This window comes from Chionomys nivalis, chromosome 7 (genome assembly GCF_950005125.1).
Source record: "Chionomys nivalis chromosome 7, mChiNiv1.1, whole genome shotgun sequence".
In the NCBI taxonomy this organism is placed as follows: domain Eukaryota; kingdom Metazoa; phylum Chordata; class Mammalia; order Rodentia; family Cricetidae; genus Chionomys; species Chionomys nivalis.
In genome coordinates this window covers 27142507-27264402 of record NC_080092.1, presented here as the reverse complement: position 1 = coordinate 27264402, position 121896 = coordinate 27142507, and the positions used below count along the sequence as shown (strand labels likewise).

Below are 121896 nucleotides of genomic sequence, written 5' to 3'. Positions count from 1 at the left end.
GTGCCCCTCCCACCTGCTCCTTCCTTTTGTCTTCTCTAAGCCCTAGTGCTGTCCAGGAGTTGTTTCTGCATCACGGATGTGCTCTTATCTGTGACATCCAATGCGGTCACTACTGGGTGCTTTGAAAAAGGGCTAAAGTGCATGAGGAAATGAAGTTTTCATTTCTGAAATGGTATTTAAGTGTTCATATTATTTAGTGGCTGGTATATTGAATGAACAAACATATAGATCCTCCTCAGGGTACTGTTATGCCCTGCCTCAGGCCTCAGGATGTTTCACCCGCTATTCCTGGGTATAAGTGTACTTTTTATTCTTTCCCTAAGGTCCAGACTGAATGTCACTTGCTGTGCCCTTCTATGGGCTGCTAAGACAGAATAGGACAGCATAGAACAGAGTGTTTATAAGTTCTGCTGCGACAAACTTTCAACCAATTATCTCTCATTGGTGCAAATAAAGTTATATATACTTCAAGGCAACAGAACATTAAGTGTACCCTCTAGTTCACACCAACACCGGTGCTTTCACGAGACAGATGAATTAGGTTGGCCAGGCTAGCCTTCAGATGCCCTTGCATCCACAGTAGAAGGCAGCCATAGAGAAGCTTGCAAGTCACAATTTGTTCCACCAACACGTCTGTCTGACTTTTACAGCATTTAAGAATAGCCAACATTTTAAATGGACAAAAAGTATTTCACTAGGCACAAGTATTTCTAACTCCTTAAAAAAGTCCAAACATCAAACCACACTGACCCACATTCATTTCTGCTCAGTAATAACCAGGACAGCCATTCTTATTCTGATGTGATAACCAGCAGCCACACACACCTATTGCCACTAAATGAAAACTCAAGAACAGTAGGCTTTGGGAGCAGCAGTGGGGAGAAGAGACAGGTTCTTGATGAGTAATTTAGGATCCTTCTTTCCTGTTCTCATTTAACTGTGAATTGTTGGGACTGTGAACACTCTGTAAGGGCAGGGAGGAGCTTAATGTTGAACCTCTATCTAGTTCTAATATATGCTGAAGAGATGTCATAGAGACAGGGAGCAAGAAAGCTGACTAGCATTTGTGGAATATTATTTTAAGATGTGTTACATTCTTGGAACATACATCCTGTGGAACGTACATTTTAATGATGCAAAGATGTGTTGCATTCTTTTATGCTGCATTTGTTTAACTCTGTGAAGCTGTGTTACTTTTCCTGCCTGACTGCTTTAATAAAGTTCTGAATGGTCAATAGCAAGGAAGGAGAAAGGACAGGTGGAGCTGGCAGGCAGAGAGAATAAATAGGAGGAATCTGGGAAAAAGGGATTGTGGAGCAAGAAAAGAGGACAGCCAGTCACCCAGATACACAGCAAGCCACGAAATAAGAAGTAAAGAAAGGCATACAGAAATAGGAAAAATTAAAGTCCAGAGGCAAAAGGTGGATGGGGTAATTTAAGTTAAAGGATATCTAGCAACGGCCAAGCTAAGGCTAGGCATTTATAATAATAAAACTCTGTGTGTATTTACTTGGGAACTGGATGGTGGGCCCCCAAAAGAGCAAAGAGCCAAAGAGTCAAGAACAACTACAGGCTCTGGATGAGGTGAGTGCGGGATGGGGGCCACTGGAAGCTATTCTTCTCCAGCACTTTACTGATGAAGGATGCAAATGAGGCACTCTGCTCCAAGGACATGCTATCCTTTGCCTACTATCTCTACTAGATCCAAGAATGAACAAGTCTGAGAAATACATGTAATAACAGGCACGAAAATATAATGGTTAAGAGGTCTCTGAATTCAGACTGTTGAGGTCCAAACACTGACCACTTCATATTTTCATCAAGCCATTGCATTCTTCCATGCCTCCATTTCCACAATGGCAATGCCTACCTCCATGGGTAGTTTTCAGGAGTTTATGAGTAAAGTACAAAGATACTAGTTTGAACTCTCATGCTCTTAGGGAATATCAGGAAAAAAAAATGCATGATTTAGACATACCTGCCAAAGGTTCGGAAAGCACGGACCATTAGCTTGGTTGACCAGAGGATGGGTTAATAAGGAAAGCCTGCAGAAGAGGGGGAGGAGAAAACCAGGGGACTCAGCTCTCTTTAAACACACAATAGTAGTAGCTAGAAAGACAAGGTGATACCGTGAAAACAACTAGGTGCTTGGTGACCCTGAAGTAGTTACTTTTCTTTTGCCATGATAAATACCATGAGGAAAATCAACTTAAAGAAAGAAGGGTTTGTAGTGGTTTATAGTTCCAGAGGAGACGTCCATAATGACCAGGAAGGCATGGCAGAGGAGAGTCCTGAGCAAGTAACTAGCTGACCACGTCTTGATGCACTCAGGAAACAGAGGAGTCTAATTAAAAATGGGATTAAACTATAAACTCTCAAAGCCCACCTCCAGTAACTTACTTCCTCCAACAAGGCTTCCAACCTAAAAGTTCCGTAACCTCCACAGACAGTGCCACCAACTGGGCACCGAGTGTTTAAACACATGAGCCTATGGGGGACATTTCTCATTCAAACAACCACAGATCCACATCTCATATGCTATGCAGAGAAGCTGGGAACCCTTAAAGTCCATGTCCTATAGGAGTGTATTTCTAACAGTACTTTCACATGTAAAATGCTGAGTGATTCTTGGGTTTACTGAACCCAACTGACCGCTCTCCTTAAAGCAGGCTTTATATGCACAGTTGTGACAAAATAGGATATTCGGTTTATTTTAAGAAGGACATGTCTATGCCAACCAGCGGTGACACACACCTTTAATCCCAGCACTTAGGAGGCAGAGGCAAGTGATCTCTGTGAGTTCAAGATCAGTTTGGTATACAGAGGGAGTTCCAGGACAGTAAGGGCAACACAAAGAACCCCTGTCTCAAAAAAGAAAAAAGAAAGAAAGAAAGAAAGAAAGAAAGAAAGAAAGAAAGAAAGAAAGAAAGAAAGAAAGAAAGAAAGAAAGAAAAGGACATCTCTGTGCCATTAAAAATAGTCAAGTCCTTATTCTTACCAGTTAAGACTGCTTCCCATCTTTTTTTTATTTATATAAAAATGTTTTATTGTTGCTGTTTTGTTCAACATTTTCTCTTCTACCCACAGAACCAACTGTACATTGATTAAATATTAGTTATAATTTTTTCCAGCTTCATATTTCCTTGTTTTCTTCACACATGTAAACAAGACTACCAAAAAAAAAAAAAAACCAAACCAAAGCAACAATAACAACAAAACAGTGTCCTAGAAGGCAAGCTCAAAAAATACACACTGAATTTTAAATAACCAAGTAGAAGTTTGGAAGTTTGGCCAGCTGGTCGACCTCCTTCCTTGTCAACACACTTCTTAGCACACGTGGGCTTTTAGATGTCAGGCTCCCACCTGCACCAGCACCAACGGCAACTTCACTGCCATTTGAACTGCACAATATAGATCATCATAACAAACCAAAACTGTAAGCCCCCTTATCTTTCAACTGTGTTTTGTTTTTTTTTTTTTTTGCCGCTGTTGTTAGAGAAGATTTCCAGGGTAACTTAGGAAAGATTTGCAGCTTAAGAAAAATGTTATTTAACAATAGGAGAGGAAAGAGGAATTCATGTTTGTTGGTAGCTTCATACATGCATCTTAGATTGATTGATTGATTAATTTATCCTGAGAAGGAAGCAGTCTTCTATTTTTAAGATTCTTCAACACAGCCTGGACTCCTGGGCTCAAATACTTCCCCTGTTCCTATATTCACACAGTGTGATCTCCTGGTCTCCACTGCACTACGACTCCCACAGATATACAGGAAACTGTTTACATTCTTAACTTCCTATTTGCTAGGCTATGGCTTGCTGTGTATTAAAGTTGATTCTCTACCCAAGCTTTTCTTTACTTCCTGCTTCTTTTCCTTTGATACACAATTCACCAAAAACATGGTCTTAAATTGATAATTCTGAATATTATGATATCCCAGAAATTCCACTTGATCTTTTCACTAAAGTTCACATATAACACCTATAGATTTAATAAAAATTTTCATATTTTTTGAAACAGGTCTCATGTGGCCCAGGCTGGCCTTGAACTTGCTATGTACCTGAGAATGACCTTGACCTCCTGATCTTCTTACCTCCACTTCCTAAACTCTGTAATTACAGGCATGCACTCACACATCTGGTGTCATGGCATGGCTTTGTGAACACGAGGCACGCACTATGCCCAATAGATGCTCTGAACAGGAGGTAATGTTCATGAGCTGGTTTGCTTCTGGAGTGATAGCCATAGCAGAAGAAACACTGGTTTTGAACTCAGGAAGGCTGAGATCCACTTTCTCTCCACTGTACAGCCTTGCACGAGTCCATACTTGGCTCTCTTATGAAACAAGACTATGGCCCTCCATCTCTAAAAGCTGCTCAGCGTTCTTTAGTTCAGTATGATTAGGAGTAAAGGAGCTGCCTTAGTTAGAGCTTCTTTCAACTGCTTCGATGAAACACTATGACCAAAAACCAAACTGGGAAGGAAAGGGTTTATTTGTCTTCCACTTCCATATTAGTTCATCACTTAAGGAAGTCCTGAGAGGAACCCAAACAGGGCAAGAACCTGGAGGTCAGAGCTGATGTAGACACCATGGAGAGGTGCTGCTTACTAGCTTGCTCTGCTTGCTTTCTTATAGAACTCAGGACCGCAAGCCTAGGGTGGCACCAACCATAATGGGCTGGACCCTCCTTCATCAATCCTTAATTAAGAAAATGCCTTACAGGGGCTGAAGAGATGGCTCAGAGGTTGAGTGTATTGACTGCTCTTCCTGAGTTCTATTCCCAACAACCACATGGTGGCTCACAACCATCCATAATGAGATCTGGTACCCTCTTTTGTTCTGTAGGGACACAGGCAGGCAGAACACTGTATACATAATAAATAAATCTTTTAAAAGGTAGCCATGTGGTGGTGGCACATGCCTTTATTTAAAAGAAAGGAAGGAAGGAAGGAAGGGAGGGAGGGAGGGAGGGAGGGAGGGAGGGAGGGAGGGAGGGAGGGAGGAAGGAAGGAAGGAAGGAAGGAAGGAAGAAAGAATTAAGCTAGAGTTTATGGCGGCATTTTCTCACTTGAGCTCCCCTCCTTTCAGATAACTCTAGTTTGTGTGTCAAGCTGACATAAGATCAGCCAGCACAAGGGCTAACAGCAATTTGTCTTCAAATATAGTTTCAGATTTTTCTTGGCATTCAAGCGACCTGAATGGCTGGTAGACTGAGCTGGACCTCACTGTGCTCACAGGCTGGTCAGGGTTTGCTCCTCCATTAGTGAACCCTATCCACCATACTATGCACCAAAATCCTTACCCAGAAATGCTCCTCAGAAACAAATGCCCTCAGGTGTGTCTCTTCTCTAAGAACCATCTTTCGTAAAAGCTGTAGAGATATGGAGAGAGCATCTACTCAGTACCCACTGGTGGGAAACCAACCTTCACCTAAACTTAACCCCTGGAGATGCAAAAAGAACTGGTGGGGCCCAATGGGAAACCTGAGCATTGCTATAAACCAACATTCTCACATTTCCAGAGGGCAGGACCTGGTTATATCCCAAACCTACCAAGTGAGAATGATGGGACCAGGCCCAGATCTGAAAGCCTCATGAGATTGTCAGCTTCCTTCCAACACTCACCAACCACTGAGAAACACTGGTCTGGAACCATGGAATAACTTGGTTTTAACACTGTCATGGTTAATTTTGCTTTTCAATAAACTTCTGAGTGTGTCTGTGACCATATTTCCAGTGAGGTTTCAGAGAGAGAATACCCACCTGGAAGGTGGATGGATCCATTCTGAAGCCTGACTAGAGAGAGAGAAGGAAGCTGAACAGCAGCATCCGCAGTCCTCTGCCTCCGGACTGTGGGTGCAGGGGCCAGATCCTTCACGCCCCTACCACCCTGCTTCTCCACCATGATGGACGCATCTTTTGATGGTAACTCAAAACAGATCCTTCCTTCCTTTAAGAAAAATAACTAAGATACAGAGTGAAACATCAATCCTTTGGCCCTGTGTGGCCATTCCTAACAGCCTCCATATTCCTTGACTTGACATCTGTGGATTTGAGAATCAAAAACAGGAAAAAAAAATTATGTCTATACCGAACATGGACAGACTTTCCCCTCCTCCCTAACCAGCAAGCATAACAACCCTCCCCATAGGATGCCTACAGTATCAAGTGTGTATCAGTAATCTAGTAAGGGCTATGCCCCTCTTCCTGGAGGCTGTGAGTACACAGGTTCCAGATCACTTCATATGAGAGACTTGTTATGATTTTAGTGTTTAAGCATGTCCTGGAACCAATCTCTCAGATACCCAGGGAAGACTGTATTTTAGTCGACACACCTAGCCACTGGCCTGTGGTTTTGTTTTCTGAAGTACCATGAATGAAGGCAAAAAGGACACACATAGATCTCACACTTTTGTAAATGAATACCACATTTCTCCACATTGCTTCTAGGTTTTTAAATCCCACCCATATTTTGATGAATAAGACTCTCCTGGGTCTGGAGAGACAGTTCAATAACTTGCCATACAAGCTTGAGGTTCTGAGTTGAATAACCAGGTAGAAATGTCAGGTGCTCCTAGAAACCCAGACTGGGAGGGGCAGTGGAAAACAATCATATCTCTGGGACTTTCTGACCAGCCATCATAGCCTCATCATCAAGTCCAATGCCAGCAAGAGACTCTGCCAAAGCAAGCAAACACGATGGGGCTAAAGAGATAGCCCCATGAGTAAAGGCACCTGTCTCCAAGCCTGAGTTTAGTCCCCGAGACCCACATAATAGAGAGAACCAAAAGTGTGAAATCTGTATATATTCATCTTTCTTCCATTACAGTAGTTCAGAAAGAAACTCCCACCACCTCTTATGGTATGTGCCTACACACACACAAATAAGTCGATAAAATTCTCTAGATAATATAAGAGCGATGAATATCCCAAGACTAAAAGCATCCACATCCATGTACACACACACACACACACTCGCCACTCACAAACATTTGGAGCATACCTATTCTAAATTTTAACATGGGTACCAGGGACCTTTAGAACTCAGACTTACACAACAATCACATTGCCTACTGAGCCATTTCCCAGACCCACTGCTGTAAGATCTGTGACTGACTGAGATGCTGACCTGGCCCAGTGTGGTGGTTTGAAAGAAAATGGCCCCCATAAGGAGTGGCACTATTAGGAAGTGAGGCTTTGTTGGAAGAAGTGTATGTTGTTGTTTATTTAAAAACAGGAAAGGAGTCACACCATACACAGGGCTCACATGGGAGATTTATTGGACGAGGATAGAGAAGAGGGCAGGGAAGGGGGCAGAGAAGGGGGCAGAGAGGGAGAGCAGAGAGGAGTTCCTGGGGATACGAGTAATAGAAGAGAAAGAGAGAGGTGACAAAGAAAAAAGAGTGAGGGAGAGGAAGTGGGAGAGAAAGGGAGGGATAGGAGGGGAGGGAGGAGAAGGAGAGAGAGAGAGAGAGAGAGAGAGAGAGAGAGAGAGAGAGAGAGAGAGAGAGAGAAGGAAAAAGGGAGAGGAAGGAAGAGAGAAGGAAAGAAAGAGGGAGAGGAAGGGAGAGAGGAAGAGGAGGGGGAGGGAGAGAAGGAAAGAGAGAAGGGGAAGGAGGGAGAGAGGGAGAGAAGGGAAGAGAAAGGGAGAGAGAGGGAGAGAAAGAGGAGAGGAAGGGAGAGAGAGAGGGGAAGTGGGCAAAGCACACCTTTTAAAGGAGCATACTGAATGTGCACAGGAGGTGCCCTTAGTGGCTGCAGCTGAGGTCGTATCCTGTTTTAACCCCAAGGGCAGACCAGTACAGATGCCTGCATACTAAGTGTGTCACCGTGGGCATGGGCTTTAAAGTCTCCTTTGCTCAAGCTACACCCAGTGTGACCCAGTTGCTTCTGCTGCCTGTGGACCAAGACGGAGAACTTTCAACTCTGTCTCCAGCACCATGCCTGCCTGCATGCCTCCACGCCCCTCCATGATGATAATGGACTAAACCTCTGACATTGTAAGCCAGCCCCAATTACATATTTTTCCTTTATAAGAGTTGCTGTGGTCATGGTGTCTCTTCACAGGACTGAAACCCTAACTAAGACACCCGGTGTCCCCCATTCTTCTCTTCCATGTGGACCAATTTGGAAACTCCATCCACTTCACCATTTTCCAATTGCTGCCAGCAAGAATAAGCAAGCTATGCATGCGGCTCTGTGTTAGCCAGGGTGCTCAAGAGGAACAGAACTGATAGCAATACATACATATGAGGTCTACTAGAGTAGCTTACAGGCTGAGGTCCAGCTAGTTCAACCATGGCTGTCTACCAACAGAAGGTCTAGGAGTCCAATTGTTGTTCAGTCCACAAGGCTGGCTGTCTCAGCTGTCTTCGGTAGCTGCTGGAATCCCAAAGAAGTAGGCTCCATGTGGTGAAGGAATGAGCTTGCCAGAGAGAGTGAAGGCAAGTGAAGGGTAAAAGCCTCCGTCTTCCATGTCCTTTCTGTAAACTGCCAGGAGGAGGCATGGCCCAGATTGAAGGTGGGTCTTCCCTGTCTCGAAAGATCCAGATTGAAGGAAAATCACTTACAGGTGTACCCAGCTGCTTGGGTTTTGGTTAATTCCAGGTGTAGTTAAACTAACAACCAAGAATAATACCCACCACAAGTTCCTGCCATTTTTTCATACAGAGATCAAAATCAAGTTTATGTGATGTAGAATCTTGCAATATTTTAAATGGTTGGCAACTAATGACTTTTTTTCAATGTTTGGGATCAGGTCCACGGCCTTGTCCATTCAAGCATTCTATCACTGAAGTACATTCAAAGCCCTCAAATGTCTGTTTGTTTGGCTGGTTTAATATCTTAAAATGGGAGCTGGCGAGATGGCTCAATGGTTAAGAGCACATACTGCTCTTGCAGAGGGCCAGAATTTGCTCCCCAATACTCAGGATGCTCACTTCTGCTTGTAACTCCAGCTCTATACCTCTAGTCTACACACACACACACACACACACACGAGATAAAGAAACACACAATTCAAAAGAAACACACAATTAAAAAATAACTTAAAATGCCCTATTGAAACCAACAAAGGAGAGTAGAATTCACCAGCTGATGCTGACCTTAAGTCCGACACGGAGTTTAGAAGCTGAAATCAGTTAAGACATCAAACATCACCCACAGGAACAAGCCCCTCTAGTTGACATGCAATGATATACTCTGCTTGCAGAACACAGCGTTTTGTGCCACGTGTAAGTTCATTTGCTCCCTCAGGTGATGGTGCAGAGCGTAGACCCTTAGCTAATGTTTGACACAGTGCATTAAAAATTCATGAAGCTCCTTAGTCACCAGTGAAGAGTTAAAATGCAAATGGACAAAAGCCAAATGCTGCCTCAGTGACTTTTTTCCTAGCAAGCCGAAGTCCAGGAAAACAAGTTCCAAGGACCACGCAGAGGAGACACAGGGAAAGGCAGGCTCTTGCCTCTCTACAGGTGCTTCAACTTGCCCAGGTAGCCTCCCACAGTCTGAGAGCAGTAGGGAGCAGCAAAGGGAACCATCGGGGCCCATGCCACTCAGAGCCCTCAGAACCGACTCCAGCTTGGCATGTTTTCATCTGGAAAATAACAGGGTCTCGAAGAACCTTAATAGGTTCCCCAACTTTTTCTTTCCTTACCTAAGAATATACAAAATAGAAGAGAGAAGCGGGCATTACTTATACTAATTAACAATAGAAACACAATGGGCCAGCCAAGGTTCACCAGAACTAGATGAGAACACCTGTGACCTGAATGTAGGACGATGGGGCTGGAGAGGGGAGTCATACCTGTGTTGTTGAGTCTACAAGTCTGATGGATTCAAATGTCATGATGGCGGAGAGCCGGAATGTTGCAGATGCGTAGGCAAAATTATCTCAGGCTATGTGGTCCGCTCAGTGGGCTTATTGCCCACTTGTGTCTGATCTCACAGCCTCCTAGCAGGTGAAATCTCTAGAAGGTAATCTCGGCAGACCACCATCTTCTACCACCCTCAAAGTTACAAATATCATCAATGCCTAAACCTGCAACAGGGATCACCCTGCTTCACTGCAAACCACCCACCCGAATGATGTTCCTACCATTGTAGTTGGGAAACGGCTTGGTTATGCCTTTCCTTTGTTCTGGGGCTATAAAGAGCTCATATGGCCACTTCCATGGTGGACATGTGGCCTGAACCCACATTCCAAGGCTACCCTCACCCCTGTTTGGCTCCATATAAACTCTGAATTTTTAAGTTCACTAATTTCAAATTTCTATGCATTTGGTCACATTCATATCCTCTTGCCCAGATCCACCTCCACCCCTTACCATTCCCCCAATTTCATGTCTTTAAAAATTAATAGCCCGTTGAGTCTACACCCTAGGGTATGAGGTCCATCTGCTGGAGCAGAGCATGACGTACTGGGGCCACACTCTTTTAAAAGCAAACTGACTTCCCCACTAGTCCTCAGAAACTCACAGCTTCCTATAACAAATCAGCTATGGGTCAGGGTTTGGGAATTCTTCCCTTTCTGTGCTGGAATGGTGACTGGCTCGATCTTGTGCATGTCATGACCAGAAGGAAGTGTTTCACTCCAATTCAGAATGAACTCATTTTCTTAGCATAAGAGCTGCATTTTGCACCCACACCCCGGGAGGAAAATAAATAGGACTGTGATACGCCATGCCCGCCAAGATTTACTATCCCCACCAAAAGGCCAACTTTCTAAAACGGTGCCTTGTACACATTGTGCAGCCAAACACAGAACGCACTGTAGGAGAGAGAAAAAACGATGCTGAGTGACCAAGGGACTAAAAGAAGTTCCATAATTTGCATTGCGTATTTATAGCTGCGCTCTAACCAAGTCTTACCCATAAACACGTAAACCCGGTTCTGATGTGCCAAGCTCCGTCTCTAAGGACAAAGCAGGGAAGAAACAGCTCAGCCCTAACTGACGCATCACAAAAGTGTGTGGCGTGTATGTCAATTCCGGAAGCCCAGGAAGGGTAGTAGACTTCTTAAAACAGAGGATCACCCTTGGGTGGGGAGGCATGCTTATTGGTAGGGGTGAGTTGTTAACATCAGACATGAAACGAATCCGGAGAATTCCTAAACGAGGCCATGTGTGAGTTTTATTCTATTAATGCGCTACTTTCCAAACAAGCAGTATGTAAAAGCAGGAAAATGTTTATACATGCAACACAGAAGGTGTCTTTAAAAACATGCCCCGCTCCAGCGGAAGACTGCACATTCAAGAATATATGGAATATATGGGTGGCACAGATTGATTTTGAAGGATTTCCTTTTTTTTTTTTTTTTTGGCAAAAAGTTGGGTAGATAGAGGAGGGTTGGATCTGGGAAGAGTTGGGGGAAGGGTGCATATGATCAAAATACATTGTATGAAACTGAGACTCCTGAAGAGCACATACATACACATATAATCTCCAAACCACGTGGTGGGGGTGAGGAGGAGAACCCCAAACTCAAACCAGGGGCTAGAAGCCGGACCCTGCAGTTCCTGCCCTGACTTTGTGACTTTAAAACAAGTTTTAGAAAACGAAAAACAACACAAAGTGGAAATTCATGCTGCGAACTAGCATAAGAATTTATAACAGTGAGCAATGAATTTAAGGTCCACCTTCATAATTGATGAAAAAACTTAAGTTTGTGAGCATACTGATCACAAGTGACATTAAGTACTATCTGTAACACAGAACACCGCATGGCCAGGGACAATAGAATTGATTACTTTAAGTACAACTTTAGATAAATTTTATTTTCTCATTTTTCCCCCTTAACTAGATGGTTAAATTTTAGTAGGTCTTCATCCTGAGTCAAGTGTGCTATGATATGGTATTATAAAAAATGACTAGGAGGCTGGCAAGATGGCTGCTGAGGTGGGGGTGGGAAGACACACTTGCCACTAAGTCTGCCAACTTGAGTTCAATTCCTGAGTCCCACCTTGTAAGAGAGAACTGACTCCTACAGGCTGTCCTCTGAATCCCCACATTTGGGCTGGGTGCATGCATGTGAGTGTGCATACACATGCGTGCGTGCACGCGCGAGCACACACACACACACAAATGTAAGTAACTTTAAAAACAAGGGAGGGTAAGAGGGTTCAATAGGTGATATCATTTGCAGCCATGCCTAACAACCTGAGCTCAGTTCCCATAACCTACAAGGTGGAGAGGGCTGGCAGTGTTGAGTTCTCTGACATACTACCCCAGTGTTTCAGAACAGGGAGCACTAAGTCGAGGTTCCCAATGGTCTGAAGGAGTCAGAAGGAAACACCAAACTTTTAAAAATCATGTACTAATAAAATTAGTTGTCCCACTGAGTGCTGGCAAGTGAGAGCATCTCTGCCCAGGCCTCGGAAGACATCTTTAGGATGTCAGTCACTGCTATGAGCTTTCGGTAAGAGGTTTCAGCAAGTTGTCCAAAAAAAAAACAAAACAAAAACAAAAACAAAAAATACACCCCAAAACACCAAAACACCTACCTACTTCTTCAACAGTAACTTCACTGCCACTAGGGGGAGCCATTTGCTTCGCTTTCTAACAGGCTCTCTAAAGATGGGAGAAACTAAATGTATCTGCCTAGAAAGACCTGGGAAATCTCGAGTTCATTTCCTGGCTCCACAGCTGACTCGGTAGTTCTGGCGCCATGAAGAGAAAGGGTGTCTTTTGTCGGGGTTGTCAGGTTGTTTTCTTGTTTTTGCAAAAGCTCCCAGGCATTTCTGGGATGCTACCACCAGGGTTCAAGAGTCCCATCACTGAAGAGGGGGCAGGAAGCATGCGTGCACCCAAGGGTGAGGAGGAGTCTTGGGAAATGTAGTCTGCTGGACGTGATGTGGTCGCTGTACTCATGAACCTCACTATGGTTCTGGTCACCTGCACAAGATGAAGCCAGCAAAATTAGCCGCCATCAACAGGCAGGGCTAATTAGACTCAGTGGGTTACAGGGACCAAGAGAAAGAGAACATGAAGCTGGGGCATGCTGGGAGTGCCGGGGACGTGGGAGGTGGGGTGCGTACACTGATCAAGGTACACTGTTTGAATGTATGGAATTCAAAGAATAATTAAAGATGTGATATTAAAACTATGTCACTGGTCACTGCTTTAACCCCGGCACTCGGGAGGCAGAGGCAGGAGGATCTTTCTGCGCCCAAGGGCAGACAATTCTATATATCAAGGCCTAGGCCGCCAAGGATACACACGAGGAGCTGTCTGAAGTCAACCAACCAACTGTGCCTCCTCAAGGCCAATGCACTGTGGTGAGGGAGTTCAGAGGAGAAACCCATGGAAGGGATAGCACAGCACAGCACAGGAACACAACACGATTATCTTCAAATTTAAATTTATTAAGACATTCAGCTATGTCTGTCAGTTTACATCCAAATTTGCTACTAAAAAAAAAGAAAAAGAAAACCACATCCCACATTAGGAATACCAAGTCTGAAATACACTTTTTTTTGAGCCAAGCTTATTGTATAAATAAATGACTAGTTTTCTTTTCATATCAAAATCCCATAAAAAAATGACATCCCCCCTCCCCAGTTCTACCTGTAGCCATGATGAATGTAAAAATTTAAATATGACACATCCTTGTCAAAGAAAGGGTGCAAAGTCTATTCACAGCTTCAAAAGTGGCATTTGCAGGGTGGGATCATACAGTTAGGTACTCATTCCCCAAGTGCAAACATTGCCAGAATTTAACACTGCTTTTGATTCAGTTGCGAGAATGAAACATTACACAGGATTGAACAGTACACCAGGGCCTTCATCAGTGCCCTAAAGCTCCTCCCACTTTGGCCTCCCTTTTTAAAGTGGACTCCAAAGTGTTCATTAGAGTTTTAGTTTACCTCACACAGCCAACAAAGTATACGATATATTAACAAAAGGTCCATATACATCAAAATATGAAGACTCCAGCATCAAGTCCAAGGGTCTCAGGTGACATGAATGTCCCCCAAACGGCCCAGTGCCCACCCACCCCTTCTCTGAAGCACATGGTGACAGGTGCATGCCTCCATCTTAGATTGCAGTCAATGCTTCTACATCTTTGATTCCATTTGTGGTGCTGTAGAAAACGACAAAATCACCTGGTGGTTCCAATCAACTGAGGGGAAGGGGAGCAGAGAAAAGGGCTGGTTGCTACCCATACTTTATAATCAGAGTGATCCTGTCCCATGGGAAAGGAAAAGCCAGTTCCACCTCTGCCTGTATCTTCCCATGCTGACCTCCAGATCTTTGTCCTCATGGCCTCTTCCAAAAACTCAAACCTGATTTCATTATCCCTCGCAAATCAGGGGCCACTCCTGAAGTTGCTGAGATTGAATTTTCTTGGCAAACCTCCACAAAACATCAGCATAGAACATATAAATACATTTTGATTAGTGTACATTGCAAAATTTCTCCTACAACATGAAGTGGGCTGGAAAGCAGGTGTTGTCCACCGAGTACCCCTGGAACAGATCCTTGGAATGTCAGGGCCCTGCCTCATCCTCTCCTAATCCACTCCTCAGATCTGAGCGTGAGCTCCACCTTGGGCGGCCCTTCTCCACGGTGCAGAGCTCCAAGCCTGCTGCTTCTCCTCTAGGCGGACTCAACAGGACACGCTCCACCTTTTATACTTGGAGGATCCTCTCTGGGGTCAACAGCCTCTTCCTGACTAGCCGAGCTTCTGCTGTGTTCACTACTGTCCCCAGAACCTTCCTGTGTTCCAGTCCCTGGCGGGCGCTCATGATCAGGGGGTTCAGGACCTTCCTGAAGTACAATGTTCTGCTCAGCCCCTGCAGGAGGGTGTGGAACCGGTTCCGTTCCCAGTCCTGGGAGCTGGGAGGAGTTTTTGAGGTGGCAGTGACACAGAGGGCAAGTATCCTGGACATACAGCCATTTCTTAAGACATCCTGCATGGAAGAAATGGCTGCAAGGCGTGATCACGGCTGATTTCATGTCCTAAAAGAGAGGTTGAAAGAGGCACCTCAGAAAAGTCAACCACTTAACCTTTAGGATGCTACTCCAAGCGCCCTGACTCCAGCATCTCTTTGAAGTGCAAACAGAAACCCTGCAGCCCAGGCCTTGGAGCCACTGACATCACTAATAAAGCTGCTGCCCTTGTCCAGTATGTAAGAGCCACTGTGGACACTACATCAAAAGGGAGCAAAACCCAAAGTGAAGAAGGAACTGTCTTCTAAACGAGAGACACAAGGTTACACTACACAGTACAAAGATGCGAGCCACTGGGGTAAGACAAAAATAATTACAGCCTTGGAAAAAATCTAACACAGGCAGGACTTTTTCCACGATTATGCACCAATGCAGCTAGAGACTATTCCATGAGGAGACTATGCAAGGAGACAAAATTCAGCCATGGAACACCAGAGAGTTGGCAAGGAAGTGGCAACTGTGTTAGGGCCAATGCACAGACATTTAAAAATCACTCTGTGTAAACCAGCACTTCTCAAGAATTCCATTCTATTCTTGGGCTATACCAGACCTACTAAGTTAGAAAATCTGAACCAGGATCCATAAATCTATACTTTGAACAAGGCCCTCATATGACTTACAGGTACTCAAGATTAACAATCATAGAAACGAATGAATGGTGACACCCTCTTTTAATATTAATATTCTTTAGGGACGGAGGGCCTGACAGGAATTTAAAATCTGAGGATTTCTTTTTCAGGTACTGTTTAATATCCTTAAACAAGGAAGTGTGAACACCCCAGAATTCCTTGCCAAGAGTTGGTAACACCCAGGAGTCAACTTTGAAGCAGGGAGCCGGGAAGCTAAGCAACTTAACTCTCGTGTTCCATGTGTGAGCGGCAGGTAGTTCCAGCACCTCAAAAAAAGTGGTGACAATAAGGGACACAAAAAGAGGACTCTTGGACCCCAACACAGGAGATTTAGACACTGGCTGCCGAAGCCGACTGTGCCAACTTATTTTTTCTGTGCTTTGCTCTGAGGATAATGAGGCTAAAAAAGACATGGAGTCCACTTCAGAAACAAAGAGAATATTGGGCCATGACCAGACTCAGGACCACACCCCTCAGTGCATCAGATGCTGGCAAGGAAACAAAAAGATGTTCTCGGTACACTTTTAAAAAGTGGAAGCTTTATGTTACTATGAGAAAAATTTCTACCATTGGTAGTTTTATACACACACACACACAAACACACACACACACACACACCTACAGCACAGCATCTGAACTACAAGGAGCTCTGGAGGAAAATCATTACTTCACACACAGCGACACTATCTATAGCTGTCTGCCACCAGCCTACACGCCCAGTGATGTTACATGGAGCCTGGTTGCAGCTGTTGCCAGGTAATTTTGTCCACACCTCCAGCTTAATTCTAAATGATGCTACTCAGTCCTCCCACAGGAGGACCAAACTCTAGGCTTTATAAATTTCTAAGATGACTTAAAATTATCTTTCATTTGTACTAGAGGGCAACCACCATCTTGACATGAGGCCGTCTGTCTATCCATCCTCAACAGTACTCTTATATTCTGCCTCTACCAATGCTCCAAACCCCACAGGACTGGAATGCTCTGAGAGAACAGCATTCACCCTTCAGCAGCTTTAAGTCCAGACACTGCCCCCCAACCCCACAGAAGATACAAGGAAAAGTCAAAATTTTGGCACACCACTTTTCAGAAGTTGCTGACTCCTGGTTGCTAGGATATATTTAACCATACATATATGTGAACACTGTGTCTCTGTATTCAGTAGTAAATATAAAATACACTTAACCTGTTTCTCCTTTATTTATGGGTGAGCAATAATATTGAAAACAGTAATAATTAGAACTTGGAAGACTATATTAAAACTGAATTTAGAAGTAAAATGGATATATTTTATCAGGTCTTTAATAATCTAATCTATGAACCCCATTATTTTTTCCAAATCCAGAAGTTAATTGTGTCTGGACATTTTCGTTGAAACCGGTTCATGCTGTAGTTAGTCCCCAAGGGCCACCCCACCTGATCCACCCAAACAGACTGCCCCTGAGCTGGTCACCTGGTAACAGATGGCACAGATATCATTGTGCTTCTCCAGCTGCTCTTTCGTAGCGATGGGGAGAGACTTAATCTTGTTCACAGCATCCCTGCGGAGTAGGAAGCTCTTCCACCCCAGCTGGGCACGCAGCCACACGTTGTAATAGGAATGGATGAAGATGATCATGGAGCCCATCACGGTCCACTCTCCAAAGATGGTCTCTGAGACGCCGTAGGCCACTACACAAAGGGCCACAAGAAACTCTAGCAGGCGGTAAGTGCCGTTCACATAGTAGATGACGTCGTCCATGTTTTCCACCGGCTCTTTGCGGAATTCCTCAACCATAAATAAGACATAAATAAAAAGTGTTCCCAGAACCTGGAAAAAATGTATGTATATTATTAGAATTCATCATAAGAAAACATTTCCCCGTAAGTCTAAAGAAATAACACACTCTTGGTTCTTTTAGGGTACCATATTTAAAATCTCAAGCATACCCAGGGAAGACTGAAATATAAAAATATGCTCTAAAGAGCCAAAGGTGATGCACGTGGGTGACGGTGGCCAGCTACTGAGAAGGCAGACACCACAGTCAGAGCGGCATTCAAGAAGTAACCAGTGTCCTCAGGGTCACCCACGCCCATCAGTTCTCCGCTGACCTTTCTCAGCCCTCTGCTCCTCTGCTCTCCACAACAGGTCTGAGAGCATCACTTCCTGGACCACGTTTCCTTTAGCTGCTTACTGAAAAGGCAGCAGTGTCCTCCAAAGTCACAATAAGCTTGCCGTGTCTGGACAATGCTGTTCACATGTATGAACATATGTATTCATGTGTGTGATACATATGTTAGCTGTGAATGTTTATAGTATATATCATACGTGTACAAACATGAGTTGTATAGATATATATTATAAGGGTATTTTTGAGTAGACATATACTTTGAAAATCCCACCCTAAACAAGCTCCAAGGTATTTTAGTGTTACAGTTTCTTATCAATTTAAGGATTATAAGACAACTCTGAATTGTATCATTTTGCAAAGATAAACTGAAAGGCTTAAATTGTTTGTTGTTTTTTTTTAAATATACTTTTGTCAAGATGGCACCAAAAACAAAGGAGGCTGCCAATCCCTCCCAAAGCCAAAAGGAGGGCCCTGAAGGCCAAGAAAGTAGACAGTGATGGAAGGCAACCCCAACGCCCTCACAAAGAACTCGCCCAGGAGAAATTAGCTTGAACACTATGCCACCATCAAGTTCTCCTGACCACCTAGTCAGTCATGAAGAAGACGGGAGGCAAACATGGTGGGTGCACTTGTATTCCTGTAGATGACAAGGACAACAGGCACCAGAGCAAACCGGCTGTGGAAAAACTCCATGACACCGATGTGGCCAAAGTCACAGTCAGCCTGTTTGGACTGGACTGAGAGAAGGCCTGTGTTTGACTGGCTCATGATTATGATGATTTGGATACTGCCAACAAAATTGGGATCACCTAAATTCGGTCCAGATGGCTAATGCTAAATATAATCTTATTTTCACCATGAAAAAAAAAGCAAATTACCACAAATGGAAAACCACATGGTCTAGGTAACATGCACGAAAGCAGTGTCTTCATGACATGTAAGCATCATGCTTCTCATCATAAAGGAATTTCTGCCCCCTCCCAAAAAGACCCCTGAGATATTGAGATGCTCCTATCTAGCATTTTCATAACCAGCTGTGCTCACGTAAATGCGAAACGCTCTAGTAAAGAGTGCAAAGGGACAGCCAGCTGAACCCACGCATCGTGAAGGAGTCTGACTCCTCTGCTGGGAAGGACTGTGAGCAACCAGGCAGTGCGGAGTCAATCTGAGGCTCACCTGGAGAGAGGTCAGAATGCTGCTGGAGATGATGATGAGAAGCCAAAAGTCCATGTGGAAGAACTGGCAAATCATGTAGGCCATGTACGCTGGGAATACGAGGAGGAACAAGCAGAGGCTCACAGCACGGAAGTGTTTCCACAAGCTCCTGGACAGACACAAGAGTCTCTTAGCATCAAGGCGGTCACTATTCGCTTCCTCCCCAGAGCAGTGAGGCAAGGTGGCCGCTCCTTAGCTCTGCAGGCACCTCGGCGAGTGACGGTTTTCTCACAACTTTTCCCATTCACTGTAGCTACTGGGGTTCCCTTACTACCGTGGACCCTGGGGATATGTGGGTGGGAGGCCCAGACCCTTAGGCAAGGCTCCCCCGCTAAGTTTCCTTTGGATTTGGTTCTGATAGAGGAAGAAACAAGCGGGAGACTGGATCCGCATCTTGAAGGGATGAAGAACCACACCTGCTAATTAGCTCTTATTGAAGTGCAATTTGGGGTTTTTCTGTCTTTTACAAACTTTCTATAGTATTCTAGCATTTCCACTAATATGCAAAGTTAATAAATGTAATCTTAAAAAGACACTCAAAAAAACAACAAAATAGTGACTGTAGCTAGGTCAGAGCACCCCAATTTTTAGTCCCATGCAATATCCTTTCAACTGAGCCTACCCTTAAATATCCGACATGCTTTATGGAGAAACCTTGAACTCCAAGATCAAATCTCCAGTAGCTGTAACTGACAACTATCACTAGGATTAACTGAGACACAGCTGAGAACGCGAGCACCAGCAAAATGACTTTTGCAGCCACAGTGCCTTTTAAAAGAATTTTACAAAATGTTTGCCCATGGAGATGATGGAGCACTTGAGCGAAGCTGACAAACTGTAATTAAAATGCTAATTTCAATTATTTTATAAATCTGCTCTCACAATTCTACTTCCCAAGAGACTGCTCTCTCCAAGCAATAATTCAAACGTAGTTCCAGAATCAAGCATCAAAACGTGGATGGAAAGAATAGTGACTCTGAGTTTAACCAGTCTTTTATGGAATTCCTTTGCAAGAACTACAAACCATAATAGTATCATTAGTTTTGTACGTTTGTTTTAATTAAAGTTCCAAACATTCTAAGCAAGCCCTCTGCCACTAAGCTAATATTCCCAGTATGCAAGATAGTATCTTTAAAGAAAGAATGATTTGGGTTTTAGGTCTTTAATGCGTTCTATGGCTGCAGCCATGGCTTTAACAGCTCAGTTGTTAAGAGTGTTCGGCTAACATCTATGGAAAAGTGTGCTGGACCACATGTCTATAATCTCAGCAGCAGAAGTGGAGGCAAGAGGGCCCTGGGGACTAGACAGCCAGGCAGTCTAGCCAATCAGTGAGCTCCAGGATTAGTAAGAGAGCCTGACCCAACATTGACCTCTGTCATTCGCTCTCTGTCTTCTCTATGCGAGAAGAGACTCTGATTCGACATCAACCTCTGGTCTCTACACAAGTGAATGCATACCTGCATATACTCCACATAAGAACAAACAATAATTTTAAAAAATAAAAATAAACATAATTTAAAATTGTTCTTAATACTAGATGTACACAGATCCAACTACTAATTTCATTTAGTCCCATATGGCATCAAAAACCTCCATTAGGCCATCCCTCCATGTGTTGCAACTTCTTTTTTGTTGTTTTTTTTTTTTTTTTTTTGGATTTTCGAGACAGGGTTTCTCCGTAGCTTTTGGTTCCTGTCCTGGAACTAGCTATTGTAGACCAGGCTGGACTCGAACTCACAGAGATCCGCCTGCCTCTGCCTCCCGAGTGCTGGGATTAAAGGCGTGCGCCACAACTGCCCGGCGTGTTGCAACTTCTTAAAAGACCATCAAAGAAGGTTGCAATTCTGTAGGTACCTATGTTTATAAACCTTATCCTTTCTTCTTCACTTGCATTTCCCCCTAATACTTCGTCTCTTTTAACTATCATTACACAGGATAAAATGGTACCTTATCTCATACACTTACAGGGCACTCTTACACACAGGCTGGGGATAGAACACTGACCGTGTAAGTTTGAGAACTAGAGTTCTGTTTCCCAGGGAGGCAGCTGCCTAATCACAGCGCTCATGAGATGGAAACCAGATTCCCCACGGCAAGCTGGCTGACTAGACAAACTCAGTCATCAAATCTCATGTATAAATCAGGGGTACAAGAATCTACAAAAACACCCAGAACCCATCTCTGGCCTCGACATGTACATATACACACACATGAATGACATACAAAGACACAGAGTCAAAAACTTCCCATCAGGGAGTAAACAGCCAAGGGAACAGCACATTTCCAGCCACCTCCCTCTCTAAAACTCCCTTCAACCTACAGGCAGTATGTGGGAAAAGATACAGCAACAGGATCAAAGAGGATGAGGGTGCTCCTTACTTGTCTCTGGAAGCTCCCAGCGCCAAAACAATGGGATCCGCAATCTCTAGCATGGACTGCAGGATGGAGGCAACGACGATGAAGAGGATGATGCTGAGCAGGAACGCACGGTGGACCACCTGAAGTTCTATGAGGCCGGTCTGCACTGCCAGGATCAGCAGAGTGACTCCTTCTGTCATCCCCCTGACAGGCAGACAGTGCACAAGTCAGTTCATGTTCCAAAGGCCATGGAGTTCCAAGAAGGCACTCCAAAGGCTTTGACTGCTGACTCCAGTTTTACAGCTACGCTGACATTTCAGGCTAAAACCTATCTGTATGCAAAGTGACTGCGTCCCATGACATACTCATATACACAGATCCTTACATGTTCAAAAGCATGCAGTGAGTTTACCATACACCAAAAGAAAGAAAAAAGAAGCTTCTCAAATGAACAATTCCTACGCAGACTGCCACTGAGAAAGAGCCTTCTGCTACCAAGACAGCCAATGGAGCATGCAGACTCACAGCGTCATCTATACACAGATCATCTCTCCTCTCTCTCTCTCTCTCTCTCTCTCTCTCTCTCTCTCTCTCTCTCTCTCTCTCTCTCTCTCTCTCTCACACACACACACACACACACACGTGCGCGCAAGCTAAATATAAAAGTATTTATTTAAAAAACATACTTGCTTCTTGGAAAAGAAAATATCCTTTTTAAAAAGATAAGAAGTAGGTGGGCAGTAGTGGCGCACGCCTTTAACCTCAGCACTCAGGAAGCAGAGGCAGGCGGATCTCTGTGAGTTCGAGGCCAGTCTGGTCTATAAGAGCTAGTTCCAGGACAGGCTCCAAAGCTACACAGAGAAACCCTGTCTTGAAAAACAAAAAACAAAGATAAGAAGCACTAAACAGCATAAACAAAGACAAATCTTTTTGTAATTAATTTCCATATGGAAATATATATTTGGGGATATATATATCCCCAAAAAGTCTCATGACTTTATAATATTCTATTGGTTTGGTTCATGAAAACAAAACAAAAAAGCCTCAGATGAGAAATAATAGGCATCATTTAAAACTATGTTAGAAAATATTTCAAAGTGTGAGGATACTGCATAGTACACTGGAATGTGTGGGACGGGGAACACGCCAATTCTGACAATATCCACAGATAAAATATTAATGGAGAAAACTTGCTAATAAATCAATCAATTGAGTACTGGAGTATATTGAACAAACCTGCCAACTCAACAATCCTCCTGGTAATAACTGACTTTGCAGATGGGCTACCTGTGCTAGGAGAGAATAGCGAAGTGGGGCACGCTCTCTAACACCACAGAAGCCCCAGCGGGGCAATGACCTGCTGTCTTCAACAAGAAAACACAGCAGGCGCCTTTAATCCCAGCACTCGGGAGGCAGAGGCAGGCGGATCTCTGTGAGTTCGAGACCAGCCTGGTCTACAAGAGCTAGTTCCAGGACAGGCTCCAAAGCCACAGAGAAACCCTGTCTCAAAAAACCAAAAAAAAAAAAAAAAAAAGAAAGAAAAGAAAACACAGCAGGGAAATAAGAACATCAGGAATCTAAATATCATATCAAGCAAGCTTAAAAAATGGATCAGTCCTTTAATCCCAGCACTTGGGAGGCAGAGGCAGGCGGATCTCTGAGTTCGAGACCAGCCTGGTCTACAAGAGCTAGTTCCAGGACAGGCTCCAAAACCACAGAGAAACCCTGTCTCGAAAAACCAAAAAAAAAGGATCAGTCAAAAAAAAAAAAAAGGATCAGTCAAGTGCAACAAAGGTCTTATTCAGATATTAACTGAGCAAAGTATTAAAAAAAATCAGTAGAGGAATCTGAGTAACTGGTGATATCAAAGGTTCTTATAGTAGGAATGGTGATTTGATCCTAGTTATACCTCTGTGAAGACATTTACAGATGGGGCTAAAAAGATGGCTCAATGGTTAGGAACACTGTCTGTTCTTCTAGAGGATCTGGGCTCAGTTCCCAGGACCTACAGGGCAGCTCACAGCTGTCTATTATTCCAGTTCTAGAGAATCAGATACCCTCTTCTGCTCTTTCAGACATTACACGGTACATGCATGCATGCAGGCAAAACATACACACACACAATAGAAATATGATTTTAACAGGGCACACGCTTCAAATGGGAAAAAGCAAGCTTTCTGATATCTCAAAATCTAGAAAATCCAATGAAATATCCAATATTCATCAGAATATACATGTAATTAAAGTACATTCTTCATATTGAAATTTAGTTGTTTTTCACAGTTCTTCAATCTCAATATTGCAACCAGCTAGTCAAGACAAAGAATCCTAAAAACTCCATTTTCTCTAAAACTCATCAAAGACATCCATAAAGACCACATCAGTACTCAGACTGTACATGACCAGTTTACCTATTCATGGCAGGATCGTTCATGAAGGCGCGATATCCCTGAAGGTAGAACTTGCAGAGTGTCAGAACACCCAAGGCGACAAAGGACACCGTGAAGACCAAGCCCAGAAGGGAGTAGGGTGTGCTGCAGCACTCCGCGATGCTGGAAAACGAAAGGTGGGCAGCTGAGTTCTCAATCTGCAGTAAGAACATCTTAAGCCTTTGAGTCGCCAGCAATCACCCAGGACCCAATCTGAGGCGGCGCCACCCATCATTCCATAGAGAAGCTAGGTTTTCATTTTGCTCTTTTATTTATTGGGACAGGGTCTCGCTCTGTAGACCAGGCTGGCCTCAAACTCACAGAGATCCGCCTGCTTTGCCTACGAGTCTGAGATTAAAGGAGTGTACCATCACCCCGGGCCACCATAAGCAATTTAAGCCACTTTACCACCTGCTGTTCTAAACAGCAACGAATACCCAGCATACAGTAACACATCTCAGCAAGGTCCTTAATTTTTTTTTAACTTTATTTAATTTTCCATACAAGTGTTCTGCGTGTACACCTGTGTGCCGGAAGAGGGCATCAGATCCCACTGTAGATGGTCATGAGCCACCATGTGGGTGCTGAGAATTGAACTCAGGACCTCTGGAAGGGTAGCCAGTGCTCTTAACCACTGAGCTATCTCTCCAGCCCAGGTCCTTACTTTTTATTATCTATCACCATCAAATGCAGAAATTCCAAAGAGTTTAAACCTTGCTCGTGCCTCCAGAACCATGTAATTCAGATGATGGTAATTATTCCACAGTAACCTGTGCTACATGCATGTTGTTATGGCAACTGTTAGCTGTTCAAAAGCTAAGAATGTACCTACTGATCACATGGGTACTTGTCAGCACTCCCCCCACGTGACCAGTCATTAGCAAGGACCTCCTCACTACCCAGGAGGTCCCCAAGTTCAGCAGTATTAACCACACTGCCATTGCCTCAAATTTTAATTTTGTTTGGTTATATAAAATAATTTAATTTTAAACAACTACTTTACAAGCATACCCAGATATGGACAGAGAGAACTGAGCATTTCCAATACAGTCTCAGTGGAAATGACAAATGTGGACCCAACATAGGCTCACAATAGACACTACAGTGGCTAAGGGCGCAAAATGACACACAGGACCTAAAACAAAAGAGAAACCCTAATGTAGGGCCAGAGAGACAGTTCAGTGAATGAGCTTTTGCTGTACACACACAAGGACCCAAGTTCGGATCCCAGCACCCACCTAAAACGCTGTGTGGCTTTGTGCACTGAGGGGAGGGGGCAGGAGGATGATTACTAGGTCTTGCTAGCAACTAGCCTGGCTCTAAGTTCAGCAAGAGACCCTGTCTCGAGGTAATAAGGCAGGGACTAATGGGTCCGGACACCCAGCACCCTCCTCTGCACCTACACACCGACACACATGTGTACACCCCCCCATTCCCCCACAAACAACCTTAAATCCTGAGAACCAAGTGTTTGAATCCTTTGGGGCTGAACAGAGAAGTGCTAGGATACATCCATTTACCAATTATTTTACTATCTCAGCACAGAAGCAAAACATGGATATGAGGATATGGTCCAACCACAGAACAGCCCAGAGATAGGGCTTGAGCAGCAGCTGTGCCTCTTGTCACCAGGAAGACTTCCGGAATCTCCCCGCTGTAAATAGGAAATGGTGTTAAAGGTCCCTGTCTCTCAAGGTTGCTGGAAAGGTAAAGGGGAAGGGAGGAGCTTAGCAGTGGCAGGTCTGAGAGGCTCAACATGACCACCATTTTAGTAACATGTTCACAAATCCCTCACTGAACCCTGGTCCCCACGGCAGCCAAACACACCACCACAAGTCAGTCCACATAGTCCTTCACTGCCAGACAGGGCCCCCACAGCTGAAGAGCTATCATGATTAAATACAATCCTGTGATACTGCAAAGCGGGACGTCCCAGATCCAAGTTCTCTCTTCCGAGAGTGAATTACCTCGTCAGGAAAAGGAAGAGAAGCCTCTCTCGGGATGCGGGCTGATCTCGGGTGCTGAAGTAGGAGTAGATCTGAAGAGCGAATAAAACAAGCCAGAAGACCATGAAAAGCACGGGGACGACCAGCTGGTTCCACAGGGACATTCCCAAGGCCAGGAGGCCGTACACCTCCACTACCTGAAGAGAGAGACAAAGCTGCCTTAGAGCTCAAGTACTTCAAGATTAGCCAGCTCCTCTCTCTGCAGGATTGCTCCCACTAAACTTTGTCAAAGGCAGATGGATACATAGTAAGCAGGACGGTTTCGCATGTCTGAATTTCCCACTCCTATTCACACGGGCTGGCAATGGTATACTGCCCCAGTAGTTCAGAGAGAAGGTCGGATTCACAGCACAATGACCTCCATGGTGGTTTTGAAGACACCTGTTTGACATTCATGTCTAATCAAGACAATCAGAATAAACATGAAAACCATACTGATTAAGGAAATGGGGGGTGGGATGGGGCTGGAGAGATGGCTCCAAGGTTAAAAGCACTGGCTGCTCTTCCAGAGGAGCCGGGTTCAATTCCTCGAACTCTGTGTAACTCCAGTTCTGAGGATCTGACACCCTCTTCTGGTCTCCAAGGGCACGGCACAAACAGGTGGTGCACAACACACACACACACACACACAGGCAAACACTCATCAAATAAAATTATTGGGATTTCAAGACAGGGTTTCTTTGTGTAGCCTTGGTTGTCCTGGAACCAGTTCTGTAGGTCAAACTGGCCTCAAACTCATAGAGACCCACCGGCCTCTGCCTCCTGGGTGCTAGGTTTAATAAAGGCCTGTGCCACCACCACCCAGAAATAAAAAACTTATAAAAAAGAAATTGCTTAGTGATTCCTCATGACTGCCACATTTGCAACAGAGTACGTCATCTCCATTGTCCTCCTCACGAGGAGCGAAGAGAACTGGTCAGCATGCCTTCCCCACAGACAAACGATTCCTCCTGCTCCTCCCACGTGTTCATCAAGCAACATTCTCAATTTATTTGGTGTGCCAAATGCATTACCTCCAGGAAAAGGGTACACCTTCAAAAGCTACTAACCTCAGAACCCACAGTTCCTCAGTTTGTAAACATCTCTCATAAACCTCGCTAACATGAATTATTAATATTGAATAAATTATTGATTATTAAATCTGAGATGATACACATAACCCAGCTTCTAGAACTCCTAAATCAGGCACCAGACCCAGGTAAGTAAGTAGAATTCTGATAGGTGGCCTACAAATCCTTAACCCAGCAGCCAAAGGAATCTCTCCATGTCTCAATAAAATAAAGAGCTTGAGGTATAATATTAAAATACACTCATTTGTGCTTTTTTTTTTCAGATTTTTTTTCTCAAAAATTTATGTGGATGTGTGTGAGCTTGCATAAAGTATTTGTGTACAATGTACATGCATGTCCCCTCGGAGACCACAGGAGGGCATCAGATTCCCTGAGCCACCATGAGGGTGCTGGATCAGGACCCAGGTCTTTCGCTCTGCTAACCACAGAGTTAGTGCTCCAGTTTCACATTGTGAGTTTTCTAAATTTAAATTTCTCATCAGTAAAACAAATGCTTTTCCTACAACCTAGGTCAAAATTAATTTCTATTTTTCCCATTTAGAAAATATATGGTGGTGTATACCTTTAATCCTTTAAACTGGGGAGGCAGAGGCAGGTGGATATCTGTGAGTTCAAGGCTAGTCTTACCTACAGAGCAAGTTCCAGTATAGCCAAGGCTACACACACACACACACACACACACACACACACAAAATCTATCTTAAAAAACCAATACAAACCAACCAAACAACAAACAAAAAACAGAAAAGAAAGATAGGATTTAAGCAAACTCTTTAACTAGCTGTCATGGTCAAAAGTAGACAGTAGGCTGCCTCTTTTCCATTCAAGAACAGAACACCTGGACATTTTCCATTTCTTGCTTATGTAATTCTCAAGTCATAACCTGTAATTTATGTTCACCCCTCTTACCCTAGTGACTTGAGAACCACACAGCAACCAGTGGGGTGAACCATGACATTGAGAAAGAGACCCTGTCTTATGGCCATTAAATATTTGATGTACATAAATGTTTATAAAATGGCCACCATCTATTATATGTTAAACTTGCTCCATGCCACAGTGATCTAAAGATAAAAATGCAGGTCTTGAGCTGAACTCGCCCTTCTCATGCTGAATACAAACACAACCTCCCACATGAGAGAGTTTTACACTGTGTGCAAATCTCTCTTTGAAAGTTCTACTTCTGGGAGGCCATCCAGGTTAATCATGGTGCATGAGGAAAGAGAGTAGAATGAAGCTAAGGTCCAGGGCGTAGGGACGAGTACTCAAAGACCTGCTGGCAGAGCACAGAAGAACACCTCTCCAGAGGGGTAGATACCGGGCCCATCTGACGGTTTCTGCATGAGACAGTCCTGCACACAGCAAGAGGTGGAAGAGAAAGCACACCAACACTGCTCATTCCTAACGCTGCTCGTCAGTTACATCAAACAGAAGCCCTCCTCTTCTAATGTCAAATCTGGGACTCACCAGTCCCAGAGCACAGCTAAGGAAGAGGAGAAAGACAACTACAAGCAGTTCGTTCCGTGTGTCGGCCTCCAGCACTACTTCTAAATGAGACCCAGCACACTGCAATCCCAACCCACTTAGCTTCCCAGTTTGAAAAGGTCAGGTAAACAAAAGGAAGAAACTGTATACAAAGAAGGAAAATCAAGGACTGCCTGCCAAGTATTTGATTTTTCTTATTTTCGTCATCTTTGGTATAACAGTTACAACTTAATATATATCACTCAGAGCCCATCTGAATCTCACAGCTACCCTATGAAGTGAACATAGTGTTACAATGCCAAGGTCATTTAGGTATCCAAGAGCAGCCTTGGGGTGTGAACTCAAACACTCTGCACCCAGAGTTGCTCCTTTCCTGCCCTCTCCACAGAAGAACTTCTAGGGCAAACTGGATGCTCCTAACAGGGCTGAGAAGAGGGGCTTCTTCTAAGCTGTGAGGAAGTGTGACCATGACCAGAGCTTACATGAAAATGAACTATTCTTCATACAGAAACATACCAACCTGCAGGTGCCCAGCACTCTTACCTGAACTAACTCCCTGTACGCAGACTTAGCGAGGTTATATGGTACTAAAAGATTAGATCCTAGAAAATACAGGACTTCCAATCCTGTAAAAATCATAGCGAATTTGTTGATGATGACGATGGTCTCCAGAGGGACGAGGCAGAGGCGTGCCAGCAGAGGGAGCATGTGCGCCGAAAAGAGCCAGATCTGCTTCGTTTTCATGACACAGGAGCATAGGGTACACACCACTAGCTGACCTGAAAAGGGGACAGATGGCATTAACCCTGGGCATTCGGATCCACAGAGAGAGACAGATGATGATGAAGGCGCTGTAAGGCCAGCCTTGCTGTCTAGCTTGATGACCAAGTTGGAGGGACCATCATGGTAGAACGAGAACACCCAGAGAGAACCGCCCTATGACATCAATGTGTCCATGGACCCCCCCTCCAATCTCTCTCTCTCCCTGCCCCACAGACCTCTCTCTCTCTCTCCCTCCCTCCCCAGCCACAGAGAGAGAGAGAGAGAGAGAGAGAGAGAGAGAGAGAGAGAGAGAATAAAAAAAAATTAAGAGTAGTTTTTGAAGAAGTCTAAAGACCCTTGAAAAATACTTTTGTGGTTGTTTTTGTTTTTCAAACACGTTTCTCTGTGTGTAGCCTTGGCTGTCCTGGAACTCAGAACTGCAGAACAGGCCTTCAGACTAGCCTTGAACTCAGAGATCCACCCACCTCAGCCTCCTGAATGTTGGGATTGAGGGTATGGGCCACCATAGCCCAGTTCTTGAACAGTATTTTAAATCAGATTCTAATTTCATCTGGATATAATCACATATTTGAACATCCTGTGAGTTTTGAGTACTTATTTCCTAAGGCAAATTTTGGGGGAAAAAAAAAAAAGAAAGAAACCAACTTTCTATAGTTCTTGGTAACATCTGTGATGGCTTGAGCAACAGAGGAAAACTTTTTTTCTTTTGGTTATTTGAAACAGGGTTCTTCTGCATAGCCCCAGCTGGCCTTGAACTCAGAGATCACCTACCTCTGCCTCTTGAGTGCTGAGATTAAAGGGGTGTGCCACCACCACAAAGAAAAAGGATTCTTAAACGTCTATTTCAAAGTCACAATAATTCAGTCACTGCTTTTCATGCTGCTTCTTTTTCAAAGAAGTATTCTGCACTATACACAAAGCCGGAGATGAAGGCTGCTTGCCCATCACCGGACTGTGCCAAGACACCATCTGTTCTGAGGCTCCTAATCTCTAACTGAACCACATAAGCCTCCCAGTGACTCAATCCTGAGAATGAAGGCTGAAAAGTCTGCACCGATTGTCCTCAGAGAGGGCTGAAGTTTACCTCAATCGGGACAGAGAGAAGTGCAGAGACACAGGGTGAGGATTTGGGGTCTCTTCTGCTCCCAGCCACACACATAAAGTCAATGTGAAGCCCACTGTGTGACAGCTGTTCGCGTCACTCCTTCATTGCCCATGCACATTTATTTTGTACATGAATAGATACCAATATTTGGGAGGTTCTGTTTTAAAAATATTATTATAGTTTATTATTTATGTGTAATGCATGTGTCTGAATGTGAACATACATGTGTGTGCCTGAGAAGGCCAGAAAAGGGAGTCAGAACCCCTACAACTGGAGCTGCACCTAAAAGACAATAGTAAACAGCAAGATGTGGGTGCTGGGAATCGAACCTGGGTCCTCTGCAAGAGCAGCAGGTGCTCTTAACCACTGAACCATCACCTCTCCCGACCCTGATTATACAACACTATTTTATATAATGATCAGTGTACAAATTATTTTGCAATCAACCTTCTCCATCTCGTACACTATTAGCACTAGTCTACACTGCTGCAGTTTTTGTTATTATCTGTGAGGTACATTATGCTGAATTTAACAAGACATTAGCAGTTAGCCTTTTCTCAAAATCATATAATCATACAGTACTTGCATGAACAAGCATACACACATTTGTGATAACCTTGCACTTTTATGATATAATGAGCAACTTAAAATTGGCCATGTTTCCTAATATTTGCTTAGGTCATATCCTCAAGGTGAATCAGACAATCTCACTGTCACCCAGGCTGGCCTCCATTTCCCCAGCTGCTCTAGGACTGTGGGTGTACGCTAGAAGCCTGGTAGAGGTAAAACATCAGGGACTTTGACAGACACCTTCAGATAAACCTTTAGAACCAAGCCTTCCTCCAAAAAGATGGATGATGCATCTGAGCAACACGCGAAGAGAGATAATAAGGGAAACAGCCAACAAAACATCTCATATAGGAAGAACACAGAACAAAAATTAAAATACAAAACATGTTATAGAGACAGAGCTGATAAATCAGTGAGTAAAAAAAAAAACAAAAGCAAGGATGAGGAGATACAGGCAGGAAAGGAGAACATCAGCAGAGAAGCTGGAAGTCAGCAGGCAGAGCCCACAGCAGGGAAGGGAAGGAGGGGCAGCAGGAACTGAGAGAGGATACAGGAGGAAGTTCCTCCTCATCATAAAATTAGCTTATCTGATGGTGGAGATACAGGGTTTCCTTTACTAAAACATGAAGTCACAAAGTGAAAGCAGAAAAACAAAGACTGGGGGGAAGTGCTTTGGTGGCAGCGAAGAGACAGCTTCACCATTTGTCTTCAGGGTGCTCAGCTTTGTGAAGCCTCCATCTCCCTGGTCAGCATGATGCACACTCCCCCTGACCCCCAGCTCTGAAGTTCCCCTATGTCCAGGCCAGCATGGGCAGAGCCCTGGAGATACTTCTCCTATCTTCTCTGAGAGATCCTGACTCAAAATGCATTTTCTCTTTGAGACTATATACCCTGCTTCTGTGAGGAAGTCACAGTGGGAACCCCCTGCAGCTCCAGGGATGAACTGTTTGCTCTGTGAGATGCCTACTCAGATGGGTAAGGTTGAGTAGAGCAAAATCACCTTGTACTGAACTCTATAGATTCTGGGCTCCACAATTAGAAATAACTCCAGGAAGGTTGCAGCCTCCATGAAATGTCACATTTAAAAGGACATTTTCTTTTTTCTTTTTTTTTTTTTGAGACAGGGTTTCTCCATAGCATTTTGGTTCCTGTCCTGGAACTACCTCTTGTAGACCAGGCTGGCCTCGAACTCACAGAGATCCGCCTGCACTCACAGAGATCTGCCTGTGATTTGTTTTTCTTTAACAGCACACCACTACTGCTTTTGTGTTTATCTGTTAGTTCTTTTTATCCGTGCTGGGAATGGAGTTCTGCCACAGAGCTAAATCTCCAACCCAAAAGCTTATTATTACTGAAACAGGAGTGGGAATTTACTTTAAAACCAATGTGAGAAGAAAAATACTCTTTAATATCATGATATCATTTTATTCCCTTATCAACCAGATCTTAGTTAAGCTACCAATACTAAGACTATAAGGCAGCCAAGGCAGCCTGGATCAGACTACAGTCTGCTTCAAATAACCAAACAAACGAAACAGAAAAAGGAAGAAGAGGAGAAGAGTAAAAGATGGGGTAAGAAGATGAGAAAGTCGGGTAAGGAGGGGGTGATAAGGAAGGGGGCAGCACTTCTGAGGCCTCCCCTCCTTTGCTAAGACAGATAACCTAGGATTGGCAGAGCAAGAAGAATGATGGTGACTTCTCCTTCCCCATTGCCGCAGCAGGCTGGTGGGGGAAGTGGGTCAATTCCTGCTTGGCTGAACTCATGATGTTGTGTTTTGGTGCCCTTTGGACTGGACAAGCCAAACTGGTCTTTCTCCTAGGGGCAAATATGTGTGCCTCAAAGATGGCCCCCATCTCTTGGAGCCCCCTCAAGTACCCCTGCTGCCTGATAAAGACGAGCCACCGGTCACTTTCAACATTGAGAATCTCAAGTTCAAGAAAAAATCGTGTACAGGTTTTCGACACCCTTTCCTAGGCTTCATTCTTCCTTCACATTTCAGAAGACGCAGGGAAGTCCTGCAAGGAATTTGCACTCCAGGCTCAAAAGCTAACAGGCCCACCCATATCCCTGGACGTCACATCAGAAGGAGGAGAAAAGTTACCTACAGAGCTCCTCTCCAGAACTTTTCCAAAAGGAGTCTTTTTTCCTAGGAGTCTCATTTCAAAAAGCAAAGGAGGTAAAACCAAGCAACAGTGCACTTTATAAAACCAAATATACCAAGTCTTCTCAGCATGTAAGGGAGATTAAAAGGCATTTTATACCCTTTTGCACAAAGTAAAACTTGAGTGTGTGTTCTGCACATGCTACACATTATAATGTGGAAGAGTGGCATTTCAAGTGTGACAGCCACATGTGGCTGAGTTCTGGACAACACAGCTCTCATCTGTACGGTCTCGACCAGTCCCCAGACACAGGATTCCTCCTGATCCACCAGAGTCTTCTTTGTATAAAGGTCTGGGCGATCATCTCAGAAGTCCTCGCAGTTGATTCCTAAGTCTTCTCTGTAGGAAGGTCTGGGCGAGCATTTCAGATGTGAGCTGCTTTCAAAGGACATTTTCCTTCTCTTTAAGGCTGTCTCTGGAGGCGGACCTAGGGAAGGTCCCTTCCTGTCTGGGGTCTCCAGCCTGGCGGGGCAGGTGGCTCACTTTGTATTGTATCTATTTGCTTTTAAGCCAGTACTTTCTATTTTTAACATTGTGCTTCAATCAAGTACAGGACTTATTTCTGACCATAGGATGCTCACTTTCAATAGCCTTAAGTAAATCTGAGACATTACCTAACTCATTTAGCCTTTCAAAGTAATGACTAACTGTTTAAAAATTAATCTTCCTAGATATTTAAAAACCCTTTAAGAACCACAAGTCTCTGAACTATTTTTGATATGATTATAAACACAAAAAGAAAGGCTACGGGATTCTCAGGACCCACATCACAGAAGGAGAAACCAACCCTGCAAGCTGTCCCCTAATGTTCACACACACACCGAGGCATGAAAGCACAACACACATGTGTGCACGGGCGTGCAACAGATGTAGAAAGGAAGGGGGTGAAGGGAGGAAGGAAAGGGAAGGGAGGGAGGGTTCGAGGAAGGCAGGGGGAGGAAGGAAGAAAGTGAAAGAAAGGGAGGGGAAAGACAGGAAGGGTCGGGAAGATAAGAAGGGAGGAGGTGGGAGGAAGGAGGTGGGAAGAAGAAGGGAAGTGTGTGTGTAGGCTGAGAGAGGAAAGGTGGGCAGAGAGGAGCTTGGTTGGTAGAGCCCCAGACTGCTAGCGTGAGAGGTGAAGGGTTTTGTTTCTATAAAAGTAGTTTGCCCAATAAGGCCCTAAATTCCAGGAATCTTCTATCTATTATCCTAACCTTTTGATCTCTCCACATGATAAAATTTTTATTTACTGAAAGAGCCTGATGGCATTCCCATAACTTAAAACACTGACTCGTGACTCTCACCCTTGTTACACTTCCCTTGCACTGATCCTTTTAAAACTAGTCAATTTCCAAGGCCGATGATGGGTCAGCAGCTCCCAGCCAATGGGAGAATACAGTCACCACCTGAGTTAGAACAAAATCCAAGTGGACTTCTGCCCCAGCGTGCTCATGCTTGCTAGCCAGGTTTGGCTCCTGTCCCACCCTTTTTGCAAAAAGAACTGCTTGTCCAGCTTCTTTTATTTTGTTCCTATGTTCCTTTGTACAACACAATTATTCTTTGTTTCTAACTAAGCACTGGGTTCAATTCCCAGCACTGCAGAAAACCCTAGCCCTCAGGAGGGAAAGCAGCAAAGTCATTCTTGGCTACGTGGTGAGTTCAAAGTCAGTCTGGTTCATATGAGGTATCCTCAGAAATAAGTTGGGGTTGGGGAAAGGAAGGAGTGAAGAAAGGAGGGGAAGAAAGAAGGTAGGAAGCCGGGCGGTGGTGGCACACACCTTTAATCCCAGCACTCAGGGAGGCAGAGGCAAGTGGATCTCGGTGAGTTCGAGCCTGGTCTACAGAGTGAGTTCCAGGACAGCCTGAGATACACAGAGAAACCCAGTCTCAAAGAAACAAAAAGAGGAAGGGGGTAGAAAAGGAAGGGAGGGGGAAGAGAAAGTCAAAGTACAAAGATCCAGTCAAAGCGGGATGTGGCCCCACTTTCCCTAGGGAAAGAGCATCAGGGAAGCTACAGGTCAGAGTCTGGGGGGGAGGAGAGAGAAGTCTGACTGAGGGCAGTGGAGGGGGAAGTTTAAAGCCCCCTGGGTTACGCAGCAAAACACAGCAAAAATCCCCTAAATACAAACAAACAAAAACCCCAAACAAAACAGTAAGCTTTATCGGGAGAGCGATAAACAAACTTGAATTTTTAAATTATGTTTTAATGACTGTGAATCAATATTTTCTCATGGTGAAACCAATCAATCCCTACCTATACCTTTAACTCTTTTTTTTTTTTTTTTTTTTTTTTTTTTGGTTTTTCGAGACAGGGTTTCTCTGTGGTTTTGGAGCCTGGAACTAGCTCTTGTAGACCAGGCTGGTCTCGAACTCACAGAGATCCGCCTGCCTCTGCCTCCCGCCTGCCTCTGTCTGTGCTGGGATTAAAGGCGTGTGCCTCCACCACCCGGCTATACCTTTAACTCTTATCAATACTTACCTATTAAGGCTGTGGTAAAGCGATTCAGGGAGAGAGGTTCTAAGTACATTGGTCCTTCATAGGCTGACTCCAGTTCACTCCTAACATAGTCCCTAAAAAGAAACAGTAAGAAGAACACACTGCATGAGGAAGGGCAACTCAGTCACCTGAACTTAGAAGAAATCATATTACCATTTCTCTCTCTTTCAACATGTAAGAAAAACTTAAATCTGCAGATTTACACCCAGGGATAGCCTTTATCTCATCTTTCATACAATAGGCACAGGTACAGTTTCCCAGCACTGTATCTGACTCTGCAGAGATGGCTCCGCAAGATGTATTTTGTGGAGTTTCCTTTTTCCCATCACCTTACTCAATATTTGACACCCACTAAAAAACCAGTGGAGGCATCATTTCTCAAAAGTAAGGAGGAGAAAATGTCTAATGATGGACAGTACAGTAAATTCCTCATTTGGTTTGCTTCCTCCAAGGTCTGTTCCCAACTGTTCCATTAGCTATCCAGAAAACAACACACTAGCTAGAGGGCTACTCCCCAGCAGAGAAATCCTTCTTCACAGCCATCCTTTCAAATCTACAAGGGACCTACGATAAGAACTGTAATGCCGAGAACAGCATCTAAGAAGAGCAAGGTGTAATACTTATGCTTTAAAGGGCTTTGTTTTGTGTTTTCAGTCTATGTGTACATCTGTGTGCAGGTTTGTGCACACGAGTGCAATGCCTACGGAGGCCAGAAGATGGCATTAGATCCCCTGGAGCTGGAGTTACAGGTGGGGTAAGACACCCAACGTGGCTGTAAGGAACCAAAGGTGGGTCCTCAGCAAGAGGCCCAATCTTAACCACTGAGCCATCTCTCCAGCCCCAGCACCCACATTTCTAAGGAAGTACCACATCACATCAAATGGCCCTGTCCAAATGAAATTCTTTCGGTCCGGGACAAACAAGTTTTCCACACTCATGGAAGAACTGTTTACATCTGGAAAACCAAGCTGGAAGCACGGAAGGGGAGGATCTTAACTATCCGGTAAGTAAGGCGGGAATGTGACAAGCTAGACACCCAGAATTTTTATACTGAAGAATGCTTGTGGAAAATAATTCTTCCCTGTTTCCCTCAACTGATGAACGCTTTATTCACTTTACTTTAAAATACTTTCAATGCTTCTAATATTTTTGAACAAACTCAAATTCTGTATTTACTTTTCCCATGAAATTACTTCCTGTTAGGCAATCGGGTTGAATTCCTTCAGCACAGCAGAGTCAGCTCTGAATGAGCTTTACAAAGCCAAGTAGTAAAGAGCTGCCAAAAATTCAAAATTTAAAACTATTTTTTCAAGGATAGGAACAATTTAGAGATTGTTTAAGAAAACAGCAACTCAGTCTGTGGGGCCATGAAGCAATTGTCCATTATCACCTTCTGATGACTATCTCTCTCAGTGATCACTCACATTTACACTCAAAGAAAAGAGTCAGAGCCTCAAGAGGGAAGAATTTAGTCAGTGTTTGTCACCTGGGGAGGAGAGCGCATGACTGGCGCCTGGTTAAGTAGGTTAAAGGTTAAGTAGCATTCTACAATGTGAACTAGCACTAGTCCCCAAAAACATCAGTTTTGATGTAAAAAGGCACAAATGTGATCTCAGGTAATAACACACAAAGTTCTGATTGCTAGGGCTAACCATCAAGTATATAGTTCTGGGGTAGTCGAGAAACAACAGGCATACAGCATCAAGACACCATTAATAACCACAGCCCCACTGAAATGAGACTAAAGCAACAAATTCTTTTGTGTTGTTGTTTGTTTGTTTCAAGATAAGAGTTTTTCTGTGTAGTTTTGGAGGCTGTCCTGGAACTCACTCTGTAGACCAGGCTGGCCTCAAACTCACGGAGATCAGCTTGCCTCTGCCTCCTGAGTGCTAGGATCAAAGGTGTACGCCACCACCACCCAGCTAAAGCAACAAATTCTATATAAAATGACTGAGCCTTGGTACTGCCAGGTCCTCCCAAACCCAACTCTTTCCTTGTGGCCACAGCATATTCTGTACACAGGTCTGGTTTAAATTTAAACAGGGGACAAGGAACGCCCACAGACAGAAAGCAGACTACAAGTTGCCAGGGTTCAGAAGGGGGGGGAGGGGCTGAGGATATAAACATAACTGCCCATTGTTTTAAATGTCAATTTGCCACCACCTAGTATCGCCTTAAAAGGCAGTCTCAATCAAGGACTTGTCTAGAACAGACTGTCCTGACTGATGACTGGCAAGACCCACTGTGAATGAGGCAGCACCTTTTCAGAGGCAGGACCCTGAGCTGTCAACTGTTGTGAGCAGAGAAAGCTGGCTGGGACTAAGGAAGCGAGCAAGGATCATATGTTTATCCTCCCTGCTCTTGAGGGGGATGCAATGCTCTGCACCGCTGCCCCGACTTCCCCACGACAGGACTTCAGGCCAGCAAAACAACTCCTTCCCTCCCGGTTGCTTTTTATCAGGATACAGTTAACACAGCAAGGAAAATGGAAGTGGGGCGCTGCTCGAGGAGCCCCAGGCTTTTCTCAGGTAATGAAAATGTCTGGGGATTATGTAAAGGCAATGAGTACACGGATGCATTCTGCCACGTGAATGCATCAAGAGAAAAGCAACGTCAGCACACATGGCTGCCAGGGCCTGGGTCCAAGAGCTCAAGTCGGGTAGGCTATGGAGACTACAGAGCAGAGAGCCTGCTGGATCTGTCGCTGTTAGCATCCACAACACTGCTTCTAGAGCATTTGATGCACTGTCCTGGAATGTCAGGGGCTCAGCACTACTTGAAAGCTTTCTTCAGTTCGCCTTCTTAAAAGCTCCGCTTTGTCTCTGACTTTTATCTTAAATTCTAATACAACAAACTTCTAAGGGGATGCTGGGGACATAACTCAGTAGTAGAACGCTTGTCTGGTGCTTGTCTGGCCAGGACCAAACAAACTGCAACCCAAACAGAAACCATTATACACGTACGTAGCCAGCACCCAGCTGGGCTATAAGCAACACTATTCTCAGAATGAGTTACAACTGTACGAAATGCTGTGATAACAATACAAATGCGGTGACCGCTTCAAACTTTTGAAGAACTTAAGCCTTAAGTTGCACAGCTCTAACAGATGACCTCTTTCACTCTCAGCACCACCAGGTTCCTTCTCATCTGACCAGTTCTGTTTGCCTGAACATTAGCATAAGTAGCCCAGTTTTTCTCCACTCCTTACGTTACTAAAGAATCCAAGTCTATACTACACTCCTTTGATCAGAATGTCTTTTCTTCTAGTCCTTTTCACCAGGTCCATTTTTTTTTATGTTGTGTATATGCATTATTCAGCACAGCTAAGGCCACCGAGGAAGGGCTATCTCCCAGTAGATTATCAGCCTTACAGTCATAACAACACCCTGAGTCCCTCCTGCTGGTGCCCGCACTGCCACCTTCTAAGACCCTGGACATGGCTCTCTCCAAATGCTGTCATCTTCGCTGCTCCAGGCCACCCTAAACCCTCCCTATCAGCTACCTGACTCCAAACACCCAGCATCTTCCCTAGGCCCTTTCTCTCCTTTCACCCTCATCACTCTACCCTCAGGATAGACCTTCAGACTCCAGTTGGCTGCCCAGCAAATCCACCTCAGGGCAACAGCCAGGCCCAGAAGCGGGCAGACACCCTCGTTGAACCGGCTGAGCTAAGCCTAGCCTATTAGAAGTGAGACTGATTGTGGTGAGAGAACTCAGCTCGGAGGAAACCACCATTCAGACGCTCTTCGGGAGAGATTAGCCCTGCACCCAGCGCGCAAAACTGAAAGGAGCATTCGGCCTAACAAACATCTCCAAGTCCAACTTACATGTGCCTTCAGTGCATTCCAGACTGATAACAAGAACACTCTGGGCAGGCAGTGGAGGTGCATGCCTTTAATCCCAGCACTTGGGAGGCAGAGGCAGGCGGATCTCTATGAGTTCGAGGCCATCCTGGTCTACAAGAGCTAGTTCCAGGACAGGCTCCAAAGCTACAGAGAAACACTGTCTCAAAAAACCATAAAAAAAAAAAAAAAAAAAAAAAAAAAAAAAGATCACTCAGGCTTCCGGCTTCCAATAACTTCTAATTTACAGCATAAAGAGAGAAATAGGGGAGGGGGAAAGAGGGAGAAGGGGGATGGCGGAGAGGGAGGATGAAGGGGAATGAGGGATGAGGGAGAAGGGGGATAAGGGAGGAAGGGCATGAGGGAAGAGGGGGGAGGAGGGGGAAGGGGGAGGAGAGGGAAAGAAGATGGAAGATGGACAGGGGCTAAGGAAGGGGAAATTGGGCAAGAGAGTTGGGGAGATGGTGAGGAACGGGGCTGACATAAAAGCGGGACAGTTAGGGGATCAACTGTAACTCCAAGCAGAGAGGGTTGGGGAAAACTTGCTAACTAGAATGGCCACAAAAGGAGACTTGATTCTTACTTGGTGAATGAAGACAAAGAACAACGGTGGAAGATACCTGGTGTCAACACACTTGCCTGGAATGTACATCCCAACCGCACACGTGTGAACCGGCAACATACACACCACACACGTAACACGGCACACGTACACAAACCCAAACCGCAAGTCACTTTAGGACAGAAGCAAATTCACGGCACAAACCAAGGAGCTCTAATTTACACTTTGCGCCCAGTGGAAGACGATCAGATGAGCTGGTTAGGGGGGACATCACCACTCTTCAATCCGGAAGGTGTAAGCCAGCCAGGTGCAAGCACCCCTGCTGTCCTCCCCGGAACTGAAGCCTTTTCCTCCATGAACATTTTATATTTCTGTAATGTGTGAAATGCTGACAGTGAACCTCTAAGCACTACAAAACCAAACACTGGGAAAATGTTCTCTAATCCTCTGTGGGAGTCTCTTCACTTTCAACGGGAACGTGTGTGTGTGTGTGTGTGTCTCTGTATGTGTTGGGGGAGGGGAATAAAAAATGTGTGAGACACACAAAGAAGCCCTCAAAGACACCTTGTAATTAGAAAAAAAACCTGCTATAAAGTAGTATGTAAGCCATTAAAAATAAATGAGGAGCAGCAACCAAAAACAACAAACCCAGGGAGCTACCATTCTGGCTAGTGACTGAATCTTTATGCAACAGCCTCTTAAGCAGTCTGACGTGGTCCTTGAACATCATGGGAACAATCTGTACATTCTGGCCACTTACAGGAAGCTTTCAAAAGATGCTAATTTCATAGAAACCTAATCTACTTTCAGACAGAACAAAAAAGGAAGCTCCAAGTCCTTGCAATATGATCAAATAAAAAGTTCCATATAAGAGCCGCCACTCAGGCATTCAAGCACCTAATGTGCATACACACACACACACATACACACACGCACACGCCTACTGCAGCCTCAGCACTGGGCTAGTGACTGAGCTGTTCGTGTACACAGTGAATTTTAATTGTTTTAATCCCTGCTTTTCTCCCCGCTCCTTTCTGGCCTCCTAGGTAGATATTTAGTGCTTGGGCTCAGTAATGAGGGAGGAAACATCAAAACTGGTCAAGTTTATTCTTGTCAAAACTTCTTTGGTGCATATACTTAGCAATCCCTTGACAGAACAACTCTCAGGTAAGGGAGTTCGGGACCCAGGGGGCTCATGGTGACGTCCAGAGACACATTTTGGCTGTGAGAGTGCTTGGGAGGAGGTGCTGCTTGTATCCAGTGGATAGAGACCCAGGACAGTCTCCACAACAGAGACTAAACACATCTAAAACGCTGTTATTCCCAGGACAGACACACCCTGACTACCCTTCCAATCGGAGAGCTTTTCATAAAATGTTTGTATTTTACATATATTTGCTTGTATGATGGAGGAGGGTCATCTTTCTATCTGTTGTTTTATTGGTTAATTAATAAAGAAAACTGTTTGGCCTTGTATCTTACATATACATTCTTGGGGATGTTTTATATTGGAAAGCAAACCTCTCATTCTATCCAGCAGGATGCATATCAAATGCTTTCCATCTTCTGAAAAGCCTTTCCTGTGGGGACTTAATTAACATCATATGTGAAATCAGTATGTTAATTCAAAACCTAACAAAAAACCTGGAATTAAGAATACTAAAGTTTAACATTTTTTTAGAAAAACACATAATGGTAGCTGTGAGTCATGACCACGAGCTTACAGGAACACAGTTCTGGACTGTCTCTACTGTAAAGTAGTAACCATTCTGGCATATATATTAACCACATTGTTGCATGTGAAAGACAGAGTTCAGCAATTTTTAAAGTCAAGGAAGACAGTGTTTAAATTTTTAAATCAAGTTCAATTATAACACTACTAATATTTTCATTACACTCGGGACTGCTGAGATGGCTCGGGGGATAGAGGTACTTGCCACCAAGCTTAGCAATTTGAGTTCAATCCAGAAGGTAAAAGGAGAGACCCAACTCCCAAAGTTATCTCTGACCTCTACATGTACATCATCGTGCATCTCTCTCTCTCTCTCTCTCAAACACACACAGCAAATAATTAAATGTTTAATTATTTGTATTGCACTGAGTGACATCATGGAGCTTTGAATATTTAATTCTTCTGTACTACATACTGTAAACACAGTCAAATTCCAATACTTCTTTTTTGTTTGTTTGTTTGTTTGTTTGAGACAGGGTTTCTCTGTAACTTTTGGAGCCTGTCCTGGAACTAGCTCTTGTAGTCCAGGCTGGCCTTGAACTCACAGAGATCTACCTACCTCTGCCACCCAGTGCTGGGATTAAGGGCGTGCACTACCACCGCCCAGCTCAAATCCCAAACAAATTTTTATGCAGATACTCATCAGCATGATATAAATAATTAAGAAAAAACAGAAACCCAGCCTTCCAAGTGTCTATAAAATTTTCAATTTAGAAAATTAATATCGGTAAATACCTTCTACAGCTGGTTTCTGAAGTAGCAATTTAATTATTGAGAGTGCCTGAATACTGAATCTCCCAGGAGCAAACAACACTGTGTTGTCCTTCTGGTTGGGAGCCTGAGCCTTGAATGGCTGAGCCATCTTTCCAGCCCAGGCACTGTGTCTTACACAGCAGTGAAGAAGATAAGTTATCTACAAAAATGTCTAATAAGGAACCTGTACCCAGAATATATACAGACTTCCCACAACTCAGTAACAACAAAGACAATCAAATCAAACAATTGGCAAAGAATCTGAGTAAACATTTTTCCAGACAAGATTTACAGTGTTTAATGAGAAGGTGCTCAACATCACTAGCCAAGAGAGAAATGGAAACTCCAAATAATGAACTGTCACCTCACATGCGTGGAGGAGGACCCACAATGAAGCTTGTTGGCAAGGGTGTGAAGAAACTGAGACTCACGCACTGCTGACAGAAATGCAGAGTAGCGCAGCCCTTTTGAACCAGACAGCCCTGCGGCCCTCAAAAAGGCTCAATCGGGGAACTGTACAGTATAGCGATCCTACTCCAAGACTCCAAGGTATCTGCCTAAGAGAAATAAAAATGTGTATCTACGTAACAACCAGCACACAGATGTTCACAGTGGAAACGACCTAATGTCTGTCTATGCATGGTGGTGACAGGTAGTAAAGAAGCTGCACAGCGGAATACTACTGGACAGAACTGGGGCTACAGTTCAATGTAGAGGGTGCATCCAAAGTCTTGGGCTAGATGCACATCACAACCCCTCCACTCGCCCCCCCCCACAAAGATGGAGGGGAAGGAGGAAGAGACAGGCAAGGAGGAGGAAAGGAAGGTGGTTAAGGAAGCAGTATGAATCAACCTGCTAAATCAAAGAAAACTTGGCACCAAAGACCATGCTTCTACAGTTCAGGATAAATGAATTAAGAGACAAAACAAGGGCTAGGAAGACAAGATCACTTGCAGTGAAAGCCTGGGGATCAGAACTGGAATCTCCAGGAGCCACATAAAAATGAAGACGCAGCCATGAATGTATGAATGCAGGGATAAAGATAGGCTGATCCCAGCTCACGACAGCCAACCCAGCTGAGCCTGTGTCAAGGCAGAGTGCTAGACCAGAATACATAGTGCCATAGTCTCTGCTCACAGACATGCATGAGAGAGAGAGAGAGAGAGAGAGAGAGAGAGAGAGAGAGAGAGAGAGAGAGCGAGAACAATAAGGCTGATGGTAGCCTAGGTATGAAGATGCAGGGGTTTGTGGGAAATGAGGAGTACCGAGATCTCTTGGGGGACATCAAAAGTCTGACATCCATTGTGACCACAGTTTGCATAACTCTGCAAAAGCATCAAGAACTGAGCTGCAGACTTTAAAGGGATGTGTGAATCCTGTATGAAGCCACAGATGAACCAAAATGCAAAAACATTTTTTAATTTGGTTATTAAATTGACATTATAATATTGGAAAGTAGTGAATTAATTGACTTGTAATTCTAATGTCACTATTTTTAAAGTAGAGACATGAACATTGTATCTTAAACTATAGTAGACTCAAACATCAGTATTTGTTAAGTGTGACATGACACAGATAATTCGAGGGCAGAGCATCTTTGCTAACCTTTTATGAGAAAAGAACAGACAGTGAATTACACTGATGAAAACACTAGAATATGTCCTAGCTTCAAAGTCATTCAACATCAAAAACAAAAAACAAAAATACCCTCTAAGACAGGCATTGTCTGTTGCTTCAAAGCATCAGCTTGCCACAGTAGCACACTCACTGAGCCAATGAACTTGACTCTACTATAATTCTCTTTCCAAGACAAGTCTGGACCACCCCTCCCTGAGGTCTGCCTGCCCCAGATTCCATCTGCAGGTCTCCAAGTGACCCAGGAAGATGAACTGTTCTTGCCCACTATAAAATATTCAAAATTCGCCGGGCGGTGGTGGCGCACGCCTTTAATCCCAGCACTCGGAAGGCAGAGGCAGGCGGATCTCTGTGAGTTCGAGACCAGCCTGGTCTACAAGAGCTAGTTCCAGGACAGGCTCCAAAATCACAGAGAAACCCTGTCTCGAAAAACCAAAAAAAAAAAAAAAAAAAAAATATTCAAAATTCTTTTTAGTATCTGATATGTTTTAACTTTCTAATGATGAAAACAAACATTAAATATTTAGAATAAAAAATCCTTATGTTAAAATTAAATAGTTACAATTATGCACCCTAAAAGGGCTTTTATCTTTGTACCCTTGAATCTGTTCTGGTCCCCCTACCCCACCCCTATTTTTGTTACATAAGAGGATTTTGCCCCATTTAGAAAGGGGTGGATTGGTAATACTGAAGATAAAAACAGAATCACATGTTTTGGGCCATTACTGCACCAGTAAACCATGTGTAAATGCTCATGAGATTCACCCAGGAATACAAATTGAACAAAAACAACAGTTTTGAAAACTCTGCCTTGAATTTTGAGATCTTCTTAACTGTCCCTTCCAAAAGGCTAGAATGTGCCACAGAATGCTTTACCATTCAACAAGTAACTTTAAAAGACCAATAGCACAAGGAAACACTCACAAAACACAACGTAAAAGAATGTTAGCTGAACTTCAGTGAACCTTCACTGTCTGCCAGAGTTGTTCTAAGAAATGCAGATGCCTTATTTGACCCTTATCACTGTCCCTTAAGATTGTCATCACCATTCCTCAGGTGTGGAAACTAAGGTTTATCTTTCTGGTGACACACCAGTTGCAAAATAGTGAATTAAGTAACCTGCAATTTAAATATATCTATGCATCTAGCCACCCAGCCTTCCATCGAATTAAGAACTACATGGCTCCTAAGTATCTGGGCACTCATTTGTACACCGAGATGGTGGCTCCAGAGCCATGGTCCTAAACATACAGTGTATTCCATGGATGGGATTTTGTTTCTTAAAATTCTTTGCTTAGTATTGTACTGTTTAGAATGAGTAATGAAGTATCTCCACACTGTGCATCAAGCAGCCAACGCAATGGAACAGGGTGTAGCTTGAGGTTGACAGCGCTCTGTGAGATCATCATGCTCTCTGCTACACAAAATCACTGGCAGCTGTTCCCACAGAATGACTGGGGACATGATGCAGGACACAGTGACCAAGGGGACTGTCTCCACTTGATTATGAAGTTAAGTTTCCTCAAAATTTGCTTTAGGTTCGACTATATTTTAACGTTTCTCCCAAAGGCAGATGTCAGCTTTAACTTTAGCTCTGACCAAGCTTGATTTGAACACTGAGGACTCTAAGAAAGTTGGGACCAGAGTTTAAGTTCAGACTGAAGGGTCTGACATCACAGAGCAGGCAGGGTGGCAGAAGTTAGCTGTGTGCAGTCCCTCCAGGTACCACTCTTTCTAACCAGGGAGGGACAGGGAAGACAAATGGAAGAGGAGCGTGAGAACACGACCAGGGGCGTTCTGACCAGGGCGGCACCAGCAAGAGGGCAGAAGCGGGGCAGCCCAGGTGTCTACTGCTCTCACTCTGGCCTCCAGAGAGCCACAGAAAAAGCTGGGCAAGACTGGCAGGGCTGTGTCATTTCCAGTAACTGTCACTGCCTTAAACTTTCTGCATTTCCATAAAACTTGTCCACAGTGAGCACTCCAATTTCATAACCAGAAATGTCATTATTTTTATTATTTATTAGGGGGTTCGAGACAGAGTTCTGTGTCCTGTCCTATAACTCACTCTGTAGACCTGGCTTGTCTTGAACTCACAGAGATCTGCTTGCCTCTGCCTCAAAAGTGCTGGAATTAAAGTTGTGTGCCACCGCAGCCCAGCTTATAATTTTTATTATTTATAAAAATCAATTTAATTTTAGTAGTATACCATGAGATTTCTAGATTCAAATTCAAGTCTGCATGAAAATGTGTGGGGCCTGTATTGCACTCAAGGTCACTGCCAAATCTCCTTAGAATTCAGAGTATATTTCATCACAGTAAGTATATGTCAATCAAAAATTATGAAATTTAAGTTTAAAAAATAATACCTCAAAATATGCTTTAGGTTCAAAATATGCTTTATCCCAAAGGCAGGAAGCTCATATACTATAGCAGACTTCAGACTTAACATTTTAGTCTCAAAGACATAATTAGTCCCACCAAAAAACTGATGGAGTCACCATCTACACTTCTGCAACTTAGTGCTGACTCTCATGAAGACAGGGCTGGGGAGAGTTCAGCTGTTTCTCAGTCTCCTGTTCTCCGGTAATACAGAGAAGCTCATCTTTTTTTTTTCTTTTCTTTTTTTTTTTTTTGGTTTTTTGAGACAGGGTTTCAGGGTTTCTCTGTGGTTTTGGAGCCTGTCCTGGAACTAGCTCTTGTAGACCAGGCTGGCCTCGAACTCACAGAGATCCGCCTGCCTCTGCCTCCCGAGTGCTGGGATTAAAGGCGTGCGCCACCACCGTCTGGCCAGAGAAGCTCATCTTTAAATTTAACTGTAAGGCTTGTTTCTGTTGTTTTCTCAAAACCAGAATCCCAATATAATTCCAGCTATTAATCTTGAATAATAATAAACATCAATTTGTCTTTGAAACCAACCGTGATGGTTATCTTGACTGTCTACTGCTTTCTTGATCAGATTATTGCAGGTGGAAAGAGCCACCCTAAAAGTGGGCCATACCTTCTGTGAGCCCAGACCCAAGTCAGGGAGGAAGAAATGTTGCCCATTTCCCCATCTCACAAGTCCATCTATCCTGCTGCCCCAGCACCCTCCACAGACATTAGAGCCAACTTCTTTGGGCTTTCGATGTAGATGCAAATCAGCAGCCACATTGGACCACTCTACTGCCCCCTGTGCAAGCAAAACTCTTAAACCCCTCTGGTACAAACATCCATTCTCTCAGCTCTGTTCTTTAGCAGGTCTTGACTAGTGACCTAATTAGGCCACAGCTTTGTAACAATAGTCATGAGAGACACTGTACTGACATTTAGAAACAGAAAATGCAATTTTAACTCAATCTCATGTTCCAAAACTGGGGTTGCAGCCTTACCTGGATATCTGATGTCCAGCATAGAGGAGCAGGGCAGTCAAAAAATATAAATAAAGCTGAACCAGATGCTGCCTGGGCAAAGTGAGGAGCACGACACTTAAGACGTATCCTGCAGCAGAGACAAGAATACAAATGATTGCACTTTCCCAGTTAGTTATACACCAAAGACAAGCGGAAATAAACTACTTTCCAGGCAGCTATCAACAAATCGAGGTTTTCTTTTTAATTTCACTATCAAGGTTCATTCAATTCAAAAATATCTCTATATATTTTAAAAACTGGAAAATAGCAATTGTCACTTTTCATGTCTCCTTTCTACCTTGTAATTAAATGCAGCACACGAAGGTACAAGGTAACCTCATCATCCCTTTCCTCAATGCCTTCCCTAGTTCACCTCAATTCTCATCATCTCTCTGGACTCCCAGGAGCTGCCCCTTCAGACTTTTCTATCTCCAAATAGTGCCCTGGTCTCTCCAACATCTTCCCATCCATCATTCCACCTATGTGACAAAGGTCCTCAAAGCTCATTCAAAGACTCCTTCCCACTGGGAGGGGAAAACCCATGTTTCTCCTCACAGCAATTTCTGTTGCAGGATATTCCTTTACACTACGTGAAGCTTTGTCACTGTGACTGATTTAATAAAGAGCTGAATGATCGACAGCTCAGCAGAAAGAGGTTGGGCGGGACTTCTGGAAACAGAGAGGTCTTGGGGAAGAAGAAAAGCGGAGTCACCAGCAGGATACAGAGGAAGCAGGATGTGCAGGAGGAGAGGTAAAAGCCAGGAGCCACGTGACAGCACGTAGATTAATATAAATGGGCTAATTTAAGTTATAAGGGCTAGCTAGTTAGAAACAAGCCTAAGCTAAAGCTGAGCTTTCATAATTAATAAGTCTCTGTGTCATGATCTCGGGGCTGGCGGTTCAAAAAAGCCTGCTACAAATTTCCTCTTGTCGATTAACTTTCCACTCCATTTGTACGCAATGCTTTTATTTGCTAGTCATCTATTTAACCCCTTCTCTACTGTAAAAACATTTTTACCTTTCTACTCTATAACCCAGAAGCCAAGCACATCCTGCTGAAGCCAGTATCTGAGACAGCACCCTTGCTATGCTGTCACACTTTCATCTGAGACACTCATCTCTTGACCTCTCATTTCCCCCTTCTGTTTCTTCTTTCACCTTCTTAAGTGAGTGTTGGAAATGTGGTCCCTAAACAACTGCTCCCCTCCCCATGGAGCTATGAAGGATCTGGCATAAAGCACTCACTCTTGCTTTGAGAACCCCTTTCCAGATACAATACCCACAAATAATTGCCAAAGTCCTCCTGCATACGGAAACAAACAAGCAAAACCACTTCTTACTCCAAGTGGACCCATCCATGTGTTCACATAATCAAGAGGTACCAACAGTTCTTCGCCTACCCCTGACCAGGTAGCACAGCCTCTTCCAACCTGAACTCCCCCAGCCACTCATGCGTGAACATACATCACCACTACTTGCTCTGTAAAATTAACCAAACAGTCTCAACTATGGGTATCAACGATGAAGCTAAAGCCCACAAGAATTTATAATTAAGTAAACTGGCAGCATTGAAAAATGATGACCTGCTTAAAACCTAAGTGATTGGGGTTGGAGAGATGGCTCGGCAGCTGAGAGCACTTGTTCTTGCAGGGGACCCAGGTTTGATTCCCAGCACACAACTGTCTGTAATTTCAATTCCAGGGGAACAGATGCCCTCTCTCTTCTGGCCTCCATGGGCACCAGGCATGCGCAGGGTGCACACACATACATGCAGACAAAATACTCATATACATAAAATAGGATTAAACACAAAATATTAAAAACCACATTATTGATGAACCTGTTGATTTATTATTAGAGAGATGGTAGGACTGGGAAAGAACTGGGGGCCTGATCAAAGCAGCAGCTTGGGGTACACGACTTGGCAGTCAAGCGTGAGATACATATTTAAACAGATCTAAGTGTTGCTCTCTGCCTGAGTGGTTGAAAACAAGGAAGTGGAAGTGGCTGTGAACTTTCCAGCTTGGGTAATCAGGAAGATGGTTCTGCTATTGAAACAGTAAACAGAGGAGAAGCAGAAGTCTGCCAAGGTCAAGGTGCTGAGTGCAATGACTGATGGCAAGGGAAGTGTCCAGGCAGTTCAAGGGAAGACATCTAGCAGGTGGCTAGGGACGCTGTCCCTGAAGATTAAGTACCAGTTACAATACAGGGGTAACAGCCAGCCTGCTGACCAGAAAGGCAAGGCTCTCTGGAACAGAGACTGACCTTCACAAGGCAGCAAAGCACCGTGGCAGAGTCTGAACAGAACATCACTAATGCCACACGAAGGAGACAAAGGTAGAGGACAACGCACACACGTTTGCTGCTAAAACTCTGGGTGACACCCAGACAACCAAAGATAGAAATGGATAGATTCTGAGCAACACCAAAGAATCTGATTTCTGAGCATGGTGGTGCAAGCCTATAGAGCTGAGGACTCAGGGGTCAAGGCCAAGCTGGGCTACCCACCCAGTAGCTACCTGTGCGTATCAAAATCCTGCCTGATTCAAAGAGAGGGAACAAGGATTGAGGGAGAGAGGGAGAAGAGAGAGAACGAGGGAAGAAGGGAGGAGGGAGGGGAAGGAAGGAAAAAAGTAGCAGAGGATGAAGGAGGGAGAGTCATAAGTTGATGGAGGTGGGTCTTGTATTAATCTGTTGCTTTCATTGGTTAATTAATAAAGAAACTGCCTAGGCCCACTTGATAGACCAACCCTTAGGTGGGTGGAGTAAACAGAACTGAATGCTGGGAGAAAGAAGCCGAGTCAGGGAGTCGCCATGATTCTCCCACTCCAGACAGACGCAGGTTAAGATCTTTCCTGGTAAGCCAGCTCATGGTGCTACACAGAATATTAGAAATGGGTTAGATCAATATGTAAGAGCTAGCCAATAAGAGGCTGGAACTAATGGGCTAGGCAGTGTTCAAAAGAATACAGTTTCCGTGTAATTATTTCGGGGCATAAGCTAGCCATGCGGGCGGCTGGGTGCTGGGGACGCAGCCCTGCTGCTCCTATTACAACAATAAGTGATAAAGGAATAAGTTAGACAAAGAACTGGAGTGGGGCACTTGTCGGCTTTTATTGTCAACTTGACATAACCTAGAGTCATCTGGGAAGATGGAACCTCATCTGAGGAAGAACCTGGATCCACTTAGCCCAAGGCCATATCTGTGAGACAGTCTTGACTGAAGGTTGATGTGCAGGGTCCAGTGCACTAGCAGAGACACTGTCCCTAGGCAGGCGAGCCTGGGCTGTCTAAGAAAGCTAGCTGAGCAGATGCCAGTGGGCAAGGCAGCAAGCAGAATCCCTCCATGGTCTGAACGCCAGATCCACTCTGGGCTACAGCCCTGACTTGCTTCAGTGATGGGCTGTGACCTGAGGTATCCGCTGAAATAAACACTTTCGTCCTCCAAGCTGCTTTTGGTCAGTGTTCCATCACAACAACAGAAAGCAGCCTAGAGCAAAAAGGAGACAGCTGCCCTTCAGGCAGGGTGACCTGAGTTCTCAGATCCTTGGGCCCAATGCAGAACTAACAACTGGGCATGGTGGTGTCAGGGAGACAGAAACAAGGAGACCCCTGGGGTTCAGTGACCAGCCAGTCTATCTTATTACCAGCTGGAGGCTACAGAGAGACCCTGTTTTTCTAAACCAAAACAAACTTGAATAGACAAGCTGCCTAGGGTTTCACAGAAAAGAACATCCTATGCTACCATTCATACAAACAATACAAGTGCAGTAAAATTTCAACAGGGTGTTTTGTCTGAGGAATGAAGCTGGGTAGTTAAACTCACATAGCAAACTAATGCAATCTATGTAATTTTTAATCTTGATGAGAACAGGATTGATGATTACTTCAAACTGGGTCCTGTTTTTTGGGAAAAAATGATTTTATAAAATTAATTTTTAAAAGGGTTTCCTATCCTCAGGAAGAAAGGAAGGAAGGGAGGGAGGAACGGAGGGACAGAAGGGAAACTAATAATAAAAGTCCTAAAAAAAGGAACTAACTATATCAAGCAATAAAATATCATCTAAGCTCCCAGCAAATAAAAACAGGACACAAGTACACAAGACTAAAAGAACTGGGGATGCTGGAATGGACCAAAGCATACACACTTAGGAAAAGATGAACTAAATTAAAACACGGGCATTAGAGTTGTCTAGGAGAAATTATTCAACATACCGTGACCTGCATATGCAGATAAATTCCAATCAGAGAAAAGAGTTCAATGTAATAGCAAAACCACAAAATTAATAAAAACAAAACACAACTCTTATTTTTATCTCTCTCTCAGTTTGTCTGAGATGGGGGTCTTATTAAGTAGCTTGGGCTGGTATCAAACTCAGGCTCCTCCCTCCTCAGCCCACCAAGGACTGGGATTGTGGACAAGCACCGTCACTCAGCTCCAAACTCCTAAGAGTGAAACTAACCAAAAAGAATCCTAACACTGGGGGTGCGGGAGGGGGGCTGGGGATCATTTATGTAGAATCTTACAATTTGGCAGTCTAGAGAATATGTCAACATTAAAAAAAAAAGCACAAAACTTTATATTCCTGGGTGGGGTAGACACCTATACACCTGTAAGGAGATCATTTGGGAGGTTGAGACAGGGGGATAGCAGCTTTGATAGTGTAGCTTGGGGTAAACTGAACTACACCGTATAACCATGTCTCAACAGTAGTGATGTTTCCACATAAACAAGTAAAAGCCAAGGCTTCAGAGCCAGGCCCGCCATGCCACATCCATCAGAGAACAGGGGACCACATGATTGCCACTGACTTCAGCCACAGACCAGGGGGAAAGCAGAGCTACTCGGACTCGGAAGACTTCCGAGAATTGTGATAAAGAACAGGCAGGGGAAACACTTTAACATACACTTTAATGTTCTGATTTCTCTGCATAAAGGTGATACTTTGACACTTGAGAATTTTCACAAAGTATCTAGGAGTAAATTCTGTAAATGAAAGCATTAGATTACATAATACTCTGACAGAACCCCTCCCCCAACCAGACTCCAGTTCACATGATGGCTGTGCTCACCTTTCCATGGACCTACCTAGTCACTGTGTTTGAGAAGCTCAACTGAACCGGGTCGTGGTGGTGCTTGTCTGTAATCCCAGCATTTGGGAGGCAGAGGCAGGTAGATCTCTGTGAGTTTGAGGTCAACCTGGTCTACAAGACAAGTTCCAGAACATTCAGGGCTACACATAGAGTAACCCTGTCTCAAAAAGCTCCCCCGAGCACACCACCCAAAAAAAAAAAGAAAAAAAGAAGGCTAAACTGAGTTGCCAAAGTTATAAGTCAGAGCTGGTTTCAATTGTATCAGAACCTATTCAATTTCTAAAACTAATGCTTCTATTTATTAGGCAACTGTTTTATAATAACTTCCAAACTGTTTAGAAATATTATAATTAAAAAGCACTTTTTCAAAACCACAGTGTGAAATACTTATTAGATTAAGCTAGAAAATCTATGCCTAGTCACTGTCAACAGCTGACTGGAACCGTTTTCCATAAACCAGTTAGCACAGAAAGGCTAAAGCTGAGTATTCCAGTGTCTGCAGCATAAAGGAAGCCCCTCATGTCACACATTTTCCCAGGGCAGAGTCATACGGGAAAGATGAGTTCACTGAACCCACCTGCCTCACTTCTCACAAGGACAGATCTGGGACACTCTTATAGGCTTCTAAGGGCTAAGTCCTGGAGAAAACACTTCTACAGACATGCCATGAAGATAGGTCAATTGTCTGTAAGTTTATAAAGATACACATTGTTGTTTTACAAATCTAATAACGGAATTGTTTTTAAGTGTAAGAAGGCACCATGTAATCTGCATATGGAGCAGACAATAGAGATAGTAGTGAAAAGCATGTCATTTGTTGCCAAGCTAAAAGTTAATTTGAATAAATTTTGTTTCATGCCTGAGTATCTTAACTTTCTTTAACCTCAAAGCATACTGTCTGTTCTAGAATTATCTTTTTCCAAGGAAGAAATTATTACACTACAAAATTTTGCTTTGTTGAAAGAAATATCATATTTGTGTTATTAATGCTTTATTTTGACTCAAAAGTAGTAAAAAAGGCTAGAGAGATGGCCCAGCAGTTAAGAACATTGTCTCCTCTTCCAGAAGATCCTGGTTTGGTTCCAAGACCAGCATGGCTGCTGCAGGCACTTGATGAATGTGCTACACAAACATACCAGCAAACAAACCTTCATACACATATAAAAGAAAAATATTTCTCTAATAAGAAGAAATATTGCATTTTCTAAAGCTTACTTCGGCAATTACTACTTAACCCCAAATTAAAAGAGGCCAAATTCCAGGAAAAATATCTCTTATTATTTACACTTCTTCATACTAAAAGCAAAAATGTTTACCCGTGTCTTTCAATTTTATTCTAGAAAAATAAATCCTGCTCTCCTCTGGCTCTAGTAATTCCTATACCAGGGTAAAACAAAACTCACAAACACATCCACTGTCAACTCCATGTCCTGGATGCTCATTTTATCCAAATTAAAAAAAAGGGTGTAAGGGCAATTAATGAAAAAAATGCTGTGAATATGAAAGAGAATAAGGAGGACATGGGAGGGTTGGAGGGAGGACGGAGAAAGGGGGAAATGATGGAAGTATAGCATAATTAAAACAAATAATTTTTAAGTAGAAATGGAAACAAATTCATCACAAAGCCAGGAATCGCACGCAGACACTTACCTACATAATGCATATTAAGAGCCAAATACTTATACTGGAAAAGAGGGTTGTTGTTGAGGCTACTTCTTTGGATCTGCTGGAAAAAGGAGCTGACGTCCCATCTGTACAGGACATCCAGCAGCATGATGCTCGGCACCCTCAAGGCCACGTTCAACACTGCCTCCAGTTTCTCCTTTGCAGCCATGTTTTTATTTTTGATTGGTTTCTTGGAGCCGACCTAAAAGTCAGAAGACACCATATGCAAAGAAAAGTCAACACAGATCACCTTTCGAGAATCTCCCAAGAATCTAATGGGTTGTTGTTCAGGAAACATCTCTGTTTCCATATTATATTACATCAAAATGCTCTCGCTTTCAGATATGCCCCAACATGACTCAGAATAAACATTTACACTTCAAAACTTAAAGAAGTCACTACCTCCAAATCTCCTAACTTAGTCACAAAAACTCCCCATGAGAATGCTCTAATTTGAAGAAAATACTCTCCCCCTATGTTGGTATTTGAGACTGACTAACCACTTTAAGAGGGAAGATGTTAAAAATATTTACTAAATGAAAAAGCCTAAAATACTAATGAAAGCCGCAGGTTCAGTTCTCTGCATTTTGCACACGTCTTTATCCTTAATGTTTATAACCAAAACTGAAGAACTAAGTATTATTTTTGTTTCTTTTTATAGTACTGGAGACCAAACCCATGGCCTTGTACCTGTGAAGCAAGCCTGTATCAACTAACAGTCCCAGCTATGTAGGGAACAAACAACGCAGAGAATTTTCAGGGAAGACACAAAGAAACATAACGTGATATTGTTTCCTTTACCCACACTATCTGGAATCTCATAGTCTTTCTAAAGAGAAGGAAGATGAGACTCATGGAATGAGTAGTAACAGTGGCCGTGGGAGATGCCAAGCATTGAGTCTGTAAGGTCTTTGCTTACACAATGACAAGCACAGAGAGAATGGGAAGAAAAAGCAGGAAAGGAAGGAACTGGATGGCAGTTAGCGGGATCTCAAAAGAACAATTTGATGAAACAGCTACAAATTAACGTAAGGAATGTGCAGAGGGCAAACCCAAGTGGGTAAAGGACAGCTTCAAGAGTAAGGAGAATTCTGGACTCTTGGCTCTGACAATATCCTTTTAAGAATTTTGCTGAGAAAGCAAAACACATTTCTAGCGTTGGCAGTCATTTCAGACATTAGCAGAGAGACGAAAACATTTATTTTTGACGGGGATTACAGTGACAGATGCTGTGCTATAGTCAAGTGTTTGTCAGTGTTCCCGCTGTCCTCGGGGACCGCTGCAAACTCCTTAGCTCTGGCACTCTCAACTCAAAGGAACTAAGCGTAGCACACCATCCAGAAACTTCTCACAATCCTACGTCAATCATTCCCATAGCGGGAATGTTCTCACACATGTGGACATGCTGCCAATCATGTTATCCCTGTTTTATAGATAAACTACAATTCTGGTGACTTTAAATGAGTAAGAGCTGTTAATCATTTTCCTATATGCAAAATTAAACCGTGGGACTCAAACAAAGTAACTCTGTCCTAGGAAGAAAACTATCACAAAAAATAAAAACTCTACAATCAGTCCTAACTGTGAACCACACTGTTGAGAAACTCAACTCAAGGCAGTGGTTCTCAACCCCCCTAATACGGCAACCCTTCAATACAGTTCTCACGTTGTGGTGACCTCCAAGCATACAATTGCTTTGTTACCTCATAACTGTAATTTTGTTATGAATACTGTTATGAATCGTAATATAAATACCAGATATGCAGGGTATCATATCCAAAGGGGTCGCAACCCACACGTTGAGAACCACTTACTTTAACGGAAGCTCTTGCTCCTATCTATCTATAGTCAACCCCACATATCCACACATTCTGTATCTGTGCAGTCAATGATCTCAGCTTCAAAATATTGAATGTTTGTTCTGAATATGGTCAGACCCTTTCTCATCACTGTCCCTCAAGGAGTAGGATATGAAAGCCACCTACCTAGTTCATACACTGTATTAGACATTGTTTAAGTAATCTAGAGATGGTTTGAACGCGGCATGGGTGCAGCTGAGTCGTTGGCTCAGCAAGTAGAGCGCTCGCTGCCAAGGCTGACAACCTGAGTTCGATCCCTGGACACTACATGATGAGAGGAAAGCACCAAGCCCAACAAGTGGTCCTAGGACCCGTTCCAACACCCCTCCCTGGATAAAGATGAGTACAACTTAAAAGCATCCAGGAGGATGTTCGTAAGCTGTATTTATGAAAGGGACCTCAGCTCATGCAGGTTTGGGTATCTAAGGGGTATCCTACAACCTAAAGGTAAATATAGAAGCACTATCTGACGGCAACCTTAATATTATACTGGAAAAGTGACTGTTTCTGTACATTCTAGAATCCAGTGTAAATCACTGCTGCTGTCTGTGTAACAAACAGAAGTAGGCATTACTGAGTTGATATTTATGGTCAGTATTCATCTAATCTAGTGCCTTCCTCTGTGTTTAATGTTACTTTTAAATTGATCATATTTCCCATAACTCTAAAAGAGAAAATTAAGCACATACTCCCCTGTTGTAAAAATCTAGATCTGAATGTGGAAAGAAAAAAAAAAGTGCTGCCTAATCCATACATATATCACAAAAGAAATCCATTAGCCAAAAGGTGCATGTCCCTGGAAATGCCCTGTCTTCCAAATACAACAAACAAAAACAAACCTTGGGTCCCGAAGGCTACCAATTCAGAAAATTATCTAAGAAACAAAACTCAGCACAATTAACTCAAAAGCCAAACAATGGAAGAAAGTGGAGTAGCTAAAGCCAGCCCACCTGAGAACAAACATATTCAGTGTTTCCTTCATTTCTGGACCCGCTTGAATATTAATAAGATGCCCCATAGACGGACATGGGAGAAACACATAAAACACAAAAGACCAAGCACATCTCTCAGAACTTTGCAGTTGTGAATCTTCCTGAGGTAGGCATACATAGGGACAGGTAGGAACCATCACAAATAAATAATGGTCTACAGTCTAGCCCCACGCTCTAACTCGGTGGTTCTCAACCTTCCCCATGCTGTGACCCTCTAATTAAGCTCCTCATGTTGAGGTGACCCCCAACCATAAAATTATTTTGTTGCTACTTCATAACTGTAATTTTGTCACTGTTATGAATCATAATATAAATATTTTTGGAGGTAGAGGTTTGCCAAAGGGGTCACATCCCACAGGTTGAGAAACACTGGACTAAACCAACATCTAGACAAAATTCAGAGATATCTGCCATGTTTGTAGACGCTTACACTTCCAAGCAAAACTCCAGCTCAGTGCCTCCGACTTTTTTTTTTTTTCAATCAAGCCTGAGGGCCTGAGTTCAGTCCCTGGAACTCACGGGGCTGAAGGAGAGCCCTCACGGCTGAACGTGGGAACTGACTCTCAAGGTGTCCTCTGACCTCCACACCGACACAGAGATACTGCACACCTGACCACACTGAAACACAAAGTAAACAAGAGAAATTGAATATCCTTAATGATTGGTTCGAAGAATGCATTTTCCTGGGTCTAGTGTCAAATAGGGCTGGCTAGTTAGTGTTTATAAAACTGGAGCTCACGCTTCTCTTAAAAGAGGAACACCAAAACCAGAAAGTTTGACATACCCAAGTCCAAATATATAAACTTCCTGCACTATCTTCTGACCTTTCCTGCAAGATCCTAAAACTTCCTTGAGTTATGGAAAGAACTGGAAATAAAATCTGCATCATGTTTCTGCAAACGTCGCAAACTAAAGATGACTCAAACCTACTTTATACAGCACAGCAGCTAAAAACTAATTTTTTTTTCTTCCCAGAAACCAAACCTTTCTTCCCAGAAACAGAAAGGACGGTTCAACAAATGCTCACCCAAAAACAAATCCCAGTGGTTTCAGGGAATGCCTTTCCATTCCTGGAAACAGCAATGTCTTGTATAATGTACACAAGCTATCATTGGATTTGTGGGTTAGGAAACACAGGGTCCTCATAATGCATTTTCCTAAATCTACCACATTTACTTTTAAATAGGAAGAAATCAAATAAAACATCCTTAACTAAAAAAAAATGTAAATGCTAAGAGCTGCTGAAAAATTACCTTGCATTTTTAAAAAGTGTGGTATTACGATAAAATAAGGGAATCCCACAACTCCTTAACTCCCTTTTTAAAAAGACAAAGCAAAAATAAGAATGCATGACTCAATGTAAAATTACTGATGATTTAAATTGATAATATAGATAATTTAGGGCTGATAGTTACACCTCTTTTCTCACCAGAAGGAGAGTAAACAAAACCATCACTATTAACCTTCTTTCTTTGCCCTCGGCAATTAAAGAAAAATTCTGTATCAACTAAACCTAATGGTAAGCAGATGGGGGACGGGAGGCTGTCCATCTGTTGGGATGCTAAGACCTTAAAAAAAAAAAAAAAAAAAAAAAGGGAAAGGGCAAAGCTGGACCCTAATAGCCGAAAGGAGAAACCAGGAGATAGAACTTCCTTACATAAGTGTTGGCACACGTTTTAAATATAGCTAGTCCTCCCCACTTCCACTGCGTTTGCTACCTAACTTTGTATGTACTTGGTTTCCACAGAAACTACTAGCAATCCTGTGATTCCCCATCATCCCCGAAACCACATCGATAAGAGTTCACTCAAGTGCAAAATACATCGTCCAAAGTAAGGGACGGACAGAGGGAAGGGAAACAATGCTACCTCTGCCATTGGCCGCTCAGCCTGGGTCACGACTGCAGCACCGACAGACAGCTCATCCTTTTGGGCCTCATTCAAGATTCACAGAGCTGCACACTCGGTATTTTATAAAATAAAGACGCACACAGTCCCCCTCCTTTCCTTTCAGACTAGTTTCCTGTTTACTGCAGACAGCGATGCAAAGCCGTCCATTAATCTTCGATGCCTTCCCACTGCAAAGGTCCCTTCCCCCGCCCCATCTCGCTCGCTCTCTCCCCGCACCCCCGCCCCACGCCTGCTTTTCTCAGATACATTTGAACTGTAGTAACCCCAAGCCAATTCGCGGCAAGCAGGCAGCACAGCACAGCAGCAGCGCGGCGGGGACGCAGCAGCCCCAAGGCTAGGGGATTACGTGGAGCAGAAACTCTGCCAGGAAGAGGTCCGGGTGCTCCCGTCTCGCCAAGGGTGCTGGTTCTGCCACGCCACACACCGAAAGGTGTGCTTAGCAGAGTCCAGCCAAGTTCCTAACCCCCAGATAGAATGGGGAGCCCTTTCCACAAGGGAGAGCATGACTCGTAGGGTGGGAAAGCAGAGCTGGAAAGAGCGAACCCAGGGATGGCAAGCGGGAAAAGGAACCAGGACACACACAGAGACAGAGAGACAGAGAGATAAGCAGCTCGTGACTGTGAAGTGTGTGACGAGACACACTGCACACTGAGCCCAGGGGTCCCCCTACTCAATGGGCTTAGCAGGTCTTTTTGAACCCCGCAACCTCGCACCTCCTGCACAGGGTTAGGCTGAGTTTAGGAGCTGCGAGGAGGGGACGTGAGGAAAGAGGCAGGGAACCTTGGAAGCAAAGTGGACTTTAAAATGGCAAAAGAGGGAAAGTTGGAAATGCAAACCTGAGCAAAGGAGCCCGAACCGGGCACCTCTGCGAGACAGACCGGGAAAGGCCTTGCAACCGGGGTACTGGAAAGAAGAGAGGGGTGAGCCCGAGTGAGGGCATCTCAGGAATGTGAGGGTTCTCTCCCTCTCCAGGCGCGGGAGAGGAGGGATGGTGGGTAGGAAGGAAGAAGCCGAGGCCCCGGGAGCTAGTACGGGGCTCGGCGAGGAGGTAACAGGAGACCGAGCGCAGCTCGAGGGGTGGGCGGGAGGGCGCGGTGCGGAGGGGGACGAGGCCCCAGCCAAGATCCGGAGGAGGAGGGGGGCGCGACTGGGAGGAGCGAGGATGGGGGAGGGGAGGCGCAGTGGGCAGCAGGCCTGCGGGATGCTCTGAGCTGACCGCAGTCACCTGGGGCCGCAGCCTCCCTGCCTGCGGGGCGGCACTGAGGATGGCGGTGTCCGCTGCTGCCCGGTTCCGTCGCCCGCCCCTCCGGTGAGATCTTCGGCTGAGACGGCGGGAGGCCCGGTATGCGCGGCTCACAGCGGCGGCTCTTCAGCGTCCGGCCTCGGCTGCGGCGTCTCGGGAGGCGGAGGCAGCGGCAGCGGCCCGAGTCGCGAGGTCACCATCGTCCGTGGCGACAAAGGCACTCCCGGGCCGAGCGCCAGCACCAGAGCCCGGCGGCCGCCATGGCCTGGTCCCCGCGCTCCGGCTCCGCCCCCCGCGCTCTGCGGCGACCGCCGGTTCGCGCGCTCTGCGCCTGCGCGAGAGCTTGCCATCGCCCGGCCCCAGTGCGCCCACGCTCACTCACAATCGCTCACGGCGGGATCTTCTCGCACCGCCTCCGGTGAGTGGGTCTCAGATGCCGGCTTCTCTCTTGTGCTGGCCCGGGAGACTCTGCCTAGGCAGGGCGAGGCTACACCTGGACAAGCACTGTGACCCCAGCCATTCTGACACGTGTTCGCGCTCACTCCGCCGACACCACGAGCGGCACGCGCCCACACCCACACTCACCTGCTGGGACCACGTGGGACAATGTGAAAGGCTGGTCCCTGCCGCGTGCAAACGCCAGAGCAATTTTTAACTCTCTCCTCGACTGGACCAAGACGGTCGCCTCCAGGCTATCAGGGACTACGTGCAGGAAAAAGGTTGGATGCTGGATGAGTGAATGGTTTGGAATTGCTCCCAAGGACTATTCTGACTCCTTGGTTTGGTGCAAATAATTAACTACCTATGAAAATAAATGCTCTTAATGGGTTTGTCCTTCCTTTTGGTTCAAGGTTCAAAACGTGTTACTGTGCACACACCCTCTTCCCGACGCCCAGGAAGCTCTTTTGTTCTGCTGTAGTCTCCTAGTACTGTGACTTATTCCTACCTTATTTTAAATGTCAAAGCTTTTAGAGCAGGAACTGTTCCCATAGTACAAGGTCCCAGGACTTTGCAGGGATCTATTACTGTGTTTGTCTATATTACCTTGCCTCGCCATTACCTTCTGCAATTTGCCCTGCTGTTTCTTGGTTTGGTTCAGTCTCTAGAGATCCAGTTGCCACTAGAAACTAGTGTGGCCTTTCATTAGACAGTGCCTAGGTAACAGACGATGAACAGCAAGTAATCTGTAAGGTGTTGCACCATGCTGGCGCATTCTGAACTTGCCAAGAGCCTCCACAAGGCAAAATAAGTGTTCTTGAAGTTTGTGTCCACTCTGTCCACTGCTTAAGACACACACACACAAGATTCGGAACCTCTGGGTCTTCCTTACCATTCTGCATTTAAGCAATGCCATCAGAGCTGGAGATATGGCTCAGCTGTTAAGAGTACTTTCTCTTCTCCGGAGAACACCCCTACCTCACCCCCCAACTCCCTGGTTCAATTCCCAGCACCCAGGTGGCTCTAACTCCAGTCTCAGGGGATCTGACGCCCTCTTCTGGTCTCCATGGGCACTACAAACATGTTTTGCGCAGACACACATGCAGATGAAACATCCATACACATAAAATGTATATGGAAACAATGCCATCTTGGAGACATCAGGAAAATTCACAGTAGCTTATTTTCCCTTTCGTGTATCTTAGCTTATTTTCCTGTGGCTGCAACAAAACCCAAACGGAATTTTTGGGAGAATGGATTTACTTCTGCTCACTATTTGATGCACGGTCCCTTATGGGGGAAGTTAAGGCAACAGGAACTTGAAGCAGCTGGTCACTCTGTATCCCTAGTCGAGAAGCAAGCAAAGAGGGATGTCAAAGCATGCATGCTAGTGCTTAGTGCCTCCCTTTCTCACTCTTACGCAGTCCAGGATGTCCTACCCAAGGCATGGTAGCACAATAATCAAGATAACACCTTCTGGGCCTGGAGAGATGGCTCAGTGATTAAGAGCACTGACTGCTCTACCAGAGGACCCAGGTTCAAGTCCCAGCACCCACATAGCAGCTCACAACTATCTGTAACTCCTAGATCTGGCACCCTCACATGAACATACGTGTAGGCAAAACACTAATGTACATAAAATAAGGATAAATAAATTATTTTTTAAAAAAGATAGCACACTTCACAGACATGTTCCCATGTGACTGATTTTGTCAAATCGATGATGAGCCGCAATTGTCACATATACTGACTTCATGGCACGGTTTAAACGTGTCTGGGAATTCTGTTCATAGTTCCTATAACCACTTCTGTTCAGGTTCCTTAGGCCACTCTGGAATAAACACGAACCCTGTCACATCGCAGAGCAGTGAGTTCATGCGTCTCTGCCTGTGGCCTACTAAGCTAAGCGTGAAACTGCTCTGGTTAATGGTTGCAGTAGGGAGCTGTGCTAGCAAGACATTCTTTTGGCTTTCACTCTCAGAGTTTCACTCCTGGCTGAGTCAAGAAAGCACGAGGCCAAAAACATATAACAAAGAAGTGAAAATAGATATTAATCTGAATGGTTGCCTTGATTCTCAGATAAACAGCAGAATCTTGACAATACTTTTGTTTCGTGAGATTTTTGCTTTGCCTAGGTGGAAGGGAGGCCTGCCCCAGCCTTTGCCTTTCTTTGTCTTTCTAAAGAATAAAGAGAATGACTTCAAAGCTTAAGAATTTCACCATGAGTTCACTGGACGTGTAAAAGCAAGGGCAAGTCACATGACCTTTTACCTTTGAGTTTTACAGGAGTGGCCTATAAATGCTGAAGTTCAAAACAACATGTGAAGAAAATTACTCTGGTAATGAAAGGGTTACTGCCAGAACCTAGCTGCTAATCCAGTTTGGGGAAGGCTCCAAAAGCTGGTAAGTAAATCAAACTGAAAAGAAAAACCCAAGGGAAAAAAAAGAACCCAACTGGGAATGGAGAGAGGGTCACTCCAATTAAAGAGAAGGGTCACAGTGTAAGTACTTCCTGGAAAGAGACATTCAGCCGCCCAAAGCAAGAAAAACCAGCAACTATATTTATTGGAACAGACTTAAGGAAATGCCCAGATGCCACAGCTTGATCATAAAAGGAACCAACCTGGGAGCTAAAAGGGCAAAGGTGATGATGGAATATGACTGGGGGCTGACAGACAGAGCATTCAGGGTTCTGGAGTTAACTCCCTTTCTTCACAGCTGCCTCCAGTGGCCGGGAGAAAGTCAGTGCAGCGTTGCGGAACTGGGCCTGCTTGTTGCGGTTCTAGTTGTTCTAAACGACCAGCTCCCAGGTTCCTTATAAAGCCAACTGTTGCTGATAACCAAACAGAAACAGGCTCCCGTGGGAAATCTGCATGGGACTGATGGCCAGTTCCGTAGGCACCGCCTTCTCAGTATCATAGCCTCGATTTCACAGGCTCAACCTCCAAAGACCTGGAGTAGCCAACATTAAGAACTTAAGGGGAGGGGAGGATTTTCATGTGTTCATTTATTCTTATGCTATTATTCTGAGTATTCAGAAATATTTTTTTCTATTCAGTTAAAATATTGGGCAGTCAACGTTGAGAATTTGGGGGGCCTGAGGAGATAGCTCAGTGAGTAAGAGGCCTGTTCTGCAAGCATGAGGATCTGCATTTGAATTCTCTAGCACCCACATAAAAAGCCAGGTCTAGCTGAACATGCATGCCTGTATCCTAGTATTGAGGGGTAGTGATGTGGGATTCCCCTCTATACTATGAATATGCTTTATTACCATTGGTTAATAAAGAAGCTGCTTTGGCCTACGGCAAGGCAAAATATAGGTAAACTACAAGGAGAAAGAAGGCATAGTGAGACAGATGCCTTGTAACTGCCAAAGGAGTAACATACCAGCACCGGGAAGTCATAGCCTAGCAGGAATACACAGATTAATAGAAATTGGTTAATTTAAGATGTAAGAACTAACTGGAAATAACGCCTGAGTCATCGGTCAAATAGTGCCATTAATATAGTTTCTGTGTGATTATATGGGTCTGGGTGGCCCGAGGAGAATAGTCTCTATTTACAGGATGGAGAGATGTGAATGCCAAGAGCTTGCTGCTCTCCCCGCCTAGACAAATGGCTAGCTTCTGATTAAGTGAGACACCCTGTCTCAACAATAAGACAGAGGGATAGAAGAGGACTCCTCACAACCTGCTTTGATGTCTGCATGCTCACTCCCATGAGCTCAGACAAGCATACTCACAAGTATACAGCACACATATTACACATGCACGTGCACACACACACGTGCACATATGTGCATATACATACCCACTCACTAATCATCTGCCTAAATGAGAAGAGTCTACAGGAATCTTGTTTCAGCTAACTGTCCTCATGGTTTCATTCTGAAAGTTAATTCTATAAAGACAATGGTAGTGCCATTAGGCCACATGGTCCAGTAAGGAGAGTGTGCAGGTTTGAATGAGAGTTCCCTCCCACCCCCCACAGGCTTGGTCATCAGGGAGTGGCACTATTTGAAAGGACTAGGAGGTGTGGCTTTGTAGGAGGAAGTGTGTCAGTGAGGTTGGACTTTGAAGTTTCGAAAGCCCATGTGGGGCTCAGTGTCTTCTTTCCTCCTAAGAATCAAAGTATAAAACTCTCAGCTACTGCTCCAGCATTTGCCTGTGTGCTGCCGTACTCCCTGCCATGATGAATATGGACTAAACCTCTAAAATTGTAAGCAAACCCCCAGTTAAATGTTTTATTTTGTAAGAGCTGCGTTGGTCATGCTGTCTCTTCCCAGCAATAGAACGCTAGAACAGGGAGATTATTTCCTTTATTCTTAAGCATGTAACAGCTGGATTCACACACCATTGAATCTACCTGAATACTCCCATTCAGTGCTTTTAAAATTACCCTGAGCTATACAACCATCACCATGATCAGTTTTAGAACATTTAATCATAACCTCAGGGGAGGCGTGTCATTAACAATCACTCGAAAGCCTTCCCAACTCTGAGCAGCCAGGAATCCCCAGTCTTCACCTGTTCTCTGCACTGCACAGCGCTGGTGTCATATGCTATATAATGGGGAAAGTATTTGCAGAGGCACGGGTCTTGCTTCTTTCATTGAGCACAGTATTTTCAAAGGAGTATGCGTACACTAAGTGGAATCAGCAGGTCGCATCTGTGTGTTTATGCACTTGTATCTATGTAACAATACTGATGAAAGAAAAAGAGGCCGTGAACTCGAGGGAGACGGAATATGAGAGGGGTTGGAAGGAAGAAAGGGAAGGGCACAAACAATGTAACTATGCTTTAATTTTTAAATAATAAAGAAATAAACAAGAAAGAACAGCTGGACGTGGTGGCATATGCTCATAACCACAGCACTGTGGAGGCAGAGAGTCAAATCCCAGGAACCCACTGGTCGGTGATCCTAGCCTACTTGGAGACTTCTATGTCAAATGAATAAATAGGAATGGCATATTAGGAATAGCACCTGGGATTGTTCTCTGGTCTAGACACGTGTGTGCTCTTAGATTACCTCAATTACCATCAAAATGTCAGCATTTTTTCCAGTGTGGGTCCCATCAATTTGAATTCATTACTTTGATTCTTAGAAAAGACAAGCCAGATTTACTTTTTCCTTGGTTAACAAAGCTTCTGACTTACTTACTTACTGTGCTGGAGATCAAAATATAGCCTTGTACATGCTAAACAAGTCATCTACCACCAAGCAGAATCCACTCCTCCCAACCTCGCTTTTAATCAACCTGAACTTAAGTTGCTAATGGCAGCAGAAAAATAATTTTTTGTTGTTGCTTTCAAACCTCAGCTTAGCTGGTGTACCCCCTCTACCCAGCTATTTTCTCTCTGTTCTGATTCCATCTGCAGTAGGGGGTGGTATGAACGTGTGGGCCATTTCCAAGCATGGTAAGATTAGCCAGATAGGATGGATACCAGTGGTCCTTCCTGGTCTTGTGTTAGCTGCTTCCCCACTAACATCCTCCTTTCTCTTATTCCAGTACCACCTTTAACTAGACTAGTCATGTGATCTGTCGGCCATTTGCCATGGATGGAAGAATATTTATCTTCGGTCTTAATGAATAATTCAAGGAAAGATCCATGGCCCACGAGGTTAATCAGGATGGAGGTGATAAACACTAAGGCTTTGACTGGATTGTTGGAAGGGAAAACTTCCTATTGAACTTGAGGAAGGAAGTCTGTTGCAAATGTCCCTCATCTTACAATGGGGTTGTGTACTGATAAAACCCTGAATTGAAAAGTTGCCGTTGAAAGTTCATTCAATGCATTTGACCTGCCAATCATCTCAGCTTAACAACACAGTGCACTGGAGTGTTGGTTGTTCACTCGAGAGAGGATCGGGCTGAGTGGCTGCCCAGATACTTGAAAGCATCGTGTGACATACCACTATTTCAAGAAAAAATAAAAGTTAAAAACTAGCCAAGCATGGTGATGCACTTTAATTTTGGCAGTCAGGAGGCAGAGGCAGCAGGATCTCTGTGAGTTTGAGGCCAGCCTGATCGACATGGCGAGTTTCAGGACAGCCAGGGCTACATAGCGAGACCATGTCTCAGACAAAGTTAAAAACTAGAGGCATGGTTTCTACTCATAATTGCTACCACACCCTGTAAAATAAAACTTAAAACATCTAGCCATGGTGATGCATGCCAGAACCTAGAAGGGGGAGGCAGGAGGATTAAGAGGTCAAAATCATACTCAGCTATAAAGCAAATTCTAATTCAGGCATGTACTACTTGCAACCCTGCCTCAAATAAGAGTACCCCAACAGGGAGCTGGAGAGATGGATTGGTGGTAAAAAGCGCATATGGCTTGCTCTTGTAGATGACTCTAGTTCCGTTCCTTTCCCAGAACCCACTTTGGACAGCTCTCACCACCTACAACTGCAGCTTCATGGAGATTCAGCACCCCTGGCCTCAGAGACCACCTGCACTCATGTGCGCATGCACACACAGATGCATAGGCATGCACACGCACGTGCACACACATATTAAAATAAAGAGTAAAGCCGGGCGGTGATGGCGCACGCCTTTAATCCCAGCACTCGGGGGCAAAGGCAGGCAGATCTCTGGGAGTTCAAGGCCAGCCTGGTCTACAAGGGAGTTCCAGGACAGGCTCCAAAGCTACAGAGAAACCCTGTCTCGAAAAACAAAACAAAACAAAACAAAATAGTAATAATAAAATAAAATAAAGAGTAAAAATGTTAAAAAGTACTGCAGCAACAAAGCAACTACATACATGAAACCATTGTAACTCCGAGATTGCCACTAACAATTTTATGCTGAGACATAAAAATTAACCAAGACCAATCTCAGGGTATGAGACCTAGCTAAGCTTGTCTAACGACATGCCTGTCCCGACTCTCCTCCTGAATTTGCCGATAAAGCACCTTCTTTGCTTTTGGCAGTCTAGGTGGTACTCTCTGTTATATACAGCTAAGAGTCCTGAGCCATTTGACCTTTCAATTTGACACTCCCTCTTGAATATGATCTGTGTTAAGACAAAGGAGTAATACCACACAGGAAAGAGCCATAGCTTCAGGTGCCTGCACAATAGAGGTAAACAGGCAGGCAGAGGGACCCAGCAGTAAGAAACTGGAGGTAAAAGTGGGTGACATGTGGCAATTTGGGACAGATGAATCCTCCCACATCGCAGCTACTAGCGCTAAGAATCATCAGACAATCCACAGAGAGCCACCCACTTCTTGCCATGGTTGATTAGTTATTATTTAAAAAAAAAAAAAAAAACCCATTGAGCTGTCAAGAACAGTTCCAGTTCTGTGAAATATCTGTTATGTATTACATGTTCTACAGTGTGGAGGCAAGCAGAGGGACTGGCCCCTCTCGATGCGTGGAAACTCTTCCACAAAACAATGAGAGATCCTGTGACCTTATGGGCTTTCTTTTCCCAGTGAGGTGACTTTAAGCTGTGTATCTACATATTCTTTTCAATCAATTGCTACTAAAAAAAGTAATGATGTTAAAGAAAGAGGCAAGGTTGGCTACCTGCTGGAACTGGAGAACTCAAAGGCATTGATTCCACTAACGCCAACAACCCATGGAGTCTGAGACATAAACTGAGAGGCATAAGGAAGATACCCAGATGGAGAGAGAGCAAAAATCAGCCAGGAGCCTTCAGAGACAGAAATAATGTGTGTTTTTTTTTTTTTTTTTTTATTTTCCCTTTTGAGACAGGGTCCTACTGTTTAGCCCTGGTTGGCCTGAAAACTCCTGTTTTTGGAATAAAGACCAAGGCATGTAATTAACATTTTGACTATGTAGTATATTCTAATCACTAAATCAAGATGGGGGTTTACATCTTAAAGTCTATCCATGACATTTCCATTGCCCTGTCCCAATAATTGAATAACCTCAAATGAGTGTCTAGTAGTTATTCATGGGAATCTAGGGTCCCATCGCTAAGTTTTGCAATATTCATCTGCCATTAGAGGTTGACTGCTGGGTAATTTTTTTTTTTTTTTTTTTTTGGTTTTTCGAGACAGGGTTTCTCTGTGGCTTTGGAGCCTGTCCTGGAACTAGCTCTGTAGACCAGGCTGGTCTCGAACTCACAGAGATCCACCTGCCTCTGCCTCCGGAGTGCTGGGATTAAAGGCTTTGACTGCTGGGTAATAACTACCCAGGACAATCCATCCATCAAGAGGACTTAGAGTGGATGCTAGGATCCTCTCTGTTAGCTTTCTCTATTAATTTCACATTTATGGGACCAAGGACGGCTTAAAGGGAGGTATTACTTATTTTGGTTCATCTTCTCAAAGGTGTCTATGCATCATGGTGGCGGGGAGATAAGTAGAACACAGTGGTTTGTGTCACTGTGAGCCAGAAAACACAGTGGGGACATACAGAAAGATGCCAAAGACATGTCCCTTCCCAATGCCCACCTCCTACCTCCTACTATCTTAAAATAATGCTTTCATGATGATGAATCTATCAAGGATCTACCAGCTCATCCCAACAGTGCCCTCATGAATTAAATGTTTGTAAGACGCCCTCACAGACACACCCGAGGCCTGCTTTATTAATCTCCTAGACACACCCGAGGTGTGCTTTATTAATCTCCTAGACAATTCATAAATGAGCCCTCACACCATCTCTGAAATAATGCTAAACTTTCCTCAGACCCTGCTGGAACTTTCTAGATGTGTCATAGTTTATATGCAGTCCAACACACCTTTTTATGCCTTCTAAGAAGCAGCTTATCATGTGGTCTCCCAGGTTCATGTCTCTGCTAAAGACAGGCAAGCTGCTGGGTGGGGCCCGGCAGCTGAGGATATTGATTAGGCTGCCAGGCTGCCTAACCGTTGGCAAAGGCTCCTGCCTCAGCCCCGATAACGGTGCTCTTCTTCTTGGGTATAGTAAGTGAATAGAATCACGTGACACCCTCCTGAGCCTACTAGAAGGAAGAGCAGAGCCTGACATAAAGCCAGCCTGGGTGACAACTCATGAGAGCTGCATTTCTGGGACTCCAACCTTCAGGCAGCTCCACCAGGGAGGGTCTTCTCCCCCAAGGAGCAGCTGCTGCTGACGTAACCCTGCGGGTGGAGCTTGTGACTCTTGCAACTGTCTGACTTCCATGGCCCTTGTAAGTTTCATGAGCGTCTTCAGGGTCACTAGCCTCTTCCTTCCCTCAAGAGTTGCCCAGTGTGATAAATTTACTCACATCTCAGAAACTGAAAAGGAGAAGGGAAATAAATAAAGCAGTTATCACTAAGGAAGAGACTTGTCTTACGACCACATTCCAGGGACCCAGGGTCTTCCATCCACATTCCAGGGACCCAGGGGCTCTATCAAGGGGGTCAGTTTCTGCAACCAGGTGTCCCCGATGCCAAAGAACAGCAGCAATATGCCTGATAAGGCCTTCAGAACAGGAGGCCATTTTCTTTTTTTGAGGGGGGATGAGCATTGAGCTTTGGACAATGGCCAGCTATGAAGTATTCTGTAGTGAGGTAATGGAGACCTCTAGGGAAGACATGAGGAAAGTAGTAGAAGCAAAATGGCTCCTGTTTTGCCTCTTGACATAGACTGAAGAAACGAGAGAATTGACTGAGCAAGGAGGAACTTGAAGACATTTTGCTCAGAGACAAATAGAATGAGCAGCTGAATCCATTGCAGAGGATGTCAGAGTATAGAATGTCAAGGTAGGCAGATGAGTCAATAGTTAAGAGCACTTGTTGGACAATCAGGAGGGCCAGATTTCAGATCCCAGCACCCACATAACAAGCCAGGTGTTTCGTAAATGCCTGTAACAGCTCAGAGGATTCATTGCCGTCTTTTGGGCTCCAAGTGCACACAGTCACATGCATCTGCACACGTGTGCATGTATTCACTCAGACATGAATACATGGAATACATATTTTTTAAATAATTTCATGAATGAGTCCTCTGAATCCTGAAATGATTGAGAAGTTGTTGCAAGAAGCAAGTTGCAGTAGACACTACAGATTGCTAATGGGTGAGGATGTGGGCAGCATCTACAAAGGTGAAAGAAGAGTTGGGTGCATGAGGTCCTGCCTTCCTTTCCCAGTGACTGGGAATGAACCTAAGCATCCCAGGATCCCTGCTGCTTGTGGGATCCATGGCTGCTAGAGCCTGGGAACTCCTGCAGTGCTTAGCATTCTTAGGACCCTGTTTCTGAGCCTCGGCCAAAGAGTACTCGGTCCCTGACCCATCAGGGACAGAGTACAGCTGCTCATAGTCTTCCTTCCTCCACGACTATCCTATCAGCCTCAGTGGTCCCTAGGAGGTATCTGAGATGGTATAGAGCATCAAGTCAACATCTTTCTCCCTGGGCTCATGGAGGGCTCCAACCAGACACATGGGGTAAGGGTTTCATTAGAGGCGCTCTGGGCCTCTCAGGCTGTTTGCTCTCTGTGAACATCATGCCCGATGCTGTCTGAGAGCACAGCCCACACATTGGCAGGATCCACAATCCAGGCAGGGTGGGGTCAGATGGTAGAGGATAGAGTCAGAGAATGGCTCCATACATTGAGAAAGAAACATAGGGGCCTGGAGAGATGGCCTAGCGGTTAAGAACACTAACTGCTGCTCTTCCAGAGGACCTGGGTTCTGTTCCCAGCACCCATATGTCAGCTAACAGCTATCTCTGACTCCACACACAGATAGACATGCAGGGAAAATACCAATGCAAATAGAATAAAAATAAATTATTAAAAAAGAGAAAGAAACATAAGAGAACTCTGATGTTTTTAAAAATCTGCTAATGGGTAAAAGGGAAATTTGGAACTGGAACCATAAATTCAAGCACGTTGGGAGGAGCCACACGGATGGAGTATGGTGGGTTTGCTCTGTGCCTATGTTGTTGGATGGAATATTTCTTGTAGTCAGCAGAAAGACCTAATGCCACTCTTTCCTGCTCTGTGAATCACATGCTCTTTCGGGGGAATCTTCAGGGGTGATCGAGCACCATAATCTCATTTTACTGCTCTACCCCATGCCCACAGAACTACAGGACATTGGCTCCAGCCTGAGAAAGGACAGACAATTGATCAATTCCTTGTAACTTCCTGGCTAGGCTGCCAATGATGTTGCCTGTAGCATGAATAATAAAAATCCAAAGACAGAAATTGGGGTTCAACCTGAAGGTCAGAAAAGCAAAACAGTGACTCTTACACCTACCTCAGTCCAAAATGATGATCCTGCCTCCAAAAATCTCAGAATGAGACTGTATCTGTAAGGTGTCTCCTCCCATTTTATAATCCTCCCTAGGGCTGGGATTAAAGGCATGCATGGCCCAGTTTCTATGGCAAACTAGTGTAGTTACTGTAATTAAAGGTGTATGTAACAAGCTGGATGGTAGTGGCACACTCTTTAATCCCAGCACTCGGGAGGCATAGGCAGGCGGATCTCTGTGAGTTCGAGGCCAGCCTGGTCTACAAGAGCCAGTTCCAGGATAGGCTCCAAACCTACAGAGAAACCCTGTGTTAGGGGAAAAAAAAATGTGTGTATTACCACCGGTCTATAATGCTGACCAGTGGGACTGTTTTACTCTCTGATCTTCCGGCAAGCTTTATTCATTAAAATACAAATGAAACATCTCTACAGTTACCAAGCAGTGAGGAGCTGCAGAGGACTCAGGGACCGAGAGAGACTTCACATCCAATGCTCCCAGCTTTGTGTCAGCACCAGAGAAGGAATTTGGAAACAAGATAAAGAAAGGAATTAGGAGAAAACTTTTCTTGCAAAGCCAAAGCAGGCACTCAGGGGTACATGTGGGTGACCTAGAGGTGAGTCCCATGTGCACAGAGTAGACGACACTCATGGGGAAATCTAATAGATGAGGGGAATAACTCATGCACTCACTAAGGCAGGGAAAGGTGGGGGAATTCCCAGGATGGGTGGGGATTTTTCCCAAACACAGAGCTTACTGCCCCTTTCTGTCATATGGGATTTCCGACGTGGTATGATATCACATGCATAATGGACACAAAGTTGTGATGCTAGATATATGGAAATGCAGTTGCAGAGCAGAGGAAGGCCATTGGCATCCTCTTGGTGGGTCATATGGTCTGCAGCGTGTTCTGATGATGTCATATGACATCTTGCTACCTAAGACTGCTTTGCTGTTGCATCTCTTAGCCACCATGCAAACAGCCTCGTTTAGACCCCAAGGCTGGTGCTGTTCTTAGTCTTCATCAGAGAAACTTCTCCTTTTTTTTCCTGTAGGTGGCTGTTAATAGTGCAGAGGGGGCATGACTGTGGAGTGCGCAGGCCCTAAGCTGGACATTCTGTCACCAGCTCAGGGGACACAATGGAAGAGGGAGGGGAAAGAATGTAAGAGAAGTTCTGTGGCACATTGTCTTCTGAACACAATGAAGCCATTGCCGTCTGCACGCGTGAATTCATACAGCTATCATTACCTGTAAAAACAAAACAAAGCACCTCTTCATATGATTGGCCCACTACCAATTCAATCTACATGGGGGCGGGGGTGGGGTTCACGAGGCTCCGCCTCTCAGTGAGGGTTTACCAGTAAAACAAAGAGGAGGACTGTTGGGAGGAGAAAGGGTTTCAGTGGGGCCAGGGGGTGCAAATCTCCCAAACTCAGTATATACACATAGGAAAAGTAAGCCAAAGACCGACATAAAAAATAGATAAATAAATCTTTCTCCAGACAGGAGGTTTTGGAACATTTACCAGTACATCAGTACTCCCAGCTCTTTTGGAAATTTCAACATATGAATACTATTTAAAGAAACCCTGCATGGAGCTTGGTATGACGGCGCGGAACGCTCACTGTTAAAATTAACACTAGCGGAGAGGAACAGTTGTGAGAAGCCCCGGAAGACCGGGCGGGGCCTCAGAAACGGGAGCGACAGGCATGGAGGAACAGACTGTATTTTCTCCCGGGGAACAGGAGTCAGTTTTCAGCACACCTCTAACGATCCCAGAGAACGTTTTAATTTGATTCCCTGTCGCGTCTGTTTCAGATGTCTCCGCTTCAGCTGTCAAGGACTTCGAGTGCCTTCATAAATCTTTCCCATTTTACTGTAGCTCGGGTTTCTGAATCCTGCCACTATTTACTGGTGAAGCTACAAGAATGGAATGGTAATTGAATCCTGAACTCTGTCACTATCTTGGTGAAACAAGGGCTCAGGGGAGATTTGTAGAAAAAGCATTATTGAGACCTCAGACTTGCCTTCCGTCCTATGAATGTGGCAGGATGTGGGTCTCGATGTGGAGACTGATGCAACATTAAAAGACATGTGGAAAGTTTGCAGGAGGGCACCAGGACAGACATGGAAAGAGATGCTGAGGGCATGCTCCAAAAACTTCTTCATACAACTAAATGTTTTGTGAAATTTAAAGTTTATGCCCCACACAACACAATTCTGTCATCAAATCATAGTGTTGGGACAAATACAGATGTTCTCTGATTTAAAAGACCTGGTCTTCATAGTGGTGAGACATGATACACATTCAAAAGAAATAAAATTTTAATTTTTGAACTTCAGTTCTTTTCTGGGCTTATGCTATATATTGAGGTCCTCATCTGTGATGTTGGGCAGTGACAATGAGCTGCGATTTCTAACCAGGGCTAACATCCTATGAGATTCTGTGGCTAACACAGGATGTTCAGTAGGTTAAATGGGTTAAACACATTTTGGAGATACTGTTTTTAACTTCAATAGGGTTTACAGGATGTAATTCTACCATAAGTCTAGGGCAAATTATGTTTTCCGGAGATCACGGGATATGAATGTGAGAAAGACCACTGTGAACACAGTAATCGGGAGTGAAAGCCACACAGAGAACAGACAGTGCGATGTGGTCAACGCAGTACTTCTAGACTCAGCTTTGGGTAGGGAGAGACAGTTTCCTGCGGAGAGGCTGTATTTCAGTGGAGTCTTAAAGAGGTCAACCAAATGAAGTGGGTGAATGGGGTAAGAAGAATGCAAGTTACAAGGGAAGCAGTCAGAAATCACAGTTGCTTGGCTTTGGACTCTTGCTTGAATGAGCCAAAGGGATGAGTCTGGAGGATGTCTATTTTTTTCTGATGTCATATGAAAGAAGTAGGCAGCAGAAGAGGACTGCCTTGGTACAAGCAAAAGAAGGATACATTATCTGTAGAGTATAAGGACACAGTAAAAATGACTAGGTTGTTAGCAAGTCTACAGGCTGACAGACACCCCACCATATGCCTTTCTCGGAGGTTGTGGATAAGAAAGTAGCAGCGATGAGAAAGTCTCATAGGCCCTGCTAGGGTCACTATTGCTGTGATGAAACAGCATGAGGAAGAAAGAGCTTATTTTTCCCACACTTCTATATCACTGTTCATTATTGAAGAAAGAATGACAGGACAGGCACCTGGAGGCAGGAGGCTGATGCAGTGGCCATGGAGACCTGCTGCTTACTGGCTTGCTCCCATGGCTTGCTTAGCCTGCTTTCTTATAGAACTCAGGACCACTGGCTCCGGGGATGCCTCCCCTACAACGGGCTGGACCCTCCCACATCAATCACAAACTAAGAAAATGCCTACAGGCTTGCCTGCAGATATTGTGGAGGCATTTTCTCAATTAAGGTTCCCATTTCTCAAATGTCAAATTGACTTAGCTAGCACAGGTCACAAATGGGCTCATGCATTTAAATACTTGGTCTTCAGTTGGTGACTCTGTTTGGGGATGTTATGAGACTTTTAGCGGGTGCAGATTTGCTGGAGGAAGGAAGTACATCACTGGGGCAAAGTTTGAGGGGTTATTATCTTTGCTTCCTGATTGGAAACAAAAATATGATCTCTCAGCTTCCTACCCCTGCTGTCCTGCTGTGCCATCCCCACCACAGACTCAGTTAACTCTGGAACAATGTGCTGGCTAGTTTTCTGCCAACATGACACAAGCTAAAGTCATCTGAGAGGAAGGAACCTCAATTGAGAAGATACCTCCATAAGTTCAGGTTGCAGGCAGGCCTGTAGGGCACTTTCTTAGTGACCCACTGGGCATGGCCGAGATTATTGCGGATGGGGCTACCCCTGGGCTGGTGGGCCTGAGTGCTGTATGGAAACAAGTTAAATAAGCTATGAGGAGCAAGCTTATAAGCAGCACTAACTACTTCATGAACTCTGCATCAACCTCCTGCCTTCCAGTTCCTGCCAATTTGAGTTCCTGCCTTGGCTTTCCTCAATGGACTATGACCCTGGATATGTAAGACAAACAAACTCTGTCCTCCCCAGGTTGTTTTCGGTCATTGTGCTTCATCACCGCAATAGTATCCCTGACCAGTACAAACTGTAAGCTAAAATAAGTCCTTTCTTTCTTAAGTTGATTTTAGTCGGAATGTTTTGTCAGAGCAACAGAAAAGTAACTAATGTAGACATCAACTCCAGCAATATGTAAACAAGAGAGGTCTCCCCTGTGCCTCTAACCCCTGTCCTAAATAGGTGGAGAGCAAATCCACTCAACCATGCCAGCATTGAGCATTTCCTCAATCACATGAGCAGCTCCAAGAGACAGAGATAACACAGGAGAAAGGACGATTTCAAAGCTTATAGATTTGGAGGCAAGGTAGGTTTTTATTGTGTTTACAGGAGATTTACAGCAACTGGGAAACGTTTTTTATTGGAATTATAAATTTCTTAGCATAGAAAAGAGGGTTCATTCTTTGGAAGCAGAAGAGATAACCTGGGAAAGTAGACAGTGGGCCAAAGATGGGATGCTGAATTTCTATGGGAGATGTTCACAAATCTTTGTTTTAATGGACATGTGTGTGGTATGCATACATGTATCTATGCTTGTTAAGGTGTTGGTTATTATGTGTGCAAATGTGCATGCACATACATGCATGTGAACATGGAGACCAGAGACTGACGTCCGGTGGCTTCGTTGATCACTCTCCACTTTATATTCTGAGGCAGGGTCTCCCACTTGAATCCACAGCTTCCTGACTCCAGCTACTCTAGCTAGCCAGCTTATCCAGGGGTCCCTGTATCTGGGTTTTCAGTGTGCAGGCTGGATGCTGAAGATCTGCACTCCAGTCTTCAGGGTTGCACAGCAAGAGCTGGGCTATCTTCCCAGCCCAGCCACCGCCAAGTCTCTTTAAAAGAACTCTGCTCATGTGGTTCAGAAATACTCCTCTGGTGCCCTCTGCTCTCAGCCACAGTCCTCTCAAAACCCAGACTGTTCTGGAGCCTGTTCTTCACAACTGCGCCTCCTCAGAAGTTTTTCCTTTACAACATCCACTGATATTTTGTTTTCCAGATTCTTTCATCCTTTTATTCCAATTCTTTATTTAAAAAAGTAGATTTTCCTTTTCTCCTCCTCTCTCTCTCTCTCTCTCTCTCTCTCTCTCTCTCTCTCTCTCTTTCTCTCTCTCTCTCTCTCTCTCTCTCTCTCTCTGTGTGTGTGTGTGTCTTTTTCTCTGTCTTATTGCTCTCCTTCCTTGGTATTGTGAAACCAAGTACACAGCCTTTCTGAGGGGATCAAGAAAAGTGGAAAATAAGAACAGGTTCATTTTAAATCACATTTCTTGAGTAAATATGGAGGATTAAAGAGATGGCTCAGAGCTTAAAAGTTACTTCATTCCCAGCACCTGTGTTGGCTGATCATAGGCACCTATAACTCTAGCTCTAAGAGATCTGATGTCCTAGTCTGGCCCTCACAAGCACACATGTGGCATATACTCACACATGTATACACTTAAAAATAAGTTTAAGATAAGATAGATCTTCAAGGAAACATCAATGAACAAAAAAGAAGAAAATAGAAATTGCCAGAAATTCTATCATTGTAAATTAATTTACTTTCAGATATTTCCTATGCTTTTATAACACACATAAATACGAATTACAAAATACTCTCAGGGGCTGAAGAGATGGTTCAGCACTTAAGAGCATGCGTCTTGCAATGGTCTTGAGTTCTCATGTCCACACCCACCCACATGGACACATACACATTGTTAGGAATATTTCTTAGAATGAGCTTCTTCACCGATGCAAATAATTCAAATCAGGCCAAATTAGACCAAATAAAAGATGTCCATGTTTAATGCAGTTCTCCCAGGTAGCACCAGGAAAGCATGGCGAGGGGAGGAGAGAGACAAGGAGATCACAAAAAACCCGGAGACCACATGTTCATTTTCTGGGGGGCAGTTAAGTAGCCTGTGGGAGTGGTCTTGACCTTCCCTGATGACGGCCTACCATTTGGCAGGTCTTCTTGACCCTCCCTGGAGAGGGGTCACTGTTTGATGGGCTTTCTTGGAGGTAGAGTTTGAACTAAGGCAACTCCCAGGGGAGAGGGCTTGAAATGGAGTTCCAGCCCAGTATTCCAAAGATGGGTGCCAGGGCCTAGGATGAAGCCCTGACGATAATATTCCAGACTCTTTGTATAAAGGGGTGTTAGGGAGCTGGGGTGATACTTTTGACCAAACACACATACATACACATGTTATTTTATAAAAATAACAAAACACGTATTGTTGATACGTATTCTTTCATGGTTTCTTTCTTTTCTTTTTTTGTTTTGTTTTGGTTTTGGTTTCTAGAGACAGGGTTTCTCTATATAGCCCTGTCTGTCCTGGGACTTGCTCTACAAACCAAGCTGGCCTCAAACTCAGAGCTCAGCCTGCCTCTGCCTCCCAAGTGCTAAGACTAAATAAAGGCAGACACCACCACTGCCCTGCTCATTGTTTCTTTTAACTAATTTTATATTATTGTCAAAAGATATCTTTTAGAAATGGAAGCAAGTAGCTGGGTGGTGGTGGCACATGCCTTTAATCTTAGCACTCAGGAGTCAAAGGCCAGTGGATCTCTGTGAGTTCAAAGTTAGCCTGGTCTACAGACTGAGTTCCAGAACAGCCTGATCTACAGAGAGAAACCCTGTCTTGAAAAATAAAAACAAAACAAACAAACAAGTCATGGAAGCAAGCAGTATTGATGAATGAGTCACAGTAATGACTGATTATAATTGTGAACAGATCAGAGGAAAACAGTATCAGTGAGTGGTTTCGAAGTATTGGCCACAGGCAACTAAGGAGCATCCAGGAACTGTTGGGTGTCGAGTGGGGAGGTGACGGGTAAAGTGTGAGACTTGCTGACGCTGATCAGTAGCTATGTGTGTGGGCCTGGAGTTTAGAAAAGGCACAAAACCGTGAGTCATCATCACTTAAGTGGAAGCTGAGACTCATGGGATGGATGAAATCACCCAGTCACATGAGCTATAAAGGACACCTTGTATAAATTCCTAGGAACCCCAATACTTAGAGGGAGCCAGAGGGCATGAGCTCACGGGAGTGACATAATTAGGCCTGGGCCTTAGGAAGATGGCTCTGGCAGCAATGTTATGAAATACCTGGAACTGGAAAGAAAGAGGAAATGTGTCTCATGTGCCCCAGGGAAAGAGAGAGAGAGAGAGAGAGAGAGAGAGAGAGAGAGAGAGAGAGAGAGAGAGAGATCCTCAGGAGCTCTGAACAAGCCTGTGTGTCCATTTTTTTCCTCATGCCCCCCCACACACTCTCTTGCTCCCTGTGTAGTCACGGTAAGTAGACATGTTTGGGCCCCATCCTTTCTCAGCCTTGGGAGTGCTATGTGTCCTCCTTGTGATGTGTCCCAGCCCAAAGACCCTCACATTAGACTTTCCAGCCTCCAGAGCTGTGAGGCAGATAGGCCTGTGTTGTTTGTCAAGCACCCGGTCTGTGCTATTATCAAACAGCGGTAAGAAACAACTACCCCGCTCAGTAGGTCAAGGGGGCACACAGCAATTTCATTCCAAAAGAAAAAAAAAACTTGTTTTTGCTCATGTTCAGCCCTAGATACTTGTAAGAAGCCCATTATGCCATGGCCTGTGACAGTCCCAAAGAGAACCAGAAAGCGGCACAAATGAAAGTTCTGTTATTATTACAGAAGTAGTTTCTAAACCCGTGACCTCTCCGTACCTCAGATCTTTATAGCTTGGTGAAACACTCACACACACACACACACAACTTCACAGACAAGTGGATGCCCCAGACCGTGAAGGAAAGCCACAGAAAGCCACACCTGACATGATGTAACTGTAGTCTTTTTCTTTTTTAAGACAAAAACCAAACTACATACAGTTTGGAACTATGACCCATGCGGTGGGAGCCCGAGGAAACAAGGGCTGACTTGACCCCAAGGGAGGGATAATGGCTACCTCTGGAGAAAGACAGGCATGTAATTACAGACCATAAGGAGGCTTTGAAGGAAAGAGCTGGGCTTCCCTGGAGCGCACAATTAAGGGCTTGCCTTGAGGTATCCTGAGCTGAGGGCACTCCGCTTGATGTGTGCAGCATGAGAGAATGGACTATAACCAGGTTTCTTGAACTCTAGATACTATTGAGTGTTTTGGACACATGGGGTGTTCCGTCATCCTGAGGTATCTCTCAAACACAAGACTTACAAGACTGGACGTTGAAGTTGCTGCCTTCCTAGAAGAAAAGAAAAAAAGAAAAAAAACCATTGTTTTTACAAAGTTCATTCAGACATCATCACCCAGAAGATTTCAGGGTGTGGTGTGTGTGTGTTTGTGTGTTTTCATGTGCACACAGGTGTGCACCCTTTCATGTCCTTGGAAGATGCTAGGTGCCCTTGATCTGTTATCCCCTGCTTTATTCTCTTGAGACAGGCTTTCTCACTGAACCGGGGGCTAGTCAGTTTTCAGTTAGGCTTAATCAGTTAGTCCTGGTTCCCAGTGCTGTTCCAGACATCAGAGTCCACACACAGCTTTTACTTGGGTGTTGGGGATCTGAACTCAGGTCCTCGTGCTTGCTTATCAAGCACTTGTAACCACTGAGCCATCTCCCCACCCCCAATGTCAATCTTCTTTTAGAAAGACAGTCTGAGATCAAATGATCTTAAATACAAAAATAGGTGACTATTAACAGTAATCTGAAAATATCCCACTCTATACCATGGGGTTAAATGACATAATTTTTTGAATTTATTTTTTTGGCGAATTTCATACACGCATACTTATTTACAGCATCTCCACCATTCCCTCTTGCCCCTCCAACTCCTCCCATACCCCCTTCTCTCCCTCTCAAATGAATGTCTTCTTCTTTAATTATTACTGTTCCGTGTACACACACAAACATACATGTAACCCGCTGTGTCCGTTTAGCATTGCTTATATGAATATGTGTTAAGAACTGAGCACTTGGGATTGGATAATTTATTAGAAAGCTTGTTCCTGGAGAAGACGGACCTTTCCCTCCTCAGGAGCCCCTTGTTTTCCTGTGGTTTACCAGACAAACCTTTAGGAGAAATCTGAGTGTTCAGGACCAAAGGGGCTAAGAGTGAGAGAAAAGGCCTCCTTTTGGGTTGTTGGAAAATGCAGGGGAAATAGAAATGCAAGAAGCTGCAGCTGAAATAGCCCTAAAATCGACAAACGGGGCAACAGCACAGTGGCAGTAAAGGGAACTCGGGTAAGAGCCTGTCTTCAGGAAAGCACAACTCTGCACTCACAGGAACAGGAAGGAAAGGGAGAGAAAGGATGGATGGACGGAAGAGGTTAAAGCTTCCAGGGAGCTGGAGATTAGGCTGCTGCTCTTGGCAACAGATCTGCAAACAGGATCTCACTTGCTTAGCAGATAGGGACAGTTGCCCAGGAGGCTAATAAAGTGGAGGCTTTTACTGAGGTCAAATTCATGAAACACAAATTCATCATTTTCTTTTAAAAAGTATCTAAGCTGGTGCCTTGATGTATGTCCACCCTGTTGTACAGCCACTGCGATTCTGATTTCAGACCATTTTTGCCAATTCAAAAGCAACTTTTTCTTGGAGACCCCAGGTTACTGACATTCTGTTCAGGGCACTGGGCAGCCCTGCCACTTCTTTCTCTAAGTGCCTTCAAAAAATGATAAAGGTATCAGGCTTCCTAAGTCAAGAAAGGACAGCCTGGTTTTCTGTTCCCTTAGTTCTGGTCACTGGGGTCCCTCTCCCCAGGGTCCTTCTTTATTTCTCAAGCATTGGAGAGCATTGAAAGGCATGCCCGTGAGTGTTAAGACATAAGTAAACTGGGACCTCAAGGGGTTTGGTATTCACAGGTAATTCTCAAACAACTGACCCCTGCTGGGATGCCTTGGTGAGGTCTATGTAATTGAGAGACAAACTGGTTTTGACTTTTTTCATGAACAATGCTGACTTCTAGAAGAGCCTGGGAGTTGACTCCTGCCAAGGCTATTCCCTCAAGAGGTATGTGTAGATCACTGGGAGCCAAGCTGCCAATTTGTTCTTCGGGAAAGTTCTGGAGTTTGAGGATCAGTAGCATGGCACTGGAGACCAACCAGGCCTTTTAGGTAAGGATCCTAGAAGAGGTTTTGTCCAGGCCTTGGGGAAGGAACAGCCTCCCCAGCTCAACACCCGGAGATGGTTTTCCTGAGAATCCACCATCACTACTATCACTATTAGTTCAAGCATCACAACCAGCGCCAGCACCGCCAACACCATCACTGCCATTAGCCCCAGCACCACCAGCACCAGCCCCACCAGCACCACCAGCAACAAGACCATCACCACCAGCACTACTAAATCACCACTTTCAGAAAATGGAGTTGCCTTCTTCATCCTTCATGGTAGATTAACTGAGGAAGGCGCATGTGTCATGTTGACAAAAGAATTTAACATGAAGCTAAAAGCAGGAAGCCATGTACTCTGGCTTTCGCCCATTTCTTGCCTGTCCTACCATCTGTTCCCCCTTTTCCACCACTCGAATTCTGTCTCCAGTGGATGAGGTTTAGCTGCAGCTCTACCCACAACTGTGGGAAGAGAGGTACTTGTCCTAATTTGCATATCAATATGCACAAGTATGTTTGAACTGTAAACACTCTATATTCTTTAGGTCTTCAGGGGTGCTGGTTGAACTTCCTGCATTACCTTTCAGGAAACCTCAGTTTGGCCAAATTCTTAAGCAGACTTGAAATTCTTTTAACATCAGCCCTTGGGAAGGAAAAAAACAAACAATAACAAAGAATCTCTCCACACTGTAAATAGTTGCTTCACGTTCCTGCCTCACATACCTTAAACAAGACATGTAAACTGACTCACACACTATGGTGAGGCCCGAACCCACGCACCGCGGGCACTAAGGGGAAGGACCCACAGTGAGAGCTGCTCTCTTACTCACGTACCTCACAGGTCAAACACGGTTGAGGTAAGATGCAGATTGAGGTTTAAAATGGCAGAGTCAGAAGCACTAAGGAAAAGGCATACGAGGCTGTAGCTGGCATGAGGTGGCCACTCCAGGCAGGTAGGAGGAGGGATATTGCTCGGGATCAATGATAACAGGCTGATGCTCCCACTACTGGAAATCCTAGACTCTAGGACCTGGAGGATCATATGCACACCAACTGTAACAGAGTTAATGGGAAGGAAGGAAGGCTCCTAAAACCAAGCTTCCGCTTAGGAGCCCAGCCCAGCCCACTCTATAGGCAAGAAACTAAAGATGAGGGAACCAGCATATCAACAGCTATTTCTTGGAGGCCGTGGCAGATACTCTGCCATGGTAAAGCTACAGCTGATTGTGTAAATGTGAGAACACACAGAACTTAGTATAACTGACAGTATTCGATATATACATTAACTAATGGCACCTAATAGTCCAGGTCAAGACTACCATAGCCAGAGTCAGAGCTGGGGGGAGGCTTCCACCCCTCCTAACTTGGGGGCAGCACATGAACAGTGTATGGGCCATCTCTCTGATTGAGCCAGGGGGACAGCACAAAGTGTGTGGGCTCCTCATTGGCTCCAACCACCACAGCCCAAAGAATTAGCCAATCTCTGTAGTGGCTATGTCAGCCTTTGTGCTCCTTCTGCCGCTGAGTTATAAAGCCCTTAGATAAAGAGAACGCAAGAGCTTCTTCCTCCCCTGGGGACCCCCTTCCTCCTTCGAGAATTTTCCCTCTCTCTTTCTCTCAATTTTTCACATTCTGAAATCATTAAGAAACCCTGGTTCTGCTTTGCACAACTCCCACGAGAGTCCACATCATTAATCTTTGGTGTGAGTCAAGAAACTTCAAGTCCCTGTCCCCAGTCAATCATCCGTGACCATAGGTGTCTGAACTTGGCATCTTAGGTCCCTGGGCCACGTCCAGCAGGCTATGAAAGATGCTGTTGTGCTGAAGAATTCTCATTGTGCGGCTTTTCTTTTCCAAGTTCAGGCGTTGTGTGCAGTAAGTCTAATTCTCCCTTCCACTCATGGCCACGTGACATTGCATTGTACATATCTACCGTGTATTTTTCCTCCATGGTCCTCCATGCATGGGCATCGGGCTTGTTTCAACTTATTGCCTATTGAAATAACACTTTTTGAGCTGGGTGGTGGTATGTACGCCTTTAATCCCAGCACTTGGGAGGCAGAGGCAGGCCGATCTCTGCGAGTTCGAGGCCATGCTGGTCTAAAAGAGCTAGTTCCAGGATAGGTTCCAAGGCTATAGAGAAACCCTGTCCCGAAAAAATAAATAACACTTTTTGAACCATCAAGTGTAGTTTTGCTTGAAGATGCTTCCAGTCCTCTTGGGTACAGCCTTAGGAGTGGAATTACTGAGTCCCATGGCAGCTCTGTCCTCAACGTTCTGAGAATACAACATTGAGGACACAACTCCTTTCCACAATTGTAATAGGAGTCTGCTTGTTCATTCTCGGTTACCCAGACCATGAAATAATCACTCAGCAACTATATTATTTGCAATACTGTTTGCCCAGTAGCTTAAGTGTATTTCTGGCTAACTCTTATATCCTAAACTAACCCATCTCCATTAATCTGTGTGTAGCCATGAGGCTGTGGCTTACCTGGTAAAGTTCCGTCCGGCGTCTGTCTCTAGTGGGGCTACATGGCTTTTTGGGGGGTGGGAGGATTTGAGACAGGGCTCTTCTAGAACTCACTTTATAGGCCAGGCTGGCCTTGAACTCAGAAACCCACCTGCCTCTGCCTCCTAAGTGTTGAGATTAAAGTTGCGCACCACCAAAAAAAAAAAAAAAAAACCCAAAAAACCAAACAACAACAACAACAAAATCCCAAGCTGATCCAGCCTTTGGTGTGTCCATTTCTGAAGATCAGAACATGTTTCTTTCCTTCTAATGCACTTCTGACATTCTGTCTTAGTTTCATCGTCATGAAGTGAGCAGTCCATGCTTGCAATGAAATGTAGATGTAATAGAAATTCTTAAGACACTGCTTTGTAAATGATCAATTACTTCAGTGTAAAATGTCCAGAGTAAACTGTTACCATTTGATTCCACTGACTATTACAACACTTTTTTTTTTACTGCTGTTAAAAACAACAAAACAGCTTAATGTGTTCACTAAAATAATCTAGAAGTCAGAATTTTTTGCCTTCCTAAATAAATGTCAATATTTTCTCCTGGCTTCACTGCGTCTCCTAAGTGATCAGGCAAGGGCCCTGATGGAAACACAACAGAGTGAATTGTAGTTATAGACCTCAGGGGAGAGTTTCACAAACACACGCTTTATAAGTGAGGCTTTTAATCAGTAGATTGATTCCATTTTATCTCATCTCTACACAAAATGTAGTATTTTGATGCTGCTGCTTAACAAGACTCTTCTATTGTATCGATTCAGAAAATGGCAATAATTTTTCCCTCTTGGAGTGTTTTGCGATTTCTCATGTTCAACTTCCCTGGAATGGTTATTTGGTTACACAGCTGCTCACATGGGAGATCAATAGAGCTAAAAGTTTTAAGAGCGTGTTCAGAGATGAACTTAAAAGTAAATTTAATTTTCTTTGGTCTCTAGATCACATAAGGACGAGACTTCAATTACTGGCATTTCACAAGGCCACAGTGACAGGAAAAGCAGCTGAATTCCGAATTTTATACAAGCGGTTGTAGCACGGGCAGGGGTTTAAAGTTAAAAGTTCACTTCTGCATACTGGGAACTGTTATTACTTGCATTAAGGAACATTGGGGCTGAAGGGACAACTTGGTGTTCAGGGTGTGAGCTGTTCTTGCAGAGGACCTGAAATTGGTTCCCAGCACCTATGCAGACAGCTCACAGCTGCCTGTGACTCCAGCTGGCCTCTAAGGACACCTGCACACACATCGCATACACTTACACAGACGTATATACATATAAAAAAATAAAACAAATATTTTTAAAGAAATATATGTGTGTGTTTATAACACACACTCACACAAACAGATTTTATTTTAAAATTTGTCTTAAGGCAACTTTTTATCCTGCATGACTTAAAAGAGGCAATCAAAGTGGGCGGTGGTGGCGCACGCCTTTAATCCCAGCACTCAGGAGGCAAAGGCAGGCAGATCTCTGTGAGTTCGAGGCCCAGCCTGGTCTACAAGAGCTAGTTCCAGACAGGAACCAAAACCTACAGAGAAACCCTGTCTTGAAAAAACAAAAAGAGGCAATCAAGGGAAACCTACATTTTAAAATTTCTTCTACCTAACATGTTACATAGATCCTTAGGGATGTGAGTTTTCTTTTAGACATCACAATCTTACACTTATTAAAGGCAAAATATACCTTGAAAGTAAGGAGAAAGGAAGCATGTAATCTCTTGGTGTCTTCTTGGGGTGGTACATGATGCTTGCATGTGAGATTGGGCATCACTCCAGAAGGCAGCAGGGGAAAGAGGTGACAAACTTCTTGATTCCCTCTCAGGGATACACAGATGGTTCTTGGTTCACAATGGCTTTCCTTATCAGTGAATGCCCTGTAAGAAAAATAAAAATGCATTTACTACACACTGGGCATCATAGCTGAGCCACCAGTCAGCTGCAGAGGATATGTTTCCTCTCCTGACGGCGTGGATGGCCAGCAGCTTTGGCTGGCTCTCCTGACCTGCATCACAAGACCGCTAGACCTGGGGGAAAAATAAAAATTCTTCCACTAGACCTGGGGGAAAAATAAAAATTCAAAAAATTAGCCAAGTTAAAAGACCACGAGCTGTCTCAGTGGATAAAAGCACTTTGCAGTGCAAGCCTGGCAATCTGAGTTTGATCCCTAGAAGGCATGTAAAGTTGAGAGGCAATACATGCTTCCCAAGACGGCCCCTTCACATTCAACCTTCCCAACTCACATCTACACATTGTATGCCCGCCACAATAATGGCTTATTTAAGTTGTTCTCGTAAAATTGGAAAATTATAAGTCAAACTATTATCAATTTGGAGATCTCACTTCCTCTTTAAGAGAAGAGGCCTTTGTCTAGCTTCTGGCACCTAGCACAATTTGTGCCTCTTAGCCTGACAACGAGTGTTGAGTGAACAGTTTCGCTTTGAACACACAGACACTAACTGTAACCATAACAGTAACTAACTGTGCTGGTTCCTTTTCTGTTACTGTAACAAAGTACGCGACAAAGAAGCGGTGAAGAAAGCAAGGATTTATTTCATCTCATGTGAGAGGAAATAGAAGGGAAGACATTCGAGGCCGGAGTGTGAGGCAGTGACTCGCACCGATCTGCAGCCAGGAAGGGACTTTAGCTGAGGAGAAAAAACAAGCCTTAATGTGAGTGGCACCAATCTGTGGGCTGTAGTCCCAGACTGAATAAAAATGGAAAACAGAAGAGGTGAACTGAGTAGCAGCGTTCTTCTCTTCCTGACTGCGGCTGCAATGTGACCAGCTGCCTCACACCGCACTCCCCTCAGCTGGGAGGATGGAACGATCCTCCTGGTCAGGGCCGGTCCTCCCTCCTCAGTTAAAACTATCAGGAAAGGTCCACTCCGACTCTCTCAGGGGTGTGTCCTCCAGGAGATTCCAAATCCAGTCTGGCTGACAATGAACTTTAAACCGCAGCTAAACTCCTCCTTAAGGATTTTATTTTTAAAGACAGAAAACATCCTGATGACAAAATATACTCATTCTTTCACATATTAAGTAGGATTTTGATGTCAGTTTTCTGAGAGTTTGGAGTGCTTGAACCTCTCTTTTTGTGTAGTATAATTTAAATCTTTTCCAGGGTTATGATACGAATTATTTCTTTTTTTTTATTAATTAATTAATTTAATTATTAAAGATTTCTGCCTCTTCCCCGCCACCACCTCCCATTCCCCCCCTTCCCCAATCAAGTCTTCCTCCCTCCTCAGCCCAAAGAGCAAGCAGGTTTCTCTGCCCTGTGGGAGGTCCAAGGACCACCCACCTCCATCCAGGTCTATTAAGGTGAGCATCCAAATTACCTGGGCTCCCACAGAGCCATTACGTGCAATAGGATCAAGAACCCATTGCCATTGTTCTTCAGTTCTCAGTAGTCCTCATTGTCCGTTATGTTCAGCGAGACCGGTTTTGTCCCATGCTTTTTCAGACCCCGGCCAGCTGGCCTTGGTGAGTTCCCGCTTTAAAGATTTAGTTTTATTAGTTTTAAGTGTGTGTGTGTGTGTGTGTGTGTGTGTGTGAGTGTAGGTACCCCTGGAGGCTAGAGGGGTCTGATCCTCCTGGAGGTGAGGTTACAGTCATGAACCACCAGATGTGGGTGCTGGGAATCAAACTTGGATCCTCTACAAGAACACTACTCAGGGGCTGGAGAGATGGCTCAGAGGTTAAGAGCATTGCCTGCTCTTCCAAAGGTCCTGAGTTCAATTCCCAGCAACCACATGGTGGCTCACAACCATCTGTAATGTGGTCTGGTGCCCTCTTCTGGCATGCAGGCATACACACAGACAGAGTATTGTGTACATAATAAATAAATATTTAAAAAAAAAAAAAAAGAACACTACTCAGCCTTAACTGTTGGGCCATCTTTCTAGCTCCCAATGACTTATTTCAATCCCATTGTTGCCGGGCGGTGGTGGCGCACGCCTTTAATCCCAGCACTCGGGAGGCAGAGGCAGGCGGATCTCTGTGAGTTTGAGACCAGCCTGGTCTACAAGAGCTAGTTCCAGGACAGGCTCCAAAACCACAGAGAAACCCTGTCTCGAAAAAACAAAAACAAAAACAAAAACAAATCAATCCCATTATTGCATTATATAATTTGGAGAAATTAAGGAAATATAAAATAATCATAATGGAGGAATATATAAGCTAGAACAAGTAACAGAAGGAAGATTAAATATTTAAAGAGCATTGTAGAGCTCTGCTGTTTAGTGTAACAGTAGCTACCAGCCACGTGCTATGGAGAACTTGAAATGTGGCCAATATGAGCTAAAAAGGCTTTGAGTGTCATGTGCACATCAGAGTCAGGATAACTTAGTACGAAGAAAACTATCTGGAGCCTCTCTCTTCTTGTTAGAAGTTGTCTCTGTCTTCTTTATTTCCAGATGCTGGGCTGCCCTGTGCTTTGAGCACATTGGGAACAGGCTCTTGGCAAGACTTGACTGAGTGTGACACAGCCAGAAAGGTCATTCAGAAAGGTCTAAGGGAGGTGATGAGCGATCGTATAAATCTTTTGTCTTCAAGAAGAACTAAAGAGCAGGTGCCAGGCAGGGCAGGCTTCACTCTAAGTGACTCCCCATTCCCCAACTTCTTTCCTGTGGCTGAAGTCTTCCTGGACTCATGCAATGTCGTATGATCACTGGAAATTATTCCACTTGAAATACTTTTTTTTTTCAAAAATGGAAGTCATTACATTTGAACATGCTTCGTTCTCCCTTCATGTATTTATCTGAAAGATAATCTATAGCACTTTATTCCATTAGTGGAAGGTGTAGAAGGCTGTTTTATAAACGGACACAACGAAAAGACAGCTACCGAGCAGTTACCATGTGCCACGCAATTGGGCTTGTGAGAGAAATACCATTATGCCGATTTTACTTATTTACTAGATTTACTTATTTACTTTATTTACTAGAACTAAAGCAAAAAGCACTTAAGTAACATGTCCAAAGGAATATCTTTAGGAAGTCGGGAAGCTGTGGCGTGGTACACAAACGATCCTTCAGTATTTCTCTATTCTTTGGTCTTTGATAATTTCAGATATGAGAATGTCGTAATTTTATTTTTATGCCCACCATGTAGAAACTCAGGGCAAGTTGGCGATTCATCTTGTTGGCTACCCACCCTCTGCCCAGAGAAATGCAGTCCATTCAGGGACTGGGAGAAAGCATCAAGGTTCGGTTTGTTGGTCTTTGAAAAGGATCACAGCTGCAGGAGACTCCAAAATGGAATCAAGTCGCATGTGACTGTGACAGTGATGACCCCACCTGCTCTGTGTCCATGTGCTCCCAAGGAAAAAGAACCTTCATGAGGGTGTGCTCTGTAGCGAACTGCTTACAGTCCAAGCATGGGGACCTGATTGATACCCCCAGAACCCTTGTAAAGAAGCTGTTCGTGTGGGCACATGCTTGCAATCTCACTGCTAGGAGGGTAGATTTTGGGGGCTCACTTGCCAACTACCCTAGTCTAAATAGTTAGCTCCAGGCCAGTGAGAGATTCTGTCTCCAAAAAAAGATGACGTGGACAGTACCTGAGGAAGGATGACACCCAAGGTTTAACTTCTGGCCTGTGACATGCACAGATATGGATGTTTAAATATATCTGTATATACATGTGCACCTCTGTGTGTGTGCATGGATGCATGTGTTTGCATACACACGTGTGTGTGTTTGTGTAATTGCCATAATGACCCAGAATCAAGAAAAGAAAGACTTCCCATAATTCATACAATACTGAGGTTTTCATAGCAGAATTAGGATGTGTAGACCCCCCCCCATGTCTGAGATAGCATTACCGGTTTTATTATTTTATGTGTATGAGTGTCTTGTCTGTATGTATGTTGTATATGTACCACATACACCTCCACATGCCTGGTACACACAGAGACCAGCAGAGGGTATTGTACCTGCTGGAACTGAAGCCATAAATGATTGGGAGCCACCATGTGGGTGCTGGGAATTGAACCCTGGTCCTACCGAAGACCAGCCAGTGTGTTTAATGGCAGAGACATCTCTCCAGTCTCTTATTTCTGGGTTGGTTTTGGTTTTTCAAGACAGGGTTTCTCTGTAGCTTTGGAACCTGTCCTGGAACTCACTCTGTAGACCAGGCTGGCCTTAAACTCACAGAGATCCACCTGCCTCTGCCTCCTGAGTGCCACCCCCACCACCCGGTCTATAGAAACGTACCCAGGCAACTTGAGTGCAAAAGTGTGGCTGGAGGCTTCAGAGAGGTCTTAGAAGACACAGCACTCGCCTCGGGGTGCCGGTCAACCATTGTCTAGAAGCACCAATGTTTTTTGTCTATTGCCTACTGAAGGACATTTCAGTTCCTTTCAAATTGTGTAATAAAGCTACTATAGTTTTGTGATGAGATCTGGGCATGTGGACTTCTTTGGTTAGTTTGGTGTCTGATGTGGACAGATCAGGTTGGGGCTGAACAGAGGATATACAGGTCAGGCTGGGCCTAAAGGCTGAAAATGGCTTAGGTGGAATGAAGTCTGGGGGACATGGAGGACTGGGACGTACTTCCTGGTCCAAGTCTGGAGTATCGGGGTAGATGTGCGTGTTGGGAAGGGCTTGTGGAGGGGGGACCGGGCAGACTCGTGCAGCTAGACTCTGGAGGAAGATGTGCAAGGATCTGGCTAGGTGAGGAGGTTCGATGCAGCAAGGGAGGGGCCTGTGGGTCCCAAAGTTCCTATAAATATCCATGGTGCAGATTCTTGTGTAGTCATAACTTTTTAACTCCACTGGGTAAATACTAATGAGATTGTTACATCATACAGCAAGAATAGATTTAGCTTCACATGAATCACATTCATTTCTATATTAATCAGATACTGAAAGATTTTAGATACATTAGATTGAATAAAATATTCTACTAATCTCTTCTGTTATTGTTTACTCAGGGCAGGCTACTGAGAACTTGAAGTTATCCATTTATTCTTCTGTTGAAAGAATGCTGTTTAAAAATTAAACTACTGGAGTTTATATATAATCCTCCACTGATTTATGCTGTAACCTTAAGCACTTAACATACAATATCTTGGTGTCCTTATCTGCTCAGACAATATTCAACCTCAATGAAAAGCATTTACTATCGTATATATTGATCTTGGCAAGTGTCAGGTAATAACCAACTTAATAGTGTGATAACCAGTAGTATGATCAAACAGTAAGTTTAGTCTCAGCCCAGATTTGGAAGTGGGACTTGTACTGGTTAGATTTTATTATCACCGTGAAGCTCACTAGAACCTCCTGGGGAAAGGGACTCACTCTCCATTGAGGAACCGCCTACATCACATTGGCCTCTAGAGATGAGGTGATTTCTTGATTACTAATTGATGGCTGAGGGACCAGCCCACTATGGGTGGTACTGTCCCTATGCCAGTGCATATGAGCTATATAAGGAAGGTAGCTGAGAATAAACCAGTGAGCTAGAGGGTAAAACAGTAAGAACATTCCTCCACGGCTCCTGCCTTGACTTTCCCCAGAGATGGATTGTGATCTAGAAGTGTAAGCCAAAATTAGTGTTTTCTTCTCTCAAGTTGCTTTTGGCCACAATGTATTATCTTAGCAACAGGAAGCAAGCCAGAACAGGATGGAACTTAAAAAACAGAAGGGCCACTAGAGCAGTGTATTGCCCCCTTTCTTTCTCTTCCTTTCTCCACCCTCTGCAGTGAAAAGCAAGCAGGTTGCTGGTTAATGTTTATAGATTCCTTCCTCTTGTCCATGCCAAGAGGGAATAGTAACAGCTATGACATATGGTAAACTTTGCTTGGCAACAAAAGTAAACAGATGTATGACTTGGGGTTGACATGTGTAATGTGGTGTTGTTGAGGTGTGGATCCCCAGGAAGCAGAGACTAGCGAGAATGCTCTTGAGAGGAACACGGGAATGAGGTCTCCCCAGTTTCTGTTAGTCTCACGCTGTGGGCACTTGCTCACGAACACGCTCTCGCCATTGCCATGGAGTGCTGCAGCTCAGGGCTTACCAGGGCTGAGCCACTGCAGGCCCACACCAGCCAATCTCACAAGTGAGCGGTTTTCAGCCTGTGGCTCGCAACCCCTTTGGTATCAGACAACCCTTTCACAGGCATCGCCTGAGACCATCTGCATAGCAGATTTTACATTACGATTCGTTAACAGTAGTGGAATTGCAATTATGAAGTAGCAATGACAATAATTCTTTGGTTGGGCATCACCACAACACAAGGAAGTATATTAAAGGGCCACAGCATTAGGAAGGTTGAGAACCACTGTCATAAAGCCCCTTTCTTCATTATTTTCCATGTCTTGGGTGTTCTGCTGTAGTCGTAAAAGTTAACATAACGTTTACAAAGGAAGGAAGGTGACCCATCTGTTGCTATTAACTGACTTTAAGGCTTCTCAGCATTATTGAGGATGCAGAAACTAAATGAAATTGAACTTTGAGGCAACAAATTCTTATTTTAAAGAGACTGCTATTAGTTTTGGGGCGGTCTCAAACCCCAAGCAAAACCCTGAATATACAGTTTGCCCATCACTTTTCTTTGGGGACAATTAAAATAATTATTACCCATAAAATTGTTCTAGGAGTTGAGTGACGGAACTGGAGAGGTGGCTCAGAGGTTAAGAGCGCTTGCTGCTCTTTCAGAGGACATGGGTTCCCAGCACTCACATGGAGTGATTCAAAACCTCCCTAACTCTGCTTCCAGGGAATCTGACATACTCTTCTGACCTCCACAGGTACCTGCACACATGTGGTGCACATACAGATAACCAGGCATGTACACATATACATAAATGTTTTTAAATAATTGAATGAAATATTGTATCTGTGGTATTAGTGCTTATGAATATTAATGTGTAATATTATGAGGGAATAAAAAAGGAGTTTTAGATTTGATTCGCCATGTCAAAAAGAGAGTAACTGTGAGCAATGTCAAAGTTGGAATTATTAAAATGTAATCAAATTTGGAAGAAGCAATTCTAAGGAGAAATTAATATGGGTAGCTGTGCTAATTTAAAATGTGAAACACTTCAGGATTTGAGAAGCATGAATAATTTGAAACTCTTTGATACTTCTTATGTATCCATGAAATGGCAGTGCCTGAAAATACATTTTTCAAGAGGCAGAATTTAAATTTATGCAAATTCTAAGACCTGAGATATGGAGAAAGAAAATTAATTATTTACTTATGGATAAAATATGACAATCATTATAGAATGGGTGAATGAGTAGTGAATTAATTAGAAGGCAAAGGAAATAAAAATAAATACTGAACTCTATTAGGAAAAGAATTAACACTATAGTTGTGCCTAGCTGTGTGGTCAGAGTGACTGTTCCAACTTCAAGAAGCACCCATCCATAACAGATATTGGTTCCCTCAGACAACTGATTGGTTTAGAAATAGACAGGAGATGAGTTAAGTCACCAAATTTAAGGCTTTGGAGCAGTCCTACAGAGACATGCAGCCCATGTCATACTGACAGCAGGATCCTAGGCATGAGACCTGTGGATTTATTGTTGAGGACCTTGAACTCGCCTTGGTTCTTACTTCAACAATATTCAGCTAATGCCCTGTGGTCAGTACTACGCCAGGCTGCTGTCTCTCTACTCCTCCACACACACCTTGTGGGCTCAAGCTAGCCTAATTTAGTTTCTGATTTCAAAACCAGGAATAATATTTACAACTCCTAATTCTAGTTCAAAGAACTCGGCATTGTGGGAAGTCCTTTTTTTGCACCCTGGGCCATCATGGTAGTTGCTACTGGTTGAGGGTCATCTCATCTTATACCTAAGTGTACTGGGTGGTTTTGTGTGTCAACTTGAGAAAGGAGCCTCAGCTGAGGAAATGCCTCCTTGAGATCCAGCTGTGAGCATTTTCTCATTTAGTGATCAGTTGGCGAGGGCCCAGCCCATGGTGGGTGGTGCCATCCCTGGGCTGTTAGTACTGGGTTCTCTAAGATGGTAGGCTGAACAAGCCAGAGGAAGCAAGCCAGTAAGCAACTCCCCCTCTGTGGCCTCAGCATTGGCATCCGCTCCTACCTCCTGGATCCTGCCCTGTTTGAGTTCCTGTCCTGACTTCCTTTAGTGATGAACAGCAAAGAGGAAGTGTGAGCCAAATAAATCCTTTCCTCCTCAACATGGTGTTTTGTTGCAGCAATAGAAACCCTCACTAAGTCACTAAGACAGAAAGATAGCAACAGAAAAGATCAAAATGGTCATTGGATCAATCAGCTCTAGGAGGCTCCAAGTCGTTATGAAAAGTGGAGAGAAAAAAACAAGGCATGCTAGCATACCCCTGTAATTCTAACACAGAAGGGGCTGAGGCAGGGAGATTGCAAACTGGAAGCAGAACCTTGTCTCAACAACAAAAAACATGGGAAGTGCACACAGGCTCAGCACATACTCTGAAGAATCAGAGAAAGGAGGTCAATTAATCTTCCTTCTTGGCAGCAGTGTGACTCTAAGGAAATGAGAAATACTGTATAGTAATGCCACGTTTGTCAAAGTGTGTCTGTCACACAGTGCCATTCACAGTGATTTGGGTAAAGCTTGCAAAGCACCAGAGTATTCTGATACCACTGGAAGCATACCAGGACGAAATGGTAAAAAGCGAATAAATCAAAAGGTTTTGTTGTTGTTGTTGTTGCTATTTGTTTTACTGTTGCTGTTGTTTTCATTTTCTGTTTTCTTTCTTTTTCTTTTTTTTTTCGGGGGGAAGTCACCAGAGCGTGGGCTCCCCTATGCCTTGATGAGGGACGTTCTGTTCTGTTTGACAAGGGTCTCACACAACCAAGGATAGTCTTAAACTTACTAAGTAGCTGAAGCTGATGTTGACCCCTTGGTCCTCCTGTCTCACTGCCCAAGTGCCAGGATTATAGGCACGTGTCACCACACCGAGCTCAGAGCTTGTTTTATTTAAAATAAAAATACACTTCGGGCTGAAGTGATAGCTCAGATGTTAAAGGCTGGGTTCAAAAACCCAAAGGTCAAAAAAAAAAAAAAAAAAAAAACCCTACTGTACATAAAACCCCTACTATACTATTTACAAAATATCAAGATAAATGTTCCCACATTGATGTTATCAAAAAATTCTAAGTGCTGAATCCAAATCCTCTGTGGTGTCTGGCATTCTGTAGTGTATTTCAGTTTTCATCCATATTACACAATTCTTATATACGTTTTCCATCTAGCAAGTGAAAGTTTGCTGGAAGGATTATCAGAAGCTAGCCCATGATCATAGGCTGCTACCTAAGAACTACTTCAAATCCTCATGGTTCTGAAAGATAGGACTTAAAAAAAACCTTTTTGTTACATAGTAAGTTCATTTTAAAAAACAGAGTATTTACAGTCAGGGGAAATTGATTTTTTTTTCAAGGTCAGGTGGATACTTTTAGACAAAACTGCTTCTAGACACTTCATGATCCTGGAAAACAAATGCATTGTTTTAAAAAATGTCTCCCGTAGATCCTAATGAATAGAGCAATTGATAACTTATCCATTACTCCCGTAGATGCTAATGAATAGACCAACTGATAACTTATCCATTACCCAGACTGACTGGTGATCAAACTTGCTTGTCATGTTGTGAAGGCTTAGACTTGAAGTGTCTAGACATTTCATCAATATTTACTGAAGCATGGGAGACATTAATTTATCCACTTATGAGTCACTACAGATAGGAAAAGCAAAGAAATTAAATCACTCTCATAATGGGAAAAACCGCTGCATCATAACCGTTTGATGTTTGCGATCTCCAATTGGTTGTTGATTAGGCACCAATATATTATGCTAAAATTCATCACGGCTTCATTAGTCTAGAATTTATGGGCAGGGATATCTGAAATAATTACTCCCATGATTAGGAAGACACGGGTCTCCTGGGCACATGGTTTCAGATGTAAACAAGACCACTATTTTACTGTTCTTACCAGCTCTGTGTGTGGGAAACAGCCTAGCAGCTCCTGAAAAAACGGGGCCATGCTGCCTCTAGACTTCAACCACAGGGAAATTTCTATTCTTCCCCACGGCTTTATGACAAGTTTTTATTTGTGTCAAATTACAGGATCCTGTAAGCAAATGCCAGGTTATGATTCTACTATTGTAATATAGTAAAAAACTGCTTGATTATCCAAAGTCCTCCATTTCTGAATGCACATTGAAAAGCACATTTGAAGTAACTTGGCATGACAAACACTTCTGTATCATATTTGACCAATCATCAGGTGTGTGAATATATATATATATAAATATATATCTTATCAATATATGTGTACACACACCTCTAAATTAAATATATTTATATAAAAAGCTAACGATTGATGTTGGTATGCTTAATCCCTTTAAAAAGTCTTACATTAAATTGCTCCTGCATTTAGAGCAGCAATATAAAAAATTGACCAGCTTACTAAATACAGAATAATTTGCAAAGCAATAGAAGTAAAATTTTCTATTAAAATGTTATATGCCCGATTGACACTTAAAAGGCACTAACAAACTAGAAATAAATCTATCTTTATGGGTTTTGGAGAGACCAAAGGTTCTGGGAGCGGTTCTGCGCACTGAACTAAGATGGAATCACAGCAAGAAACAATGGCCGATCATGCCCTTCTTCCCGACTATGGGAGCTGTCAGGAAGCAGTCACAGCGGTGTCTGTGTTTCCCAGCCTGGGGGTTCTGTTCATTCAGCAGCAGCAGCCTGGCTTCTCAGGAAACACATAGTCAGTCATCAATAATGTTTGTTGCATATACTCAGCACACATGCATTGTTCGGTTGGGGTTTGTCAAAGAACAGCTGGGAGAGAAAACCCCCCACAGAGGCATTGCCAGCTCCATGTCAACAATTTCTGGTTTTAAGTCAAGACAGCAACAGCAGTGAGTTGTGTGTAGCGTTCTAGTGCCATCTCGGCCATGGATGATGGTCAGGATTCACTGCCTCTGTTCACCTTTGAAAGAGCTCATGCCTCTTATCTTTTTAAAGGCTGCAGCTTCAAACGCTTTACTCAAAACCTACCAAAGCTGGCAGCTTTCATTTCATTTCCAAAAAGGTTAAGCACATGAAGTCTAACTTTCATCAAGGATTCCACGTGGGCCTGGCCTCTACCTGGTGCAGACAGATTTAGAGTGAAGAACCTGTTGTTCTTGAGAGCATAGTAAGCCACCTTCAATACTGGCTTTGGGAAAATTACAAGAAAAAAGGCCGCTGTCTAATAAGCTTGCTTTTCCTACCAAAATCCAGATTTTCTCCAAACATACATGCGTTTCATTTTGATAACAATTGGGAGCAGTAAGATTAATGATAAAGGGCCTGTTGCCACCAGCGACTTGTGCAGCACCAGGTCCTGATGGCTGCTCCTCCTCACAGTACCGAGCATCCACAGGAGCCCTGGCATCATTCCTCTTGAGATTTCCACGAATCCACCCATCCCAATGACGTGAAAGAACGCCGGTGCTGTGTATCAGCTGATTCATCTACCAAGTCCACTTTCGAGTCACCAGCATGACATTCAACTTCAAATTTCATTTTTACAAGTTCATCAAAAAACTTCTTTGCACTCACATTTCAGTCAAGATTGTGTCATTTGCCAGGCGGTGGTGGCACAGGCCTTTAATCCCAGTACTTGGGAGGCAGAGGTGGGGTGGGTGGATCTCTATGAGTTCGAGTCCAGCCTAGTCTACAGAGTGAGTTCCAGTACTGGCTCTATAGTTACTGAGAAACCTTGTCTCAAAAAAAAAAAAAAAAAAAAAAAAAAAAAGTGATGATTGTGTCATTTGGTTTAAGAGAATATGTATCAAGGAAATCTTTGCTTGCTAGGGCTGCGGCATCAAGGAAAGAGTTCCCTGTCCCAAAGAGGGTGTTTTCACTCAGTGGTCAAATCACCTCCACTTTCAACACTTTGGGCTTTGTCTCCTTTTCAGCTGCTACCGTCTTTGCTTTTTTTTTTTTTTTGATACAAAATGCAGTGGTGAGGTTGAGTCTAGATCTCCTACTCTTCAATCATTTTAACTTTGAAATCTTCATTTCACACACACACACACACCCTGAAATGTTAAGCCAGAAACATGAATTCATTTTTTATAATAATTAAGTATTTTTTTGTAGATCTAAAGAAATGCATTTCTTTAGAACAAGTATAATAAAATATTTTTCCTTTCTTGTTGGTAAATTTTGACCTTATATTTGTATATATGTTTATATACTAATATGTAAGTTTCATTTTCATTTTGAAGTTCTTTTTGCAAAGTTGGTGCTTTGTTAATACTTGAAAACTTCCTACATGGATATGGAATTTTCTCTTAGGCAGGCCTTACCACGTCAGCCTTGGCAAACAGTGCTGCTTGCATGCACACCTGTGCTCCTTTTGAGAGTTCGAGACTTTGGACATGTGGTAATCAGTGGGATCTGTATGGCCTATGTCTCAGCTTTTCAATTGCTGTACTAAGCACCATGACCAAAAGCAACTTGGGGAGGAAAGGGTTGTTTGGCTGACACTTCCACGTGACAGGACATCACTAAGGGAAGACAGGATAGGAGCTCAAGCAAGACCCTTGAGGCCGGAACTAAAGCAGACAGCATGGAGGAATGCTGCTCACTAGCTTGCTCCCCATGGCTTGCTCAGCTTCCTTCTTAATATACCCAGAACCACCTGCTCAGGGGTGGCACTGTTACAGTGGGCTAGGCCCTCCCCTATCCATCATCAACCAAGAAAATCCTCTACATTTTCTCATTTGAGGTTCCTATTCCCAGAAAACCCAAGCTTGTATCACGCTGGCAAAAACAAAACAAAACCCCTAAAACATAAAACAAAAAACTAGATAGGATTACCCACTCTTCCCCGAGCCCTTTGGGCAGGAGTCTCTAACAAACTTCCTACAGGTACACACCCTAAAACATACAAACAAAAAACTAGATAGGATTACCCACTCTTCCCCGAGCCCTTTGGGCAGGAGTCTCTAACAAACTTCCTACAGGTACACACCCTAAAACATACAAACAAAAAACTAGATAGGATTACCCACTCTTCCCCGAGCCCTTTGGGCAGGAGTCTCTAACAAACTTCCTACAGGTACACACCCTAAAACATACAAACAAAAAACTAGATAGGATTACCCACTCTTCCCTGAGCCCTTTGGGCAGGAGTCTCTAACAAACTTCCTGCAGGTACACACCCTGTACCTGTTGTAATTAGAAGAACTTCCCATGTGGCTCCGCTGACATTGTCATGGCCTAAACAGGAGATGCTCCGAACAGGCTCTCTGTTAAGTGCTTGATCCCCCGCTGGCAGTGCTATTTTTGGAGGTTCTGGAAACTTCTAAGAGCGGGAGCCTGTCTGGAGGAGAGCACTGGAGATGTTTAACCTCTTAGGAGGTTAAACCTGCTAACTTGTACCATTCTGTCTCTCTGCTTCTTCTCCGCAGGGCTTCTACTCCGTGCTCTCTGCCATGATGCATGCCATTGGCCCCAAGTCAATAGGGCTAAAGACGACAGGTGGAAGCCTATGAAACTGTAGGCCCACAGAAATCCTTCCTCCCTTCGGTCGTTTATGTCTGGTGCTTTGTCACAGTGGTGAGGACAGCAGTTAATAGAGAGTCCTTGGACTCTTTGGGCTTGGTCACTTTGTATTTCATGAGTATTTTCCTTTCTCTGCTTTTATTTGTAGCCTTTTACTGGAATAAATACTATCCTTGAGTGTAAGCGGAGTCTAGGAGTGCTCTGAGAAAACAACTCAATGTGAGAGTGCTCTTGGTACTGTGGCACCCGGCCACATTCCAGCCGCCACACTGAAGGTGGCAGTCCTGTCCCTGTGTGTGTACATGTGAAGAGGGGAAGGCTAGCTCTTCAAATACATAGGCTTTAAGGGGCCCAATCCTCTCTCCAGCACGGATGCAGAGAAGGTCAAATGGGAAGCCAGAACCTCAGCAATTTTTTTTACCATCAACAGCTATCCTCCACACTCTGAGAAGTTTCAGTAGAGCCAAGGCAGGAGCAATAAAGAGGAATCTGTATCCTTTTCCAAGCAAGAAGGTAACAGTTGAGGTCTGATAAGGAAATGAGCTCAATCCTGCTGCTCTGCCCAACAGAAATGAAATACCTACCCTCCCTCCCCCAAACCTGGGCTGTCCATGGGGGCGGTCATACCATAGCATCTGCCTTTGCCTACCAACTCTGTCATAGACAGCCTGCGGAAGTAAGATCCAGACCTGCCTTAGCAAGATGTAGAGTCTCCAAAATGTTCAGGCTCGAATAAGATGGGGTTCAGCAACCCAGCACTTTGGAGAACTTCCACACGAATGAAAACAACAACAACAACAAAACCCAAATAATCAGAAGATGTTGTAGCATTCTGAATAATAAAGGAATGTGAACACTCGACCCCAGCGAGCAGGGCTGTTTAGGGACGTTATACATCTTTTAGGAAGCGTATCCTTTGTGGAGGAAGTGCATCCTTTGGGGAGGGCTTTGAAGGGTTTATGGCTTTATACCCCTTCCTGGTCCTTTCTCTGCTTTATGTGTGTAAATGAGAATGTGATCAGCCCCACTCCTTGCTTCTGCTCTCACAGATTTTCTATTGTCATGCCTACCTGCCCTGCATGATGAACTACCTAAGAAAATGGCTTCCAAAGGACTCTATCAAGAAAGAAGATAACTTGGTGTCCCCACAGCCCAGTGGCAGAAGGCAGGCGGAAGATAGCCACAGGTCTGGGCTGATGGGTGCCACGACCACAAGCAGGTATGTGTAGAGAAATCAGAGCCAGGGAGAAGTGAAATGGTTCGTGCACTGTGGAGAGAAGAGCTGAAGATGTGATGGCAGGGAGGAGCTGTCTGATACGGGTGGGGTGGCCTGCTCTGCCACCTGGGGCCATGTGATGTCACTGAGGGCAGCATGTCTGGGTCTGTGTTGATGTCTGGGGTTGTGTGACCACAGAAGGCTATACAGATGCCTGTGGTCTGGGCTGCCACCTGACGCCATGCTGATGTCTAAGGGTCATGCTGTAGCTAGGGCCATACTAATCTGAGTGGCCTGTGCTGATTCTTTGAGGCATGGTGATGTCCAGGTCTCAGCTGCAGTCAAGGGCCATGTGTGGGGTCCATGGCCCTACTGCAGCCAGGGTCTGTGATGGTGTCTGTGGCCAGTGCTACCAGGAAAAGCCATGGGGATGCCTGGGATCTGGGCTGCCACCTGATGCCACATTGGTGTCTGAGGGCTATGCTGCCTCCAGGACCATACCAATCGAGTGGGCTGCATTGCTGTCTAGGTCTATGGTGATGTCTGGGCCTGATCTGAGGCCAAAGGCCAAGTCTGGGACTGTGGTCCTACCATAGCTGGGGTCTGTGTTGATGTCTGTGGCCATTTTTGCCACCAGGGGACATTGGAGAGCTGGTTCTGCCCTTTGCCAACTGCCTTAGCCGGTGAGCTGCCACCCTCCTCCTGGGAGAACTGGCTCCAGTGGCATGGGTACAGGAGAGCTGGCCCTTACCCTTGATGGCCCTGAGAGTACTGCCCCCCACCCCCCAACTTACCTTAAAAGGAGTGGCGACCCTGACTCTTGCTTGAACAGGAAGTCCTGGTAGAGACCATCAGTGACCAACACAGCTACAATCCAGACCCACACCCAGGGCTTTGAGTTGGCCCACCCCAATAGCTATCCCATGTATGACCTGCTGGGACGCATGAAGGGACTGGTCCTGTGGACCCACAGCCACGAGATCACCATGACTCAGGGTGACAGCAGGATATTGATGTTTTGGTGAGGGTTTAGTATTGATGGTGTCCTAGAAGCCAGGGCACTGGACCAGACCAACCACTCATTACAATGAACATTTGCAAATAACACAGGTTGGAAGAGGGTATACTGCACGACTCACTGCAGCTTGCCACTACAACAAAAGAATATGTGATAGAGAGGCAGAAAATACAGAGGAGGGAAGTGCGTTTTTCTTTTAATTATTTTTTTAAAATTTTCTTTTTGAGGGGAGGCTACAAGGGTGGAGGAAAGATATGGGAGAACTTAGAAATGAGTGGTATTGGGGTGCATGATGTGAAATTCCCAAAAAAATCAGTAAAAGAATTATGTGTGTGTGTGTGTGTGTGTGTGTGTGTGTGAGAGAGAGAGAGAGAGAGAGAGAGAGAGAGACAGAGATAGAGACAGAGACAGACGAGATAAAGAGGATCTTGAACATTGGAAGGGTAGAAAAATAACAGAAATTGCAAAACATGAAAAGATACAATAGACTTCTCTGGAAATTTCTAAATTTTGTTTGGTGATAGAAACAAATATCATAACATTGTTCCATATAGCTACTGATACACATAAAGGAGACAGTTACAATGACTATAAATTGGGGGTGGGGCAGTGGTGGAACACATCTTTTATCCTAGCACTTGTGGGCAGAGGCATGGCAGATCTCCAAGTGTTCAAAGCCAGCCTGGTTTATAGAGCTAGTCCTATATAAACCCTGTCTCGAAAAACCAACCAACTAACCAAACAACCCCCACAAAACAACACAAAAATAACCAAACAAAAAACACCTCAAAACCCCCAAGGAATGGTTAAGCTGTGATAAATTTATACCAGTGATTCACAGTCAAAAGAGAAAGTACTGATTACGATGGATCTCAAGGCTTTATGTGAAATAAAAAGGCCATTTTCTGTGGATTATCCACCAGGGAAGACTACTCAGACATGGTGTTAGGCCAGTGTTCCTTTTGAGCCTGCCCTCAACTACAGTAGGTATTTGGGATCACAAAATAGTCCTGAACCTTTCTCAGTGTGAGCTCCTAAGCATAAAAAACCCCCATCTTTGGTTGACACACTTCAATTAGCAAGAACAGTTAGCTAAAAGCAGAACTGTAGAAGTCAGAAAGCAAAGTTAGTACCTTTAGGGACTTTCCCAGAATGGTGAACTCTGATGGATTAAGATTAGGTCTTTGTTTTTGTTTTGGGAGGTGGTACTGTCTACACGCTGAGTCTTCTAGCCTGAATAGTACTTCCATCATGGTGGCAGTTGTGTTAAGATCTGAGACCTGCTAAGGTCTGGGACCCTCTTATAATTTCAAAAGGCTTATATTGTATGCTTTCATTGTCTTACCATTCTGGTCAGGGGTTCAGAGGAATAGGGGTGGTGTAACAGATTAGCACAGGTGACATGCATGGTGATGGGACAGTTCTGGATCTTGACTCAAGTTGTGTCTGAATAACCTTACATAGGATAAAGAAACGGAGAACTATATGCACAAGTAATGTACTACATGTAAAGAAGATGAAATTAGTAAGCCAAAAAGAGTAAAGAATGTAACTGACTTTTTTGCAACCTCTTGTGAACCTATCATTATGTTTGTATTTAAATTGTGCACAGACATGATGCCACATGCTTGTAATTGCAGCACTTAGGAGGTGGGGGCAGGCAGTTCATAAGTTCTAGGCCAACCTGATATACATAGTGAGATCTTATCTAAAACAAAACAAACCTTTGTTTTTTAAAAACATCACATATAAACTGTATATACATCACACATTATTCAATGCATATAAGATATTTTAATATATTTTTTAAAGGCTGCTAGTTTGGATCTAGAAAGTCAACTCCCAGGCCATTTTTACTGCTTCCAGCAGGTGAAAAGACCACTTTCTCTTATACCCTGTGTGCCACTAGTGGCTCAAATCAGTGGGGACAAGCAGTCATGTGGTGAACCTCTGAAACTGGGCACAAATGAGTTTTTCCTGGTTTCAAGTTGATTGTCTTAGGTATTTTGCCCCAGTAATGGAAAACTGAATCACAGAAATGCTAGAACCTGCCAACATAATGCTTATCGCATTCCAAGCAGCGAGCCCTACATTCCTTTAATCCCTCATTGACATACAGTGGTGCATGCATGTGTATTATTAGATATACACTGTTTAACATTTGTTATTCCTAATTCATCACATAGTTCGTGAGCCTCCACTTTAGCTAACATCATGCTAGGCTCTAAGATGAAGACTGTAAATGAACAGAGCATCATCTGTTTCCTCACAAGGCTTACAGGACAGTGGCCAAGGCTGTTCCTTTAATAATGTTCCAAAGGCATGCTGAAGAGTAGCTTACACTTAGTAGTAAGCAATATTTAGACAAGTGCAAACAAATGCTTTGAGTCCTAACCTGTGGTATAAAGGCTGGTGATGATGGTGGCGAGACACTGAGACACACTGCTCACTGAAGGGAAACCGCCCATGAAGGAAGTTAAGAAGCCGGGCGGTGGTGGCGCACGCCTTTAATCCCAGCACTTGGGAGGCAGAGGCAGGCGGATCTCTGTGAGTTCGAGACCAGCCTGGTCTACAAGAGCTAGTTCCAGGACAGGCTCCAAAACCACAGAGAAACCCTGTCTTGAAAAACAAAACAAAACAAAAAAAAACCTATAAGGAAGAGGGACACTGGATTTACAGGTTTCCTGAGAAGGATGGAGCCAGAGCATAGAACAAGGGCGGGTTTGGGGTAGAAGGGAGCTGTCTCAATTCATTCAGAAACAAAAGAAGTGAAGACAGGGACAGGCAGGACTTAGTTTATAGATGTGAAAAGGTTTGGAGACGACCTCCGAAAATCTGGGACAATGCCACCTGCCTAGAACAAGGCAGTAACTGAAGGTTTGAAGTCTGAGCAGGACAGAAGTTTTAAACGGTTGCTTTGGGGAAGCAAGCAGAATAGAGAAGAGATGTAATTTGCCAGGCTTAGTTGAGGGCCTATGTTAGGGAAGATTCTAGTCACTTTTTAGCATGGGGGGGACGACAAGGAGGCAGGTGTGTGTGTGTGTCTTCCAGAGCCTTATGAGGGAAGATAAGACCGTCACTAGAGAAAGAAAAATGACTTGAGAGGGAAAAGGTATTCAATAATTCTCAAGAAAAGCTGAGATAACCAGGATAGCAATGATAACGGATTTAGAAAGGGAAATGTTCTTTGTTCTTCCAAAATCATCATGGCCATAGTGATATCTGCAATTTGGCATCTAACTTTGTAAAGCTGGCTATTCTTCTTTTAAGTCTTTTAGACCTGGCAACCAACCATGTACCAGGCCTTCTACAGATCATCTGTTACAGCAAAGACACTGGGAGAGGGCAAGAATCACTTACTTAGGAGAGGCTCCAGGGAGAAATGACAGATAGCTTCTCTTCTTGGCTGCTGGAAGCTGCTGTGAGCCCTTTTCTAGGTCAACTCTGCATTCATTGCTAGTCACCAAGAGTTCAGTCCCTTTATTAAAAGGAATAATTATACAATTCAATCCCTACTAAGTGTTTTAAAATTTAAATTTTTTTAAATTAATTTTTGTATTGCATGAGAGCATAACACTCTTTCTCACACACAGGAGTTGGGGGCAGAAGACTTGCAGGGTTTGATTCTACATGGGACCCAGGAATGGAATTCAGGCTTGGTGGCAGCCTCCTTGTTGGGGAATTTTATTTTAAGGAATGTTGGTTTTGCTTATGCTGCATTTGTTTAACTTTGTAAAACTGTGATTCTTTGTTTTTTTAAACAAAAAGTTTAAAAAGAGTCTAATAAAGAGACAGTGGCCAATAGCAAGGCTCGAGCAAGGACAGGTGGGGCTGGCAGGCAGAGAGTACACATAGAAAGAGAACCAAGAAAGGGGAGAAGAGCAATGAGGGAACAAGGGGAGGAGGACACCAGGAGCCAGTCACACAACCACCCAGCCAGCTATCGTAAGAGAGAAAATAAGATATGCAGAAGTAAGAAAAGGAAAAGGACCAGAGGCAAAAGGTAGTCCGGATAATTTAAGTTGGTAAGAAAAATATCCAAGCTAAGGCGGGGCATTCCTAACTAAGGCTAAGCCTTCCGTGTGTAATTTATTTGGGAGGTGGCTGGTGGGCCCCACAAAAAGGCAAGAGTAAGACTTCACAAACACCTCCTTGATCCCTGAACTATCTAGCTGGCCCTCCAATTTTTTTTCTTAACTGTATTTTTCATTTCATGAAGGTTTAGCTAAATAGAAATAAACTTGGATGGCTTGCCGTGTTGATGTACGTCTGTAATCCAAGAACTTGACAGGTCAAACAATGACGAGTTTCAGGCCAGCAGGGCTAAATATGGAGATCTTGTCTCAAACAAACAAAGGGTTGGAGATGTAGTTCCAATGGAAGAGCACTTGCTTAGCACATGTAATGTTCTGGGTTTGATACTCACCTCCAGAAAAGCAAACAAAACAAGAAAGAAAAGAAACAGCCAAAAGATGAATTGAAATCATCTTTTAGATTGGCCAAAAACTGTTCTGCTACCATACTCTTTTTGAGAAATACTATTAAACACTTGGCTACTATTATTTATTTTCTGGTAATAGCTAAGTTATTAGACCTCTGGTAACATGGTTTTTCTAACATCAAAACAAGAACTTCTGCAGGAAGTGCTATTGTGACAATGGTGGTGTAGCATTTAAGTATTTTAGTTGACCTTGGTGATTAACAAACTCTACTCATTGTGGTGATGAAAATAGAACCAGGCCATGCTAAACATCTAGTTAGTGGGTAAACAAAGCAAGAAGAGATATTGGGTTAAAACCTTTGAGATGGGACTGGAGCCATGACTCTTACAGAGAACCCAGGTTTGGTCCCCAGCCACCTGGAGGGGCTCAGATAGAATTCTTCGTATGTGAAGGCTAAGGAAAACTTTGAGGAACCCATTCTAAATCCTTAAAACATAAGCTCCTAACAACTCTGACTCCTTGCTCCATCCCCAGATTTGTAAAACTGCTATGAGATGATTAATCGCTTGCCCTGGTAAGCTCCACTTACCGTTATGTTCAGGGGGAGTGAGCCAGGTCCTCACTTGGCTGTACATTTTGAAGGTATGAAGTAATTGTAACCTGCCTTTAAACGCCCTCTTCCCCTTTTAGCTCACGGGAGCTAAGAACAGTGACAGTTTAAAAACAAAAACTCAGCTAATTAGAATTAAATCGAATCTGGTCTCTCGGTGTTTTCGAATTCAGTAGCGTCTATTTTCATCACAGCAAAGATTCTTTTGTAAAGAGAATTAGCTTATCATGCATTTAAGGAAGAGGCAAAGCATGTATTGGTGGGTGGGGTTCTGACCCGAGACACAAATCTGGACCATAGGTGTCACACAGACATTTGTTCCTGGAGTGTCTAGGTCACTGTGGCCTGCCCTTTCTCTTTCCAGACCCCCGGTTTTCCTCTGCAGTGGATAAAATCCGAAGGTCCCGAAATTATTAGCATTACTGGCTCCTTGCGTCTATAGAAAGGTCTCGTCTTCAGTTCTCAAAGGCCGTCTGCTCGTTTTCATTCGGGACAGGACACTGCTGCGCGAGCTAGTCTCGTGAGTACCAGAGAACTCTGCACGAATGGAAATACTAACGACCCACGACCCATACGGGTCGCTTTTGGCGAAAAAATACGTCACAAACCCGAAGCGCCCACCCGGACTCGGAGCATGCGCAGAATGGTCGGCGGCCACTCAGGAACCGGGGGTCTTTTTTTTTGGTCTGGGAAGGATTCTACTTTCTCGTCACTCTGTGGAGATGCTTGGCCGGGGCTCTCCGGGCTTAGCATTTGAAGAGAAACCAAACAAACTGTTCCCTTTTCCTCCTACAGCACATTTCCGGCTTCAACCACACACTTCCGGTCCGCTCGCCGGTTCCGGCCCCGCCCCTTACTTCCGGTTTCCTTAGGTTCCGCTGCGGCCGGCTTTGGCGTCCGCTGTGGCTGGTTCCGCCGCGCTCCAGGTGAGGGGACGCGGGGTCCGGCGGCCGCCTGCCTGTGAAGGCGACGCCGCGGCTGGGGAGTGCTACCGAGTTGCATGCGCCTCGTAGTTTGTCTCGTTGACGGGTCGGGCGGGTTGGGACCGCGGCTGTCCCGCCTGGCACTCAGAGGCCCCTGTCCCGGCGCGCTGCGGGTCGTGGCCGCCGCCTTCGCATCCGGCCTTCTCACCTGATCCCAGGGCTCCCCACATCCTAGAATGTTCTGCGTCCCGCAGGCCTCATTCCTCCCTCTTGCTGGGTCTGTCTCGCCGTCCCCTCAAGGTGGTTGTTGAAGGCGTCCCAGGCAGTTTGTGTCTGAGTCTCTGCCTGCTTTCGGATGCTCTCCCGGTCCAGTCTCAGCTGTACCCCGCGCGGCGGCTGCTGGCTGGTGCCCGGGCCCGGAGCCCGCCACCGCACACTCGCTCTTGCCGGGCTTAATGAAAAGTTCACACTGTTACTTTTGAAATTGCCGCCTTTAAGCTGCTTTTCGTTGTGCGGTGTTGGGCGAGTCGCTGTGACTTCTTTGACAGGTTTCTAGCTTGTACAGCGAGGGCAGCTGTTCAGGACGGTGAAGACTGAGACAGTTACGATGTTTAGCATGCCCTTCTCTCACTACTACGGCCCATCTAGCTCCTTGCACCTTACAAAGTGCTTTCGGTGTTATCGCTTATCAAAACACGTAAATTTGAATTGACTCGTTTTAGGGTTTAGCAGGCTGAGGGACAGAGGTAAGAATTGACTAGGCAAAGCCAACACTGGATGTTGGGCAGAACTCCGACCTAAATATATATTCTTTACATATCCCATAAAAATGTGCTTCTGAGTTTGATTGCTATTACCCCTTATTGCTCCCATCCCCAATTTGGGACGGTCTTATGTAATAAACTATTACAATTGTATAAGAAAAAGTATACAAATGCCATGCTTTTACGTCCTGCATGATTCTCAGTAGTGATGAAATAAGATTCCAAAATTAAAAAAAGAAGTTTTAGGAACTTAAGCGGTGTAAGTGTGTAACCTTTGTTTTCTATGCTTGGCTTCTTAGGGCATTCACCAACTTCTAGTCAGCATTTGTGGCAGAAGTTCTTTATGAAGTTGTGCTCTGTTTTGCTAAGCCCATAGAGCCCATGCCGTTGGCAGATTTTTCTAAAGCTGGTAACATGAAAGAGCCTAGAGGAATGGCGTGCTCGGGTTTCAGCATGTTTCAGAGACTGTAGAGTAAGACTGGTTAAGATACACATTATCAGGTCCCTTTCCTGTTTATTTCCTTTACCTTCTGATGGCACTTCCAAGAAGTCTTCTCCAGTTAGGTCAGTGCTCTTGATTAGGAACCACGAGTTAACACTCTCTCATGGTCTCCAAGCGCTACTCTGCCCATCACAGCATTAAGAAGTGGTAGATGCCTTCCTAACTCTTAGGAAGTCATTCCCATTTCTGTGTCTTACAGAAAAATAACATATATAACTATTTCAGTTTGACTCACATGCCTTTTTTTTCAAGGTCATAACACTTGGGGGCAGATTCTGCCTAAAGTGACATTTATTTCCCCAATTAGCAGGCTTGCTGCAAATTTTCTGTAGTACATTATGAACATATGAGTAAGTATAACTGACGTGAAGGGAACCGCGTAAGCCAGTGTGAGTAGGGATTTTTTAATATTTTATAATGAGCACGGTGACAGACTTTCCAAGTTAGGTTTTTGCAGGTTGTCATTTAAGGTTTACCTTCTGTAGCAGTAGGTTGTGATGATTTTGTACAATCAAATGTTTTCGTTATGTAGGTGAAAGCTTTACAGAATGCCAATAGAAAGCTCAGTTCTCCAACCTATGAAGGAAATGAATTTATAAATTCATGGGACAAGCAACTTGCATTTCGTTGTTAGAATAGCAGCTGCCATGTAACATTTTTATGGTTGGATCTATATGAGCAGGTTTGTTTTTTGAAACGGAAATTTGATGGCTTTAACTCCTGTAGATCCACTTGGAGTTATTAGATACCTTTACTAGATGAGATGATCTTTGTACATCTGGTCAGTTTGTAAAATATAAAGCACATAATGGTGTATTATCTAGGACTGCTTTAAATTTATTTAATTAAGACATATAGGGGCTGGAGAGATGGCTCAGAGGTTAAGAGCACTGACTGCTCTTCCAGAGGTCCTGAGTTCAAATCCCAGCAACCACATGATGGCTCACAGCCATCTGTAATGATATCTGGTTCCCTCTTCTGGCCAGCAAGCGTACAGACTGAGAGAACACTGTATACATAATAATAATAATAATAATAATAATAATAATAATAATAATAATAATAATAATAAAAAAGACATATAGTGCTTCCCAAGTAGAGTTAGAAATATTAACCGATTTAATCATCCTAAGAACCTTAAGATGCAAATAGCATTCCTCTGTTCTACAGATGAGGGAAGGTATGTGCTAAGCAGAGTAACTTCAGGAGTGAAATAGTAGGTGGGAGATCTCGGGTCTGAGCCCAGGTCGTTTGTTCTGCGTTCAGTGCTCCCAGTGAATGCCTCTCTACCATTTAATAAACATAATGTCTGCTGTGGTGGGGCTTGCCTCTCCAGCACAAACCCAACCAAACCAAGCAGCTCATTGTTCTTCGCTAGGTGAACAAGAGGAAGAATCTGAAAGAGTGTTAGGAAATACTAACCTTAAGCCAGAATGAGTAAGGAAATTGTAGCATGTGGGATTCTGTGAGCCCCCTTTGCAGGAGGCGCACCCATCTCCACCGTTAGACTGTACAGTAGGGTTCAGGCTGCAAGCACTTACTGTGTGTGTGCCTGTCTCCTAGGTGTTTTGTTGTGACAGAAAGCTACCACTTCTATGCTCGAAGAATGGCGCTCCCCATCATTGTGAAATGGGGTGGGCAGGAGTATTCAGTTACCACGCTTTCAGAAGATGATACTGTGCTGGATCTCAAGCAGTTCCTCAAGACCCTCACGGGAGTGCTCCCAGAGCGCCAGAAGTTACTGGGGCTCAAAGTTAAAGGTAATCTCCCCACTTGGAGATTTTTACACTAGTGGTTATGGGTTTTTCTGTTTGCTATTATGGTTTATGTTTTTTTTTTTTTAAATAAAAGAAACTTTTTTTTTTTTGAGTTTCCTAAACGTGTTTCAGTGATAAAAATCAGGATGATGAACAGTTACTTGAAAATACCGCTACTGTTTGGATGACTTTGCTCCCCTGACAGTTGGTATTTGCTTGTTAAGGCTTTGACACAGAAATCCCAGGTGAGAGTCACTTGTTTCTGGCATCTGTGATTTACCTTTCATTATTACTTGGGTTTGTATTCTTCCCAAATCGTTTCTTGTTTCAGAAGTGGAGATTATACTTAGTTTATTGGCACTGTCCCTGGCTAGCTTACTTGGATCTTTTATGTCATTGACAAGTGAGTTTGAGGTACTAGAGAATCTATAGTTTAGTCTTGGGCTTCAAGGCTTCTAGCATGGTGCCATCTTTATCTTGAGCAATAAAACATGAGTTGATTTTGCTTAGGTAGGTCCACTGCCAGGCCAGATGGGACTCAGGGAGATAATCCTTGTATTACTAATGACTTACTATGCTAAGTACATACTCAGTAGTAGGATTATTTTTTTTTTTAACTGTAAGAAAGAAACAAAAGAAACCCAATACTATCAGACCTGTTGATGTTTGGCTTTTATGTAATGGGATAGTGGAACCAGCACTTGAACTTTAGTGAGAAAACAGTCATTTGCTTGTATTGTAGGCAAACCTGCAGAAAATGATGTTAAGCTTGGAGCTCTCAAACTGAAACCAAATACTAAAATCATGATGATGGGAACTCGTGAGGAGAGCTTGGTAAATGTTTACTTTTGTTACCATATGTCCCTTTGAAGGTGTTACAATAGACCCTGTACTGTTATAGTTTTAATTGTGCTAAAACTTTCCATCTCATGATCGGTGAAAAATGGCTGCACGATGAATGGGGTGTTAACTCAGCAGAGCTAGGTAGTGGGGCTTCTTAGTATATAGTTAGTTGTGAGTGTATATAGCCTGTGTGTAAAATTTAATATGTCAGATCTGCCCAGGGGGCCTACAGAACAAGTAATTAACAGTGGAGATTTTCCCACGCTCTGTGCTTGAGCTGAGATTGCCAACATGTGTGCCTGTTACGGCGAAACACAGCTTTCCTGTCTTAATAGGAAGACGTCTTATGCCCTCCTCCTGACAATGATGATGTCATCAACGACTTTGACATTGAAGATGAAATAGTTGAAGTAGAAAATAGGTAAGTGCTCTTGGCCTTCAAATAGATTGTTATGTGCGAAGAGAGGGGATTTTCATCTGATCTTACCTTTTCTGTTAGGGAAGAAAACTTACTGAAGATCTCTCGCAGAGTCAAGGAGTACAAAGTGGAAGTGCTGAACCCTCCCAGGGAAGGGAAAAAGCTTCTGGTGCTGGATGTCGATTATACGTTATTTGGTGAGTCCGTTAAGGTACACTCTGTTGTTCTTTTACCTGTAACAGTTTTCCTCCCGGCAACTCCATGTCCACACGAAGTATTTGAAAGCGTCCTTATTGTTACAAAAATAAATCATTCATCTAGGAAATATAGATAAGCGAATAAGGCATTACCTATAATTTTAAGAGCCAAAAATGGCCGCTTTTAATGTTTTAATTTTTCTATTTAGTGTGTTTGTGTGTCTCTTTTTTGTTATTGTTAATTGCTTTGAATTAAATATATATTGTGCTGGCTGTTTTTTATGCCAATTTGACTCAAGCCAGGATTGTCTGGGAGAAGGAATCTTAATTAAAACAAAAATACCTCCATACAGTTGGCCTGTAAGCAGCCCTGTGGTGCGTTTGATGGGTGATTGATCTGGAAGGGCCCAGTTTACTCTGGGTGGTGCCTTCCCTGGACTGGTGGTCCTGGGTGCTATAACAGGCAGGCCGAATAAACCATGGGAGCAGAACAGCAAGTGGTGTTCCTCCATGGCTTCTGCTTCAGTTCTTGCCTTGAGTTCCTGTTCTGCCTGCTTTCCATATAGGACTGTGACCTGAGAGCGTAGGAGCTTTGTGGTCGTAGCAGTTTATCACCAATAGAAACCCTGACCAAGCCACATGCCTAAAAATATTTGTATACACACATAGGTTATTTGTGGGGGCAAAGGATGTAGATGTTATATATTATCCAACTTAACCCTGATTGACACTTTAATGAGGACTATTTTAAAAAATAGTGTTTTTATTTTACCCTTGTTTTCTTTTTAAATATATTCAGGTTCCTTTCTTAAATTTAAAATTAGTCATGTCAATTGACAACTAAAGACGTTTGTTTCATCTTCTAGTATGGGCAATAAATATATACTTTCTGATAGTGAAATTTTATTAAATGTGTTATAACTTAATGTGTACTTTGCTTAAGAATTAATCAAGTGATTGCACTTGTTGTGCAGTGATGTTGATTTCTTAAGATGATGAGTATATGTGAGTATGGGGGGCATTGCTTACTGTTCGTTATTGAGAATAATACTCAAGCTCGATGAAAAAAATACTGTGGTCCATTTAAGTCTGAATTTTCAGTGTCGCTCGTTGCATGTTATATAGAATTGATCCTTTGACACTGCAGTTCAAGGGCGTCGAATTCTGTGCCTTGCAAAAACATCCGCTCATCCTCAGTGTCCTTCAGCCTCAAGCTTTGTGCAGTTGTGTGTATTCTATCCCATGACAGGTTACTTTTTTATAATAACTTCATTCTGCCCAGTACTTGTCCCTGATAATAAACTAGTAATTGTTTTTATGATCCACCTTTTTTTTTTTTTTTTTTTTTTTTTTAGATCATAGGTCTTGTGCAGAGACTGGGGTAGAGTTAATGAGACCCTATCTTCATGAATTTCTAACATCTGCATATGAAGATTATGACATTGTTATTTGGTGTAAGCCTAATTTTTTTATTAGTTTTCCATAATAAATAAGTTTGTTACTTATATTATTTTACTGTACAAAACACTACTAGAAAAGATTTGTTTAAATGTGAATGTTTATTTAAGTGAATTTCTAAAATGATGTTTGACTTCCTTACGTCATTATATGAAGTACAAGTATATTTCTTAATAGTAAGAAGATAGTTGAGTATAGGACAAGAATGGGCCATTATGTTAGAATAAAAGTGCTTATTCATTTGTTTTTGCAGTGCTGGGACTTGAACTAGGGACCCTGTGCAGGCTAGAGACACTCTGCCACTGAGCTCTATCGCCAGCCCTTAATCCTTAGTACCTCCTCTTTTTTTCTCATTCTAGTTTCAAAATATTTGAAGACAGACATTTCTTTACAAAAATATCTTAGCAATGTAGCTGGACAGGAGTAAAGAAGGGTGTGAATTGCTTAAGGAAAAGTTAATACATTGCCAGAAGCAGTGTTTCTGATGTTGAGTTTGTAGACACATGATAGATCATGAGTTTGCTACAGAGCAGAAGCTTGCTGTATTAAGGTCACACTTTGAGTTCAGTTGACATTTGTCTTTCTGTTTCTTGGTAAATGAAGCAGACATCCCACCCCTGTGCAGACACTGAAATTACTTTTTGGCAGTTTCATAATCAGAGAGTTACCATGACCGGAATAAGATTCCATCAAATATAAAAGTTTCCCTTGTAATTGTAGTGGGTATTTGATGAGAAGCCAGATAGTTGGTTGCAGTCTGTAAGCTTTCTTTGTCCTTCCCTTGTAATGGAGAGTATATCCCTTGCACACTGACGCTTACTTCACAGCTGGTAAGATGAAAAACAAGGGAAGGTGTGGTAACTTCATTTTTGAAGTTGGGAGAAGAGAGCTAACTGAAGCACTTTTTTTCCCCACCTGATATGACATCAGAGAAAAGACCTTAAACATTAGTGTTTAGAGTACCTTTATATCATATATTTAAAATAAGTTATTGGTAAATTATTTTATGGCTGCCGGTTGAAAAGGGATACTTACTTTAGAGCTAAATATGCTAGGAAGTGGTGTCCTTTGTGGAGTCAGGCAGGTCATTTAATCTCTGTGAGCCTCCCTGTCTTCACCTGGAAGTAGTACTTTGACCTATATTTTGGGTGGAGGTCTGGTAACTAGCACCGTCGCTAACACACAGTGATGCCTTAACAGTGAAGAGCTCTTTACTCTGTGTGTCTCCTCGCTTTTCATCCGGAAATCACTTGTACAGAACAGCTGCTAGTTAACTTTTCTTTACGATTGTTTTCATTGGAAATGTGACATTCTCTAAACTTGGAGTTTTACCGACCAATTCTGCACGTAAAGCGTAAGCTGAGACTAGGAGAGCATGGGGATGACGATTGGCTTTTGTGTCGGGTGACTGTGTCGGTGCAGACATGTAATGTAATGTAGGGGACACATTTGTCTCAGGTTTAAGATGCTGGGCTTTAGAAGTGTCATTTGCTAAGCCTGACAAAACTGGTTAGTCTTCCACACAGACTTTTGACACAAACCATAAGTATGTTTATGCTGACACCATAAGTGCTTATGCATTTCCTGGATCCGCTGCCAGAGAAAGTTGAGATCCACACCTCTCAAACTACTTTGGAATGAATAAAGAATAGTGGTAGGGCTGGTTTAAATGGAGTTTGGATTTTACTTATCGTGGTTACCTCTGTGGTTTAAGTATTTTTAGAAGACACACTAATGTAAGTCTATTAGGGACCATTATTTATGATGTTTTTAAAGTTGTGGTCTTGCTTAGAAAGTTTATTTATTCAGAAAAATTCTTTTTAAAAAAATGAAACTCAAACTTTTCATATGTATTGTATTATTCCTCATGTTTTAGCTGCAACAAATATGAAGTGGATTGAAGCTAAAATGAAAGTAAGTGTTAGAAACAAGCCATTTCACCATGTTCTAAAATCACATTAGACAGATGAAAGATTCTAAGACTGAATCAATTCCATTTTTACTGGCTGTCTTTTAATAGCTACAGAATGCCAGTGTTGGGAGTAGGGGTGTGTTTGAGCCTGCTTAATGATGGGTTGATCTGAATGCCTAAGCTGGTTCCAAGGAAAAGCTAAGACCCGTTTTTACCTCCCTTTTACTCCAGTAATGTTTCTTTGCCCTTTGCTCTGGTGTGCGATACTGATGAGGCGATTCATTCTAAAATGGCCAGTTAGGAATGAGTCCACTTCTGATTTGCTCACCAACACAATTCAACAAAACAAATACTTCCCAGTTGTGTAGCAGAATGTGGCTGCAATTGCTGTAGAAAATTAAATTGACAGTTTGAGAAATTGCAGATAGAATGTTCAGACAGCCTGGGATTTTCCACTCCTGCATGTTAACCTCATGAATGTTTGTGTTACAGGAGCTGGGAGTGAGCACGAATGCCAATTATAAGATTACCTTCATGCTGGACAGTGCTGCCATGATAACGGTGCACACGCCGAGGAGGGGGCTTATCGATGTAAGAGCTCCTGTTGCTTTTGTTAAAGATGAGTGTATTTTTTTGTATTTAAACTTTCAGAAAAGGAAAAAAAAAAAGTAGAATTTAGAATTTCACCTGAACAGATAGTAAAGTGGCAGCTGAATTTTTTTTTTTTTTTTGGTTTTTCGAGACAGGGTTTCTCCGTAGCTTTGGAGCCTGTCCTGGAACTCCCTTTGTAGACCAGGCTGGCCTCGAACTCACAGAGATCCGCCTGCCTCTGCCTCCCGAGTGCTGGGATTAAAGGCGTGCGCCACCACTGCCTGGCGCTGAATTTTGACAAAGACATTATATTTTAAAAGATTTGCAACACTTAGAAGGCAGGCAGATCTTTCTGAGTTCAAGGTCAAGCATGGTCAACATAGTTCCAGGCTGGTGAGGAGTCAGGGCTCCATAATGGGACCCTGTCTCAAAAATATAAACTAAATGAATTAACTTAAAACATTTAAATGAAATCTAATGATGCAAGCAAGCTGTTGAAAGGCTGTCTAGAAAGGAACTGTGTGAAGGCTAGCTGTAGTGACGGTGAAGAACTGCCACACAGGTAGAAGAGAGAAACTGAATATTATCAGGAAGTGTGCTGGAAACAAACCAGAGTGTACTCACACTTCTCTAGAAGAAACTGATGTAGAATACATGGACCAGGTTACATCCTAGAAAATAATAGCAGGGCATCAGAGAAGAGGATTGGACTTTAAAAATGAGGAATTTTGATGTGGCTTACTCAAGTGACTGCTCCTACCCAGCCCAGCCACAGGCACAGTTAGTAATAAAGATGAGGGAAATGTTGTCCCTGTATTAGGAAGGACGAGAGCTGGTGGTAAAGTGTAAACAGTGGCCTCCATGCACAAGGACTTCCTCAGTGCAAGAGCTACTTACACACCAGGAGAGATGTGTAATTATGACCGCTGCTTGCCTTCTGCGGTCTAAGTGTTGTGGAGCTCAGGAAACCTAAGCCCAGCAGGGCTGCAGCGGTGGGGCATCAGAGGACAGCTCACTCCCTGTGGTTGGGTGTGGAGAGCTGAGATTGGTGCGTGCGGTGCATTCTACTTCCTCCTTTGATGCAGCGGAATGGTTAAAGACTTCAAATAAAGGCAGTCTTAATGATGTTTGCAGGCCAGTGGGAATGGTTCTTAGCCTTTGTGTCCTCTAGGATTCCCCTTAACTTAGTGAACTTTCTGAGGCTGTTTTTTTTATTGAAAAAACAAAAAGCCAAGCCTGGAGGTGAATGGACTAGACTCTCTAGTTGTTACCTATCATGTTAACACATGATTTGAAATTTTCCTTTGCATATTTCTTTGTTTTCAGATTATTCTGTGGTCATCGATATTACTCCATGTTTGGGAGAACAAGGTGTGCTAGACTTGAGATGTAGGATGTCTAGTCCTGGTATCTGAACGGTCTCATCATCAAACCTGAGACAAGTTCCCTGCGAACCCTAGAGTCTGACTTACTGTGTTAGTTTCTATGTTCTTGATTCAAAAATTGGGCAGTTGTGTTTCAGGAATAAACAAATAGTAGAAAAAATTTGGGTGAAAAAGTGTTAGAATAGTATTCCTCGGAAGAAAGCATTGTCTTGGGGTTAAGCTGAGCGCTCCTCAAGCGTTCTCTCCTCACTACTGCTCATCTCACCCATCGACTTGGTTCACGGACTGGAAGTCCTGCCGCTCTCTAGGAAGAATCTGCTTTTTAAAATGGATGTATTTTAGGCATTTTCTGAATGCTTTGTTCATTCATATTTATTCTCCAAAATAAAAGGTTTGTAGTTCCTGAACGCTTCCTCCTAGCACAGTGATTCTCAGCCTGTGGGTTGCAACCCCTTGAGTGAAACAGCCCTTTCACTGGGGTTGCCTAAGACCATCAGAGGACACAGACATTACAGTATGATTCATAACAGCAAAATTACAGTTATAAAGTAGCAGTGAAATTTATTTTATGGTTGGGATCACCACAGCATGAGAAACTGTATTAAAGCGTCACAGCATTAGGAAGATTGAGAACCTCTGCTGTAGGAAGATATTACTCCACCTCATGAATAGCTGGTGACTGGTGATCCTTCTATATGGAAGCATTGTTGTCAGTTTGGGTTTTGAGAGACTTTTGTAAACTATGTGAGTATCAGCAGATAGGTCTGTAGTGTTTTGTCCCTTTGTAGTCCTGGATTAGGAATTCTGAAACAAAACCAGGAATTAAATTCTGGTGCCTTTGAAGTTTGTGGATCAAATGTCCTAGAAATCAGGCACTGGTGCAGTGACTTAAAGACAAAAATCACTGGGACACAGTGACATCCACCTCTGTTCCAGTACGCAGGAGGCTGAGACTGGAGGAATATGAGTTCAAGGCCAGCCTAGGCTGCAGAGTAGGACTCTGAAATGGCAAAATCAAAGAAATACAACAAGAAAAACCATATATATGTGCAATAAGCTACCTAACTGATTAATTGAAAGAGCCTAGGGTAGTTTCCTCACTAAGATGTCCCTAGTTTGAAAGATCTTGAGAGAAGCAGGTCTCTATTAGCTCAGAAAACACCTATGTCTTTTGCCCTAGAATCTTCATGTGAATATTGTGTAAAGTTTTATGGTAGGACTAGATGTGGTAGACATGCACAAGCCATTGAACATTGTAGTCTCATGTGGTTCCTAGTGGTCATTCAGTACAGCCCTACAGTCAGGAAGAAGCTTGCTCTGCTTTTAGGGGTGAGCTGTTAACTAACACTGAGTTAAATATAAACCTTTATTTTAAGGTGAAGCCTCTTGGTGTCATTTGGGGAAAGTTTTCTGAGTTCTACAGCAAAAAAAACACCATTATGTTTGATGACATAGGAAGAAATTTTCTAATGAATCCACAGAACGGACTGAAGGTAAGACAGCTTTACTTGCTCTAGGCTCATGTAAGCTGAATGTGGAGTGTAATGGACTTTTGGATGATCTTTCAGACCGGGAGTGTTAGAAAGGGCCCTGTAAGATAGCAGAGCAGAACATTTCCTGTTACCTAGTATTTTTACTGTGCCCTGTCTTTGTGTAGATACTTAATCATTGTGTTACAACTGTCTACAATGTTTAGTACAGTAACATGCTGTGGTTTTGTGGACTGGGAGCAAGCAGTAGGCTTTACCATTGGACTTAGGTGTGCAGTCAAATGAAGTATATTCTGTGGTGTTCAAACAGTGGTGAATCCATCTCATGTATCTCAGGAAAGGACATGTTCAGTGATGCAGGTACACACATACACAACACAATTTATCAATTTGCTTGCTTTTATTTTGTGTGTATGACTGTTTGCCAGATGTATATATGTTTGTCACTGTGTGTACCCACAGATTCCAGGAGAGGGTGTCAGATCACTGAACTAGAGTTACACATGGTTGTGAGGGTTTTGGATTTTTTTTTTTTAAGATTTATTTATTTATTATGTATACAGCATTCCTTCCCTGTATGCTTGCATGCCAGAAGTGGGCATCAGATCTCATTATACATGGCTGTGAGCCACCATGTGGTTGCTGGGAATTGAACTCAGGACCTCTGGAAGAGCATTCAGTGCTCTTAACCTCTGAGCCATCTCTCCAGCCCCCGGTTTTGGATTCTTTTAAGTTAAGCACAGATCTTAGAATTATCAGGCACAAGTGATAGAAGGAACCACATATGTTTTGTTTCCCTTTCTTAATCCTAGGATGAAAAGTTAAGACTTACTCAAAATTGTGTGTGTGATGGGTATTTGACAGAATTTGGACAGAGTCTATGTGACTAGTTTCCTGAGTCAGTGATAATCTTAGCATGAGTCACTCAACATCTGTGTAGGAGCTACAGAGTCACTTCGTCCTGGCAGCAGAGAACGGTGAAGCTTCTAATGCCCATGGATGCTAGCACATCTGCACAGTATGAGCAGAGATGCTCTGACGGTAGTGAGGATGTCTACAGGTGAAGTGGACATCCTGTTGTAAGACCTTTCCCTCTCTCCTGAACTCAGCCAGCCAGGATCTTGATAAAGACAAGGGATGGGGACTTGTAGAAAGTAGGTCCTGGCAGCCTTTACAGAGTTTCGGGTTGAGTTGGTTTAGTGCATAGTGAGTGTAGTGCAAGTGTCAGAATGGTGATAGAAGCCCAGATTATAGCACAGATTCAACCTGTTGCTTTGGAAGAGAAGCAAGTGTGTTCACTCTGTACCCTGTCTTCTAATATTCTGAAACATCCCAAACATGTATTTCACTTAAAATAAGTCATACTTATTTTATGTAAAGATAAGTCATACTTCACTCTCTCACTGTGTAAATCAAGATCCAGTCTCTTCTGTTTTCCTGACTTTTATAATTTGTAGTACTCTTTAAGTGAAGCTATAAAATATATCAACCTTAAAATTTGGGAGAACATGACTGCCCTTTTATGGAAACTGATCTTTATACATAAATGACAAAGTGAAATGTTTATGGCAAAATGTGGCAGAAAACTGGCATTAATGTGTAATAATCTCAGCATAATGGGGCCTGCACAATGTCAGTTCAACCCCCAGGAAGCACATAGTGGAGGGAGAGAACTGGCTCCGCACACGCAGGCAAGCAGACAGCAAAGCGACAAGTGTAGGCAGCGGGTAGAGTAGAGGAATGCCACAGGAGAGGTGACTCCACTGTGCTTAGGTCAAGCTCGCATCTGTATGGAGCAGATAGTGTAAATGAATCAGTTAGTGGGAGCCACTCAGATGACAGAAGGAATGAGCAGCATAGTGCTGGAGGAGGCCGGTGTCCAGTTTAGGCTGAAGACCAAAGAGCTGTACCCAAGACTTCTGTAAACTTAGTTACTATGAGTCATTTGCATGGTATTTTAGCCTGACTGAAATGTTGGAGTAGCGTGACCTTTTGTTAACTTTCCAGCCACAATGTAAGGTTTGTTTGTTTTTTGACAGATAAGGCCTTTCATGAAAGCGCACCTGAATCGAGATAAAGACAAAGAGCTCGTGAAGCTCACTCAGTATCTCAAAGAGATAGCCAAGCTGGACGATTTCCTGGAGCTGAATCACAAGTACTGGGAAAGGTAGATGCAAACCCTCATTGTCTCTTTACACCAGTAGGGCAAGCATGTTGGCATTGCCAAACTGCCCTTATTTTATTTTTGGTTTTCAAGATAGGGTTTCTCTGTGTATCCCTAACTTTCCTGGAACTTGGTTTGTAGACCAGGCTGGCCTTGAACTCACAGATTTCTGTTTGCCTCTGCCTCCTTAGTGCTGGGATTAAAGGCATGCACACTACTCGGCCATGCCCTTAATTTTTTTTTTTTATATAAAAAGTAGGAGAATTCTAAAAATATTTTTTTCTACTGGCATTTCCTCAAAAGTATTTCTTCTAGAATGGAAAAGGAAAATGTACATTTACACAATGGAGTGTTACACAGCAGAAAAAAAATAATGACATCTTGAGATTTGCAGGCA

At 43.8% G+C, this 121896-nt stretch overlaps 2 protein-coding genes across 3 annotated transcripts in view; one reads left to right on the top strand and one right to left on the bottom strand.

Annotated features, from left to right (window-relative positions):
- Positions 1 to 13345: 13345 nt before the first annotated feature.
- Positions 13346 to 60140, bottom strand: Rnf145 (ring finger protein 145). Of its 2 annotated transcripts, none has more exons than XM_057775751.1 (11): positions 60007 to 60140; positions 54006 to 54222; positions 47241 to 47349; positions 35331 to 35422; positions 28795 to 29030; positions 25658 to 25833; positions 23673 to 23813; positions 21283 to 21465; positions 18865 to 19012; positions 17031 to 17387; positions 13346 to 14957 (listed from the first exon to the last, which is right to left on the bottom strand). In XM_057775751.1, the coding sequence occupies exons 2-11, from the start codon at positions 54187 to 54189 to the stop codon at positions 14595 to 14597; spliced, it is 1989 nt and encodes a 662-aa protein (XP_057631734.1). In that variant the 5' UTR covers positions 54190 to 54222; positions 60007 to 60140; the 3' UTR covers positions 13346 to 14594. The 2 variants fall into 2 exon arrangements, with proteins under 2 accessions (XP_057631734.1, XP_057631733.1); XM_057775750.1 differs by lacking the exon at positions 60007 to 60140 and adding an exon at positions 58740 to 58789.
- Positions 60141 to 107909: 47769 nt separating this feature from the next.
- Ublcp1 (ubiquitin like domain containing CTD phosphatase 1) overlaps positions 107910 to 121896 on the top strand; it is a 16667-nt gene continuing 2680 nt past the window's right edge. The window contains exons 1-10 of the mRNA XM_057776032.1: positions 107910 to 108021; positions 110848 to 111044; positions 111784 to 111875; positions 112220 to 112305; positions 112384 to 112499; positions 113855 to 113953; positions 115834 to 115871; positions 116362 to 116460; positions 119222 to 119338; positions 121375 to 121502. Of these exons, the coding sequence (XP_057632015.1) occupies positions 110891 to 111044; positions 111784 to 111875; positions 112220 to 112305; positions 112384 to 112499; positions 113855 to 113953; positions 115834 to 115871; positions 116362 to 116460; positions 119222 to 119338; positions 121375 to 121502 (929 nt within the window). The 5' untranslated portion in view covers positions 107910 to 108021; positions 110848 to 110890. The remainder of the gene's footprint in view (positions 108022 to 110847; positions 111045 to 111783; positions 111876 to 112219; positions 112306 to 112383; positions 112500 to 113854; positions 113954 to 115833; positions 115872 to 116361; positions 116461 to 119221; positions 119339 to 121374; positions 121503 to 121896) is intronic.

Coding starts and splice junctions, on each gene's coding strand:
- Rnf145 (XM_057775750.1), bottom strand. Junction 25,834..28,794: donor CGTACAGGGAGTTAGTTCAG/GTAAGAGTGCTG, acceptor CTCTCTCTTCAG/GTAGTGGAGGTGTACGGCCT. Junction 17,388..18,864: donor GCATTCTGACCTCTCTCCAG/GTGAGCCTCAGA, acceptor CATTTTTTCCAG/GTTCTGGGAACACTTTTTAT.